This window comes from Pecten maximus, chromosome 16 (genome assembly GCF_902652985.1).
Source record: "Pecten maximus chromosome 16, xPecMax1.1, whole genome shotgun sequence".
In the NCBI taxonomy this organism is placed as follows: Eukaryota; Metazoa; Mollusca; class Bivalvia; order Pectinida; family Pectinidae; genus Pecten; species Pecten maximus.
In genome coordinates, this window is record NC_047030.1 from 13,127,646 (window position 1) to 13,251,045 (window position 123,400).

At 35.3% G+C, this 123,400-nt stretch overlaps 4 protein-coding genes, 1 long non-coding RNA gene and 1 pseudogene across 5 annotated transcripts; 3 read left to right on the forward strand and 3 right to left on the reverse strand.

Moving 5' to 3' along the window:
- The first annotated feature begins 12,949 nt into the window (after positions 1 to 12,949).
- On the forward strand, positions 12,950 to 19,574 carry LOC117344434. Its single transcript, XR_004536185.1, has 3 exons — positions 12,950 to 13,060; positions 13,893 to 13,947; positions 18,973 to 19,574. It is a non-coding gene; the product is annotated as an uncharacterized LOC117344434 (long non-coding RNA).
- Positions 19,575 to 28,917: 9,343 nt separating this feature from the next.
- LOC117344435 lies at positions 28,918 to 32,788 on the reverse strand. The gene is given in 4 exon segments (XM_033907162.1): positions 28,918 to 30,167; positions 30,169 to 30,455; positions 30,643 to 30,938; positions 32,640 to 32,788. Coding segments are annotated over 4 exon segments (1,008 nt in total). The 5' UTR covers positions 32,693 to 32,788; the 3' UTR covers positions 28,918 to 29,795.
- A 115-nt stretch (positions 32,789 to 32,903) lies between these two features.
- On the forward strand, positions 32,904 to 36,526 carry LOC117344436 (annotated as a pseudogene).
- Positions 36,527 to 38,965: 2,439 nt separating this feature from the next.
- On the reverse strand, positions 38,966 to 42,693 carry LOC117344437. The gene is made up of 3 exons (XM_033907163.1): positions 42,564 to 42,693; positions 41,100 to 41,395; positions 38,966 to 40,527 (listed from the first exon to the last, which is right to left on the reverse strand). The coding sequence occupies exons 1-3, from the start codon at positions 42,614 to 42,616 to the stop codon at positions 39,854 to 39,856; spliced, it is 1,023 nt and encodes a 340-aa protein (XP_033763054.1). The 5' UTR covers positions 42,617 to 42,693; the 3' UTR covers positions 38,966 to 39,853.
- A 9,201-nt stretch (positions 42,694 to 51,894) lies between these two features.
- On the forward strand, positions 51,895 to 106,453 carry LOC117344438 (activated CDC42 kinase 1-like). Its single transcript, XM_033907164.1, has 14 exons — positions 51,895 to 52,058; positions 71,413 to 71,541; positions 78,881 to 79,010; positions 80,826 to 81,026; positions 94,825 to 94,977; positions 96,255 to 96,440; positions 96,747 to 96,838; positions 97,442 to 97,568; positions 98,510 to 98,656; positions 100,429 to 100,523; positions 101,149 to 101,243; positions 101,733 to 101,829; positions 102,318 to 102,406; positions 103,093 to 106,453. The coding sequence occupies exons 2-14, from the start codon at positions 71,441 to 71,443 to the stop codon at positions 105,159 to 105,161; spliced, it is 3,582 nt and encodes a 1,193-aa protein (XP_033763055.1). The 5' UTR covers positions 51,895 to 52,058; positions 71,413 to 71,440; the 3' UTR covers positions 105,162 to 106,453.
- Positions 106,454 to 112,841: 6,388 nt separating this feature from the next.
- On the reverse strand, positions 112,842 to 121,215 carry LOC117314680. Its single transcript, XM_033868769.1, has 4 exons — positions 120,537 to 121,215; positions 119,580 to 120,011; positions 116,649 to 116,776; positions 112,842 to 114,108 (listed from the first exon to the last, which is right to left on the reverse strand). Exons 1-4 carry the CDS (start codon positions 120,981 to 120,983, stop codon positions 113,778 to 113,780), a joined length of 1,338 nt encoding a protein of 445 aa, XP_033724660.1. The 5' UTR covers positions 120,984 to 121,215; the 3' UTR covers positions 112,842 to 113,777.
- Between the last annotated feature and the right edge of the window lie 2,185 nt (positions 121,216 to 123,400).

Genomic DNA, 123,400 nt, shown 5'->3' on the forward strand with positions numbered 1-123,400 from the left:
TTTCAAATATTATATCCGACGCCATTTCAGTGTCATGTGATATCTGTAATTTAAAATAATAATGAATTTTGCTGATAATGATAGCAATCAACAACAATGCCTCTTCCCATTACCCGACCTCCTACCTCGACGAATGTTTTTTTTTTGCTAAGGTTAACATATCCCCATTCTAGCTATTGAAAGGGCATACTCGTATTTTTAATTTCTTAATTTATTTTTTAATTTTTAATTTTTATGGCGTTATAATATTATATTCTTGACTCGAGTAAAAATAAAATGCCTTTTTAACTTCTCTCTTGTTTTGCCTTAACATTTTGTCACTCTTTAATATAGTATTACTTTAGGTTTCCCTCAATATATGGCACGTCGACACAGATAAAAATACTCTTGTCAGCTTCAGATGAGGATGATAATACGAGTATTTAAAGGGGGAAAAAATAATAATAAAATAAAAATTAACTAATGTAGCTGTATGAGTTTTTCTCACGGCCTGCATGTACATGTATATTGTATATGAATAATATTTCTCCAAATATTCGTCTGTTACATGCTGAACATTGGATTCCCACCAGGCCTCTGTCACAGTACAAATAGTAACGACACAGTAAATCACCATAACGTTATAACTCATCGGCCAAGTAGTAGAACCTAACATTACGTCAATAACACGAGTAGAAGATAACTACCATAGATACCACCCATAACGACACGTACTTAGAACAAATGTTTACCTTTCGTTGGCGGTTACGGTAAATATAGCTGTAATATCGTGAGTGTTTGGTGTAATGGTGATTTATGTTACCATACCTTGTATATGTGCTTTTTCAGCAGGATGTTTCATGCCGCGTTTACAGATAGGATCTTAAATTAATTTTCATTTCATATGAGATTTTTATGAAATGGTCGATGGCTTAGAAGTTTTTAAATAAATTTCGAGACGAGCTTCATAAAAGGCTCGTAAAATTAAAATTTGAAACAAATTGAAGATTCTTTTATCACACAACTATGAAAACTTACATTTAAATAACGGGGTTTAAGTCAAAATGTCGAGACTTAATCAAAGAAAGGCAGCCATTTTGTTGCGCCATTCACAATTCATGACGTAACGTCAGTGTCCATATTTTGACGTCATAATCGATTTCTGACTTATTCAGCCAATGAAAAACGCTTCAGGGTATATTTAAGCATTAAACATCATTCTGTTCCGTGTTATGGTTCTATAACACGGAACAGGATTACAGACAGATTAAATAACTCGCGTTATGATTATTTTTTTATATTCTAAACATTCGTATTTTTACTTGCAAGTAATGTTTTTAACTTCCGACGGAACTGCTCAACGAATTTCGTCTCGTGACTTTCCCTGCAAAAAAGATGTAGACGTGTATACGAGCTTTCCACTATATACATGTATAAGGTACAGAGGAGTGCGTAAAAAATCCATAAAGACACTGACATCATCTCTAAAATTGAATCTATCAATTTTGCAATTCAAATTTCATGTTATTTTCTGGTATGTTAGAAATATTTGGCCACGTTTACGTATATTTTTCCTTATAAGCTGTTAGCCGCGAAGAGGACTACAGACTCGGTAGTTAGTCGTATCCAAGTAACCAGTTGAAACCGGCTACAGCTCAAACGTTAAAGAAGGAAAAACTACAGCCATGGAATGTGGAATTTGCAAAGAATATAGGTGTAATATTGTTTAAGGATTGGTTTATGTGTGTTGTAGTGTCTACATGATTTGTTTGTTCCTGGATTGAGTACCGATGTGGTATAACAACTGTATTACGGTTCCCACTTGACCTAACACCAGTGAATGGCATGCTCACAATCTCCTGTTATATGGATAAAAAGTGTTGTACTGAACTATTTCTTTTGATTGGTAGACGTGTCCCTGCTGTATGATCTTTGCGACGCTTCGCTTTTGTGACCACTCATTAACATTATTTGGTGGCTTCGTCGAGAGAAAAAAACGACGCCAGAAAGCAAGGCTAATTACCACACGTATTTAGCATATTACTAAGTGTTATGTTCTCATAACACGGAACTGGCTTTGGTAGTGTTATATAGTGATAATATAGAGCAAATGTAAATATTGCACTAATGACAAAAGGCGATATGACGTAATTTTGTTCTACATTTGTAAGTTATGCCATTTTTCAACTACACTGTGTACATTCTTTATTCTAAAATTGACTGTAATAATACTGTTAGCAATTTGTACAAGACATACATTGGATAAAAAATATACCGTATCTAACTAAGGTTTTCATGAATACGATTACCAGCTCGTGGTGGTATCATCCTCGGCTCCAGGTGAAAATCGTACTAACGCTTGTCTACCTGGGGCCGAGGATGGATAGTTTAACTGTTAACAATAGGACGAAAACATGTACATATGGTTCCTGATAATAATCGAACTAGTAACAGATGTTGTGTTGATTTATATCGGTGTCACTATGTGGAGCAATAAAATTGAAGGTGACGTCCATTTAAGCACTGAGCCGTTACCAGGTCTAATTAAGGAGCAGAATACATATGATTGTGGAAATCGATATATTTATGAGCGATTCTCTTCAAACGGTAGATGTATATTTCACGAACAGATTCTTTCCGGTATTGTCCCTATAAAACCTATATTTACAGAAAGCAGTGGTAGGGAATCAAATTTTTCCATTGGAAAATACTGTTTTCGTTGTAAATTCGTCAGTTTTTGTAATTGATGAGTAAACATGAACCTCCGAAGACAGTTTTAGTATTCAGGAAAACAAGAAATGATATGTTTGAAATGATATGATATACGACTTTACGTAAGTGAACTTATGTCGCAAGTATGTGTTCAGTTTCAGTGGTAGTGTAAGGTGTTTATAGAGTCTGACCTGGGATGGGCTGACTTACACTGAGCTCACAGTTGTGATTTATAATCATCAAGGATTGCTTTATTGCTTGTGTAGTGCTTCTTCAATCAATTTCGGCGGCGACAAAGATTTATAAGTTTTAGCTCAAGTGCGGGAAAAACTGACTGACGCACACAACAAACATCATATACCCCCAGTAAAGAGTATTCAAAGCAATTTGAAATACAAATATGCTTGCAAATGTCAAATTTTTAAACAAATGGAAACCTTATTCACCTTGTACAAATAGTATACTATACACGGCAGACTTAACCTATCAGAGAAATCGTCCCTATCCTTCATAGAGATCCGCACGTACTCGCCTTATCTGTGTACCCCCACTCTGAACGGGTTGATATTTAACTGATATTTACCCCACTTTGACACGTGTACAAAACCGAAATAATATTCAAATACTACATAGAATATATCAAATGATGTAGAGCATTGCTTATAACGCGCCGAGTTTTGCATTATTTCCATTTTTTACGTCATAACAATATATTTATATTCTGAGTGTCCATTCTTTATATGAGCATACCAAGTGAAAACAACAAACATTTGACCATATGAAAAATATTGAATATAGTATCGTTTTATGTGCTGATTTTCCACACATTACATCAGTTAAATATCAATACGCCTGACAAATAGTCCACGTTTCATTTCCGTAAATTGTAGTTTCTTCGCCATCTACCTACATAAATTAATCTTAATTTAACACGAATTAAGTGTTGGATGTTATTTGCTGTCTTTTTGTTTTGAATAAAAAGCAAAACAAAAAACAAAAAATCGACTGGAATTAGCGGAGCGGAATGATACGGTAAACGATGGTGCATTGGTGGGATCACCGGCTGTTCCATTAATTTAGCATCTTTTCGTATATAGTTATCAAATGATAAACAATTTTAAATGACTCTATTCTTTAAGGTTTTTTTTTAATCAAACTAATGTAAATATATCAATTGAATGGATGAAAATTGTAAATGGAGTAAACATATCGAAAATATAGGTAAAAGCGTTGCAAAACAGATAAGTGTACTTCGTAAATTAAAATATGTATTAAACAAGCAAACTTTATTAAAGATTTACCAAGCTTATTGTCTACCACTATTTGAATATTGTTGTGAAGTTTGGGATGGTTGTTCTCTCAGTGATGCAGACAAACTCGAAAAGCTACAGTAAGAAGCTGCCAGAATTATAACTGGGTTACCATCGTATGCCAGCAGAGAATCCCTCTATTCAGAAAGTGGATTGGAACCATTGTGTAACAGACGCTCGAGAAGAAAAATTCAATTATTTTATAAAATTAAAAATCACCTAGTTCCAAAGTACTTATCGTCACTATTACCTCCTCCTGTTTCAGAAAACTCTCAATACAATCTGCGCGATTCACACAACTTTTCTCTCCCAAACTTCCGTTTACAATTAACTAACTCCTCTTTCTTTCCATCCCCCATTCGACAGTGGAACCAACTTGATCTTGAAATCAGAAATAGTGTGTCTTATCCATCCTTTAAAAAATCTCTCACAAACAGTTCTGTGGTTCCAAATTATTATTCTTTCGGTGATAGACAATTAAATATATTGCATGCTAGACTAAGAAACAAATCCAGCACACTTAACAATGACCTGTATAGAGTAAATTTGATTAATTACCGTCAGTGCCAATGTGGACATCCAATTGAAGATGCATATCACTTTTTCTTTGCTTGTAATAATTATGTGAACCAGAGAATAGCATTGTTTCGTGATCTGAATGACTATATTCCACTAGATCTGCAGTTACTTTTACACGGAAGAAATGATTTATTGCAAGATGAAAATTTAAGAATTTGTCAAGTCACTCAGATATACATCGCTAACTCAAATAGATTCTGATTTCTCTCCTACACCCATTTTAGATTTATATTTCATGTATATATTTACATATGGTATGTTATGTTTTTATGTATGTATACATAAGTATGTGTGTATATATATATTATCAATTGATTATACTTATTCTTTTGCGTTGCCGACAACAAAAGAGAAACGGATATTCAAGGAAGTAAGGAGTGAAAGGAGAACGGAACATTGGCATGGGAAGTGATGAACAGTAGTACCAGCAAAGCGCTTTGTGTATACTTCTGTTGTCGGCACTGGTGAAGATTAGCTCTTATCTAAATTGCTTGGGTGGATATATATAGATATGTAACTCTCTCTCTCTCTCTCTCTCTCTCTCTCTCTCTCTCTCTCTCTCTCTCTCTCTCTCTCTCTCTCTCTCTCTCTCTCTCTCTCTCTCTGTAAATATGCCATCTTGTTGTAATGATTATGTATAATTATATCGGGAAAGGGCTTTATATAAGTTGGATAACTTGTGCCCAATCCCTTTGTAAAGTTCAGTTACAAATAAAAATATGTTTAAATCAAAATCCATAGCCGCCAGGAAAATGAAGAAAAATCCATTCAATCCCTATGTACTAACTCTTTCAACTTGTGTGAAACGATATAATTATAAGATGTGAGAAGATATGTTGATATATGTGAAAATAGTGTAAAAGAATTACTATTGAACGAAAATGATATAGACTTAAATATGATAACAGCGCGCATGTACCCTTATACTATTGGTAAATGTGCAATGCTCAAAAACCTAGACCTCCCTTCCATACATACACTGAAGGAACAGTGTATTTAATCCCCGAAATACATGGCTTTGGGTTGCTATACATTACAATACAATAACATAAGTCTGTAACACCATCAGCGATTGTAGTTACCGTATATCTGGTAATTTTCGTCCCCGTTTAATTTTCGCCATGTTTGCCCTTTGAAGATAGGGCGAATTTAAGATAAAGGCGAACATTACAAGCTGAATTGACCGACTTATAAACGTTAGTATAAAGGCGAAGTGTAGTCGGATCAACAAACGAGGAAAAAGACATTTCTTTTAAGGCGAATTTAAATTGGGACGAATATGTTTTGTGTTTCTTAAGAGCAAAAATTACCAGGTATACTGTATAGCATTGATTCTCTTATGTATTTACCGCACGTGAACTTATACAGCGATCCATGACTGATGAGACATGTCTGTCGTAAGGAAGGGTTGTCTTATCAATTTTTGTCGATTTTCATGATTTAGCGGAGGTTTGAGGCAAAAGGGGTACTCTTTTCTCGAAATGATCAAATGGACTTATTTTACAACGACTTTATTCAAAAGCATATTTTTTGGAGGTTTAATGATATAGAAAAAACGAAATGTAGAGCCTCAAGAAAATAACCTATACATTATTCGCTCCGGAAGTATGGTGAAATAAATTCACAAGAAGTGAGGACACAGTACGTATTTATATTTATTACTCATAGGAATCTAAGATTAAACTATTCACAAACTCCATAAACTTGTTCCTTCTGCTGAAATAATTTTGACTCCTCACTGATAAGGCATGAAACAGCGGTATTGCTGCAATCAACCGTTATTTATGATACTCTCTCCAAATGTGAATTGACATTTTCATTTCTGTCTTAATGACGAATACTGTTTCGAATCTCTTGGTAGTATGTGCTTTACGGGGTGGGGTATAAGTAAGGAAATGGGTTCATAAATAACAACATTAAAGTCGTTGTACTCTGCCATCACCTAGGCTGGATTTGGATATTTTTTATTTACTCCAAAATGATCTAGTAGTATGTAAATATCAATATCATCAGTAATACTTGTTTGTTTCCCTTACATATTGAGAAAAATATAATCTGTATATATCTCCATGGATATCACAAGATCAGACAAGCCTGCTAGTACTCGGCTATAAGGCTATACGTAGTATTAGGTAGCTTGTCGACATTCGGGATATACGTAACGTACTTATTATTTTATTATTCCAAGAAAAAAATAATTGGTGATAGATTTTAGTAAAAATTAATTTGATTTTTTTTTCCATTAGAAAATATATATTAAATTACGCGTCTCTGATTACGCTCCGGGTATAGCAGAAATAACAACAACTGTTGATTCTTCACCGGTAGACTTAATTCACTCTCTGTTCATTCCAACAGTTTAATGATTATGTTTTTTGCATCTTTTGACCTTTTATTATCGATCACTTTAGGCTTTTGGCATCACTGACGAGTCCTAGAAGGACCAAACAGCTGTATGATGTCCCTATCATCACTGACAAGTCCTATAAGGACGAAATAGCTTTATATTGTCCCTATCATCACTGTCGAGTCCTATGACGGACCAGCTGTATGACGCAGTTGAATTAATTTTGTCTGTACCGTATTATTTCGAAAATTGCTTATATTTTGTGAGTCTTTCGTACAATCTCTCAAAAAAGCAATATTCAGTTTGGATTTGATACAAAGTATAACATGTAATACTGCCAAGCAAAATAAAAAAAAAACATTAAAAATATAATTGTACAGTACGTTTGTCCAACTGGTGTCATTTTGAAATATACGATATACCGGTATATTGTTTTGATAAAGCTATAAATCATACTTGTTAACATTAGTTTCCTTTAAGAGTATATATATATGATGTTCCTGTATTTCCCATCCTTGGTATAGTGTCATCGGGAACTTTCCAAAAACGAGAAGTGTAAACATGCGCCATATTGTTTCGTAACCACATGTGATATCGCCATATTGTTTGCCGTCACCATATGTGATCGGCGTCATATTGTTTCCCAGCACCACATGTGATATCACTATATTGTTTCCCGTCACCACATATGATATCGTCATATTGTTTCCCGTCACCACATGTGATATCCGTCATATTGTTTCCCTGTCACCACATGTGATATCGTCATATTGTTTCCCTGTCACCTCATATGATATCGCCATATTGTTTCCCGTCACCTCATATGATATCCGTCATATTGTTTCCCGGAACCACATATGATATCGTCCTATTGTTTCCCGGCACCACATATGATATCGTCCTATTGTTTCCCATCACCACATATGATATCGTCATATTGTTTCCCGTCAACACATGTAATATCGCCATATTGTTTGCCGTCACCATATGTGATATCGCCATATTGTTTGCCGTCACCATATGTGATCGGCGTCATATTGTTTCCCGGCACCAAATGTGATATCGCCATATTGTTTCCCTGTCACCTCATATGATATCGCCATATTGTTTCCCGTCACCTCATATGATATCCGTCATATTGTTTCCCGGCACCACATATGATATCGTCATATTGTTTCCCGGCACCACATATGATATCGTCCTATTGTTTCCCTGTCACCACATGTGATATCCGTCATATAGTTTCCCATCACCACATATGATATCGTCATATTGTTTCCCGTCACCACATATGATATCGCCATATTGTTTGCCGTCACCATATGTGATATCGCCATATTGTTTGCCGTCACCATATGTGATATCGCCATATTGTTTGCCGTCACCATATGTGATCGGCGTCATATTGTTTCCCGGCACCACATGTGATATCGCCATATTGTTTCCCTGTCACCACATGTAATATCGCCATATTGTTTTCCGTCACCATATGTGATATCGCCATATTGTTTCCCTGTCACCATATGTGATCGGCGTCATATTGTTTTCCGTCACCACATGTGATATCGCCATATTGTTTCCCTGTCACCACATGTGATATCGCCATATTGTTTCCCGTCACCACATGTGATATCGCCATATTGTTTCCCGTCACCACATGTGATCGGTGTCATATTGTTTCCCGGCACCACATGTGATATCGCCATATTGTTTCCCTGTCACCTCATATGATATCGCCATATTGTTTCCCGTCACCACATGTGATATCGCCATATTGTTTCCCGTCACCACATGTGATATCACCATATTGTTTGCCGTCACCATATGTGATCGGCGTCATATTGTTTCCCGGCACCACATGTGATATCGCCATATTGTTTCCCTGTCACCTCATATGATATCGCCATATTGTTTCCCGTCACCTCATATGATATCCGTCATATTGTTTCCCGGCACCACATATGATATCGTCCTATTGTTTCCCGGCACCACATATGATATCGTCCTATTGTTTCCCTGTCACCACATGTGATATCCGTCATATAGTTTCCCATCACCACATATGCTATCGTCATATTGTTTCCCGTCACCACATATGATATCGCCATATTGTTTGCCGTCACCATATGTGATATCGCCATATTGTTTGCCATCACCATATGTGATATCGCCATATTGTTTGCCGTCACCATATGTGATCGGCGTCATATTGTTTCCCGGCACCACATGTGATATCGCCATATTGTTTCCCTGTCACCACATGTAATATCGCCATATTGTTTGCCGTCACCATATGTGATATCGCCATATTGTTTCCCTGTCACCACATGTGATATCGTAATATTGTTTCCCGTCACCACATGTGATATCGCCATATTGTTTCCCTGTCACCACATGTGATATCGCCATATTGTTTCCCGTCACCACATGTGATATCGCCATATTGTTTCCCGTCATCACATGTGATATCGCCATATTGTTTCTCGTCACCACATGTGATATCGTCATATTGTTTCCCGTCACCTCATATGATATCCGTCATATTGTTTCCCTGTCACCACATATGATATCGCCATATTGTTTCCCGTCACCACATATGATATCGTCATATTGTTTCCCTGTCACCACATGTGATATCGCCATATTGTTTCCCGTCACCACATATGATATCGCCATATTGTTTCCCGGCACCACATATGATATCGTCATATTGTTTCCCGGCACCACATGTGATATCGCCATATTGTTTCCCTGTCACCTCATATGATATCGCCATATTGTTTCCCGTCACCTCATATGATATCCGCCATATTGTTTCCCGGCACCACATATGATATCGTCCTATTGTTTCCCGGCACCACATATGATATCGTCCTATTGTTTCCCTGTCACCACATGTGATATCCGTCATATAGTTTCCCATCACCACATATGATATCGTCATATTGTTTCCCGTCACCACATATGATATCGCCATATTGTTTCCCGGCACCATATGTGATATCGCCATATTGTTTGCCGTCACCATATGTGATATCGCCATATTGTTTGCCGTCACCATATGTGATCGGCGTCATATTGTTTCCCGGCACCACATGTGATATCGCCATATTGTTTGCCGTCACCATATGTGATATCGCCATATTGTTTGCCGTCACCATATGTGATATCGCCATATTGTTTGCCGTCACCATATGTGATATCGCCATATTATTTGCCGTCACCATATGTGATATCGCCATATTGTTTGCCGTCACCATATGTGATCGGCGTCATATTGTTTCCCGGCACCACATGTGATATCGCCATATTGTTTCCCTGTCACCAAGGGGCCGCGGTGGCCGAGTGGTTAAGGTGTCCCGACACTTTAACACTAGCCCTCCACCTCTGAGTTGCGAGTTCGAAACCTACGTGGGGCAGTTGCCAGGTACTGACCGTTGGCCGGTGGTTTTTCTCCGGGTACTCCGGCTTTCCTCCACTTCCAAAACCTGGCACGTCCTTAAATGACCCTGGCTGTTAATAGGACGTTAAACAAAAACAATCCCTGTCACCACATGTGATATCGCCATATTCTTTCCCTGTCACCACATGTGATATCGTAATATTGTTTCCCTGTCACCACATGTGATATCGCCATATTGTTTCCCGTCACCACATATGATATCCGCCATATTTTCCACGTCAACACCTTAGATATCCGCCATATTCCCCCCTTGAACACCCTTGATATCCGCCATATTGTATTCCGTATAACATATGATGCCCGCCTTAGTGTCGCCTGTTTAGGTCCTGATCGTTGTTTGGATTAACTTGTTACATTTAGATCAATTACGGATGCCTTCTTGAACGGGGCCAACCTTAGGGCGATTTTAAATATCATATCTTCATTTGGATAGTGTTTGAGTTAAGGTTTGTTTTAACTGGTTAAAAAGATTTTTACAGATTAAGTTCTTCCTCGTTCGTAAGATAAGATATGTGCTTGTTATTCCTTTGTGTGTCTCAGAACACAAACAACGCGGAAGTCGTAACTAACGACAAGGAACCTCATGGAGAGAAAACATTCCTATTATCTTGAGAAATGTGTCATGTTCTCATGAAAAATATAAAAGAGCGGGTTACACAAAGGAAGTGCGTTTTTGTTATCAAGGATATACACAAACCCATGAAAAAATTACTATACTTATGTATATAAATGCATATGTAGACCTTTTTGACTTTAGGTGTAATATGCCAAGCGACTATAGACAGTTGACAGTATTGCTGGATGGGCATACCTCTATGGTCCGTGCAACACGAAACGATTTTGGATATTTGAAATTTTAGATTTTTATTCAAACATAAAAATCTAAAAATTCAAAACGGTTTTGAAATGTGAGAATTTTGGTCAAAAACCCTAAAAATCTAAAAACTCATTGAAAGTTGAAACTTTAGAATTTTTGTTTTGAAATTTGATATTACAGGTTTTTGATCAAAAATCTAAAAATCTAAAATTCTGAAACATTTTAGAATTTTGAATGATTAAGTGTTACACGGACCCTCTATAGACCGGTATTTCAAAGCAATACTCACATCGGCACAGAAATATATTACTGTATCAGCATATCGTTTTGACTTGTCCCTTTATTCTTTATTATATCTGAATCAATAACATAACTACTGTGTAAAAAACACGAAAGACATGTCCTAATCCGTGTCATCTAGACGCACCGGAAATGTGTTTTTGCAACCCAGATTGTGAAAGTGAAAGCAGTATAGGCGGCCGTTGGCAGACGACAGACATACATTTATGTTTGGAAAAACAAAATCTAAAGTGAGGCTGCACTTCAAACAAGCCATTGAACAAGACAAGGCGATATGCCTACTCTGCGATGCATAAGTTAATAAAATACCAAATACTGAAAAAATGGAATTGTAAACATTTATCGAAATGGTATCAAATGTGAAAGTTTTCTTCAATTATTTGCACGTGAAATACCGTTTCTACATCTTACTGGTAAATGAAAGAACAGCAAATTACAAATAACAGTTTATTGTTAATATTAAGATTAGATCTTTTAATATAGATCTAAATAATATCTAAATTTGAAATAATTGTCATTAAAAATCAATGTCTTTTTTGAATAAAAAGAAGTAATAATTTTGAAAAATGTAAATTTTAATATTTCACTAGATCTATTCTAAGATCAGAAGATTAAATCACACAAAATAAAAATGAATAAGCAAATTCGTTTACAAGATATTTAAAGACATTACACGCTTTCAACAGAAAGGAACAGACATTCCTGTATTTACAACACGTATCGTGTATTGTTTTAGCGTGTCGCAACACGTATCGTATTGTTTTAGCGTGTCGCAACACGTATCGTATTGTTTTAACCCTTCCGATACCAAGGCCTAATAGACATACGTTTATTTCACAACTTTCTATAACATCACAGTATGATACATTCAGCTTTGTAAATATTTTCTGATGTATACATCCCTACGTTATATCGTCCAACCAAAGGCCTATAACATATACCTGTATACATGTACATGTACATGTTTGTCGAAGCACTAGACTAGAGCATTAAGAAGCAGTCGTGCTTTTGCTGCTCGGTATTTTCAATATAATTTTTCAATATTTTATGTCTTACTATCGCTGCGGTTTCCACGAAAGTGTGATGAATTTTGTTTGATTTTAGAGATACATTTGGCAGTCTTTTACACCACGTTTATTTCCTAAGGAGACAACCCTTCAAAAACAATTAGTCTTATTGAACTTGTACTTAATCAATTATCTCCCTTCCTTTTGCTCTACGTTTCCCAATATATTTTCATGTCGGTTGTCTTGTTGTTCAGCTGAACAAAATTATATGTAGAACAGAACATGATCAAGAAAAAAAACAAAACATTATTACCTGATAATTTTATTTCCCTTATGAAAACTGGCTACATATATACATACTTTTTTTCTTCAAATATTCAGAATTCAGAATTCAGAACAGGAAGTTTACCCAATGATGATATCATACTTGTTTTGATATCACGTGACCTTCTAAAATATTGACCCGGCATGTACATTATAAAGGGCCCGTAAACCTGCACTTGGCGTTGTTGGATACATCAGCAGGACAATTTCCACTTAAACAAGGTAATATCAGTATATTTAACTATCGTCCAGGATGATACCTTCTCATAGTATTTACATTGTTTTATATAATACAAAGTATCACTATATATTATTAGTGACTATAATATTCATTACAATATTTTGTGAATTAAGTTTCTGTTGTTTTCTGAGCTCTGCGTTTATTATTTTGAAAATTACTTTTTTATTTAACAAAATGATATGGAAGTGACATATTGTATGGTTGAAGACAAATACAATGAGATTTTATCTATAAACGTTATCAATTACTGAATCAGCCGTAATCAGACATTGTCGTGTCAATTCTTTCTTGTAAATATGTTTAGCGCTGAAAAGTTATGACTTTATTTCTTGCTGATCAGTTTAAAATAGTGATAGTTGAGTATGGTTTACTTGAGGCAATCAGATATTATACACTATTTTTGAATGTAAAACGCACAGAAAACATAATTCGCATATTAAGCATCAAAACTTAGGTCCTTAACATCACTATAAGGAGTCTTAGAAGGACGAATCAGTGGTATGACGCAGTTTAATTCTTAACTCTACTGTATTGAGAAGTCCGCTTCTAATTATCAATTGGTGTAGAAATGTGTTAATATATTGTGTGTCTTTTGAGTAATCATTTAAAGTCCTCTATACTCCCCATCAGAATTCATAATATTTCCAAAATATTAGCTAAAATAACAATTCGACTTGAAATAAGTGATAGATAATTTTTAGTTTATTTAAAAAAATTCTGTCCGCAAAACAATGTATTTATAACTTCCTTATAACAACAAAGGCATCAATCCATCTGTAATGTAATCACTTGTTTCCTTTCGTGGATTTCCAGATGCAGCTTCCGGTATATTACATATCACTTGTAGTTCTGACAATCGTCCTGTACGGTAAGTATGACACTCCCTCGATCAGATAAATATTATTAAATACCCCTAGTTGTGTTAACCATCGTTTTGTGCGGTAAGTATGGCACTCTTTTGGTCAGATATATATTATCAAATACCCCTAGTTGTTCTGACAATCGTCCTGTACGGTAAGTATGACACTCCCTCGATCAGATAAATATTATCAAATACCCCTAGTTGTGTTGACCATCGTTTTGTGCGGTAAGTATGACACTCTCGCGGTCAGATATATATTATCAAATACCCCTAGTTGTGTTGACCATCGTTTTGTGCGGTAAGTATGACACTCTCGCGGTCAGATATATATTATCAAATACCCCTAGTTGTGTTAACCATCGTTTTGTGCGGTAAGTATGACACTCCCTCGATCAGATAAATATTATTAAATACCCCTAGTTGTTCTGACTATTGTCCTGTACGGTAAGTATGACACTCTCTTGGTCAGATATATATTATCAAATACCCCTAGTTGTGTTGACCATCGTTTTGTGCGGTAAGTATGACACTCTCGCGGTCAGATATATATTATCAAATACCCCTAGTTGTGTTGACCATCGTTTTGTGCGGTAAGTATGACACTCTCGCGGTCAGATATATATTATCAAATACCCCTAGTTGTGTTGACCATCGTTTTGTGCGGTAAGTATGACACTTCCTCGGTCAGATATATATATATTGACTATCGTACTGTACGGTAATTATTCCACTCTTTCGGTCAGATAAATACTATTTAACATCGCGGTAAGTATTCCTGTCTGTCGTCGGATAAATGTAATCTACCATCCTGGTGAGTATCGGTTACCGGTAACGTGTATAACTGGACCTGTACCTGTATCTATGCTTGTATCTGTTACGTGTACCGGTTACGTGTATACCTGGACCTGTACCTGTATCTATGCTTGTACCTGTTACGTGTACCGGTTACGTGTATACATGGACCTGTACCTGTATCTATGCTTGTACTTGTTACGTGTACCGGTTACGTGTATACCTGGACCTGTACCTGTATCTATGCTTGTACCTGTTACGTGTACCGGTTACGTGTATACCTGGACCTGTACCTGTACCTGTTACCTGTATCTGTTACCTGTATCTGTTACGTGTTACTTATACTGACCTGTTACTTGTACCTGTTACTTGTACCTGTTACGTGTTACCTGTACCTGCTACCTGTAACGTGTTACCTGTACTGTACCTGTTACCTGTATCTGTTACGTGTTACCTGTTGCTGTTACCTGTTACATGTTACCTATACTGTACCTGTTACGTGTTACCTATACTGTACCTGTTACATGTTACCTATACTGTACCTGTTACGTGTTACCTATACTCTACCTGTTACCTGTACCTGTTACGTGTGACCTATACTGTACCTGTTACCTGTTACCTATACTGTACCTGTTACGTGTTACCTATACTGTACCTGTAACGTGTTACCTATACTGTACCTGTAACGTGTTACCTATACTGTACCTGTTACCTATACTGTACCTGTTACGTGTTGCCTGTACCTGTTACCTGTACCTGATACCTGTACCTGTTACCTATACCTGTTACGTGTTACCTGTACCTGTTACGTGTTACCTATACTATATCTGTTACGTGTTACCTATACTCTACCTGTTACCTGTACCTGTTACGTGTTTCCTTTACTGTACCTGTTTCGTTTTACCTATACTGTACCTGTTACCTGTACCTGTTACGTGTTACCTATATTGTACCTGTTACGTGTTACCTGTTACGTATTACCTGTATACCTGCACCTGTTACTGTTACCTGTACTGTAACATGTACGTGTACCTTGTATACATGTTACCTGCATACCAGATACCTGAATACCTGTACCTGTAACTATACCTGTATACCTATTACCTGTTACCTATATACCTGTATACATGTTACCTGTATACCTGTATACATGTTACCTGTATACCTGTACCTGTTACCTGTATACCTGTTACCTATATACCTGTATACCTGTATACCTGTATACCTGTATACCTGTAACCTGTTACCTGTAACCTGTATACCTGTAACCTGTTACCTGTATACCTGTATACCTGTATACCCGTATACCTGTATACCTGTATACCTGTATACCCGTATACCCGTATACCTGTATACCTGTATACCTGTAACCTGTATACCTGTAACCTGTTACCTGTAACCTGTATACCTGTATACCTGTATACCTGTATACCTGTAACCTGTTACCTGTAACCCGTATACCTGTATACCTGTAACCTGTTACCTGTATACCTGTATACCTGTATACCTATATACCTGTATACCTGTAACCTGTAACATGTTACCTGTATACCTGTATACCTGTAACCTGTTACCTGTATACCTGTATACCTACTACCTATATACCTGTATACCTGTATACCTGTTACCTGTTACCTGTATACCTGTATACCTGTTACCTGTAACCTCTTACCTGTTACCTGTATACCTGTATATCTGTATACCTGTATATCTGTATACCTGTATATCTGTATACCTGTATACCTGTATACCTGTGACCTGTATACCTGTATATCTGTATACATGTATACCTGTATACATGTTACCTGTATACCTGTATACCTGTACCGGTACCTATATATGGACCTGTATACCTGTATACCTGTTACCTGTATACCTGTATACCTGTATACCTGTGTACCCGTATACCTGTGTACCCGTATACCTGTGTACCTGTGTACCTGTTACCTGTATACCTGTATACCTGTATACCTATACCTGTACCGGTAACTATATATGGACCTGTATACCTGTATACCTGTATACCTGTACCGGTAACTATATATGGACCTGTATACCTGTATACCTGTACCGGTACCTATATATGGACCTGTATACCTGTATACCTGTTACCTGTATACCTGTATACCTGTGTACCCGTATACCTGTGTACCCGTATACCTGTGTACCTGTGTACCTGTGTACCTGTATACCTGTATACCTGTATACCTATACTTGTACCGGTAACTATATATGGACCTGTATACCTGTACCTGTTACCTGTATACCTGTATACCTGTATACCTATACCTGTACCGGTAACTATATATGGACCTGTATACCTGTACCTGTTACCTGTATACCTGTATACCTGTATACTTGTATACCTATACCTGTACCTATATATGGACCTGTATACCTGTTACCTGAATACCTGTATACCTGTTACCTGTATATCTGTATATCTGTATACCTGTATACCTGTATACCTGTACCTGTACCTATATATGGACCTGTATACCTGTTACCTGTATACATGTTACCTGTATACATGTTACCTGTATACCTGTATACCTGTATACCTGTATATCTGTATACCTGTACCTGTACCTATATATGGGCCTGTATACCTGTTACTTGTATACATGTTACCTGTTACCTGTATACCTGTATACCTGTTACCTGTATACCTGTATACCTGTATACCTGTATACCTGTTACCTGTATACCTGTTACCTGTATACATGTTACCTGTATACCTGTATACCTGTTACCTGTATACCTGTTACCTGTATACCTGTTACCTGTATACCTGTTACCTGTATACCTGTTACCTGTATACCTGTATACCTATACCTGTACCGGTAACTATATGGACCTGTATACCTGTACCTGTTACCTGTATACCTGTATACCTGTATACTTGTATACCTATACCTGTACCTATATATGGACCTGTATACCTGTTACCTGAATACCTGTATACCTGTATACCTGTATACCTGTTACCTGTATATCTGTATACCTGTATACCTGTACCTGTACCTATATATGGACCTGTATACCTGTTACCTGTACCTATATATGGACCTGTATACCTGTTACCTGTAAACATGTTACCTGTATACCTGTATACCTGTATACCTGTATACCTGTTACCTGTATACATGTTACCTGTATACCTGTATACCTGTTACCTGTATACCTGTTACCTGTATACCTGTATACCTGTATATCTGTATACCTGTACCTGTACCTGTACCTATATATGGGCCTGTATACCTGTTACTTGTATACATGGTACCTGTTACCTGTATACCTGTATACCTGTATACCTGTTACCTGTATACCTGTTACCTGTATACCTGTACCTGTACCTATATATGGACCTGTATACCTGTTACCTGTATACATGTTACCTGTATACCTGTACCCATCACTGTAGATATGTGATGGGAATACGGCTCGTACTTCCAAATGTCTAATCTACAGTGGTTCAATTTTTTGATGGGCGGCCTCTCGATGTACTTTGTTGGATTTCCTGGAGATCTTTTTCAAACTTGTCAATGGCTGATATATAATTCAGACGTCATATATCATTCAGAAGCATTGCATCAACGCGCATACTTAAAGGACGACGGAAATGACATTTAAACCAAGAATGCACTCGTTTTAGCTGAAAATTTTAAATGCTACCGAACATGGAATTTAACAGTGTTGGTGTAAGAAACACACGTGGTATAATACATCGTGATTCTGTGGTCCTTCACGTTTTGTTAATATAAGTATTACCAGGTGCCCGTATTGGATATTGCAATATCTTGGTTATAGTGCGAGCTATACAAATATAACGCGCAATAAAGCTATCAGTCTGACAGGTAATCGAAACAATGTTTGTACATAATATATCTGTCGGTCAATTAACTGTTTTACAGCCACACATAAATTAGTGTCATGTCGATGGTATTGTGTAGAGTTTTCATGGGAGGATGTGCCAGGTATAGAGTCCATTAGAGAACGACGTCACTTCACAACCACAATAGGGACCCTAATGTCAAATATCAGTACCCCTAGTACAATTATAAAATGGTGTGTTAATGCCTTTCAACACCTTCAAAAATGCCAAAATATATTTTATTTCGGCTCCGGGAGGGGATAGGGGACCTAATTTCAAATATCAATATGCCTTTCAACACTTGCATCAAAAGTTAATATTAGAAACTCGGTTGTTTGTTATTACAGAGGCAATTATTTTTTCAGAGTCTGGCTGCTTAGCATCATCAACGACAGAAACAACAGCAGCAACAACAACAGTTACAGCTACTGGTTCAGGGGGTACCGCTACTACCGATCCTGTTACCACTTCAAATGGAACAAACACAGACAATGGATGCAGCACCATTGTTCCCTATGAAGCTGTCATTCATATTCCCAGTGGCTGTGTACATCTGTGCCAAGATGTTCGCTACCTGATGTCTTTGTAATGCGAGGTTCCCGGGCCTCTTGAAATAAATGACTCACATTGCGTGACGACAAAAATCAGAATGACGGAGGCTGCAGATTCGTGAGAACGTTTAGGGTTGATACATTATCCTGGTTTAAGTTCTCACAAAACACCTAACCAGGTTTATTATTTAATAAACAAAATTAATTTCAATGTCAAAATACAATATCTACCATGACACGTCCGTATCCCCTAGGATTATAGTGTGGAGGTATTTTGAATGGGCCGATGTAGGCACAGAGACATGTGTTACCAGAGAGACACTAGTGTGTGACTAGCAAGGGAGACAATCCGTGTATGACGGTAAACATCATGACCTACTGTTTTCAAGTAAACAAAAATAAATAATCTTAAACAATGTTTTTGTTTTTATTTTCTTTATGTACAATCAGTCACGATATACATTAAAAGATTTTTGTGTGTGTGTATCTATGTACATGTATGTGTCCGCTTAAATGATGTTACACTTTGACTAGTTATCAGAGATAACAAACAAACAATAATCACGTTCACGTTGTTTTAATAAGCAATCAAGAGTAAAGATTACATACACTCAAAACCATTATTCAGTTGCCTATACAAAAAGTAAATAAACTGACATATCATACCTTCAGCAATGTTATATTAGGCGATTGTGGACATGGCTTCGTCACCAAGAGGTTACCATCCAAATTGGGCTTCGGGCCACCTCAAATAGATAGATATGTGACAAAATCTGTCAATAAGCTATATACAGAAACTCTGTGGTCAGTAGTCATTTTGAATAGCTGCAATTTAAGGGAAAATATTAACTAAATACTTATTATTCCTGGTGGAACCCGTCTATCACTGGAAACTTCCAGGGGAAATGTTTTCAGAATATGGTCGATGAAGCCATGACGATCTGATCTGTTGACGAATAGTACACCGGGGGATAAAGCCTGAAGCAAGCACCTGACAATTAAAAAACACAAAACAGCAGAAAAATGACAATATTTGTGAGAGGGTGGGTGGATGATAATTCAACCCCTCGAACACAGCGTCCCGGCAGTCTTGAATTTTCAGGTGCTAAGGGGATGTCATTCAAAATCACGCAATTGCCAAAAGTGCCACAACTCTTAATTTAGTAACAAGACACCAAAAGGCCAAATATATCGTTCTCTGATAAATTGGTTTTTTTTTATTGTCACATAAATACCATCACTGACAAGTCATAGAATCTGCGAAACAGTCGTATGGTGAGTATAAATCATTTTTACACAGTCATGAGTCAGTTCAAGTCTAAACCCACACACACTGCTAATCTCACATAACTTTATAGATTATTTAAAAAAATTGTCCGTCTTCTATATTTGTGATGCAATTATTTCATTTCTAATGCACAAGTAATTATGAGGACAACAGTAATTAAGTATATGATCATAACGGGAAGGGAGATAATCCACATTATAGATCGTTTGCCTTTCCCCAAAAACGTCTATTGCAGAAATGAGACAAAACGTTGTTCGATCGATATATTTCATTTTTCTAGTAGAATTTTGTGTACTTTTATTCCAAAAATTACGAATGAAAGTAAATTTTGCATAAAAGGAAGGAAGAAAAAGTAATTTACCCGTTTAGAACAAGCATGCCGGAGTATCATTAACGCAAGGACACATCCTGTGTCTACTTAACCAGAATTTTCGAACGAAAATAATCAAGTTTTGGTTAAAGCATTTCCTCCTTTACATCAATAATTAATATTTTAATAATCTTAAACGAATTACATTCAGACATGTTCACGCTAGTAGAATGTTATTAAAAAACATAAAAAGGTTAAGCATACAATGAATTTTAAGTAAAAATATATATCAATATATAACCTTAAATTTGCCAAACTATCGAGAAAATTAATGATACATTTTTAGTTTCAAAACATAAAAGTACATATTTGTTTATTTATTATAACTTATTCAGTGTTATCACAAAAATTGTGGATTTCATTCATGTTCTAGGGGACAGGACACGGTCAGGAAAATATGAACCGATTATCATAGGCAGTAATATGAATGATTTTTGCGCCTTCCATTTGCTTTGTTGCAATATTTAGTATGCCTTTCCATGCTAATTTTCTCTATTCAAAACTCTTTTGAAAAGAAAAAAAAAATCAAAAAAATCAAATAAGCGATTGTTTCAAAATAAGGATGAAAAATGTCACGATCTACTGTTTAGTGGTTACGCAGAGAATCTTATTTTAGTTGCCTACAAGTAAGAGTTTTTTTTATGTTAGCGTGTTTGGGGCATTTTTATTTCATCAGAAAAAGAAATTTGAAAACTCTTTACAAAATCATTGTAATCATATAAAATCTCTTACATTGACAGATTATGGGATAATGAAAACATGACCTTACCATGAAAATTAGAAAATTATGCAACTGATTTTTGTTTTTTTTTATCAAATAAAGGGGTATTTATCTTCCTTATATATATTTCATCACTTAGTAAAATCTGTCTTACATGCTTCCAAACTTTTGACCAGCCCTCATAGGGGAGATAACTCTTACGAGCTGTAGTCAGACGTATGTCTTGGAAGATAGTATAACGACTAGCGTGGATATGACAACTGGATCTATGACGTCACATTCATAGTAACCAACGAAAGAAGCAGGGACTGAATATATTTCAATTTTAGATTGCTTTCGGTATGATACAAATATGTTTTCACGAAAGTATCTAAACATATCTTTATCGTGTGATGAACATAATCATACATTCATTTCCACAACAGACGGCATTCATCAAACTTGTGTCATCATGTTGTGAAAATGGAAATGATTCTATGATAATTATGCGTTGTGTAATACTTCCGTTATGCGACGCATTCCGGGGCACTGTCTCATTTACTATCAGTTTTCACGTTTACCATCGAAAAACCACTATTTTGCACTGTGTATCTATACTAGAAATATAACAAAAACAGTTTCAAAATATTATTTTTTTCAAGTGATTACATTCACAGAAGACACCAAATACAATAACTTGTATAATACAACATTAAACACGATAGCTTGCATAATACAATACCAATAAAATCAATGAAAGTGTACATTGTATATAGTAAAGTTTTTCTCTCTCCAATTTTCGCGATTTTACAAACTATTTGAAGCAAAACCATATAATTTTCGAAGAAATTATGACGTGAACACTATTTTACTATTCAGTATAGTGTCATGCTTTGCCTTTTCCGATTTAATACTGTTTTTGAATAAACAAAAATGAGGATAGATAAAAATAAGTAATTTAACATTTTTCAATTCATACATCAATTAAAATTGTTATTATGAAATGATTTCGACGCAAGGATTATGTGATTATCAAACCATCGAAAAATGATTATTAAGGTTTAAATAACAAAACATAATAAACCATAACACAGAAATAGTTAACGCGGAATAAACGCTGAACTATCACACACTTTTCTGGTTCTTGTGTTGTTGTGTATGAATTGTAATATTAACTTCATGGTTTGTTTAGGTGAACACATTAAAATTTCCTTTACCATGTGAACACCAATGAGAGATTGTTAATTAAAAGGTTATCATATGTGAGGACCAATTAGAGCTTGTTAAAAGGCTACAATATGTGAAGACCAATGAGAGATTGCTAAAAGGTTATCATATGTGAAGACCAATGAGAGATTGCTAAAAGGTTATCATATGTGAAGACCAATGAGAGATTGCTAAAAGGTTATCATATGTGAAGACCAATGAGAGATTGCTAAAAGGTTATCATATGTGAAGACCAATGAGAGATTGCTAAAAGGTTATCATATGTGAAGACCACTGTTAAAAGGTTATCATATTAACATAATATTATATATTATATATGCCCTATTCTTCTTCTCGATGGTTTCTGGAGATGCTCATTTTGTGGGGTCTATAGAAACAAAAAAGACAAAGCACCACCGACACGTATTTTTGTTTGGTCTGCCGAGTACCGGTTTCATATTATCATTCCTCCCTTGTGAACTGGTACTTTGGTTCGATTGCATCCTCTATCGTCATGCCATGCTTTTTGGTACCTTGCTCAGTTTTAAGAACTCCATTCGTCCTGACCTTGTCGCAGCCCCCTAGGAATTACTTAATTACATTATATGGTGCAGATAAGAATTGTCTCTGTATGTTGCTTCTTCTAAATTGACTCCGTGTTGGAAGATATGGACGCCCTCTCGGTATAAACCCTGGTCCACAGGTAGCCATTCTTTATCCGCATTTGCGTACTCGTCACTTCCTGTCGTCAAAAAACTTAAAGTTCATTTCACGGACAATAGATGAGTAATGAATATTTAGCAAAATCTGTCCGATGCCATTAATCTATTTTAATGCAATATAAAGTTGAACATGCGGTAAAATGAAAACAATTAAATTGATAAAAAACAAGATTGGTGTGATACATAAAAATGTAGATGATCTCCATGCTATCAGCAGCGTTATACATATTTACAGTTTCGTATCATCAAAGATTTTATTGTAAACTTTGTCGTCAGCTGGAAGATTTTAGATACTGGCTGAAAAATACCTTGCACGGGAGGTTAGATATTGCTATGCCATCTGCGCTTGACAACAGTTTTCAGTTTTCCAAACTTTTGCAAAGACAGCTTTGGCCTTGAGTCGGACTTCCACGGAGGCTGTGAAGTGGCCGGTTCTGTAGGACTGTATAACGGAATTCCTGCTGGAACATTCCACTCCTAAGTCCTCGAACATTTGAAGCCATGCTTTGTACTGGCCAATATATCTATCACACTCCTCGTGTGTGAGGACATTAGGAACGACGGCATATCCCTTCTCCTGTATCTGCTTTATTATGGCATCCCTAAAAATACCAACAACTTTCACTGTAAATGATTGCCTATCTTCGTGCCTCAGAGTTGCTATATCGTCTGGTATGCGTTAATACCAATTAAATTTGATCCAAATTCTATGTTTGACGATAGTATTTGTGACAGCAATTTCAGAAACGATGAATGGATTATTAAATAAGCTATGTTATCTGATTTGATATACTGCAGAAATAATTTCAGAATATATATAATGTTGATAGTCTGATATGTTGTTTGTTGACCTTTGTTTAAATCAAATTATGTCCGGATAAGTGATTAAAATCCTATTAACTATTAATGTTGACGTCGATATAATTCGTTATGTGATCCATCTGTTGATCAAAATAGGTTTACAATATTTACACAAACAATTAACCTTTTCTTTTGTATTTTGTAATATGTTAATGTTTTTCTCAGAAAATACCTATTCAAACAAAGGCTATATCTCAGGTAGGGGATCGAATCCTGTCACTTAGCCACGTAGCTTTTAATCCCTGTGAACACGTGTTCACGCGACATGGTATCAATTACATAGCTACAGGTAAGTGCCAAAATCTAACACACATGATGGTAAATGCCAAAATTTGACGCACCAATATGTAACCTCCCTATTTCGAGCCAAAAACGCCAAATTTTCGAGACGCTAAAATATCCCAAACTATGGTAGTCGAGATTGTATGGCACATTTCATATCATTCGGATGTTCCTTACTTATTAGGTCATATGCTCGAACAATAGAAGAGACATGAAATTGACAATTGATATAAAGTCCGAAAGCAATAAATACAAAAGCAAAATAATGGAAATAGTATTCTCCAACGACCATCCCCCAGGTCGTAACAACCAACACCAATAGGCTGTTTACAACTCACCAGCCTGAACTCATTGACAGATTTCAATTTAGTGTGTTATTCCTCATGTTTATAAAGCCATATGTTCGATCAATAGAAGAGGCATGAAATTGATAGTTAATATAAAATTCCGAAAGCAATATATACGAACATCAAAATAATGGAAACAATATCCTCTCATCTTCGAATCAATACATAGTTTATGTAAATACCCGTATACGACACAACACTACTGTATAAACAACCCATAGAGGCTGGCGCTAGTCATTACAGTGGCTGACTCGCTGGCATTAGCCTTATCGTCTGGTAAGTATCGTATATAAAACTATTACGACACATTTCAGGACTACCCATGGCTATATTCACACAATTTTCTTTATTTGGACATAATAAGTAATTTTGTTGTGATATATTTGAGAAATTCTGACGAGTCACTTCCGTTTTAAATCTGTGGTGACCTTTAACATGACAACGTCACAATTTCACAACACATTGCAACGACAGATTATATATTCATTTGTAGTACGTAGTTGACCTCTAATGCTTCTAAACCAGAGACCTATATACTATTAATATAGGTCTCTGTTCTAAACATAAAGTATAATCTGTACAATACGGTAAAATATGTTTAAACCTATTCTGAATTTTAGAAACATTTTTGTTGTCTGCTGTATTTATTTTAATCCACGCCATCAACAGTTCACTGTGTTTATTTACCATGCCATAATGAAATGTGTATCTACTACACGGAGATTAAAAACATATTTAAGGTAATGTATAATTAACTGCTAGTTTCATCTACCTGCAGTGTATATCAAAGTCCTTGGTTAATGAAGGCGTGGTAGTGTAACATAATTTTGCACATTTTTTTTTTTAAATCCAACGTTTTCGACCTATTCGGAACGTTTGCAATGCGTTTGTATTTTTGTGTTTTATTCAACATGCAACTCTAATAAATAATTAAGTTTCAGTTTTCAAAGTATTTTGCAGAAATATGCTCATGCTGATTTGTGTATCGGTCTATAATCATTTGAGGAAAATATAATCGTGTATAAAACTTTTGAGTTTGATTCCGGTGGGACAATGCACTTTTCTGTCGATTTATTTTACTTTCTAGTAGAAAGAGGGCAATTATCGATAGTCTGTCATCTTCATGGAAGGCGATTATCAATAGTCTGTTATCTTAATTGAAGGCGACTCTCCATAGTCTGTCATCGTCCTTAATGGCGAATACCGATAGCCTTACTATAGTGACTGTTTTTGTCTCAAAGTATAATAATTATTTTTTCTTTATTTTCATTGTAAATACTCAAATGTGATTGGTCGAAAAATTCTTTTCATTCTTCTATGAAAGAATTTCCGAGAATGGTGCGAAAAATGTGACGTCACAATACGACAATTGACGTTGCGTATTGATTTGAGAAAAAGAATCCCATTTAAAACCAGTAAAAATTGTACATATAACATGTTTTAAATTAGAAAATCATTTTCAAAAATTAATTATAAGCGTTGATGTCAATTTTTTTTAGTTTCATCGGGGTATGAAACAAATTTTGTTTGCAAACTGTATGAATCCGCGTATGAATCAATGCTGAAATGTTGACGTTTAAATGTGTCTTCTTAGCCAAGATTTCGATCGGCAAGACGACACTTTTTAATGAAGCAATTCTGTTTTGAATTTTAACTTCCGGCAAATACTCTATTGTTAATTGATTTCTGTCGGTACATTGCTGTATTAACCCGAGATAAACTTATTTTTTTTATTTAGTTGATCACGCACATAAAGCCGTATAGTGACCGAGGTCAAAAGGTCAAACAGTTTTGTTATAAATATGGCGAATAAGAAATCTTCGCGATTGTTCTTAAATTAATTAATCAATGCATTGATTTATAATCAATATATTTGTTCTCAGGGGTACATTGCTAGTTGAGGCTTGACTGTCTGTGTGCAAGACATTGAACATTATAGGATATTGTGTCAAGATGAAGCAGTTTAGAATTTTTTTTTTTTTTGAAAATCCAGTCAATTATCTTTGCTGATTAACTTTTCAATATAGAACGAAAGGTCGATACTGCTTTTACAAAGAGTCATGTGATCTTATCTCAGCCGATCGGAATATTTAAATAAAATAACGTCATAATAATATTTATTATTAGTGTCATAATCTTGAACATGAACTTTGTTCACAAAGTAGAAGAATGTGCTCATTAGTCTATTATTAAAATAAAAAGTCCAGTATACGGTGAAATGTAAATTAAAACACAAATTAACAAGGATATGGTGCGTGAAATGATATTTAAAGCTATCAAAAATTATACATATTTACAGTTTCAAATGATGATAGTACTTCTCGCATAGCTTTCTTACTTTCAGTGAAATAACACGTATCACATAATTTTTTGAATGCTAGTAGATACAAGAAATTTGAACGCTCACTGGAGCTTTGATCGGTTGTATATTAAACTGTTTTATTTGTGAAGTGTTAGTTTCATAGCGGCAGTTTCCTGGCTTCGTCACTTAACACCGAACAAGAAGGAAGTGAAGATATATCTACGTTAGATCGGTTATTAGTATGATAAAATACTATTTTCATGAAAGTTTCAAGTTTCTTTAGAAATGAGCATTATCATATAGTCGATTCCACTTCAGATGAGGTTGTTTCACAAAAGTTAACAAATAATCTAATGAAAGAACTTCATACCCGTCATGTGGTACGAGTGATAGGTAAAAAAAAACTTCGATACATATAGTCTAAGTGCATATTGGATTTGGAATGGTATCAACTGAATATTGTTCTACTGTGTATTTACACTGTAAAAATCCACGCCATAAAGATAACAATTACAGTTTCGAAATCATTTTCAAATCTTACATTAAATACATTCAGAGATGCAATAAAAATGCTTTAGTAGCAAGAGGGATGAGATTATTAATTAGATATGACAAGCATAATTAGATTTAAATATTACTTAATTGAGATCAGTATTTGAATAGGATTTGTAATTACAAAGCAAGACACCTACGAAGCCATCATCCAAACTTTATTATACATACTTACCAAATCAGCAAATCAAAGCGAATGTTTCGTAAGATACATAAATATATAAATTTCAATAAAATTAGCATAAGCGTAAACCGTGAAAACTATTTTCAATGAAATAATAATTTTGACTTTTTTTTTTTTTTTTTTTCTACTTCTATAAAGGTAACACAAAAGTCTCTACTTAAATTCCTCGAATTCCTCGAATAAGTAAATTGTACGTCTCGGTTAACAATATCAACAATAACGATATCTATTTTGAAGAAATTCTATGAAAAATTAGCTATATCGATTTACAAACGTTCCTGCGTTTATCCGAATAATGTGAAATATGTGTGCACATTTTACAATCGACAGGAAATAGACTAACAGAGCAATTTAAAAAGCGATCCCGGCAGAAATCATGAGTGAACATTTTTGTAATTTCCCTATACTTTGCAGAAAATACAGGATGCGATGAGCTTTAATTTTCGAATTCCTCGATACGTTATGTTTAGGCGGTCTCATTTTATAATGGCTGGGAGTATGCAAACCAATTTTGCTTGACCAAACTGACCACAGGAGATAGTATGATATTAGCAGCAGTCTTAAAAGCCATTAGAAATACATGTAGTTCTTATCCGGTACAGAACAACCAGAAAGTTTCCAATGTATTCCGAACATCCATTCAAAGAGACTAAAACTGCAAAAATCACTATTAGAAAATATTATCGGACGTTTTCAAAAGATAACTAGTGTTTTAAAACGCGTAAACATACATTTATAGGATATTTTTTTACTGTATATGCTCGTGCATCATAATATTGTTCACCTTTTAAACATAAAAATAAATCACCGCTTCATGAAGATGGAATCTACAGTTATAGCCGCTTTACGGCAAGGGATAAAGAAGTCAAAACAGTTCCAAGGTAATTAATCCTCTAATCATACATCAAAGTTCCGTATCAAAAAATGATTTCGAAACAAACAAGATTTTATTAATATTTATTCAAAAAGCTTATTCAGAGTTAAATAATAAATGATGTGCATCTATTAAATAGTTGGATTTGGACGAATGTCTGGGTTGCGACCTAGGGCTCGCACCTCTTCCACCATGGATACTTCCACTCGTTCATTTTCATTACATTTTCTCCAGTCACATTCATACAATACAAGTTTTATTTCCTATAATTGCGTCCCTTTTATCAAAATGATATTTTCGATTTTTTTCTGAATACACCACCCATATGTATCCGTTTCCACTCACCGTTTCAGTGACCAATCAAACCCTCATGCAAACACATCGTATACTCGTTCTCGCAAACGCATTCTCGCTTAAATGAGATTTAATATTGAAATGAGAGATTCTCAATAACTTAACATTGCGTAGTGATGCAGACGTATGTGAAGAATATACCAGCAAAAAACAAAAACGAAAAGAAATATACTTTTAAAAAGATCATGAAGAGAAAGGACCTAGAAATAAGTGACAATGTAACATACCATGGCACAAGGTTGTATTCATATACTACATATACATATACTACATACATACACTACATATACATACACTACATACCTACATATACATAAACATACACATATACAAACACTACATACCTACATACACATACACATATACTAAAACAAACACTCGCACAAAACATAATTAACAATAAATTCACTGACATGTGGCCTATATGTGTTACATGATTCTTACCAAAGTGATCGGCAATTACTTACAATATCAATAAAAAGTGTATTTTCTATGAGAAACACGTGTTAGGTGAAGCACTACGAGACCAAAACCTAGCTTTTGTCCCTTATTGAACAAGTAGATCGCGAGATCTTTTTATTAGTTTGTAAAGTGATCACAGCCATATTGGTTCCTTAGGTCCGTTTGGTTTTCCATCTTCAAAGTTGTATTCTTCCTTTCCAAACAACAGCCTTGCTTCTTTGGTTCTTGCGATGTCGGGTTGTGTGGAAATTGTAAGATCAGCTTCTTCAGGTTTTGGGGTGAACGGTTTGAAATTTCGAACACCTTGTGAACCCCAGTGAGCGGTGGTCAAAAGTTTATCATACGCCTTGTTTTTCTTCCCAATCGTCTCTGGAGATGCCCATTTTGCGGGGGTCATGGAAACAAATACGACAAAGCGCCACCTATCTTTGTTGGGTCTGCCAAATACCGGTTTCATATTGTCGTGAACTGTTCGCGAATCCCACAGTACCATACCTCCCTTGGGAAACTGGCACTTTGGTTCGTTTGCATCCTCTATCGTCATACCATGCTTTTTGTGCCTTGCTCAGTTTTAAGAACTCTCCTCTCACTCTTGACCTTGTAGCAGCCCCCGGAAAAGTATCAAAGAAAACTCTATGGTACAGGTGAGAATGTGCCATGACCCGGAAACAATGGTCTGTTTCAGTGGTCTCCTCTAAATAGACTCCTCCTTGGAAGGCATGGAGACCCTCCCTGCGTACACCCTGGTCCAAATGTAACCATTCTTTATCCGGATCTGCGTATTCGTCACTTCCTGTCATCATAAAACATAAAGACACTTTGATATGCCTTGCTATATTTACACTTTACAAACACGATATTCAATTCTTTCAAATCTCATTAATAGAAACATTTGATATACCTTAGAAATATATATCAAAATAGACCATAAAAATGAACCATTCAGTATATCGTCACGTGGAAGAATTCCGAAAACTTGCCTTCCTCTGGAGGTTTAGATATTGCTATGGCATCTGCGCTTGACAACAGCTTTTCAGTTTTCCAAACTTTTGCAAAGACAGGTTTGGCCTTGAGTCGGACTTCCCAGGAGGCTGCGAAGTGGCCGGTTCTGTAGGACTGTATAACGGAATTCCTGCTGGAACATTCCACTCCTAAGTCCTCGAACTTTTGAAGCCATGATTTGTACTGGCCAATATATCTATCACACTCCTCGTGTGTGAGGACATTAGGAACGACGGCATATCCCTTCTCCTGTATCTGCTTCAGTATAGCATCCCTAAAAATACCAACAACTTTCACTGTAAATGATTGCCTTTCTTCGTGCCTCAGAGTTGCTATATCGTCTGGTAGGCGTTAATCGTCTGGTAGGCGTTAATACCAATTAAATTTGATTCATACCAGAACTGATGTATCTTATGGTAGTGGTTATGACAGTAATATTAGTAATGATGGTTAAATGATAAACATAATCCATGTCGCTTTTACATTGTCTTATCTGTGACATGTAACATCAGGATATTATCTAATTGCCATAGCCATAATCCAATTTGTGAAGCTATGAATTTAAAACTGAGTTATATTACAATAAGTCCGATCGTATGTAACATACATTGCTTGACAATGTAATTTTTCTGACCCTTTCAAATCCTACCAGTTCCTGATAAGATTAGTTATGAACATCCTATTTGTTTTGATATAAACGATAGACTCGATGTTATAGCTATATATGTAACCAAGAAGTTGATCAAGAAAAGTACATAACTTACGCAAAGAATTTGTTGTTTTTTTTGTTTTTGTTTTTATTTTATTTTTTGTTTTTTGTTTTTGTTTTTTGTTTGTTTTTTTTTACTGTTTTTTTTTTATCTTAGCATTTTTCTTTGTATGTTGCCAAATAATTTGATTAAGCAGACTTCTAATCCGCTTTAGTTTTGGAGCATTGTTGTGTTTTTAAGTGTTTCACCTAAACCAAATCCCTTACGAATGTTTGTAGCCATTCTCATAAGTAATTAACGCATGGAATAGGTACTTGTTATATACGAGAGTGAAAAATTGTGTCTTAAGACTTGAAAAACAAGGATAAACAGTCCAACTGAATATAGAATGAGGTAGGACCACAAGTGAAAAAGGTGGAAATTCCCAAGGTGTGGGTTCCCTCGTCCACTGTAACTGTCAGGGTTAAGTCTTTCGAGCACCCGTATGCTCTTATTTGCCTTTAAACCTGTACAATAACATCCTTTTCTAGGTAGCATAAACTTTAATTCGATATAAATTTCACATCATATGAACTTCAAATAAACGATTGAGGGATGGAGCCACTGGTAATAATATATAGTAAATATCAAGGTGTGTGAACCTAAACATATTTTTTATCTTCTTTGATGAAAAGCGATTTCATGTTTATAGGTATCTATACACTCTATAACACTAGCTACCTGGCGGCGAGGAACACACTGCATTCATACAGTTATCTCGTGTTAATTAACATATTACAGACCCAATTGATTCCCAAAAAATATGCCAGAAAATAATAAATGTTAAAAATCACTTTATTTTCTTCATTCCATTTTGTTTCTCACATAAGGGTAGTATTAAACGTGTGTGCAATCGTGTCTCTGTGACAGCTCGTTGTTGTAAATATTTATAACTGCCGCCCTCTGTGTTTCCATATTAAAGGTACGCTTGAGTGATCGCCAATGTAAGGTGTACAGGGCCTTGTCTTACATGTGTGTATTTATAGAAATATCTGTGTTAATATATGCTTAATATTAAGTTTCAAAATAAAATTGACAGCATAGGCTTAAAAATCGCGACATTGCAGAAATATTGACTATGGATTTGAATCGACAAATCCTTAACACACTATAGAGACGACCTCCAATTCAAGATTACTCGTAGTTCATATCCTAGTCAGTCTACCTGAAAATCGAAAATTCTAATGTAAATACCAGCGAGAACACAACACAACTGTATAACATACCCATCGAGGCTGTCGTTAGCCATTACAGTAGGTGTCTCGCTGGTACTAGCCATGTCGTCTGATTAGTACCGGGTAGGAACAAGTTATGACCCATTTCAGAGCTACACAAAGTGTTATATTTACATCGCTCTCGTCCTTATTTAGCTATGACGCCGTCATTCGTATTGATATATCAGCTGTGGTGACCTTTGACCTGACTACGTCACTATTTCACAACATATCGCAACGACAGCTTATACATATATATATATCATAGCACATATTCCCTCCATACTAATTCTAAACCTGAAGAAAAATTTATATTCTTGTGAAAAGGTAAAGTATGTTTAATCTTATTCTAAATTTTAGGACACATTAGCCTGCTATCTATGTCATTAACTGTGTTTATATAAAATACCCGGTGTATAAATGTTTTATATAAACCTGGTCTAAGGTAATTCACGTGCTTAATCATTTAAGGGTGAACACGTCTTTTAATTTTTTTAATTTTTTTTAATATATATATAAATAATACCAATTATTATTTTTTATTTTGACACGATATCACTCCCTTAATTATGCAAAGCTTACAGCTGAAACCCATAAATATCGATTATGTTTAAATAACTAGCCAACATATTGGCCTTCGTGGTGAAATACCACACATTACCATATACATGTATAGCAATACTATTTATAGAATTTCTTAATATATATACAATACCTAATATGGTAGTATTAGTATATAAACCAATAATTTCTGTTTTCCAACACAGATCAGAATGGCGACTTGTTCAGAGCCCAGCACGTGTTCTAACGGGGTGGACAGGTACGTGAAATGTCCGTCATTGTGATGCAATAATAATCAGATCAAATGAAGTATGTCGTTATAGAATATCTAGTATTAGATGAATATATGTTTTATACTTCTGATTTCAACTCAAAATCATATCTTGAGGATATATCAATCCGTAATATGTAAATATTCATTTTAGTTTCATTCATGCATTCATTTTTATGCATTTTAGTTACAATCAATATAGCTCTTATTGTAGTTAAACAATATTTACGAATATTAAAAAAATGTAATTGCAATAGTTGTTCTTATCTACTTATGTAGCAAATTGAACTTATTTGTGTTAAATATTTGACCACTGTTCAAACCCCGTTATCTCGAACTTTAACAGGCCCTGCTTAACTCGAAGTAATATTCGGTCCTGACGGTAAAATTTTATGTTAAATGTAATGTACAGTTTCCTCGACGACTCAGGATATCTCCAAGGTTTTTGATGGCCCCATTAACTTCGAGATAAGGAGGTTCGACTGCGTGTATTTGTTATATGTAATACTAGTACTAATATATCTCCGTATATCTGTCGTCCCAGACCCCTGGATTACTTACGATGATGTCATATTTGTTCCAGCGATTCCATACTGGAAAATTTGAAAGAAAATGGATATGCCGTTGTTCCCAATGTTCTCACCCATGAGGAGTGTGATAAATACATCGGCCAGTATAAAACCTGGCTACAAAAATTCGAGGATTGCGGACGTGAATGTGTCAGCTGAAATTCCCTTATCCAGTCATACAGGACAGGGCACTTTCAAACAACGTGGGAGGTCCGTTTGAAGACGAAACATGTCTTTGAGAAAGTGTGGAATACAGAAAAGTTACTATCAAGTGCTGACGCGGTAGCTATCTCCAAGCCTCCAGAAGCAGGTAAGACTTGATCAGCATGATAAATTATCCGTTTTTAGATCCACGAAAAAGACAATAATAAAAAGATAGAAACAATACGGTGTTCCACCTAAACATCCATTTATTGATGTTACTTCTTTAATTAGTATATTGGTGATAGTCCACATTTCTCTTATTGCTATCATATATAAATATAGTATAATACATATAAGGTACAGAATCACTCTATAGCTATGTGCCATTTGGATTATGAGAGTTATCTTTCTTCTTGCTGGACTCTAGCAAGAAAATGAAGGCATGTTATTAATGGAAAGTTCAGTAATTTTAACAGAATAAATAGATAAATCTTGATCCATTTGATATGGCATTAAATTATTTTTGACACATTGTATATTGCAGGAAGCAATTTATATGCGGATCCCAAAACCGAATGGTTACACCTGGACCAGGCCGCCTGCAGAGAAGGTCTTCACGCCTACCAGGGTGGCGTAAACTTGGAGGAGAGCACCGAAACGGACCATTGCTTCCGGGTCATGGCGGGGTCACACATATATCACTCAGAATTTTACTACAAATTCCCAAACGCCGCTAAAAGTTCAATACGGTCGGAGTTTTACAGACTTAATAAAGTCCAGAAAGCATGGTTTGATAAAAAGGGCTGTAAACGAACCAAAGTTCCAGTCCCAAAAGGTGGAATGGTATTGTGGGATTCCCGAACGGTTCATGATAATGTCAAACCGGTATTCGGCCGACCGAACAAAGATAGGTGGCGCTTCGTCGTATTCGTTTCTATGACACCAGCTATCTGGGCAAGACCGAAAGACATAGCGATAAAAAACAAGGCATATGAAAACCTCTTGACGACGTCCCATTGGTCCTCCCAAGGCGCGAAGAATTTCAATGAGTACAACCCGAAAGATGGAGAACAAGAACTGACTATCCATGAACAGCCAGATATTGCAAAGACAAAAGAAGCCAAACTCTTGTTTGGAATGGAACAATACGATTTTGACGATGAAAAGCCAAATGGACCAAAGGAACCAATATGGGTTTAAAAAATAACAATATAAATCATTGTGAAATATGTGTAACAGTCTTATAGACGAAATAAATATATTGTGTTGTACTAAAAAAGTAGAAAACCTGCAGTGTTGGAAATGAGCTAATGAATGTGCATATCCTGTCGAACCTCCTTATCTCGAGGTAAGAAGAGAGAAGGAGGCGACATGGAAATTATAATTTTTAATACGAGTTTAGCACAGTCTTCGAGTTATCGGAGTTTGTGATAAGGAAGTTTGACTACATGTCTAGGCCAACGATGAATATGTTCTACTTTAAACCATTGGCTATTTAGATTAGAAATGGTCATTACACTGCCAAGATATATCTGAACACTACGAGGAGGCATAGTATTCTCCTTAGTTAACAGTTGCTTAAATGTCATGCGTTATGTAAATTTTAGTTATAGTACAACAATCGCTAAACTTATATCAATCACTTGTACTCTTGTTGGTCCCGGTGGAAGTTGCGAGGTGTCTAACTGTGGGGGGAAACCCAAGTGGTCGGTCAGGTGACTCAATACCATTTCACGTCCGATCGGGAATCGAACCCCGGCCGCCTAGGTCATGTTATACGTTATGCGCATCCCCTACATGAATACTCAATATTATCTATTATTATTTACTATATTCTTTGTTTCTTACTTCTCAATGACTAGAGACGTGTTGTTATGTCGAATATTCTGTGCAATATTTTCAAATGAAAACTTCGTCCCTGATTGATACATTTATGCTATTACGACATTTTCATGACTTGAAAGTATGACTGACAAATATGTTTATAAAATGTTTTGTTGTAATGTAATTGGTACAATAACCAGTAACACTGAGACCTGTCTACTCCGATACAAGTATTCAGTAGTTACTTGTTTCTATCTCAGTATTGATAGGTCGGATTAGACAGGTTTTATATTTGTTTATCAGTTAGTTTGTGTGTTGTACACTGAAACCTATCTACTTCGATACAGATATTTGGTAGTTTAAGTTGCGATCTCGCACATCTTGTCTCAGATTTGTCTTTATGCTTAAGTATACATAGGCCAGATTAGCCAGGTTTCATGCTTGTTCTTTTTTCATATCATGCCAAAATCATTATGTTTTTTATATACTTTCGATTGCAATAAATATTGTTGTGAAACAGACCATTAACCTTTTCTATATTTTCAATTATTCTGTAATTTATTACATATTTCGTTTGATATATGATCTAGGTACACCTGGTGGACAGAAATACAAATCTTCAATAGTTCACACAAATATTCAATTATCCAGTCTAACGGAACAGATCGTCAACACTTTCTATTAACACAAACTGCCAGAAGACCGGAATACGTGCTGTTATATTGATATTACATTTGACGTGACGTTAGGACCCAACTTATTGTGATGTCACATTCCAAGTGACGTTACGCATTGTGATGTAATATTTACGTGACATTCGCATTGTGATGTAATATTTACGTGACGTTTCCATTGTGATGTCACATTTACGTGACGTTTCCATTGTGATGTCACATTTACGTGACGTTTCCATTGTGATGTCACATTTACGTGACGTTTTCATTGTGATTTCACATTTACGTGACGTTTCCATTGTGATGTCACATTTACGTGACGTTTCGATTGTGATGTCACATTTACGTGACGTTTCCATGGTGATGTCACATTTACGTGACGTTTCCATTGTGATGTCACATTTACGTGACGTTTCCATTGTGATGTCACATTTACGTGACGTTTCGATTGTGATGTCACATTTACGTGACGTTTCCATTGTGATGTCACATTTACGTGACGTTTCCATTGTAATGTCACATTACAGTGTGTCATGCTTTATCGTTTTTGTTTTGTTTTTTTGTTTTTGCAAGGTAAGAATAATCGATAAAATTATGGCATAACGTGAAAAGAATATAGATCCGCATGGAAACACTTGAGCAAGTATAAGGGTGAATACGGCCAGGTGTCCCGGAAGGGTATGCGTTCTGTATCATTGATGACATCCGCCATTCAAACACATGTATCAGTCAAATCAGGTCAGGTTATAACACTCTTAAAATACGAACCACCATATATACTGATATATTAATATCTATAACCTAATTTGAGGGTCTAACTACAAGACATATATACTAATCTATTCATATCTTTAATCTATTTTAAGGGTCTAAGTACAAGACATATATACTAATATATTTATACACTTATTTCAAAGTAATCTATTTAAAAACTAATCTATTTCAGGGGTCTAACTACCAGACATATATACTTATATATTTCAGGGGTTTCCATATAAATCTATGTCTTTGTTAATATTTTGCCTCAGTTTCATCAATTTGATATATTATTTATTATGAATTATTACATCGGTATTCTCTTGGATCGTATCACAAAAGGATAAAAACATTTCAAAAATGATGTCTGCCATAAAACTGATCTTGTGACCATTTCACTACGCACCTGTGGAATATATAAATGTACCTGTAATGTAGTTATCACATTTGATAAATTAAACTGTAATAATTTCGTATTCTTAAGCATTGGACGGCTTTCAGTTGGCATTCATATTGACTATGAATGCCAACTGAAAGCCGTTCAATGCTTATATTTACCATCTGCGATTTTTTATTTGTCGTGCGATTTTTTTTTTAATTTTCAAATTCAAATTTCAGTTGGCAGTTCATAAGCTGGTGAACTCGCAACTGAATTGGTAGGGTTATATAGTGGCAGTGCCATACAATGGTAAATATATGTACATGAGCGTTCCCATTATTGTCAAACTGTAGAGGAGAAATTTTCGCAGTACAATATCTTACCGAAAGCCTTTAATAATCAAATATACCCCAGCACAAAAGAGCCTATGATTACCTAGGCTATTCCGAGAATTTTTATCTTCCTACCTAACCACTTAAATGGCATTAGGCGAAATTTTGTCTTCCTATCTATACATTAAAATGACATTACGCGAATTGTAGTATGTTACTTTTACGTCATGGAGGGGTAATATTTCGTGTCTTTCCTGTACTGAATTAGTTTGTCACATCAATTCATATACTTATACATGCACACATATAATATATAATCACGAAAATTATAGTGTAGTATTCAAAATGATCTTGTTTTGTATAATTTTTATTAATATTTACTCAGTAATTTAGTCCTCAATGGAAATCCCATTAACTGATAATCATTGTATCAGGTTCTCCCCAAGTGTAAATACATGTATGTGTTTTGGCACGTCAAGCAATGCTTATAGGGAACAACCAACCAATTGAAAAAAATAGATTTTTGAAACATCCCCCGTGTATAGAAAAGTTGAGGCAAGAATAAAATGTCTGACAGTCACTGATTCGCAAGTATGTTATGAAGTAAGAAAATAGATATGTAGCCTGATAGGTAACTATCAATAAGAAATGTTGATATAAATTTCGTAAGTCCGATTGATTTTTTTCCCCAAAGTTCAGGTAATAATAATTAACAGGTAAACATTTCAGATTTTTGAGAATTTTTACTGCGAAATTCACCCATTTTCAAAATGGCTACCCTGGAGAAAATTTGAGCTGAAGGACACAACTTTTGTTTTTGGTTTTTGGTTTTTTTTTAATTTTTAATTTTTAAGGCATTTTTAATACATAAATACATTAATAATCACACACACATACATACATCAATTCCAATAGGTATGTTTTTTATACAATCATCTTCACCATCATCACAAACTAGGTCTTTCATCATCATCATCATAATAATAACCATAATCATAATATCATCATCATTATCATCATCTCTTCATAATCTCATCATAATATCATCATCACATTATCAAACTAATCATAACCATCATCTTATCATCAAACTAATCTTCATAATATCATCATCATCATCATCATCATCATCATCATCATCTCATCATCATAATCCTATCTTCATAATATCATCATCCTACTAATTATCTTCATTATCTCATAATCATACAGTCATCATGATCTCTCATCATCATCAGTATCAACATTATAATCATAATATCATAATCATCTCATTATCAAACTAATCATCATAGTATCTTCATCACATCATATTCTCATCATCATACTAATCATCACAACCTTATCATCATAATCTTATCATCATAATATCATCATCATTCTCATCATCATCATGGTCATCATCATCATACAATCATCAAAATCTCATCCTCATCTCATCATTTAACACTAAAAGTATTTGAGCACGAGAACTGTTTCAAAGTCAAATATCATAATGACATGAACACAGGGAGCACCATCAGGCAGCTATTATAGTGTATCAGTGTATTTTAATGCTTGTACACTCCACATTGTATCAGATACTTATATTGTCACGATGTCCAAAATAATCAGTGAAGTTGGCCAATCGAATTTTATTTAGATATGTCTATTCCTTTTATGCTAAATTTCTACATTCTTTCTGAATTGAAGCCGAATAGGCAATCTATGATGTTCCTATACACGTTCGTTATAGTCTTGCCATGTTGGTGTCTTTGGGCCATTCGGCTCACCATCCTCAAAATCATACTCTTCTATTCCGAGTAAAAGCCTAGCTTCCCTTGTTTTCGCAATGTCAGGCTGTGTTAGGATAGTATATTTTGGATCATCTTTTTGAGGGTTGTATTCCTTGAATGCTCTCACGCCCTGTGATGACCAATGAGATGTTGTCAGCAGATTTTCATAGGCGTCCCTCTTTTTCGCCAAGTCTTCTGGAAATGCCCAAATCGCTGGGGTCATAGACACAAACACTACAAAACGCCACCTGTCTTTGTTTGGCCGACCGTATTCTGGTTTGATATTGTCATGAACCGTTCGGGAATCCCACAAAACCATACCACCTTTCGGAACCGGAACTTTTGTCCGTTTACATCCTCTTTTACTATACCAATCTTTCTCAACGTCGTTGAGCTTATAGTGTTCTATCCGTCGTGATTTTTCGGCAGCGTTCGGAAATGTTCGGTAGAATTCCTTGTGATATACATGTGACCCTGCCATGACCCGGAAGCAGTGATCTGTGTCAGTGCTCTCCTCTAAATTGACCCCGCCCTGGAAGGCGTGGAGGCCCTCCCTATGTACAGCTTGGTCTAGATGTAGCCATTCACGATTTGGATTGGCGAAATCATCACTTCCTGAAAAAAAGTAAAATCGTATTGATGACTAAGGTCATAATTAAAGATATACACATATTTTGAAACAAAGAATGCATAATGTTTATTGTTTAATAAAAATGCAAAACATGGTTCGAGAGATCAAAAGTGATGAAGTCCATTCGGGAGTTCGGAACATCATGATCTCATTACGAAATGGTCTACTTGTGTGATATTCAGTTTGACATGCACAATGCTCGTTGATATGATGGTGTTTTGTTGTCACCACCTTGGCTTTCACATTGAGAACGTTACATAACATGAATTTTACCTAGCCCCGAAATTCATTAAGCAGAAAACTCGCTCACTATTCTTAATTTTGGTACGTTTCCAACAGTTTTTACATGCATCTTATTTCGTCCATATTTTCACAGGCTTCTGCTTCTGGTTAGTATTAATAGAACAAAACAATAGCTATTACTCATACTATATCAACAGGGGAGTATTAATACTAACCAGAGGCAGGCGCCTGTGATATTTCCCCTCGTTTTATCGATTTTGAATTAGAATTACGATCTCATGTCTGTATCCTGTGGTTGTTTTTGTTGACATACCTTCTTCTGGAGGTTTAGATATAGCTACGGCATCCGCACTGGAGAGTAGTTTCTCTGTTTTCCATATCTTTGCGAACACTGGCTTCGCTTTAAGCCTAACCGCCCATGTTGCCGCAAAATGGCCTGTTCTGTAAGACTGGATTATTGAATGTTTATGTGAACATTCGATGCCTGCACGGTCAAACTTTTTCATCCAAGATCTGTACTGCTGAATGTATTCATCACACTGTTCAGGCGTAAAAACGTTCTTTACTACGGCATATCCATTCTCTTTCAGCTCTTTCACGACAGTGTCCCTGAATAATGAAATGATAAATCCCTTTGTATTCTTTTGTTGAAACATGGCGCGGCCATCGTATGACAATTATTGAATATAAAAACCATTATACATTAAAGTTGTTATACATGTAAAATGCAGACCTTTTGTCGATTTACCGCTTTGAAACTAATAAAATCGTAAATATATGAATACAACAATTTTGTGAGACAAAAGAAACACGTAGGCAATATGAATATGAACAGGAATCGAGAAACGCAACACCGGAAGACCGGAAGACGTTTGTGATATGTATGGAAAGCCACGTTGTCATTTTTCATGGAGCAATATTTATCCAGTACGTAACCTAATTAAATATATCTTGTTTATTTTAGAGGTAGCTAACTACTATACATGTTACAACCAGTTCGGTGGTTGAGAGTTCTGTAATCCCAAATTACGTGAACAATGAGGCTGGAAGTGTGAAGACTAAGATATGATACTCCATATGTATGTTTGCCAGAGGGTTGCAGGGAAATTGACACAAGTGGGAAACAGACGGAAAGGTTCTACTAAGATAACCTATATAATAATTAATTATAGTATTCAACACAGTAGAACTACGAGTGGAAATTCAAATCTTTACCTTCGGATCAACAACACATACTGCGTATAATACATTGTGATGATAATGAGATAAAATAGTAACACAAATGACGAAGGAGGACAATCTTATCCCTTGATTATAGAATATATTTGTTGTTTACAATATTACTACAATAGATGATATACATGTAGTATTTATATAGTAAAAATGATGTATTAAAATGCAAAGTTAGATTTTATATCTCTTACAATTGTGTATTTAAAAAAAATCATTAATCACATTTGTCAATGCATTCATACCTTGAAAAAAAATACCTTTGTCATTTCAAAGGGGATGTACATGTTCACCGTATATGTTGTCGGTATATAAAGATGGAAATCAAATATACATAGGATGGACATTTAAATACTAAAAATATTCGGACAATAACTCGATAAATTAATCAAACAGATTTTCAGAGTCTATGAATAGGTTATTTCCCTTATTCCTATGTTTTCATGAATAATTACGTATAATCATCAATAACAAATTGCAATTAAAATATTACAAAATGGATCACACGTTGTTATTGATCTTGTGTCATATACCTGTAAAATCTTACCTGTCAAAACTTTGGCTATCAGCTGACGTTCCTTTAGGTAAAGAAGTCGCCATGTTTACCTTTCGGACTGACTCAACTAAATATTATACCTCCAGTAATATGTGTCTTAATATTATACTTATATATACACTGGTACAATGTCTATACTCATCAGAAACACCGCTTGACAGCTTATGATAACAGTTATTTCACAACCAAAATGTAATATTTATTTAAAGATATGGTTCTAGTAGTGTCATGTGGTGTATTGGCAGAATACAGTGCAACAACACCTGAACTATATTTAGAATTAGGGTTAGACTTGCTTTAGTCCCAATAGCAATGTTATCAATGCTAATGTACTTACTAGCTCATTATCATTCCTTCAAACTTTAATGCTTTGTCACTTTTTTCCTAATGGAAATTGGTGTGATATGTATCTGGGTAACTATGATATATACAGTATGCACATCAAATGCAGTTTTCAGGGGAAGTGGTATTGATGAGACTGCAAATGCCATTGCTAGAGTGATCCTTATGATATCAGGAAAAAGTGTCAAGAGCTTGTAAATTTTTCACCATAAAGAACCATGCTGTCCGTAAATGCTTAATTACAGTGATTCATAAATGCAAAAACAAACGGCTAACACCCACTTTGTTTTGTAATTCACAATTTGACCATGACTAGATACTTTGCTGTTGGGCCAATAGACCAGAAATTCTACTGTGGCTATCGCCGACGATATTTAAAGACACTGAAATCACATGGTAAAAAAAATCATATCAGACATTCTGTATCTAATATGTTACTCACCAAATATTCAGTCTATATCCTAAACATCTATGATACTCGCCAAATATTCAGTCTTTATCCTATACATGTATAATGTTCGCCAAATATTCAGTCTATATCCTATACATTCATGATACTCGCCAAATATTCAGTCTTTATCTTATACGTATAATGTTCACCAAATATTCAGTCTATATTCTATACATTCATGATACTCGTCAAATATTTAGTCTATATCCTAAACATCTATGATACTCACCAACTCTTCAGTCTATATCCTATACATTCATGATACTTGTCAAATATTCAGTCTATATCCTGTACATGTATGATATTCGCCAAATATTCAGTCTATATCCTAAACATCTATGATACTCGCCAACTATTCAGTCTATATCCTATACATTCATGATACTCGCCAAATATTCAGTCTATATCATATACATGTATGATATTCGCCAAATATTCATTCTATATCCTATACATTCATGATACTCGCCAAATATTCAGTCTATATCATATACATGTATGATATTCGCCAAATAAGCAGTCTATATCCTATACATTCATGATACTCGCCAAATATTCAGCCTATATCATATACGTATAATTTTCACCAAATATTCATTCTATTTCCTATACATTCATGATACTCGCCAAATATTCAGTCTATATTCTATACATTCATGATACTCGCCAAATTTTCAGTCTATATCCTATACATGTATGATATTCGCCAAATATTCAGTATATATCCTATACATTCATGATACTCGCCAAATATTCAGTCTTATCATATATATGTATGATGCTCGCCAAATATTCAGTCTATATCCTATACATTCATGATATTCACCAAATATTCAGTCTATATCCTATATATGTATGATGCTCGCCAAATATTCAGTCTATATCCTATACATATATGATATTCATCAAATATTCAGTCTATATCCTATACATGTATGATATTCGCCAAATATTCAGTCTATATTCTATACATTCATGATACTCGCCAAATATTCAGTCTGATCCTATATATGTATGATGCTCGCCAAATATTCAGTCTATATCCTATACATATATGATATTCACCAAATATTCAGTATATATCCTATACATTCATGATACTCGCCAAATATTCAGTCTTATCATATATATGTATGATGCTCGACAAATATTCAGCCTATATCCTATACATTCATGATACTCATCAAATATCCAGCCTATAGCCAATATGCTACTAAACTAATATTCAGTCTATTACTCTATATCCTATATATTACTCACCTAATATTCCTTTCCCCTAAAATACATATTGCTAGAAAATAATCAACATTGGACCATGCGCAATTGACGAGGTCACATTTGGTTTATATATACTAGTGAACATATTACTACTAAAAAAGTATCAAATGTGGAAAAAATGTCAATACGCCCTGCTAATAATCTCGAGTTTATGCACCAGATTCATTTTAGGAGAGGCGTCTCAAATAATCAGTTCCATCCTCTGAAAGCTAAATATTTGCCTACTTAATGTCAATGACTAAGATATACTACATTTCATTAAGGCGTTCACGGGATGTATTTGAAAGTGATTTTAGGTATTAAATACCGATAGATAACATGATAAATAACAGGCTTAGAATGATATAGTAGATTCTTAGTGTCAGAAATCTAAGCTTCATTACCGGAAAGCCGCTCGCTCACGTCTCCCACAAAAAAAGCTTGGTATAAAGCAGTGTAATTTACACATAATGTACTGTACTACTATCGTATTATAGTCCTTCGATTTCGGTCGTAATATGGATTTATTAACCCGAAAAAAATATGTTTTTCCCGAGATTAATAAAGTCATGTATCAACCGAACTCAAAAGTCTATACTAGTATAGAATAAGATAAAGATACAGTTGTTAGGTATTGAATGATATTCAAAAAAGCTTTAACCAAAACAAAAGCCTTTCTATTCAAAAATCATGGCTAACTAAACATAATTAAATGTTAAGAAAATATTTCTATGCAAAAGACACTCCGTATAGTAAAAGGGTTATGCTATCGGTATCCACCTTCCAGGAAGATGACAAGTATGATTATATCGTGTCAATGATGTCAGGTTTGGGTGAGTATAATCTCATACATACAAATAATCTATTGTATACAATACGTTTTTAAAAACAACAAAGAATGACATTATAACGAAACCAGCATTAAACTCAAAATCGATTAAACGAGGGCAAAATGTATACAAACAATTTGTATGGAGACTCCTGAAAATGTACAAGGACAAAAGGGCCATGTGTTCCGGAAGAGCAAGCGTCTTCTGCATATCAACAAGCTTAAAACACGTATGGGTTGATATCGCATGAGTGAATAGAATATTTCCTAGTGGGATCCTGATGACGACCATAACACTTTCCCATGGTCTACATCAAACTTGATATCTCGAAAAATTCGTTGATTTTTCCGTCAAAAGGTGACATCTGTCACGAAAATCGTAATAATGTGAACAAGCCATTGAATATCGCATCACCTGGGACATGTCAACACCGTGTGTAGGGATGTAGGCATGTTGCTTTCTAGAAAGGGAAACTTAACAATTTGTAAGTCGAAATCCTTACGGTTATCATCCAGCTTAGTATTTTGTAAGTTGTCCCTGTGTTGTGTTGCAATATTTCAGGTTCTACAGGGAACGTCCGATCGACATTATCAATAAAGGTTTTGGTATTCAACATATCGTCCATACACCTATATATGTACAGGTAAAATTGAAGGACTTTGCAGGGCCTCTCTTACCTGTTCTGATAAGCTTTTTTCAATGCAATAAGCTTCCTATATAAATCAGAATCAAGTCTGAAAACAGAGGGGCACAGTTTTTGTCCATAGTTTCCATTTTACCCTGCCTTTTGATAACATATATCTGTGTTTACATATTGATCTACGAGTATTCGTTCAGCTTACAATTGAGTATTTCTTCCATACCAGCATGAAACTAGAACATATTCCTATCAATACTTAAATACCCATTGAAACATTTCTTTTTTAGGAGAAACCCTTCCAAATCCAATATCAAATATGACTCTATGTTCTGTAAGTTGTGAGGAAAATTACATAATTTTCATCTGGAAAGGAAGATATTGTACTGGTTATTTACTTATCACCGATCTAACGTGGAAATATTCACACTTCCTTACTCATTCTTTGGTAACGAAACCAGGAATCTGGAAGACAGAAACATTACCATGAATAAAAGCTCCGCTAGGCGTTAAAAAAGCCAATTTATACCACATTTTACGTAACGGTGTTATAAACTGAAAGTAGGGAAGCTATGCATGAAATGATATTTCCTTTCCATGTCTGTGTGCGGATGTACACAGGGACATAACGCTCAGGTGTTTACGTTTTCGTTAATCAGTTTTGATTGTTAGCTTTCGGTTGTCAACTTCTAGAGACTGTGACACTTAAATATGCCGTTAAACCGGAAAAAAACCCACATCATTTTGTAGCTTTCGTAATGTACGTATCTGTGAATCTGGACAGTTGTCACTGGTTTTACACCTCAAGTATTAAAGATTCTAGCTGAAATATTTGGTAATAACATATAAAGGTTTAGTTGTGTGAGCCCCGATACCATCCAGCACAAAATTGGACATCGAAAGAAATAAGGTTCGACCCAAGGAGACTCCAAAACAAAAGGAAAAGCCACTTGGACATATGATGTAACACATTGTATTTTTATGGGCTGAGGGCGCTATCATCTTTCTGGTGATATTCCAAAACAAAAGGTAAGGCAACATGAATGTCAAGAAGAAGAGTTTCATGAGCGTTTGATTTCCGTCGGGGTCACAAATTTAGCACAATCATGACTGTACAATGTATTTTACATAGCCACCGGCTAAGCCGGAAGGGGAGATTTAGGGATCAAGAGAGATTACAGGTTTATGATTAACAGTAATTTTTAGTTGTGTGTAAACAATGTTTTAACTTTAAACTGTTCCCTTTTTATCCATGTCCATACCTCAACCCTCTGCACTACTGTATGACAATGACAATGACAAGTATTTTCTTCTCGTAAACATATGAATTGCAGAGAATTACATACATACAAAATTGTACATGACATATGATAAAATACATGGATATATTTGCTGAGCAAGAGAATATATTGAATAGTGTTGAGTCGTATACTTATTTGCTTAATTGTACATTGCACACTCATCCTCGATACTCCTGGGGTTTCATTACATTCTTTCATTCTTCTGATGTTTTACGGCCTGTATGGCCTACTACCAGCTTTCGTTTTACAACAATTGTCAGTGTTCTGTCAGCGTACAATGTAAACTCCAGTCACCACCATCTTGTGGTAAAACAAAAAGACTAGTTGAAACATTTGGTGTATATCAACCAAATCTTGTGGACGCTATCATATTGTTGAATTCACTTACTTTGTAGATATAAAATCTGCCTAAGAAATGCACCAACGTAGTAATGAGTCAGCTTTTTTCCCTGACACCCATCAAATAGCCAGTTGTGTGCCTTCGATTTTGCCAAGATGTATACCACATGATTCCAGGGGTACAGAAAGCGACAGTGAGTTCAATATCAAGGGTACATTGCACTTTGATGATCTTAATTACCATCACATGCTAAATATGTACCAACCTATCGGCCCATCATCGTGTAGGATCGAATGTTGGTTATCCGATGTCTTTGGTTAGGAGTCAATTGTGAACCCTAGTTTCAGTTTCAGTTTCTGTATCCCCGAGAGCCGTCCAGCTCAAAGGTGATAAATCTTCGTTTCGTCCACAGGGACACGTTACAATAGTAATGTATGTATAAAATATATGGGGGGTCGATATAAACATAACACGTATCCCTGTGTTTCGTCATTATACTTCGGTGAGCTTTACAGTGTCTTCGTATCCAGGAGAAGGGTTACCAAAATAACAGCAAAAATATAGAGTACAATAATTATCTTTTGTTTTACCCTTTTTGATTAATACGTCATATCAATGTAGGCATAATGTAAATATATATATATCCTATAAGGACACTTGTACAAGGTCAGCGTGCTCTACAACGTGATTGTTACAGAAATTATAAACACAAAGTATACACAAGTATGTGATTTTAACTTTTAAAGCATGGTTAACTTAATGACGAGGAAAAGTGAACGTAGAAGACATCATCTCAATACATTCTTCGTTCTCTTCGAAAAGTATTGTCACTATACAACGAAGATTTTGATCAACCGAATATATTTACTTTTATTCCCAGCCAACTCGATTTTATATCATTTTACGGGAATTGTGAGGGACAACAAAAACCTAACAATGCTTTATTCGTTGTTGCTTATGAATGAAAGTGTGATTACTAGTATTTAGCGATTTCATTTTTATGAATGAATGGATTTGAGATTAATTTAATTCGGCCTTTTAAATAGGAAGGATTTATGAATGAAAACCAAAACGTTCGTAATTTCAAGTGCCTTTCCTTTACCCCACAGGTTTAATTATTCCTGATACTGTGACTCTGTCTTGCCAATCTGAAAATTACAGCCCGATTTTTACACAGATAGATATCATGATAGCGAATATTGTAAATACGTGTAGGGAGTTTGGATTTAAAAACGGCCGAGACCCCAACACTGAAAAATCTAAAGATGATAAATCAGACGCGTGTGACAATGATGAAGATATGAAGTCAAAAGAAAACGAGGACAGTGAAGATATACCAAACGATTCACCAGACAATGTTAGTGCTGGTGTAAAACCTCTGACAAACGAAAAGTCGGACGACAAAGACGTTATCGATAACCATTCCGACATAAACCCGGACCATGAAGTCGGAAGTAGTTTGCTGTCGGAAGAGACCAAGCTTCAAAACAGGTAAATTGAAGACTTACTTGTAATATATTATTATTTCGTGTGTGACTGTGTGTCACTAGATAATACCCTAGATTTCTGGTTTTCTGTCGAGTTTTTAAAACAATGGAGATACATTTCTATTTTTGTATTACATATACACATTTATGAATTTTTATGATTCCTCTATGTCCAAATTTTACGAAACTAATAAATAATGGGGTCAACGCACATCCATGTAGATATTAAGTTACGATCCATTTTGGTTTTCTTGAGTTCCCTCCTGGATTCTCACAATTTTGGTCCTTGCATCACCGCCGTGACGAATTCAATAAGGACGAAACAGCTGTATGACACCGCTGTAATTATTTCCATCATTCTGCAAGTACTCTATGTGCGAATAAAATCATATTAAACTATAATCCATTTTACTCTTATCAGGATATATAAACATCCTTCAATTGCTCTATAAGTTTGGCTAGCGCCGACTCGCACGGCAAAGGTTCAGTGACGAGGCAATCATTCGATGTCTTATTTATGACGTCATAATTTAGTGTCATACGATATAAAGTCATGGTGACTCGGCAAGATGGAAGTATTGTATTGTTTATTCACTTTAAGCCTTGCGGCCCATCGGTATTACAGCAAAAACAGAATAATGGCATGTGCATGTACAATAAGAATATCAAAAAGATATACAAAATGTTAAGTATAATATGAAAAAATAACCTACATTGTACAAGACAAGAATGAATTTGATAGAATGGCGGACAGCTGTGAAATATATATGAGATAATTGTATGAAGTCATATTCATAATTTGAAAGATTGGAAGACGACAGGCATAACATATGAAGTAAAAAAATGTGCCAGATAATGTCATTTGCAGGAGGTAACCGGAAGAAAATACATGGTAATTAAACAATACATATTACATATTAAGCTTGAAACGTTGAACGTAATAATAAACTTGATCGTAAATATTTACCTAAATGACAAAGTTCCTTACTATTACGTACTGCTAGTAACTATACAAGTTTATACGACGACGGACGGTTCCAATAGTATTTTTGATAAATTCTTTACGTAAAATTACATACAGAGGACAAATAAGAATAAGAATGTAGGTCTATATGATAAATATATATATATATTTATTATATCTATCTATAAAGATAAACTATTTTAATGTTGAATGTCGGGACGTATATCGTATGTTGAGCTAACCTCATACAGTCCTATAAAGATGGTATTAATGGTCCCGTGTTGGCTATCATGACATGTATATATGTCTCTGATCATACTAATTAATTTAACTAAAGAGTTTGACAGAGTATTGATATTTTTATCGGTGCTAAGCACAAATAAAAAAAATCGTATAATTTATCATACCAGATATACACACTATATTGAGTATATGTAAGTCAGCATCATTTGACACTTACGGTGTATTTTTCTCCTATAAACTCACAGAGACTAGGCACAAATATGTAGTATCATACATATATAAAATGAACAGCGGGTTGGAAATTTGTGCCAAATCTCTGTGTCTCAATTCAAAATCTAAAACAAGATCACATTACCTACATAATTAACATCAAAATCACTTCGGGATGCCACGTGGGCCAATATCTGATAGAATTCGATTAAATATGAAAATAGATAAATAGAATTGATTAATATCAGACAAAAACAAAATTGAAGTATATGTATAAATACTTGATCAACATAAGAAATGACAACTTGGTTTGTCATATACCCCGTGAGTGACCTCTTCAAAAAACAAAAGTAAGACAATGGTTTATAGCCGTTGAATTAATTTGATTTAGTTACAGTATATATACAAAAAAGGATTAGGCACAAGTTATAACAACTTATCTACGCCTTCTCTCATTTGCATCTTATGCATTTACATATATAGAGAAGACAATGAAAACATGCATATTTCTACAATAATACAATATGTGTTACCACCCTTCATTGATCATTTTCATATTAATTTTTAGATAATTGGTCATCACATTTCACATCTTAAACTTCATTTGCCTTATTGTTTTTCGTTACTAAATCCAAGTTTCTCGTATGCTGTACTTTTTATCAAATTTGAAGCATTCGTTTTCATATTTCTAATAGGTAGAATCAGTTTATACACATGCGTCTCTTTGTGGTCAGTATTTATAAAAAAAATTATTAGCCTAACTCAAATCAAAACTACCCAGAAGCCGAGTAACGTATTGAACACCTTTGAACACCCTTGGCTAGCGAAGCTGCCCAGAAATAGACGCCTGTGGTTTGTATTTGTGATTCTGGATAATTTACAGGACCAGTTAAGTAAATCAGATTTAAAATGGTGTATAATTTTGTTGTATTATTTCGATAAATTTCATTAGACATTTCAGGTTAAGTGCATGTTTCGTGTATTAGCAATAATATAAAAAAAAAAAACCTAAGATGTAATTATTTCCATGTCCTGGACCTATCCTCGGGTGGATTTTAATTGATATTTGAATTATTATCCATGAATATAAATCAAGAAAGCAATGGTTTTCCCCTTAAGTATGCCAAAATCTAGGATATAATACCCGTTTGGACCGTTCCCTCCAGAAAGATAAAAAATAATCAACAAGTGTTGCTAAAAGGTGCGACCACTCGCACTGCACATCCGGAATAATTCCACGACTCTTTTGTTTACTTATCTTACACCTACAACTTCCGGTTATGAAAAGTGCGGAAAAGAATTCGACATATTTTCGAAAAAATCTTCGATAAAACAAGGATGGTGCACTTAAACAGCGACCAAAATCCATAGTTAGTAGGCATGTAGGCAGCTTATTACGCCTTTGCAGTTTCAACACACAGCAGGTAAGTCGATTTTGACGTGTGTACTGGCCAATTTCCGTCTGGATTGACCCAGTTATCGTACAAAAATAAATGACAACAAACCCATGGTTAGTCATAATAAACTATGCGTGTATTTTTGACCATTCATGCTATTAGTCACAAATGGGCCGATATGTACACACTTTTCTTAACTTGTTATGTTTATGTACTGGTCGACGGTATTTAAACAAGACCCCACGTACGCATGTACTGTTCAAAAACAGAAAGACACCCGATGCACACAGATGACAGCTTGATTATGAATATTTCATATTTTGGATGTACAGTTTCCTGAGTAGGTCTAACGACCCGTTTCCTACAATATACATGGTATAATATAATATCAGTATGTTAAAGCTGCTGAATATATTCAGGTGGGAAGCTTTCTTGACAATCTTGTGTAATATTATATTTAATCATTATAATTTAGATATGCAGACTAGTTGAGTTAAATATTAAACAGAATTACCTTTCCACAACATTATATAATTATTGAGTATGTGTGCAGTTGTGTGCTTGATCAATAATGTTTATACTAACAATATCTATTCTATGCATACATAGTTCATAGACATGAATGTTTGGCTTTATGTTGGCTCGCAGTTGGTAAATCAAAAATATTGTATGCTATTTTTTTCACGCATGTTATTAGCGGAAACACACATATTATTATTTTAGACTTTATAAACATTTTATTGTAAACTAACTTATTAGGGAAGGGAGCATCAAAGTTAACCATACACCTCAGAGCTTTACCCTGAGGTTATGTAGTTGGTTTTGTTTAAACATATTTGATTGACATAAAATTACAATGGGATTATTAATTAGTCGGTAAGTTTTAAATTCACCAACTTAGGATTGACTTCTCCCGTAATAATGATGTATTTACAGTAATCACATGATGGCATATACAATTTTTGGTAAGGAAAAGACCAATGTAATAAGTAAAAGTGACTAATCAGAATTATTATTTATTTGATGAGAGAGAGAGGGATGCCTTGAACAAATAAGGCGAGGAAAAGGAGAAGGGGGGGGGGGGGTGGCCTGGTGCTATAACTGACTGAGCTGCCGTGCGTGGCCCTCTCAACTGATTGGGAATGTTATTTGGCTTAGGTGGTAGCTATATATATAGTCATAGCTGATTTCTGGGGAGTCAGACTGAATGTTTGATTTAAGCTTAATTACTTGAAATATTCAGAGAATATTTAAAAAATAAGCTAAATGAGAAACATACTGCTAATATGATCATTGATGTCGCAATTATGTATTAACATTTATCATTATTATAATTGTGTTTAAACAGTAATTACTGATCAAATAGTGATGAAACTGAAATTGTTCAAAGATTTAGATTACATTTCAGTTATATAAAGGGGGATAAGTCATGTTAGAATAAACATTTACTGATGTAATTTGGCAGACAGTGTACAATAGATGTCATGAGTTTGATTCCCCGATTGGATGTGGAAATTGTTGAAAGGCAAATGAGTTCACCTATCCAACCAGGTGGGTTCGAATTCCCTCCCGGTACTCTGGTTTCCTCCCATAGTAAGACCCCTTGCACAATAACATCCAGCCTAACAAAAGGGATTCATATAATTTGATGTAATAATAAAAGATATAACTTATTTTGCAATTGTTGTAAAAAAAATTAACATTAACAGCTGTAAACTCATACAGCCTAATGGATATATATACAAGTGTATATGGCTTATTACACATCATCTGTTCGTTATACATTTTCTCACTATCTGATATCTATATTTTAAATTAAACAAAAATATTCTGCAGACCTACATAGTTATTTGCTGAATATGCTATCAGAATGAGATAATGCATAACCGTTAATTGTCCTCTGGTCACAATGGTGAGACTGTTGAATAAACACTGGACACTGTCTATGAGACTCGATCCATGATCACTTTCCAGAGAAACACAAACAACCCAATATGCTAGCTTGAGTATGGATCGAACCACACAACTGAAATTTGCCTGAGGTTGTATTAGTCTGATGCCTATAACCAATCTATCATGCCCAGATTTATTAGGATATTACATGTACTGTAGTGGGGGGTGTATAACGGATGTATGGCTTTTATGACTGTTAGCCTCTGGTACATGTACTACATGTATCATTTTTATTCATTTTTTTAGGGAGATCTACACATCTATACATACTATATATGTACATGTAGTCGTACTGTATTATGAATAGAGTTCCTGTTTTGCACTGATATGTCATCATTATAAACGATCATTAAAACCTTATCTCACTATATCATACTGTATGGCCATATGTGACCAGCCCTTGGGGCTAAAGGATACATGGTGAGTGGTTTCATTTCAACTGGTGGATAAGATCTAGTATATATATTATATAGTAATATTTTGTCTTTAAGCTTAATCCTATAGCTTATCTGATACAAAACAGGATAATATCAATAACAAAGTCTACTTAGAAGTTAGATTACAGCATTAGAATTTTATTTATATATTGATTATTATCATTTATCGTATATATATTATCTATAAGAAATATTTTGGTTATATACACCTGACAAGATGTCGTTTGGATTTTCTTTACTTTTGTTTCCCATCTAGAGTTCATAAGACATGTGTTAGATATATAGTTCTCATTAATAAGTTAGATATTTTTGTGAATGTTTTATAATTCAGCTTTATATTTGATATCTGGATTCATTGACCAGCCAAAATGTAAGTCTTAAAGTACAGTATAAAGATATTGTTTTTGTGATGTGACCTTAAATCTATGAGTGGTTATTTTAGTTATTTTTCAGTGGGATTAAATTCCTTTTATAAATATAATTGATATGGTGTAGTTTGACCACTTAAGTTTATTCTTGTACAGGATTTGTAGAAGATTCCTCTTCATCAGACACAAAAACCTACAGGAAGTTAAACATTATATGCATGATCAAGTTTCGGATTTATAGAATTTCCTGTAACATATATGTCACTCATAAACATATAGATATTGATAACAGATAGTACTGACTGTTAAAACAAAGTACATGTATTATATTTATAAAATCAGAAGAGAATATTCTCCCTAAGGAGAAATTCTCCAAGAACCAACATCCTGCAGAGTTCAAAAAGATGCTTGGTTTCATCACTGGGTTATCTTGCCTTGATTGCCTTGTCATCATGTATTATATATGATGACAAGGCAATCATGATCACCTTAAGACGATATTTTTGGCTTCTCATGATCATATATAAGCATTTCATGTGCTTATATAAATAGTGTGATGATGATGACAGGACAGAAATTGCAGCCGTTTATGTATCCTTAATATCTGTCCTCTCGTACGTATGTATATGTACATCAATATCTGTCCTCTCGTACGTATGTATACGTACATCAATATCTGTCCTCTCGTACGTATGTATACGTACATCAATATCTGTCCTCTCGTACGTATGTATACGTACATCAATATCTGTCCTCTCGTACGTATGTATACGTACATCAATATCTGTCCTCTCGTACGTATGTATACGTACATCAATATCTGTCCTCTCGTACGTATGTATACGTACATCAATATCTGTCCTCTCGTACGTATGTATACCTACATCAATATCTGTCCTCTCGTACGTATGTATACCTACATCAAATACTATTTATAAAAGTACAACTGTACATGTGCATAGATATATAGCTAGTCAGCCAAAATTTAATCCTCTTCACAATTTGCAAGCAATTGCCTTGTCATCATGTACTCTTTTACTACCATTGTTGTGGTGATCTTTTTATCTTTGTATCTACTAGTATTTGTATATGTATAATGGCTTTCTCTATGATATACAGTATATTGTATATGTATAATATTTATTATTTTGTAATTTACGTATGTTTATAGGATATTTATGATCAACTGGCACAGTGCACATGGTCTTGGGGTAGAACACAAGACTTTGTGACCAAAAGGTTGCTAGTTCGAGCCCCAGTGCAGTATGATATTTTGACTTTTGACAATCATGTGGTGACTCCCTCCCCCCCTTCCCTTTTGAAGACACTGCAACATTTTGTTTCACATGCTGTGTGTAATTTTCAATAAACAAATCATAAATCCAAATATTGATACTTAAATATTGATTGAGAAGAAGATAACTTAATTAGCTAGTAGAGGAGATATTAGGAGGCGGGCAGGTGTCGGGGGGGGGGGGGGGGGGGGGGGGGGGGGGGGGTCAATATATATAATATATATATACCATTGTGAACCCCGGCCCTCACCACTTATAAATTGGCCCCACTCCAATTTTCCTTTCTGTAAACCGAAAATTCGTATTTAAAAACAAATTATATTTGAAATAATAGAATATGATTTTTTTAAGTACATGTATAGGTTATTCCGTGTGAAAATACGAGAATGGTAGCTGGAGCAGTTTGGAGGTCAATGCATCATGACCATGGTGAAATGATCCCCCCCTCACCCCCCCCCCCTCCCCCCCCCCACCCTCCAATTTTCCCTTTAACCCAATGTTATATGAAAATGGCTTTTCTTATATTTGAAATCAATACAAGATACATCTTTTGAGAATATCAGGTGGTGGTTTTGAGGTCACATACATCACATACCCATTGGACAAACATATTACTACTACATATGGATCTCTAGCTATCACACTGTCATCACATACCCACATAATCGTCCTGCTATCCAGTGAATTCTCCCAGGTAATAATGTTGCATGTCATGATCACTGTTAATAGTGTAGTCTATATTCATTGGCTGCACCAGTCAGAAATTGATTGTGATGTTATAATATGTATGGATGATGACTTCCATGTTACATCATGAACTGAAATTGTCACAACAAAATACAACTGTATGATATTTTCCTCCACATTTTAGATTTAAAACCTGTCAAAATGTACATTTTCTTAGTTCTGAGATAAAAAGTATGTTAAATTGTTTTTCGTTTAATGTGAAATTTTATGAAACTTGTCTCCAAGTTTTAATTTTAGTCGCCAAGGCTCGCAAAAATAAAAAATTCTAAGACATATGTTTTGTAAAATCTGATATGAAATGAAAACTTACTAAAGATCCTAGATAGATGACAACTGAAAAGACTGTTAAAAACATTAGTTCAGTGGCTATCAAACCATCTTTATACAATTTTTCATGACTACAGACAGATATGATTCAAAACTGATAAAAAACCCTTGTTTTTTTAATAAATTACATATAAGTTAAATGTGAAAGATCTCAACAGAAACCATGATGAAAGAAGCCTGAGAAAATCTGTTGGAGTGTTGATATGTGTTGGCAGTGAATAACTTATAAACACTTATAGGCATTCAGACATTTAATACCGACTCTTCAGTTTTAGGTTACCAAGTTTGTCTGCGAATTTCAGAATTTCGAATAAGCCAGCTGGTGGTAGAAAATGCCTACATGTTTTTTGCCATTTTTTCAACCAAATGTGTTACATCAACCTTGCATAACATCATACTTTATCAAGAGTTTTGTTGATACAGATTACTTGAATTAATTCCAACTCAAGAAGGATAAATCTTGTGTAAATTTTATTTGGTGTCTAAGTGTGTGTATATACGTTTTTTTTTTCCTGGTGGTAATTCATTCAGAAATTATAGATTGTATCATAAAATGAAAAATTCTTGTGAACATCGGTTTACACCAAGACGTGAAAACTGACTAACCGGTCTAAACTGGTCCAATTTAGACCAAAATACCGTAATTAAAGCGGTTTAAACTGGCCATGCTGATATTCTGATACAAAATTCTATATCATTATTGACAAGTATAGTCTTCTACATAATATAGCTGTTGATAGGAAGTTAAACAATGAAAAAAAAAATTAGTAAATAAAAAAAACCTCTGAACTAGCTCTTCACTGAACATTGTTTAATACGAAAGACTCATCAACTGGTGCATGACATAGAATTCAAGATCGACAGATCTAGATGTTAACATCCTTATAAACATGTGTTCATCATTAAATTGAACAAGTGTTCAAAAGAGACAGGTGTATGTTAAGCATGTAACAATTGAGTTTACATATATATGTACGGTATGTTCAATATTTACAAATGTTCAGTTTTCTAACAACTTAGACAGGTATTTTTAGCATAATAAGGGATTAGATGCTTAGCACTCAAAGAGTGTTCATTATAGATTAAAAGACATCTGTTGAATATGATACAATTAGTGTTCAGTAGACAGATGTTTAATATGTGTACATGTGTTCAAAAGAGACATTTGTTCAATATGTTACAAGTTTTCAGTATAGACAGATGTTCAATGTGTGTTCAAAAGAGACATTTGTTCAATATGTTACAAGTGTTCAGTATAGACAGATGTTTAATATGTGTGTTCAAAAGAGACATTTGTTCAATATGTTACAAGTGTTCAGTATAGACAGATGTTTAATATGTGTTTTCAATATGTTATAAGTGTTCAATATATTAAAAGTGTTTGATATAGATAGGTGTTCAGTATAGAAAGGTGTTTTAGTTGTTACAAGTGTTTAGTAGAGACAGATGTTGAATATGTCACAAGTCTCAGTATAGAGAGCTGTTCATTATAGACAGGTGTTCAATATGTTATAAGTGTTCAATGTATTACACATGTTTGTTATAGACAGGTGATCAGTATAGACAGGTGTTGAAGTTGTTACAAGTGTTCAGATAGACAGGTGTTCAATTTGTTATATATGTGTTTGGTATAGAGACATATTCAATTTTTTTTACAATTTTATAAGTATAGAAAGGTGTTCAGTTTGTTACAAGTGTTCAGATAGGCGCAATGTGTTCAATAATTTTCAAGTGTTCAGTAGAGACAAAGGTTCTGTAAAGAGTTGTTCATCAATTTAGGTTCTGTAAAGAGTTGTTCATCAATTTAGACAGATATAGACAGGTGTTCAACATATTATGTGTTCAATATTTTACAAATGTTCAGTATAGACTGGTGTTCAATATGTTACAAGTGTTCAATATCGTCAGGCATTCAGGAGTCAGTTACATGTTGCAAGTTGATGAATTTGAAATTCACTGAACGTTGATAATCATAAATTGAGTTGAATATTTGAGTCCTTGATATATGCTTTTCTTTTGTTTCATATGCATGTAGCCACTCTATAATAAGTCTTATCATAGGGACTCCTCAGAGTTCTAGACTTGCCTGAAAGAATAAAAAATACAAATATTGCTGATCACCATACAAAATTAACATATTTAAGCATAGTTCTGATATCATTGTCTGGATGGAACCAGAGCTCTGGCTCCCCAGGGAACATGTAAATATCTTTAATTGGTACAGTATACAAGGATGTCACATTGTTACAGAATGTGGATGTCTACATCTCGTGTTTACGGTATATCAAATAGCCAGACCTGAGTACTTAATACAACAGGCCACACATGTACAAGTAATGGCCACTTTAGATAGGAGACAGAAAGTCCAGGAAGTCTCGGTTTTAGAGCGATCTAGTTTCTCAGATTTGGTCAGATGTTTGGATGCTCGATACACTGACATTATAGATTCAATTCTGCTCATTTCGCTCTGAAATTATTTTGTTATGATAATTGTTTTCCTATTAAAGAATATAGGGACATCATAAATAAAATTACTGACCCTTCTATTCCTACAAAAGTTTGTATTGTATAACATATCGGTTATTACTGGTCAATGCTCATTTCTATTGTGTAAGTTCAGATTTTAACTCTGTATCAGATGAAATAATTTTCAACTGTTGACATCATTTAATGTTTCACCTAATATGAATTATAGATGGACAGTTTCATTTGACTTCTAACTCCTTTTTTGTGAAGGAACATCATGATCAGCAGTTCAAAATTATTATATGATTAAAATTGCAATATCTGATATTTATGATAATCGGCCTGTTATCCAATGAATTTGTGTTGAGTCAAATTAAGCTGCAATTCCTTTAAGTTTCAGCTTTGCAACCATACTTCCCCCGAAACCCAAAAACTTTGGTTTCCCATCAGCTGCCCATCGAGTCATTGAAGGAACTCCAACGGATCGCTAGTTGGCTATATATCTAGTTGGTTCCTGGAGTGGGTCCCTGGCTGTTAATACGACGTTAAACAAACCAAACCAAACCCTGTAATAATTTTGCCCCTGTAACTTGTGTATGTATACGTAATATACCCTGGAGGGGTTGGGTTTTTTTTGGGGGGGGGGGGGGGGGGATTTGCATGTCAGAAAATGATTGTGATTTCAATATAAAGTATTGAATATTGTCATAATATGGACAATGATGTTAAAGTGAAATCATGAATTGTGAATTGCACAATAAAATGGGTTCATCTGTCTGATTTTATATTTCACACTTTGTAAAACTGGTAAAAATATAAGTTTTCTGAGTTATTTGATATAAAGTATTTGGACTTATTTAATAAAATCTCATATGAAATAAAAACTTACTTAAGATTCTGTATGTATGTAGTTATCTATGTATTATTATAATAGAAGTTTATGAATGTAATGAATTATGTGAACACCTAATCAATATCATTTATTCAATCAATTACTATCATTCAATCAATTAATACCATTCATTCTAAAGGATTATGAAAGCGAGTATTTCTCCTATAGCTATATATATATGTGTACAGTGTATATAGATTACACAGCCCCATTCTATACACACAGGCTCACACATAACCACTCAAACATATATTTGTGCGTGAGTTGCTGAGTTGTGACTTTTGGTCAACACAGTACTGTGAATCATATATATAGCTTATATAGATACCGTTTTACCTAACTATGTTATCCGATTGTGACTCGCTCAACAGTCTTCGGTCTAGTCGCAAAACATGCAGAACCTCTTGGATTTATAGTAAAAGCATGCTATTTTCGTCAAATATACATTTTTCAACAGTATAACTTGAACACAACATATATATACATGCTCTTGCACAAATGGAATTGATCCGCGAGGAAACCTGTGGTAATCAATATGAAAGTAGTTTTCCATTTTTTGATAGAAAAAAAGATGACTGTGGTTTTCAAGAAGATTGAACATGATTACGTTTTGATGAACAAGCTTTCATGTTGGACAGTTTCTGTTAATTTATTACCATGAAGTGGTCATGATAAATGTAAAAGGTCTGTACAAAGTCAAGGACTATAGAGATCATGATTTAGTGCTGGAGTTTGTAGTTTGGACAAACACTGTGACATTCAACATTTTTCTGGTACTGCAGCATCACAATTTGTTACTATTGATGTCGATGGTTCGGTAGCGGCTAAATCATGGGAAAGCCAATTAAGTTAAGTGGTCTTGAGGCCAAATTCAACAAGTTGCGGAAATGCAAAATGAAGTTTCAAGCAAACTCTTCAGGAAAAGATCATTATAACTCTGAACAAAGAAATGACTTAAAACTGACTTTGGGGATGTCAACATCAAAATCTGTGGACAAATTAAATCAAAAGTGTCATTTGGACTGTGTTGATAACAGGAACAGTCTCAATATGGAAGAACTGAGTTTAAGTCAGAATAGAAAAAGTGAAAGACATTATGTGAAATGTTCATCAATTCCACGGAGTAAATCGTGTGTAGTGATAAAAGATTGTAGGAATTTTGAATGTGGGAAAAGTAAAACGGGACCGACGCCAGAAAAAACTAAGTCCAGCAGGTAATATATGGAAGGCCTTATCTGGGTACTGCTAATTAGTGTGTACAATTTTATAGATATATAATTAATAAAGTTTTATGTATCACTTTAGGATTATCTTTGTGTTAACCTTTATAAATAGACTATGCTAATAACAAGAATTTGCCATATGTGAAATTTAAATCAATACATTATGTACAGGTACAATAAAATGATAATAATTACTGACAGATAATAGATTAATTAAAAAAATTTAAACTCAAAACCTCTTATAATTAAGTGCTTTCAAATTTGCATTGTGGATAGATACAAAGATTTGATTGTGACAAATGTATGAAATTACATTTCTGCCAGTCGGCTCTCTAGCTATATATAGTAAATAATATATCAAAATGAAACATTCACAGTTCAATTTTTTTCTTTAAAAACAATATTTCTGTGGTTGATTTTTCGAATCTTTGTCTATAACTTCTTTAAATGCCTTGACAGTGTTTGCATTCACTACATTCGACGGGAGAATGTTCGATACATCCATATATTTCTTATTCAGACTGTACATGTTTGTTCACAAAGAAAATTATGATATATATTTGTTTATATCATATGACCTCACAATAAGTTGGCATTATGGTATTTTCACAAGAGTGACGCGTGATGTACATGTGACCCTTAATGCAGCCATACATATATATATTCTCAAGCTATACATATATACTCAAGATTTATACTGGCACAGCATGAAATCATGTGAGGATATGACAGACCAGTGTACCATCGGATTGTCTGAGGAACGGCTGGGATATTATGTATATTTCAACAACAAAATCGTACATGAGGCCACAATACTAATTAAAAGCCGTAGAGATATCGGCTGTTCCTCACCAGAAACTTTTAAGGCTACACATGTCCATCTAGGTTTTGAATTTGATTCCCTCAATCGCAAACAAGAGGGCCATATACATATATATATAGTATATAAGAAATTGAAATCTGTCCTTGCGAAGGTGAATGTATAAAAAATAACAAAAAACAAACTTTGCCGCAAGGCCTTTCTGCCCTCTCAGGCTTCTTCAGGCGGACTCATATATATATATATATAGTAGAAATAATGAAATCAAGACGGCATTTTTGCTAACATTTTCAGGCCTTGCTGGTCATCTTCGATGCGATCAAGGCCAGCAAGGCCTGAAAAAGTTAGCTAAAATGCCATGTTGATTTCATTATTTCTACTATATACATATATATGGTAAAGATATGGGCTCTAGGGAAACTTTAAAATAGTCCGAGAAATGCTTGATTTTGCAATCTTGTGTTTTACATGTGACATGTATATATTTGTGCAGAATCTTCAAAATAAAACTACAGTAAAATATATAGTACCTGATAGAGTTTACTGTCTGTTTTCTGATGGTGTCTAAAGATAAGTAGATTCTTGTAGACATGCTTCAGGCACAGTCATTATAGCAACATATTTAATCAGAACAAATTATCTAAAGCAGAAACAAAAAATGTTTTTGCTGTAATAAACTTATCTTAGAAATCAATCTTCAGTGGTTTTGCCTATTAAATATGTTTTATGTTTTCATGAAATTGAAGTTGTGCCTATCCAAGGAAATGCATGTTTTGCTCGATGTTCATGCATGTAGCAATAGATATATACATTTAACTGGCATGTCATAGGTGATTTAAGAATCTAAAAATTTGTCGATTTGATGCAATGTAAGTTTATAAATTTGTCATATACGATATACACTGAATATTGATTTATGATTGAAGTTCATGCAATATTTAGATAAAAAGATTTCTATCTTACATTTTTGAATAAACATTTATTATGATACATATTTTTGAATACATACGTTGTAAACAATATACAGAAATATATTCATGAGGTATATTGAAATGTTTAAAATAATTAATACAGTATACTGGTAGTTGCGAAATTTCCTAGAAAGGGCAAATGTTTCATAGCCGTCCCTGCCAGAAGTTTGCAGGTATTACTAAGTATATTTCACGCAATATCTTGTTAACATTATAGTCAACATTTCCATGCATAATTGTAGTATACCTATGACACTGTATAGATCAATATGAGATGGGTATTTATTTTTGCTCTATATTTATTCAATGACCAGAAATACAAAAAAAAAAAAAAAAATGTATAGTGAAATAATCCCCCGTGAATATTACCAACAGTAATAAACTGTATAGAAATGCATGATAATACACTATAAAGACATTTCAGTAATTAGGGAATATAACCATACTGACATATAACTAATTGAGGCAGTACAGGGACATTTATATAGAAGGGGCTAAGTCTGTTGGAGTGCTGGCCACGAAGGGGCTAAGTCTGTTGGAGTGCTGGCCACGAAAGGGCTAAGTCTGTTGGAGTGCTGGCCACGAAACCTCAGGGTGAAGATCTGAGGTGTGTGGTTCATTGTTACAATAAAAAACTAGCCTAATACCATGGGGCAGAGACAGCATTAATTACTTTTATGTCTAGATGTTTATATCCCATGCATCATATTGTAAATACTTCTTCCCATTAATGAGAAATCTCTTATGATCGAAATGTCAAGCTAATAAAATAATTAGTCAAAACTGAGCTACACTGTAGCTAGCCCATGTTTCCTCTGGTCCTTAATCACCAGACTTAGACATTCTAACAGATAGCTGTCTGGTATGGCCTCACACCAGGCATCTAAAGCTATCTGTCAGAATGTCTAAGTCTGGTATGAGGGCCAGAGGAAACTCAGACTACACTGTTCATGTATATATTAATTAAGGCAGTTACATCAGATATAATATTTTGTTTTTCCTGATTTTGAAATATTGAATGATCGTGAATTGTGACAGATACAGACCACTTAATAATAATATATAGGCCTATATGGTAGCCTCTGTGAGACATATAGTTATAATATATCAGTATATATAGGCCTATGGTAGCCTCTGTGAGACATAGTTATAATATATCTCTGATATATGAAATTGTTGTAAAAAGCACTTTTTAGCTCACCTGGCCCGAAGGGCCGGTGAGCTTATGCCATGGCGCAGCGTCCGTCGTCCGTCGTCCGTCGTCTGTCGTCCGTCGTCCGTCGTCCGTCAACTTTTTCTTTAAATTGCTACTAGTCCTAAAGTATTGAATGGATTTTCACAAAATTTGGTCAGGAACATCCTTGGGGGAAGGGGAACAGAGTTTGTATAAATTTTTACTCTGAACCCCCAGGGGCCTGAGGGGCGGGGCCAAATAGGGTTAATAGGGTTACTTTTTTAAATCGCTACTAGTCATAAAGTTATGAATGAATTTGGACCAAATTTAGTCAGGAACATCCTTGGCAGAAAGGGAACAGAGTTTGTATAAATTTTTACACTGAACCCCCAGGGGCCTGAGGGGCGGGGCCAAATAGGGGAAATAGGGTTACTCCTTTAAATCGCTACTCGTCATAAAGTAATGAATGAATTTGAACCAAATTTGGTCAGGAATATCCTTGGCAGAAGGGGAACAGAGTTCGTATAAATTTTTACTCTGAACCCCCAGGGGCCTGAGGGGCGGGGTCAAATAGGGGAAATAGGGTTAATCCTTTAAATCGCTACTAGTCATAAAGTTATGAATGAATTTGGACCAAATTTGGTCAGGAACATCCTTGGCAGAAGGGGAACATAGTTTGTATAAAGTTTTACACTGAACCCCCAGGGGCCTGAGGGGCGGGGCCAAATAGGGGAAATAGGGTTACTCCTTTAAATCGCTGCTAGTCATAAAGTTATGAACGAATTTGAACCAAATTTGGTCAGGAACATCCTTGGCAGAAAGGGAACAGAGTTTGTATCAATTTTTACTCTGAACTCCCAGGGGCCTGAGGGGCGGGGCCAAATAGGGGAAACAGGGTTACTTTTTTAAATCGCTACTAGTCATAAAGTTAAAAATGATTTTGAACCAAATTTGGTCAGGAACATCCTTGGCAGAAGGGGAACAGAGTTTGTATAAATTTTTACTCTGAACCCCCAGGGACCTGAGGGGCTGGGCCAAATAGGGGAAATAGGGTTACTCCTTTAAATCGCTACTAGTCATAAAGTTATGAATGAATTTGAACCAAATTTGGTCAGGAACATCCTTGGCAGAAGGTGAACAGAGTTTGTATAAATTTTTACTCTGAACCCCCAGGGGCCTGAGGGGCGGGGCCAAATAGGGGAAATAGGGTTAATCCTTTAAATCGGTACTAGTCATAAAGTTATGAATGAATTTGAACCAAATTTGGTCAGGAACATCCATGGCAGAAGGGGAACATAGTTTGTATAAATTTTTACTCTGAACCCCCAGGGACCTGAGGGGCTGGGCCAAATAGGGGAAATAGGGTTACTCCTTTAAATCGCTACTAGTCATAAAGTTATGAATGAATTTGAACCAAATTTGGTCAGGAACATCCTTGGCAGAAGGTGAACAGAGTTTGTATAAATTTTTACTCTGAATCCCCAGGGGCCTGAGGGGCGGGGCCAAATAGGGGAAATAGGGTTAATCCTTTAAATCGCTACTAGTCATAAAGTTATTAATTAATTTGAACCAAATTTGTTCAGTAACATCCTTGGCAGAAAGGGAACAGAGTTTGTATAAATTTTTACTCTGAACCCCCAGGGGCCTGAGGGGCGGGGCCAAATAGGGGAAATAGGGTTACTCCTTTAAATCGCTACTAGTCATAAAGTTATGAATGAATTTGAACCAAATTTGGTCAGGAACATCCTTGGCAGAAGGGGAACAGAGTTTGTATACATTTTTACTCTGAACCCCCAGGGACCTGAGGGGCGGGGCCAAATAGGGGAAATAGGGTTACTCCTTTAAATCGCTACTAGTCATAAAGTTATTAATGAATTTGAACCAAATTTGGTCAGGAACATCCTTGGCAGAAGGGGAACATAGTTTGTATAAATTTTTACTCTGAACCCCCAGGGGCCTGAGGGGCGGGGCCAAATAGGGGAAATAGGGTTACTCATTTAAATTGCTACTAGTCATAAAGTTATAAATGAATTTGAACCAAATTTGGTCAGGAACATCCTTGGTAGAAGGGGAAGATAGTTTGTATAAATTTTTACTCTGAACCCCCAGGGGCCTGAGGGGCGGGGCCAAATAGGGGAAATAGGGTTAATCCTTTAAATCGCTACTAGTCATAAAGTTATGAATGAATTTGAACCAAATTTGGTCAGGAACATCCTTGGTAGAAGAGGAACAGAGTGTTTAAATCTTTATTCTCAACCCCCAGGGGCCTAAGGGGCGGGGCCAAATAGGGGAAATAGGGTTACTCCTTTAAATCGCTACTAGTCCTAAAGTATTGAATAGCTTTTCACCAAATTTAGTCAGGAACATCCTTGAGGGGAGGGGGAACAGAGTTTATATGAATTTTTACTCTGTACCCCTAGGGGCCTAAGGGGCGGGGCCAAGTAGGGGAAATAGAGATTAGTCTTTTAATTGCTACTAGTCATAAAGTTTTAAATGGATTTTAACCAAATATGGTCAGGAATATTCATTGGAGAAGGGGAACCGAGTTGGTATAAATTTTTACTCTGAATCCCCAGGGGACTGAGGAGTGGCCATGGGGTCCGATAGGGAAAATAGGGGTTAATCCTTTAAATTGCTATTTGCCATAAAGTTTTAAATGGATTTTAACCAAATTTGGTCAAGAGCATCCTTGGGAGAAGGGGAACCGAGTTTGGATAAATTTTTACTTTGTACCCTCAGGGGCCTGAGGGGCGGGGCCAAATAGGGAAATAGGGGTTTATCCTTTAAATCGCTATTATTCATAAAGTTATGAATGGATTTGAACCAAATTTGGTCTGGAATATCCTTAGGGGAAGGGGGAAAGAGAGTTTATATAAATATTGACTCTGACCCCCAAGGGGCCTGAAGGGAGGAGCCAAATAAGGGAAATAGAGATTTGAGTTTTAAATGGATTTGAACCCAATTTGATCAGAAACATCCGTGGTGATGGCCATGGGGGAACAGATTTTGCATAAATGGTTACTGTGACCCTCAATCCCATAACTATGTATAGTATCGCTGGGCATTAAGGGATAAACACAATCCTTATGTAGAAATAGGCCAAAGGGTTTTCCCCACCCTAAGGGACTTAGTTTCTTTAAACACCATTATGTTGTAAAAATAATCCATATGGTCTTTCAGAGAGTACATTTTTGTATATGTATTAACAAATTGAACATGAACATTATTTTGACATTTGGTCAAATCCAACCAGGTGAGCGATACAGGCCCCATGGGCCTCTTGTTATATTAAGCCAGACATCTTTAATTAGAATTGAACATGTCTACTGATCTGGTGTGATACAGCAGGACTGTATGTTGTATGATACAGCAGGACTGTGTGTTGTATGATACAGTAGGACTGTGTGTTGTATGATCCAGTAGGACTGTATGTTGTATGATACAGCGGGACTGTATGTTGTATGATACAGCAGGACCGTATGTTGTATGATACAGTAGGACTGTATGTTGTATGATACAGCGGGACTGTATGTTGTATGATACAGTAGGTCAACTGTATGTTGTATGATACAGCAGGACTGTATGTTGTGTGATACAGCAGGACTGTATGTTGTATGATACAGCAGGACTGTATGTTGTATGATACAGCAGGACTGTATGTTGTATGATACAGTAGGTCAACTGTATGTTGTATGATACAGCAGGACTGTATGTTGTGTGATACAGCAGGACTGTATGTTGTATGATACAGTAGGACTGTATGTTGTATGATACAGCAGGACTGTGTGTTGTATGATACAGTAGGACTGTATGTTGTATGATACAGCAGGACCGTATATTGTATGATACAGTAGGACTGTATGTTGTATATGATACAGTAGGACTGTATGTTGTATGATACAGCAGGACTGTATGTTGTATGATACAGCAGGACTGTATGTTGTATGATACAGCAGGTCTGTATGTTGTATGATACAGTCCTATGATACAGTAGGACTGTATGTTGTATGATACAGCAGGACTGTGTTGTATGATACAGCAGGACTGTATGTTGTATGATACAGCAGGACTGTATGTTGTATGATACAGCAGGACTATGTTGTATGATACAGTAGGACTGTATGTTGTATGATACAGTAGGACTGTATGTTGTATGATACAGCAGGACTGTGTGTTGTATGATACAGTAGGACTGTATGTTGTATGATACAGCAGGACTGTATGTTGTATGATACAGCAGGACTGTATGTTGTATGATACTGTAGGTCTGTATGTTGTATGATACAGTAGGACTGTGTGTTGTATGATACAGTAGGACTGTATGTTGTATGATACAGTAGGACTGTGTGTTGTATGATACAGCAGGACTGTTTGTTTTATGATACAGCAGGACTGTATGTTGTATGATACAGCAGGACTGTATGTTGTATGATACAGTAGGACTGTATGTTGTATTATACAGTAGGACTGTATGTTGTATGATACAGTAGGACTGTATATTGTATGATACAACAGGACTGTATGTTGTATGATACAGCAGGACTGTATGTTGTATGATACAGCAGGACTGTATGTTGTATGATACAGTAGGTCAACTGTTTTTGTATGATACAGCAGGACTGTATGTTGTATGATACAGCAGGACTGTATGTTGTATGATACAGTAGGACTGTATGTTGTATGATACAGTAGGACTGTATGTTGTATGATACAGTAGGACTGTATGTTGTATGATACAGCAGGACTGTATGTTGTATGATACAGCAGGACTGTATGTTGTATGATACAGCAGGACTGTATGTTGTATGATACAGCAGGACTGTATGTTGTATGATACAGCATGACTGTATGTTGTATGATACAGTAGGACCGTATGTTGTATGATACAACAGGACTGTGTGTTGTATGATACAGCAGGACTTTAAGCTTTTAATTATAAGACTTTGAGAACATCTGACACCTTATTTCGTATGATATTCATGAATTGAGTACAAACATTTGTGGCTAATTTCACTTTAATATCAAATAGAGGCTAGTTTCATAAATATCATATGAAATGGAAACTAATATAAAATTCTGTTTATCCTGAAACTAAGATAGTTTTGCGATTATTTCTGAAAGGAGTATTTTACAAGTCCTCAAAGATGAAATTGATAATGATAATATTCTCGCACCATTCCTGTCTCTTTAGTAACAATGTAGTATATTGTTGTATAAGACTAAATATTTTCCTACCATTCCTGTCTCTTTAGTAACAATCGCACTGTAGTATATTGTTGTATAAGACTAAATATTCTCCCACCATTCCTGTCTCTTTAGTAACAAAGTAGTATATTGTTGTATAAGACTAAATATTCTCCCACCATTCCTGTCTCTTTAGTAACAATGTAGTATATTGTTGTATAAGACTAAATATTTTCCTACCATTCCTGTCTGTATAAGAACATCACAATGTAGTATATTGTTGTATAAGACTAAATATTCTCCCACCATTCCTGTCTCTTTAGTAACAAAGTAGTATATTGTTGTATAAGACTAAATATTCTCCCACCATTCCTGTCTCTTTAGTAACAAAGTAGTATATTGTTGTATAAGACTAAATATTCTCCCACCATTCCTGTCTCTTTAGTAACAAAGTAGTATATTGTCGTATAAGACTAAATATTCTCCCACCATTCCTGTCTCTTTAGTAACAAAGTAGTATATTGTTGTATAAGACTAAATATTCTCCCACCATTCCTGTCTCTTTAGTAACAAAGTAGTATATTGTTGTATAAGACTAAATATTCTCCCACCATTCCTGTCTCTTTAGTAACAAAGTAGTATATTGTTGTATAAGACTAAATATTCTCCCACCATTCCTGTCTCTTTAGTAACAAAGTAGTATATTGTTGTATAAGACTAATATTCTCCCACCATTCCTGTCTCTTTAGTAACAAAGTAGTATATTGTTGTATAAGACTAAATATTCTCCCACCATTCCTGTCTCTTTAGTAACAAAGTAGTATATTGTTGTATAAGACTAAATATTCTCCCACCATTCCTGTCTCTTTAGTAACAAAGTAGTATATTGTTGTATAAGACTAAATATTCTCCCACCATTCCTGTCTCTTTAGTAACAAAGTAGTATATTTATACCCCCACAACAAAGTTAGGGGGTATACTGGAATCAGGTTGTCTGTCCGTCCGTCCGTCCGTCTGTAGACACATTTTGTCCGGACAACTCCTCCTAAACCGATGGGCCAATTCCGATGAAACTTCACACAAATATTAATGATCATGTGTAGATGTGCATGCCACTTTCTTTTCTTTCAAAATTATGGTTGCTATGGCAACTGGTCACTATAAACAGGTTTTCGGATAAGAACCATAACTTTAAGATTGTCCGGACAACTCCTCCTAAACCGAACGGCCGATTTCAATGAAACTTCACACAAATATAGAGGACCATGTGTAGATGTGCATGCCACTTTTTTTTTTTTTCAAAATTATGGTTGCTATGGCAACTGGTCACTATATTACTGGGTTATCTTAGTTAGCCTCTAATTAACAGTTCCAATTCACCATTGACTAGTGCTGATTGCGGGGGTATTAGTCAGCCATCCTGGCGACAGTTCTAGTGTTGTATAAGACTAAATATTCTCCCACCATTCCTGTTTCTTTATTAACAATGTAGTATAATTGTTGTATATAATTTCTGTTACTCAGTGTTGCTGCCAATGTCCCACCAGACAGGATGAGTGAGGAAGACGGTCAGGAATGGCTGTACGACTTACTGACCGAGGTCCAGCTCGAACAATTCTACACCAAACTTAGAGATAACCTCCAGGTCACCAGGTATGTCAGGATCGTGTGTTCACACAAACCTTTTTCACCAGGTATGTCAAGGTCGTGTGTTCACACAAACCTTTTTCACCAGGTATGTCAAGGTCGTGTGTTCACACAAACCTTTTTCACCAGGTATATGTCAAGGTCGTGTGTTCACACAAACCTTTTTCACCAGGTATGTCAAGGTCGTGTGTTCACACAAACCTTTTTCTAATAACCTTATGGTAATGAATTATGTAATCCACTGTCCTATTAATATTGAAGAAAACAGTAAGATAAAGAAATTGAAGATATATATGTCTTACTATACCATTGCAGGCTCTGACCCATATATATCATGTATAGCAATTATGCAACTGTTCAGTTTGAATTCAAAAACAAAATCATGCTATATATATATATATATATATCAGGATAGCATATTTGGCACTTACCTTGAATAACAGGTCCTCAGGTTATGTCTTGAAAATTGTTGGGATCCTTGTTTAAGTTTGGAAAATAGCTAGGTTATGATTTTGGTCAAATAGATCTTATAATTTTGTTAGAGGAAAAGGAAATCAACTTAAGTATGCTGCAAATGGTTCCAGGTGTGATAATATCTGTAAAGATATATATAGATACATATTTGTAAAGGTACACATTGTTTTTATCATTCCCACACATTTATAATTGATAATTACTAGAAATGTCTGCATTAATGTATCATTCCTCACAGTTATTCACATTCAGGGCATCCAGTTGACCTTTGATTTTTAGCAATTTCAGAAGTCCAACTCACTATTTCTCAGAAATCTGAAGGGTCAAAACATTATGTCAAATAGACATGTTCCTTCTAACCCAAGATTTAGATATGATTTTTGGTACCGGTAGTTAAAAACATACTCTCGAGGGTCTACTGGATGCCCTGACATTGCTGGAAGGACCATTAGTACTGTATTCCACCTAATAAGCACATTGTAGCTTGCCCCTATCAGCACATCACCACCTTATACTCCAAGAAATCAGGATGTGAGAGCTAATTAAAACAGTGAAACCTATTAAAAGTTCCCTCACACTACTCTGTTAATGTTATCTTTAGTCATTTAACCAATAACCCCAGGTTGTTTTTGCTTATAAATGAAGATATGTAAATAAAAAAACAGTTGTTTTTCCCACACAGATCTAAATTTCACATGAAAACATTTGCCTGCAAGAGGTTTTCTATAAGCTCACCCCTTTTGTGTTTTTGTGAGTGCAGTGTGTTTATTAGGACGAATACCTGACATCATGTCTTATGTGTACACTTATGTATAGGAATATAATGATTGATGATGATTTATTGATAAATTTCATGTTGCCATTTAACACTGATACATGGCTCTTAGCAGTTGATCTACAATTGTAGCTGTGTACATCCAGTCAGAAAAGGCAGCTAGCTAGACGATTCCAGCGATAGCAGAGTATTACAAGAACTTAAAAATTACTCAAAAAGTTTTATTGAAATAGCAAACATGGTAATTTCTGTTGGTCCTGATGAAGACCCTACAATAGGGTCAAAACTAGAAGACAACAAATACAGTTCAGACTAAAAATCGGTAACGCTCGAGTATATTGTGGTTATTATCTCCTGCCTAAAACATGATAATTGGTACACATTACAATAAAAAATGTAATTATACATAATTATTACAACATAACCTATCCCTGCTGATTGTCGACCAGGAATTGAGTATTAATTATAAAAAAACCCAGTAATATTTATGAAGGTTGGCGGACGAATTCTTGGATAAAAGGTCTTTCAATGTTCTCAAATTTCACTACATATGTTTGTGTTTTCATAGGATAAGAAACAGAACAGAGGATGACTCGCTGTTAAGAAAAAGAAATGTACAACTTGTAAAACTCGGTTGAAATTTTATTGATTTATTCCATTGCCAAAAAAGCAATTCCACCTGAAACAAATAACATACACAGCAAGAATAGGGGTAAATTCATGAATGGGTTCGGAGGTTGGCTGTACATGCCTGTAGATTGTGTATCCGGCTGACTACCGATAAAACTCTTTCACAATATCCCTCCGGCACAGATGTGAGCTCTGTGTTCCCTTATTCTGATATCCCTCGACCAATGAGTTTGGCAATCCACAGCATTTCAGGTTTTTTTCCCCTTCTCTATCAATATTACCTTGCATGACGATAGGAAGACAAGCAATGTATTATCAGAGATCTTCTGCTGTGGACCTACACCTATATACCTCAATGTTGGCGGAAGTCACAAAAACCTGCTACTATCTAACTGTTCACACGATATTGATGTTTCCACGGCGATGCACCTGTATCCACACACTGCCAACAGATTAGAGTTTTTTCTCAGCTCAAGTTGCAGTCTTAGGTTTAATAACTTTTGCACAAAATGATGCATTTTCAGCGGCAGTAAGTTAAATGATATTTTGTGATGTTTTATGTATACCTGAATCTTTAACTGATAAACTAACAGGTGTTACGAATATATACAAAATATGTATGTGTCTTTTTAATGTAATGTCTCCAGTATATTTTCATTCTTGAGATGGGATTTTATTACCAAAGAAAGGGCTGTTTTTCCCTCAATATGATAAGACTAATTTCTGTAGATTTTCTGTGTTGAATTTTAATTCTTTTTATGCATCCTCCTCCCCAACAAAATCAGGGTGGGGTTATATTAACCAGTCCGTTCGTCCGTCTGTTTGTATACAGGATTATGGCAAGTCCCCATCTGAATTGTACATTTAATTTATTTTACAACATTTGAGAAACAAGTTATATCAACTTATATTAATTTGTCTTGTTGGCCCCAAGTCAGGGGTCAAACTGTGGGAGGAAATCAGAGTACCTTGGGAAAACCCACGTGGTTGGGCAGGTGACCCCATACCTTTTCACGTCTGATTGCGGAATTGAACCCCGGCCACGTAGGTGAAAGGCAAGTGTGTTACTGCTGTGCCACCTGACCTCCTTTAATACTGGAATCAGTCAATCCATTCATCTGGCCATCCGTCTGTTTGTGTACAGGATTTTGCCAAATCCTCATCTTAGTTCACACAATGACATGTGCACCTTGGTTTCTATAGCCCACCACCATCATGATCAGATGCTGAGCTATTCAAATCACCCTACATCCATGGTCCGTCATGATGATCCATCCGTGGTCCGTCATGATGATCCATCCGTGGTCCGTCATGATGATCCATCCATGGTCCGTCATGATGATCCATCCATGGTCCGTCATGATGATCCATCCATGGTCCGTCATGATGATCCATCCATGGTCCGTCATGATGATCCATCCATGGTCCGTCATGATGATCCATCCATGGTCCGTCATGATGATCCATCCATAAACAGTTCTTGTTGCTGTATCTTGAAAAGTACTGATACGAAATTTGCATATAGCGAAAAAAATTGCATGGTCCCTGTGAGTTTGTTATATCCAGGTTTTACTGTATTTCTCAAGCTTCACTTGTAGGTTTCCCTTGGTCCTTTGTTCTTTTTTTATGTCTTTTTTTGACAATGATGGCCGTTTTAGTTAGGATATTGTAGACCGTCCTGTCAGCTTATACAGGCCTTATCTGAATTTTGTGAAACTAAACTTAATTGGAGTAGGACTGTGAAGCGTAAAACAGTGTACAGTGTATACCGCTGATCACAGATGGTTTCCACTTAAAAGTGCCCGTCATATATATATATTGGGTTCTGAATAAATCTTTACAAACATACAATCTAACCGAATTCCGAGGAATCGAAAAATTCAGATAAACCTGCCAGTTTAACGTCACTCTATTTCTACAAATATTTGTTATTTCCTGTTTTGAAGAGATACGATTTAAAAAAACAACAAACAAAGCTCGAAATAAAATGTGATATGTCAGATTTCAACATTGTACAGAACCAAAAGATCTGCACTAAAATTAGATATATAAACATATCTTGTATTGTTTTAATTTGTTTCTGTGCGTAAAGCCATTAATACTGCATTGTTTGTGATGCTGCGTCAGTTGGATGTACTTAAAGATGCAGAAAGTGAAAATTTAATATTTTTCCTGTCTTGTAGGGTTGCCTTATCAACATTACTCTTTTGATTGATGTGAATTACTACAATTTCTTTATAAAAATGTCCTTTGTGCCTTTCCTGGTGAAAGAGCGGAAGCATATGAACTTTCTGATGTGGGAGTAGATGTTCACATTTCTAACTTCCTTAGAAAGTATTTGAATACAAGATTTATTGCAGATAGTAGTTTGATTTATAGTGAAGGACAAACATAGATATTCAAGATATTTTGATCAAATTTATTTTTCATTCATTACCAAGCTGATTTTAATTAAAAAATGATTAATTAATTGATTTTTTTTCCTCATCCTTAATTACCCCAGATAAAAAAAAAATGACCTTGTTTGATTATGGTACGTAGATACATTGAATATTTCCGACAGAATTTATTATTATTATTATTTCTTTTTTCAAAAAATTGAATCTGAAGAAGATTTGTGAACAGCTGATAGACAGAAATATAAATCTCTATATAACATTTGTAAAGGGAGGGAATATATATGAATCCATGATCAACAAAAATTATCAATTTACATATACCATTTCTTACATATGTACACAAACTGTCACATTTTGGAAGCCTTCAGATGTCCCTGATAGTGACAAAAGCTGTAAACAAAGTCACTGAATTTTACGACGTACACGTTTTTGTAATGCCTCACCCAGTTGATATCGAATGTAAGGAGATTTTCTGAAGGCAGGCCCAAGATTTTGATGATTTAAAATGTAAACAAACTTTGTTTTTTTCTATAAAAAGTTGTTTTTTTGTAACACCACACACCATTATATTTGAATGGCATAAGTGAGCTAGAATTTGTGCGGGTTGGCTGCTGAAATTGATGATTTAAAGTGTAAACAAACTTTTACATTTATGATGTTAAGATTGTGCAGCTGCAATGGAGGGTTGAGGGGGAGCTTAATGGATATGTAACTCATGAATGACTGAAATGTAATCCTCACATGGAACCTTAATCAGTGCTTCACACGCTTACGATTAAAAAACACGGGTCAAAGTTAGCAGGAGGTCCAGACACATTAAGTACCAAGGGCTTCATGCGCAAAACTTGATTCATTCACATTGGATATATTACTTAATAAACACGATCTCTTATAGATAGTTTTAATTCACTTCATAAATAAATTGCATCTTAAATCAGCTGAAAAAATTCACCAAAGTAGACATGAACTCTTAATGGTCTAGTCAAACCTGTCTATTAAAGTTACCTGTATACAGTGAAAACCTGTCTATAAAGGCCACATGTATACAGCAAAAACCTGTATATAAAGGTCACCTGTATACAGCGAAAACCTGTCTACAAAGGCCACCTGTATACAGCAAAAACCTGTATACAAAGGCCACCTGTATACAGCAAAAACCTGTATATAAAGGCCACCTGTATACAGCAAAAACCTGTCTATAAAGGTCACCTGTATACAGCAAAAACCTGTATATAAGGGCCTCCTGTATACAACAAAAACTTGTCTGTAAATGCTACCTGTTTACAGCTAAAACCTGTATATATATATATATAATGCCATCTGTTAACAGAAAAAACCTTTCAATAAAGGTCACCTTTGTACAGCAAAAACCTGTCTATAAAGGTCACCTGTATACAGCTAAAACTGTATATAAAGGTAATAACCTGTATGCAGCTAAAACCTGTCTATAAAGGTCACCTGTATACAGCAAAAACCTGTATATAAAGGCCTCCTGTATACAACAAAAAGCTGTCTGTAAATGCTACCTGTATACAGACAAAACCTGTATATAATGCCATCTGTTAACAGAAAAAAACCTTTAAATAAAGGTCACCTGTATACAGCAAAAACCTGTCTATAAAGGTCACCTGTATACAGCTAAAACCTGTACATAAAGACCACCTGTATACAGCAAAAACCTGTATATAAAGGCCACCTGTATACAACAAAAACTTGTCTGTAAAGGTCACCTGTATACAGCAAAAACCTGTATATAAAGGTTACCTGTATACAGCTAAAACCTGTATATAAAGGTCACCTGTATACAACAAAAACTTGTCTGTAAAGGTCACCTGTATACAGCAAAAACCTGTATATAAAGGTCATCTGTATACAGCTAAAACATGTATATAAAGGCCACATGTATACAACAAAAAGCTGTCTATAAAGGTCATGTGATAAAATGCAAACCTGTCTCTCAAGGCCACCTGTATGCAACACATACCTGTCTACCTGACTATAAAGTCCTCATGTAAAAGGCAAAAGCCTGTCTTTAAAGGCCAACTATAAACAGCAACAAAAACCAATTGATAAGTTTATAATATAACACATGGATTAATTGGCACTCCTTAAATTATTTTCTATAGAAACAATTTATAGAAAGTGCAATATAAGCACAGTCATGATTTAGCACAATGCTTCTGGCGCAAAAATCAGATTATATACTGCTAAAATATGTACATTTGATATCATTACAGTATTTTTGGCATATATATATATATATAAGCAGCTGGATTATGATAAAGTCTTGAGTTATATCCATAATATACCACAATATCCATGTTTGTAATAATTAATTGCTCACTACCGGAGCATGTACAGTACATTGAACCCGCTTAGAATCATTTTAAAAATAAAGACATAACACTGGACAAAAACTAACACAACAGCAGATTTTTAACTGCTTCAGCATTTAATTTATATACTGGTTGTGAAAATGGTAAGATAATAAGAGATTATTAAGAGGGTTTGTTCTAGATTTTACAGAACATGTACATTAATTAATTAAGATGTTTTGTGAGTGCCCTAACTCTGTACACTTTGTGACTGCTGTCGTGAGAATTACAACTTTATAACGTTTATAGTAGTGATGACTTAGTGTAGCCTCACAGACGTGGGTGGACCTGTCTTAGCACTTTGTGGGAGGAGTTTACGATATGTTCAACTCTCATATATCTGAAACTGCGGTGAGATTATTTCACTGTGTTTAGCTGGAGTTTGTAGTACCAGCCGTACAACAATTTGTTTGACTTTCGTATGTAGAGTGTTTCAGTGAATCCTAGGTATGGAGTTTGTAACAAAGTGATCACACTGTATTTGATTGTCGTCAATTAATGAGACTGTGATGAAATAACGGACATAAGTAACTGTCGTGGGCGGAGCTGTCACAGGAAATCATGGGAGGAGTTTGTGTAGAGTTTATTTGACCGTTTATTGTAGTTGGCGACTGTGACAAAGTTATTTGTCAATAACGATCAGAGATAGAAATGAAGTTGTTTGATGGTCGTTGGAACTCTTTACCTTCCAGGTTAACACATTTTGACTATGTCAAAGGAGAAGATCTGGAGAAGATTGGCATGGGGAAGCCTGCCATCCGACGCCTTCTGGACACCGTCAAACGAAAAAGGACCACAAGGAAGTCACGCATTCTGGAAAAGGTAGGTACACCATTCCAATATAATTTCCAAAACAATATGGCAGAATAACAATATTTAAAAGTGCAAACCATAATTAAAATACAGGCTTTTTATCTCTGATCTGAGATGGTGCATTTTTGCCTTATTTTGGTAAGAAAACTGGTAAATTAGGAAGGAATTTTCAGGAGTGAACTGAAAGTTTTGTTTATTTGATTGCCTAGCTAATTTCAATTGGGAATGGGGTCATTATCCCCCCCCCCCCCACCAAAAAATTTTTTTTTTTTTTTTTTAAAAACCTTAAATATTAAAGCCCTGAAATATCCTTAAATACTGCCATATTGTTTTCAAACTGAAAAAAATTATATTACATATCTAACTTACCTGCAGCTAGCATGAATATGTGACATTTGTAGTTCGGGGCCTCATTTATCTTACTCAATTATCAGATGTCTGCATTGTGCAGACAGGTTGATATATTTTGTTGTTGCACTTAAAAATATCACTTAACCACTTGTTATCTAAATTATTTGTCATGTTAACTTGATCCTTTTACTTTAGAAGTCTTCAATCTGATTGGTTACCATTAATGTGACAGCCAATCATATTGACAGGCAATCATATCGAGAGCCAATCATTTTGACAGCCAATCATATTGACAGCCAATCATATTGCAATATTTGGTGTAATTATGTATTCTTGAACAAAATTAAAAAGAAAAATGACATTGACCTACTTTTAAAGTTACAATGGTAAGAAATATGCCAAAGGCTTAAACTAATTTGATCTGAAGAACCATTATGATATGATCAATTAGAGTCAGGATACCGGGGTAATATTATGGAGACCAGCAGTGAAAATCTCCACCTTAGGTAACCAGCTTGATGACCAAGTAGGCCTATATACTATGTCCTCTTCTGTCTGGCTGTTTGTCCTGCATCAACATTTTCATTTAAACAGGCCCAGGGTCATGATATCGGGAGAGTAGAATGCTCAGACGAAGGGCTACCCAGTTTAATTCAAATGAATGACCTTGACCTACTTTCAAAGTCACAGGGTTATATAGGCTAAAATTTTTATACAACTTCTTTTTAATAACCAAGAGGCCCAGGTTCATGATATATTGGCCCAGTAGAATGCTTGGATGAAGGGCTACCTAGTGTTTTGAAATGAACGACCTTGACCTTCTTTCAAGTTCATTGGTGTCAAATATATTGAAATATTTAAATAACTTACTTAATTTGAAACTTATTAAATTTATCCTTGATTTAAGTAACCAAGAGGTCCAGGGTCATGATATTTGTGCTGTAGCAGGCTGGGATGAAGGGCTAGCTACTACTTGTGTTCAAGTGAGCAACCTTGATCTCTTTTCAAGGTCATAAGTGTCAGTTGACAATTAAAATGTGTTAGAATCTTTTAAACAAATTCTTGTCAACCACCAGGAGGTCCAGGGTTAGGATATTGGGCCTGTAGTATGCTAGGGTGAAATGATTAAAGTTTGTTCACACGAATGACTTTGACCTTCTTTTCAAGGTCAGTACAGGGATCATATGTGTTAAAAGATATTTAAACAACTTCTTTTGAATAACCAGGAGGCCAATGATCAAGATTTTGGACCAGTAGCAGGCTGGGATGTTGTTTATTGAATTTTGAGAATTTATGATTTTGTGAAATTTGGTATATTTGTTTTGCAATGCATCAATATTCACTCTACATTATCTCAAAGTGGAGAATTTTAGGGTTGTGTTTGGAAAAAAATACTTAAATATAGTAAATTTCAGAGTTTGCTTAAAGCTTGAGACATATAATTACATGTACTTATCTTAATTTATTGGACAGATTTTGCCGAGTAGCAAAGTTTCGGAGAAGTCCAATGGCAGTAATAGTAAGAAAACATCTGGGTCCCCGGTCAAGTATACTGGTGACCACACCCTTACATGTCTCATCAACGAGAGGTCACTGGAACTGACGGTCAAGCTTGGCAATGGATCATTTGGCGTAGTCAGAAGAGGTTCTTGGGCAACACCATCAGGAAATAAGGTGAGGTTATTTAATTTCTCCTACGTATACCAGATTGATATTGTTTCTGAAATAAGGTGAGGTTATTTAATTTCTCCTACGTATACCAGATTGATATTGTTTCTGAAATAAGGTGAGGTTATTTAATTTCTCCTACGTATACCAGATTGATATTGTTTCTGAAATAAGGTGAGGTTATTTAATTTCTCCTACCAGATTGATATTATTTCTGAAATAAGGTGAGGTTATTTAATTTCTTCTACCAGATTGATATTATTTCTGAAATAAGGTGAGGTTATTTAATTTCTCCTACCAGATTGATATTGTTTCTGAAATAAGGTGAGGTTATTTAATTTCTTCTACCAGATTGATATTATTTCTGAAATAAGGTGAGGTTATTTAATTTCTCCTACCAGATTGATTTTGTTTCTGAATTTCTGTAAACATTCTGACAAACACATTGTCAAATGTTCTCATTAATTAACTAAATTACTGTATATTATCCTCAAATTCCCCTTCGAATTCCCTAGTGTAAATGTTCAGTATTAAAATTTGGGGAGGGCTTATTTGTGAACCAGTTCAACTTATAAAAAATTATGATTCTGCACAAAGTGAAAGGGGCCTTTTTGGTGGCAATGACTTATTTGCAGATAGATATCTGTTTGCGTGTACATTAATGTAATTTATTTAAGGCTACATGATAAATTTTTGTAATGTTCATAATAACAAGTTGTCCATTTCAGAAGAGTTTATTTCTAAGTAAAAAAAAAGTTTTATCTTTATTATGACTGAATAAAGCAGAACGTATAATATGAAAGTTTCTTTTACTTTGAATATTACGAGTGATTTCAGTATTTTGAACATTGGTAAGTTATTATTATCATCATGAGTATTTACCTCTAGTCTGATGAGAGAGATGTCCCAATGTTATACAGGTATCTCTAGTATTGACCTTTGTGGAGGGAGATGTCCCAATGTTATACAGGTATCTAGTATTGACCTCTGTGGAGGGAGATGTCCCAATGTTATACAGGTATCTCTAGTATTGACCTTTGTGGAGGGAGATGTCCCAATGTTATACAGGTATTTCTAGTATTGACCTCTGTGGAGGGAGATGTCCCAATGTTATACAGATATCTCTAGTATTGACATTTTTGGAGGGAGATGTCCCAATGTTATACAGGTATTTCTAGTATTAACCTTTGTGGAGGGAGATGTCCCAATGTTATACTGGTTTCTTAGAATAAGTATTAACCTCTGTGGAGGGAGATGTCCTAATGTTATACAGATATTTCTAGTATTGACCTTTGTGGAGGGTGATGTCCCAATGTTATACAGGTATTTCTAGTATTGACCTTTGTGGAGGGAGATGTCCCAATGTTATACAGGTATTTCTAGTATTGACCTTTGTGGAGGGAGATGTCCCAATGTTATACAGGTATCTCTAGTATTGACCTCTGTGGAGGGAGTTGTCCCAATGTTATACAGGTATTTCTAGTATTGACCTCTGTGGAGGGAGATGTCCTAATGTTATACAGGTATTTCTAGTATTGACCTTTGTGGAGGGAGATGTCCCAATGTTATACAGGTATTTCTAGTATTGACCTTTGTGGAGGGAGATGTCCCAATGTTATACAGGTATTTCTAGTATTGACCTTTGTGGAGGGAGATGTCCCAATGTTATACAGGTATCTTTAGTATTGACCTCTGTGGAGGGAAATGTCCCAATATTATACAGGTATCTAGTATCGACCTTTGTGGAGGGAGGTGTCCCAATGTTATACAGGTATCTAGTATTGACCTCTGTGGAGGGAGGTGTCCCAATGTTATACAGGTATCTAGTATTGTCCTCTGTGGAGGGAGATGTCCCAATGTTATACAGGTATCTCTAGTATTGACCTCTGTGGAAGGAGATGTCCCAATGTTATACAGGTATCTCTAGTATTGACCTCTATGGAGGGAGATGTCCCAATGTTATACAGGTATCTAGTATTGACCTTTGTGGAGGGAGATGTCCCAATGTTATACAGGGTATCTCTAATATTGACCTCTTTTGAGGGAGATGTCCTAATGTTATACTGGTATTTCTAGTATTGACCTCTGTGGAGGGAGATGTCCCAATGTTATACAGGTATCTAGTATTGACCTCTGTGGAGGGAGGTGTCCCAATGTTATACAGGTATCTAGTATTGACCTCTGTGGAGGGAGGTGTCCCAATGTTATACAGGTATCTAGTATTGACCTCTGTGGAGGGAGATGTCCCAATGTTATACAGGTATCTCTAGTATTGACCTCTGTGGAAGGAGATGTCCCAATGTTATACAGGTATCTCTAGTATTGACCTCTATGGAGGGAGATGTCCCAATGTTATACAGGTATCTAGTATTGACCTTTGTGGAGGGAGATGTCCCAATGTTATACAGGGTATCTCTAATATTGACCTCTTTTGAGGGAGATGTCCTAATGTTATACTGGTATTTCTAGTATTGACCTCTGTGGAGGGAGATGTCCCAATGTTATACAGGTATTTCTAGTATTAACCTTTGTGGAGGGAGATGTCCCAATGTTATACAGGTATCTCTAGTATTGACCTCTTTTGAGGGAGATGTCCTAATGTTATACAGGTATCTCTAGTATTGACCTCTTTTGAGGGAGATGTCCTAATGTTATACAGATATCTCTAGTATTAACCTCTGTGGAGGGAGATGTCCTTATGTTATACAGATATCTCTGGTATTAACCTCTGTGGAGGGAGATGTCCTTATGTTATACAGGTATCTCTAGTATTGACCTCTGTGGAGGGAGATGTCCCAATGTTATACAGGTATCTCTGGTATTGACCTGTTTTGAGGGAGATGTCCCAATGTTATACAGGTATCTAGTATTAACCTCTGTGGAGGGAGATGTCCCAATGTTGTACAGGTATCTAGTATTGACCTCTGTGGAGGGAGATGTCCCAATGTTATACAGGTATCTAGTATTGACCTCTGTGGAGGGAGATGTCCCAATGTTATACAGGTATCTCGTATTGACCTCTGTGGAGGGAGATGTCCCAATGTTATACAGGTATCTAGTATTGACCTTTGTGGAGGGAGATATCTCAATGACGATTATATGAAATTCAGCATTGACATTAATTGTAAAATTACAGAGAACAGGTCTCTTTAGTAGCTCAGGATATCAGGAATTTCCCTTTACCCTAGTGGTAGGATCTCCATACGAAGATGAAGAGTATATTTTGTGACTCCTTCGTATTACAGTTTTGCTGCCATTGACCATGTACTCCAAAGTGTAATTAAGCTAAATAAGGAGATTGAGTGGCTTGGTTGTGGTTTTCCTTGGGGCAAAAACTTCAAAGGAGGGAATAGTGTAAAAGTGGAGAGTATAACCGACTAGGTCAGGCTAGCGGAGATTTCCCTTTGGCCTAGTGGTATGATGCCTATTACAGCTAGATTTGATGTCATTGACCACTCCAAGTTAACCTAAGCTATAGGAGATTGAGAGGCTTGCTTGAAGCTTTAGAACCTGGGTTGTGGTTGTCTTTGGGGGCAAAGTCTTTGTGAAGGAGGGAGTAGTGTAAAAGTGGAGAATATCGCATCACTTCTATGATTGACTGGCTTGTGGCAATTTTACCTTTAGCTTAGTAGATGGATGCATTAGTTCAGCTTGGAGATTGATCAGAGGTCGATAGTTCGAGGCTCAGCATTGCCAGGGTATTTTTCATTACTCCATCATATTACATAATCATCCAATGAAAGTGGCAAACATGCAGTCAATTAATCATGCGCTTCATCAAATGTAATATTGAACATTAAAATCCTGTTTTCTGTAGAAAAAAAATCTATAACATTATCATCATCTCTGACATTGGCAAACAGACATTGTTTAGATTTATTTTTATCCTGTTGATTAAACTTGCCCCTATACAAGCAGAGTATATTGATCTCTGAGCCAGATATGCATCAGTATTATGCAAGAGCTGTACTGTCAGAACAGAAAGTATGTCTGACACAAAGCCCCGAGTTATATAACATAGTACAGATCTTTAGATGGAAGGATATGTTTTCTCACATTTTACCGACCTGACCCCTATACCAATAATGGAATTGGCAGATTGATTGAGAAGTCCCTTCCATTCTGCCATACTGGGGATGCAAGGAAAATGTGGTTTCATTTTATTGATTCCCAGCCATGAATGGGTTAATGTTGGCCATTGCAGAAACTGTACCATGCTGCTTCACTCTGAGGGGATGTTTCTGAAATTCACCAGTCAGCCTTCAATTTGGTAGTACGTAGACTGCCCCGGTGAATTGTATATTGCTGAAAAATCCATAGATACATGTGGTCATTGTTTAGAAAGTTAGAGTTACTATCTTTGGTGCCATCATCATATTTTCATTCCTGAAGTGAAAAAAGATGGTCAACATTGTGACTTTTAATGAAAAACATGGTCAACGCATACATGTACAAGTTACAATTGACCAGAACAACTAGTGCCAGTAGGTGAAATATTTTTAGGACATTTTCATTAATAAGTTGCTTCATAATCTGTCAATAATTAATTAATTAATAGTAATAATAATCTATTTCATCTCTGCTTATGACAAATTTATAGACAACAGCTAGTGGTTAATATAACATTGGGGAATTTTGCGCATGCTTTTTCAAAAGTTCAAGATTTCCTTCAAAAAATTATTGTTAACAATAAAATCAATATCATATGTGCGTCTAGTAAATTCAGGATGTGTAATACCGCAAAAACAGGGCAGGGTCATGGTGAAATATCTTGAATATGATGTTTATACATTAACTGATATGTAATGCACAATGCTTCAACTCTATATCAGCAGTCTATACGGGATGTTAACGTTCCAGCCTTATAGCTTGGAGATTTCCTCACTTTCATACACGTTGCACCTGGGCCTGGTAGTTCCTGCAATCTTATCACCACTTCCTGTGCTAATTTGAAGTTCCTTTAAACGCAGGCTGAATATATCTTTCAAATTGGCAGAAAAGTTTTGTATAGTTTTATAATCTGTTAATTTGTGTCCATGCACTGATAAAGGAATAATTGTGACTTTTTCATCAAATTAAAAGGTTTTTGATGTTGCAAATGCTCCAGAGGCTGGTATAATACATATGGTGTTTATGAATGGAATGATTATATGTATATATAGTGTTGAAGATAATTTGTGAGGGTGAGGACACTATGGCCCAACCCAGGAATTAATCTAGAACACCCAAAATTATTTATACAAGAGTAATAAAAAATGAAATTGATTGACAAGGCTGTATGTCAAAAAAGGAAGAAGGGAAATGTGTCAAGTATATAATGTTTACGAGCAAATGATATTAAGAAAATGTATGTTCATGTAGATAAACAAATTTTGTTAAATTTTCAGGAAATTGAAAAGTGTTTGATGTTGAAATACTGTTGATTATGTATCATGTAAAGGAAATGATTTAGTCACTGCTCAGATTGTGTGGGGATTTAAACTAACAGGGAGTCAGTATCAATCTAATTAAGGTCAGAGTGTGTAGGGGTTTATACTAACAGGGAGTCAGTATCAATCTAATTAAGGTCAGAGTGTGTAGGGGTTTATACTAACAGGGAGTCAGTATCAATCTAATTAAGGTCAGAGTGTGTAGAGGTTTATACTAATGGGGAGTCAGTATCAATCTAATTAAGGTCAGAGTGTGTAGGGGTTTATACTGACAGGGAGTCAGTATCAATCTAATTAAGGTCAGAGTGTGTAGGGGTTTATACTAACAGGGAGTCAGTATCAATCTGATTAAGGTCAGAGTGTGTAGAGGTTTATACTAATGGGGAGTCAGTATCAATCTAATTAAGGTCAGAGTGTGTAGGGGTTTATACTGACAGGGAGTCAGTATCAATCTAATTAAGGTTAGAGTGTGTAGGGGGTTTATACTGACAGGGAGTCAGTATCAATCTAATTAAGGTAAGAGTGTGTAGGGGTTTATACTAACGGGGAGTCAGTATCAATCTAATTAAGGTAAGAGTGTGTAGGGGTTTATACTAACAGCTAGAGAGTCAGTATCAATCTAATTAAGGTCAGAGTGTGTAGAGGTTTATACTAACGGGGAGTCAGTATCAATCTAATTAAGGTCAGAGTGTGTAGGGGTTTATACTAACGGGGAGTCAGTATCAATCTCATTAAGGTCAGAGTGTGTAGGGGTTTATACTACCAGGGAGTCAGTATCAATCTAATTAAGGTCAGAGTGTGTAGAGGTTTACACTAACGGGGAGTCAGTATCAATCTAATTAAGGTTAGAGTGTGTAGGGGTTTATACTGACGGGGAGTCAGTATCAATCTAATTAAGGTCAGAGTGTGTAGGGGTTTATACTAACAAGGAGTCAGTATCAATCTAATTAAGGTCAGAGTGTGTAGGGGTTTATACTAACGGGGAGTCAGTATCAATCTAATTAAGGTCAGAGTGTGTAGAGGTTTATACTAACAGGGAGTCAGTATCAATCTAATTAAGGTCAGAGTGTGTAGGGGTTTATACTAACGGGGAGTCAGTATCAATCTCATTAAGGTCAGAGTGTGTAGAGGTTTATACTAACGGGGAGTCAGTATCAGTCTATCAATGTTATAGTAGGAATGAAGCCAAGCTTATTGACAAATAAAGTTGAAAATACAAATAACTTTAAAATTCAATAACATTGCCAACTCAGTTATAAATATCAGTCTACTGGAGATGTCCCAATGTTATACTGGTATCTAGTATTGACCTTTGTGGAGGGTGATGTCCCAATATTATACAGGTATCTAGTATTGACCTCAGTGGAGGGAGATGTCCCAATGTTATACAGGTATCTAGTATTGACCTCTGTGGAGGGAAATGTCCCAATGTTATACAGGTATCTAGTATTGACCTCTGTGGAGGGAAATGTCCCAATGTTATACAGGTATCTAGTATTGACCTCTGTGAAGGGAGATGTCCCAATGTTATACAGGTATCTAGTATTGACCTCTGTGGAGGGAGATGTCCCAATGTTATACAGGTATCTAGTATTGACCTCTGTGGAGGGAGATGTCCCAATGTTATACAGGTATCTAGTATTGACCTCTGTGGAGGGAGATGTCCCAATGTTATACAGGTATCTAGTATTGACTTCTGAGGAGGGAGAGGTATCTCTAGTATTGACCTCTGTGGAGGGAGATGTCCCAATGTTATACAGGTATCTAGTATTGACCTCTGTGGAGGGAGATGTCCCAATGTTATACTGGTATCTCTAGTATTGACCTTTGTGGAGGGTGATGTCCCAATGTTATACAGGTATCTAGTATTGACCTCAGTGGAGGGAGATGTCCCAATGTTATACATGTATCTAGTATTGACCTTTGTGGAGGGAGATGTCCCAATGTTATACTGGTATCTCTAGTATTGACCTTTGTGGAGGGTGATGTCCCAATGTTATACTGGTTTCTAGTATTGACCTCAGTGGAGGGATATGTCCCAATGTTATACTGGTTTCTAGTATTGACCTCTGTGGAGGGAGATGTCCCAATGTTATACAGGTATTTCTAGTATTGACCTCTGTGGAGGGATATGTCCCAATGTTATACATGTATCTAGTATTGACCTTTGTGGAGGGAGATGTCCCAAAGTTATACAGGTATCTCTAGTATTGACCTCTGTGGAGGGAGATGTGCCAATGTTATACAGGTATCTAGTATTGACCTCAGTGGAGGGAGATGTCCCAATGTTATACAGGTATCTTTAGTATTAACCTCTGTGGAGGGAGATGTCCCAATGTTATACAGGTATTTCTAGTATTGACCTCAGTGGAGGGAGATGTCCCAATATTATACAGGTATCTAGTATTGACCTTTGTGGAGGGAGATGTCCCAATGTTATACATGTATCTCTAGTATTGACCTTTGTGGAGGGAGATGTCCCAATGTTATACAGGTATCTAGTATTGACCTCTGAGGAAGGAGATGTCCCAATGTTATACAGGTATCTAGTATTGACCTCTGTGGAGGGAGATGTCCCAATGTTATACAGGTATTTCTAGTATTGACCTCTGTGGAGGGAGATGTCCCAATGTTATACAGGTATCTAGTATTGACCTTTATGTGGGTCATTTAGTTAGTATTTTTCCTGCAATCTTTTATAAATGATTAATTCCTTTGAGGAAATAAATAAATTTCAGTTAGAAGGTACATGTAGGTCGTGGTGTGAGAATACCTTCAGTGCAGCAAACATGATAGGATCTGACATCGGACATCACTCAAATCTACTGATCTGGCACTCTGAAACAGTTGGTGTGTTGATGCATGTGGTATCACTCAAAAGTCTTATTTTCATTTTTTTTAGAGAAGATAAATGCAATGAGAAACTTTGAGGACACACCAAGCATGGCGGGTTTATAGTGTGTCGGGTTTCACTTGAACTGGCCCCATGTAAAATATTGTTGGGATTCATTTGTTGGTAGTGCTTTATTCAACATGTCCTACAAGTTATGTACAGAATTATTACCTTTAGTTTGGAGTGATACATGGAGACAGGGTGGTCTAGTGATAGGATGTGGAATGGTTTCTAGTTCAAGCCCTGACATGGCACTATGTTGTAAAGATCCCCGAACAAGATGTACTTTATTCTGTTGACTATAACTCTGTTGTGTTCCAATCAACTCGGCTGTAAATGATGTCGTGTGTAAGCTGTAAGCTCTGAAATAGCAGCTTCAGTTGTATGGTACCCTGGGAGTTCAGAAAGAGAGATATATATATAGGTTGTGACAATGCAAAAGGCCCAAAAACCATGGATAACAATTTGTAAACCTCTTTTGGAAATGCTGATATAACAGCATAAAAGAATCCTTAAGTTGTTATTGCTATATAGGCCTAAGCCAGATATTGCAAGCATCAAACTATTTCAATTAAGAGGTGTCCATACAGTTTATATGGATGAGTCTAAGTGGGATTTTGAATATAAATTATACATATTTGTGTAAACATAAGATTTATTTTGATAATACACTTCAACTTGGTGTCCGGACCATAACTCCAATACTACTCGACCCAGGCTCTCCATATACTTCACACAAATATACATCTTGATGAGCCGGAGTGTCGCATACCAAAATCATGCCCCTTACCCCCGTATTTGCAGAGTTATTCCCCTTTGATGATTTTACTTGTCCGGACCATAATTCTAGTACTACTCAACCCAGGCTCTCCATACTTGACACAAATATACATATTGATGAGCCGAAGTGTCGCATACCAAAATCATGCCCCTTACCCCCTTATTTGTGGAGTTATTCCCCTTTGATGATTTTACTTCAGGCAAATATGGTGTCCGGACCATATCTCCAGTGCTGCTCGACCCAGGCTCTCCATACTTGACATAAATATACATCTTGATGAGCCGGAGTGTTGCATACCAAAATCATGCCCCTTACCCCCGTATTTGTGGAGTTATTCCCCTTTGATGATTTTACTTGTCCGGACCATAACTCCAATACTACTCAACCCAGGCTCTCCATACTTGACACAAATATACATCTTGATGAGCTGGAGTGTCGAATACCAAAATCATGCCCCTTACCCCCGTAGTTGTGGAGTTATTCCCCTTTGATGATTTTACTTGTCCGGACCATAACTCCAATACTACTCAACCCAGGCTCTCCATACTTGACACAAATATACATCTTGATGAGCCGGAGTGTCGCATTCCAAAATCATGCCCCTTACCCCCTTATTTGTGGAGTTATTCCCCTTTGATGATTTTACTTCGGGCACATATCGTGTTGAGCTCTCCATACTTAACACAAATATACATCTAGATGAGCCGGAGTGTCACATACCAAAATAATGCCCCTTACCCCCTTATTAGTGGAGTTATTGCCCTTTGATGATTTTACTTATCTTGACCATAACTTCAATACTACCCGACCCAGGCTCTGTATATTCTGTATAAAAACATGTGAACTAATTTTTGTTTTGTTGTGTCTAAACCAATTAAATTAAGGTTTCCCATATTTGCAACATATATACATCTCATCATTTAAAGTTGCCCTTTGGTTTCAACTACACACCATTATGTGTATCAATATCTCCTTCCAACGTTCCAACAATGATACTTCATTTTAAAGCATTACAACCTGTGAAACTAGTCAAACTACCCCCTTCCAAGTGTCAAATATTGCGGCGGGCGTATGTTGTGGCCCTCCAACGGGCCCTTGTTAAACCTTAAAATTCCGTGCCTGTAGCTAAAAAAATTATTCAGAATAAATTACTTTTACACTGAATTTTTTTTTCCATTTTTCCTTTAAAGAAGACCATAACTTACACTATTCCAACCAGGAACTCTGTTTTGAGAGACAGATATAGGTAAAAGTATAGCATGAAAAAGATGGTGATATGTTTAGTAAAGATAACAGACAGGGTGACACAGATACCCCATTACGAATTCCACAGTTCATCGATAAACCATATCTTTTGGGTTTTTGCTGTTGATTATGATCATTTCAAAATGTCTGTTACAATTTTTTTTTACGTTTTCGGAATTGATAGACTGATACAATAAGTGACAGAGTGGAGGTATTCTTAAGTGAAATCACTAGTTACAGGGGAAGGCACCATTCCTATACTGTAGATAAGCCCTTTACATCCCATCTTACCAATCATCTGTCTTTTTAGACCTGCAGAAAATGTCGGTCAGGCTATAAACTGTTAACTGAAATATGACTTGTTGACAGTGATATGTTTTTGTACATTATTTTTTACAAACAAGATAATTTGTATGTTGGTTTCTACGGATACTGTCTGTTTAGTGTTTTATCACCTACTTGTATTGTTTTTATACTCTTACCACGCAACATCTTGGGGCAATAATAGTCGAATCTCAAGGTCGTAGGGGTCATGAAAACAATTTGAGATTTATCCAAGTATTTGAGGTAATCAAGTATATTTTATATAGAATTTTTACTGTTGGAACTGAATATTTACTTGGAGTTAAGCATGGTGTTCAAGTTATCAGAGTTTGAGATTACAAAGTTTGACTATTCAATAGCCCTATAGATAGCCAAGTTTTTTTCATAGAGATTAACATTGTAATATGAAATATATTGAGGAAGTTATATTAAATATAATCAACAGTGGAAATTATATACAATATAATCCACAGAGGAAATTATATACAATATTATAAACAGAGGAAATTATATACAATATAATCAACAGTGGAAATTATATACAATATAATCCACAGAGGAAATTATATACAATATAATCCACAGAGGAAATTATATACAATATCATAAACAGTGGAAATTATATACAATATAATCAACAGTGGAAATTATATACAATATAATCAACAGTGGAAATTTACATATGATCAACAGAGGAAATTATATACAATATGATCAACAGAGGAAATTATATACAATATCATAAACAGTGGAAATTATATACAATATAATCAACAGTGGAAATTATATACAATATAATCAACAGAGGAAATTATATACAATATAATCAACAGAGGAAATTATATACAATATTATAAACAGAGAAAATTATATACAATATAATAAACAGTGGAAATTATATACAATATTATAAACAGTGGAAATTATATACAAGATAATCCACAGTGGAAATTATATACAATATTATCAACAGTGGAAATTATATACAATATAATCCACAGAGAAAATTATATACAATATAATCAACAGTGGAAATTATATACAATATAATCAACAGTGGAAATTATATACAATATAATCAACAGTGGAAATTATATACAATATAATCAACAGTGGAAATTATATACAATATAATCAAAAGGAAATTATATACAATTTAATCAACAGAGGAAATTATATACAATATTATAAACAGTGGAAATTATATACAATATAATCAACAGTGGAAATTTATACAATATTATAAACAGAGGAAATTATATACAATATTATAAACAGAGGAAATTATATACAATATTATAAACAGTGAAAATTATATACAATATTATAAACAGAGGAAATTATATATATACAATATAATCAACAGTGGAAATTATATACAATATTATAAACAGTGGAAATTATATACAATATAATCAACAGTGGAAATTATATACAATATAATCAACAGTGGAAATTATATACAATATTATAAACAGTGGAAATGATATACAATATTATAAACAGAGGAAATTATATACAATATAATCAACGGTGGAAATTATATACAATAGTATAAACAGAGGAAATTGTATACAATATTATCAACAGTGGAAATTATATACAATATAATCAACGGTGGAAATTATATACAATATAATCAACAGTGGAAATTATATACAATATAATCAACAGTGGAAATTATATACAATATTATAAACAGTGGAAATTATATACAATATTATAAACAGAGGAAATTATATACAATATAATCAACGATGGAAATTATATACAATAGTATAAACAGAGGAAATTATATACAATATTATCAACAGTGGAAATTATATACAATATAATCAACGGTGGAAATTATATACAATATTATAAAAAGTGGAAATTACATACAACATAATCAACGGTGGAAATTATATACAATAGTATAAACAGAGGAAATTATATACAATATTATCAACAGTGGAAATTATATACAATATTATAAACAGAGGAAATTATATACAATATAATCAACGGTGGAAATTATATACAATAGTATAAACAGAGGAAATTATATACAATATTATCAACAGTGGAAATTATATACAATATAATCAACGGTGGAAATTATATACAATATTATAAAAAGTGGAAATTACATACAATATAATCAACGGTGGAAATTATATACAATAGTATAAACAGAGGAAATTATATACAATATTATCAACAGTGGAAATTATATACAATATAATCCACAGAGAAAATTATATACAATATACGGTAAACCTCCGGTTAGTTCGAACAAAATTAAATCAATATTGACGAACCAGTTCTAATTATTCAAAATTATGCTTCAGAAAATAAGCGCGAGTTCGAACTATTCAAGTCAATATCGGCAAAAATCTCGGCAGAGTGAAATCATTAGACACAAACACATCCATCGTAAATCTGATACGTAACAACGGCGGTCTGAACAAAGGCACATTTATAAGTTAGTAAAATGATAGTATTTTATTAATTCAATGTTAATTGATCGTTAAACGTTCTTCATTTCGCGATAATTATGATGGCTATTGCGCAAAGCCGCTCGGTAAGGCCTAATGCGTAGCTACAGTAGGCCCAAAAACAGTACAGTAATCAATAGAGGAAATTTTATACAATTTAATCAACAGAAGAAATTGTAGTGTGTTCATTTCATTATCTTTCCCACCCTAAAAACCCCCCAACTTTTTGTACTGTACCAAACCCTTTGCATAAATATCTATTAAAATTTGAACTATTAAAAACATTACAGTGTTTAAAATTGTTTACAGTTTCGAACTTTTGTTAGACACAGCCATAATTATAACAATAATTGCATTTTGTAGAAAGGTTTCCTTTAACAAAATCATTGTAAACACAAATTTTGGCCTACACTAAAATTTACTGGTAAGCGTAACTGTTAATTGACATACCACAATTCTTAACAAAGAAAATAATATACGGTTTATAATCTTCATTTTATGAAATGTTGATTTAGCAGAATAATTTCAGTGCAGCATGAAAAGCATGAAAATATGTACGTGTATGGTATTTGAATTTATAATTTACTCTCATCATTGATCAGACAGTATGTCCTTTGTAATTTACCTGTAAGTTTCTCTGATTTTGTTACAGAAGAGTGTCGCCGTGAAGATCCTCAGAAATGATGCACTGTCCCAGCCAGGAGCCTTTGAAGATTTCGTTAAGGAAGTGAACGCCATGCATATGTTAGACCACCCGAACCTCATACGTCTTTATGGAATTAGTCTATCCTGTCCTCTGATGATGGTAACTTCTTTATTCATTACTTGTTCTGTGTTCAACACGATTTTGATATTATTATCTACCCGGTAGATGACAGGCATCATAGGGTTTTTCCTTACAACATTTTGTGTCGATAATAATGGGCCCCATTCCCAATTGAGATAATTTTATATTTCAGCAAAATTGCCAAAATTTTTCCTCATTTCAAAAATTGTCTTCCCAAAATGAATCCAAGACCCAATACCCCAAAAAATGAGGGGAAAAAACCTTTATCATGTGCTACTTATGATTATGAGGTATATAGGAATCTACAGTCACCTCACTATCTCAAAGTCAGTGAGTCATGAAAAAACTTTTAGAGTATTTGAAATATACATAACCAAGTACATGTTTATTTTACATCGGAACTGAATGCTACCTTTTAGTTAAGCAGGATCTGTGATTTCTCAGAGTTTGAAATAACAAGGTTTGACTGTATATTAAACATCTGATTATCTGCTCCATCCTCTAGTCATCCTATCTACAAGTGTTGATTGAATTTGAGAACAGCTTGTTTTATTGACCCAAAAGACTATTGTTAGTGTTTATTAAAGATCAACAATCAGGGCTTGGGGTATACCTAATCAATGCATGCTGCTAATATGCACAGTCGTCAGCTGTTCTTTTTACCTGATTAGAAATGGTTAATTAGTCACAACTATTTCGCCATCATTGCTGTCTAATCAGTAAAAAAAATATCATTTAATCATTATAGATAATCTACGACAAGTTTGTGGCAACATCTTAACTGTCTGTATTATATGGCTGGTAAGCTGATCCTGACATAAAGCGGGAAGTGTATAAAATATTACCTGTAGTCAAGCAGTCTTAATAATATTTTATTTAGAATTTAGGTTTTTGGACGATAGTGAAAACAGTGCTACACTAGATTATCTCCCCTACCACACTAGTTGATCTCCCCTATAACACTAGATTATCTCCCCTACCACACTAGTTTATCTCCCCTACCACGCTAGTTTATCTCCCCTATCTCACTAGATGATCTCCCCTACCACACTAGTTTATCTCCCCTACCAAACTAGTTTATCTCCCCTACCACACTAGTTTATCTCCCCTACGAAACTAGTTTATCTCCCCTACCACACTAGATTATCTCCCCTACCACACTATATTATCTCCCCTACCACACTAGATTATCTCCCCTACCATACTAGATTATCTCCCTTGCCACACTAGTTTATCTCCCCTATCTCACTAGACTATTTGAGATTCTGCTATTTTACACTTGTTATCTCCCCTAGGTGACGGAGCTGGCTCCAGGAGGTGCTCTTTTGGACAAGTTACGTAAGGAGCAGGAGAAGCTGTTGATCAGTACTCTGTGTGAATATGCCATTCAAATCGCCACTGGCATGAGTTATTTGGAGTCTAAAAGGTTCATACACCGTGACCTTGCCTGCAGAAATGTACTACTTGCAGTAGAAGACAAGGTATACTGTCAATTTCTTATTCTTTGCATGCATTCAAAGAAATATCAGCAAGTATCATAAAAAAATGGTTATTTTATGTTTGTTACTTGTACAGCTTAATTATTAGATCTACACACTATAATTATGCTTTTAAATACTAGAATCATTTACTGGTAATAATTCAAACAAAAAACAGAAATAGGAATCAGAATAATTTAATATGCCTGTATAGATATGTCAGTTATCCTATCCGATGACCCGAGATGTTGCATTGATGAGATGAAAAAATATGTTTTGTAAGTAACATTTAAGTTGTTTATACTTCAGATAAAGATTGGGGATTTCGGATTAATGAGAGCTCTACCAAGCCAAGAAGATCACTATGTCATGTCTGAGCAGAAGAAAGTACCATTTGCATGGTAAAATACTCAGTTAACTAACTTATGAGTGTATTAAAGCCAATTTGTACAAATTTAATACATCCCTGACTGTCCTAGGTTAGCAAAACTAATTAACAAGTTTCCTATTCATTCTTCTCCAACAGTGTATAGTCATTGTATGGCTATTTGGGCCTGAGGATGTGTCATAGAGAGTATATACTAGCTACTTCTGACTTTTCCCTTAAGAAATCATTTGCTAACACCTAGAACTTTTTTGTTAAGAACATATTTGATTGGAATATTGCTTTAATTGAAAACCCTTGTTCCATAGAATGTTATTTGTGCTCTGTTATTTTGCCTTTCTATTTTCATTTTGTATTTTAACAGATGTTGTCAACAAGATATTTTGTCATTACACAAATACCTACATTAATCATAGCAGCTAAAATTTGGGAAGAAACACTTTAAGTTAATTCTATAAACAGAGTTGATAATTAATTATGATAGGTTAGAATGCATGTCAAAATAAACCTTTCAATAAGAAATAGACATAACCAGAGTACTAACAATTACGTCAAAATGAAAATTATTTGAATATGGTTACCTCCCTTCCCAGATTCTAGTTCTTTATTCTGCCTGTAGGTGTGCCCCAGAGAGTCTGAAATCACGCCAGTTCTCACATGCCAGTGACACATGGATGTTTGGAGTGACACTGTGGGAGATGTTTACACACGGACAGGAGCCGTGGATAGGTTATAACGGATCACAGGTATGTTAACATACAGACAGGAGTCGTGGATAGGTTATAACGGATCACAGGTATGTTAACATACAGATAGGATAGGTTATAACGGATCACAGGTATGTTAACATACAGACAGGAGCCGTGGATAGGTTATAATGGATCACAGGTATGTTAACATACAGACAGGAGTCGTGGATAGGTTATAACAGATCACAGGTATGTTAACATACAGACAGGATAGGTTATAACGGATCACAGGTATGTTAACATACAGACAGGAGCCGTGGATAGGTTATAACGGATCACAGGTATGTTAACATACAGACAGGAGCCGTGGAAAGGTTATAATGTTGACATACAGACTGCATGTATTTGACCCTTTTTAAAGTGCATACAAACTTTCCCTGTTTTTCTTGAGATTTCCCAAATATCAACAAAGACTCCCAATACAACCACTGTGGGATCTGGAGTTTGGGTACCAATGTGAAAAGAGTATAGAAAACACATTCTTATTAAATGCCTCGACAGACATCCAAACCAGGTCTCCAGTGCAATAATCCACAGTCATAATTTAGACAGAGACTGTATATTTGACACTTTGAAATAGTCACACCAAACCGCTCCTTTTTGAAATCAATATATTCACACAACTTATATTTTTGTTCCAAACTAAATTCATTGTAAATTTCAAACCTTGTTCTCATTTAACTCGAAAATGAATTCTGACCTTAATCTGAAAAATGACATAATGACAAGATTTAAATTATAAATGTTTGATTATTAATTAATTTAAGTTTTGTTTAGTTTGATAAACTTCTTGCATTTATATAAAATTGTAATAAAATAAAGTAATATTCATAGTTTTGATTGCTGTCATAAAAGTAGAAATTATTATATGAAAAGTCCAGATTGACACCTGGACCACCAATAGCTGACCTATAGAGAATTTATGTTTCTTGTTTCAGATATTGCACAAGATTGATGTTGAAGATGAAAGACTACCAAAACCTGAACATTCCCCGACAGATATTTACCAACTTATCCTGCAGTGCTGGTCCTATCAGGCGGAGAGACGACCCACGTTTGTGGCACTGAAGGATTTCCTTACAGAGGTATAACACATTTATAGCCGACCATCATTAGTTGGGGGTCTAGAGCTGAAACAAATAGCAGATTTAGGCATTCAAAAATTTGTTTGGTTTATTCAAATGGTATTCGAATATTCGGGAGTTAATGTCGACACTTAAGAAAATGTATTTATTTCTGATTTACTAGACTGTGTAGACAATTGAAAAGCTTTAAATAATTAACAGTGATATATACAACTGAAGAATGGGCCAGAACTAAGTCGGAAGCTCTCTTTAATAATCGTAAAAAAACTTCACCAAGTTCACCTATATTGACGATAACATGGCTGGGCTACCTGATTGAGGTGCTTGTTTCTGTTAATGTCAAGGAATATTTGCGTTATAAGACCAATAAATAATAAAATATTAATGTTCACTACATTGGGTCTGTATGTTAATGCTCTACATCCATATACTGGCAAAATAACATGAAATAAAAACACCGTGAACTGTCCACATGGTAAATTTTCCTCTGTCGGTTGAGTGCTTGTTACTGGGAATGTCACTATTGTTTTAAAGCGTTTTATTGACACTGACGTACATCATAGTATGGCGCACCACATGGTTGACAGTACTGTACACAGTACGGATATGAAAGATAGCAGCACTGTACCTTATTTACGATGTCATGTCAGAAAAATGTTTATATCTTATCATTCATGCGTTTTGGAACCTATTCATGTCAAAATAGTTGTATACATGTACATGCATTTTTATGTTAAACTGAAAGCTGGATTGGAACGGAAATCTGACGTTTGAACACATTTTCAATGAGTTTGGCCCGGGGATGATTTGCTATGTTAGATCTAGTACCTTTGTACGTTAAAACTCTAAACATAGCTTACATTCTGCTTTAGATTTATTGGAATTTAGCTGGAAATTCTCCCAAACTCGACTGGAACGTTTGTACATGTTTCAGATCAAAGGACTAAAGGGGAGTAAATATCGTACTGAATGTTCGAATACGATTTCACTATTCAAATATTCGGGGAATTGGTATTCAAGGTTCTCCTTGATCCCCGATATTAGCTGAAATCCTTTATCCCCGATATTAGCTGAAATCCTTGGTCCCCAATATTAGCTGAAAATTCTCATTATTTCAATTGTTATCACTATTTCTTTTTCTTTCTTGATGGATATTTTAAGTTCAATATGTATAGACTCCTCTTGTGGGAAAAATATAGAGAAAAGACAATCTTAAATAAACCCATTAAAAATCATTAAATGGCCATGATGGAGATCTTGGGTGCACGGTTCAACACTCCCTAACCGTGTGGGTTTATGTTTCACGAGAAGCTGAGAAATAGGCCGGATTGTGCTGTCCTGGTTGTCCTTGGGCAAGACACTTTACTCTAATTTCTCTGGATGACATGCAAAGGGCCTCCTGTATGTTGTTCTGTGAGGTAGTCACTCACTACTACAAGGAGACCCCGCCTTAAAGTGACACTATTCACGGTTGATAAACCAAGCAAACAATCAAATCTTCAATATGTATAGATATACCTACATATCTTGTAAACAGGTGAGACCACCTGATATGATATATACCTACATATCTTGTTCACAGGTGAGACCACCTGATATGATATATACCTACATATCTTGTTCAAAGGTGAGACCAGGCCACCTGATATGATATATACCTGCATATCTTGTTCACAGGTGAGACCAGGCCACCTGATATGATATATACCTACATATCTTTTTAACAGGTGAGACCGCCTGATATGATATATACCTACATATCTTGTTCACAGGTGAGACCACCAGATATGAAAGTCACTCAGCCTTTCTGCGAGGTGGGTAAACTGGAGATTGAAGAAGGGGATTATGTTACCATCATTGACGGCCGGTAAGTAAATGTTAAAATCATCAATCTGTTTATACTACACCTTACACAGTATAACTGTAATCAGGTTACAAGTTACATCCTTTAAAGGGGCATATTCCTTCGTTTTAATAAAGTTTTGGTCGTCAAAATTAAAATTACTAGATAACATGTATTTTTTTCCAAATAGTAAAAGTTATAATCTTCACATTAATAAGGCAGTTTTACTCTCAAGATAAACCGAAGTTCTTCGAGCATTAAGTCCTGAAAATTCTTAATTTGACCCGAAGTATCACTAATTACCGCAAAGACATACAGTATTTGTATACAATACACCTTTTTTTCTGTACATTTCAGCGTTAATTTCATTACTTGTAGGCACAAACACTCTTATAATCATAGTTCGGACATAGATTTCATAATAGAAATTGTGCATGTTTCTAATATCTGAACAAAGGAATGCCACTTTAAGAAATTTTCAATTTTAAAGAAATAAAAAATTCATCATTAATATCCCCTACAGATTTCCTGAGTTTTGTTATGTGATGCATACTGTAAAATAAACTTCCTTTTGAAAGAGTGAGTTATCATCAGATAAAAAACTCACGAAATATTAAACAATATATGTACTTTGACTTTTGTTTCATAGACCAGACTGTTACTGGTGGAAGGGCCAAAACAAGAGGACGAGCAACATTGGAACATTCCCGCGTCAGTGTGTGGATCCCCAGAGGCGTCTCGCTAGTATGTTATAGTAATATAAGTCATTTTGTCATCTAAGGGGAGTTGCTAGATCTTTTATGGTAGAATATTGTATAGGAGCAAAAATTTACAAGTCCAATTTAATTAGAATGCCATTTTGTGTTTTGACCTTGAATTGGTTTGAACATTGCTGGGAAATTTTGCCTATGTATGGTTGTTATGTTCAAAGTCCATTTGATATATTCTTTGTTTAATGAAATTATGAAGCAGCATCCTAGGACATGTAAGCAATATTTAATTGATGCAGAATTTTAAATTTCTTTATGGAAAAATTTTACATTTTCTTTACAGTTGTCTTAATAATAAAGACAATGATCCTTCTGTGATCCAGGTACCATTTCTTTGAGTATGATTTGATGTAGATCTCAGATGCTTGGCACCACATTCCCCTACTTTTTATGTTTGCAGATTTTCATCTTTAATAACAATTATCCATCACTATTTTTTAACAACACAGTGTTCATGTTTCAGGTAATGATATCAGTAAACCTCTAAAGAACAGTTTTATACACACCGGCCATGGCGACCCAGGGGGCAAGAACTGGGGCGATCCCGCCAAGATTGATGAGTATGTATGGCTAATTGATAATCAACTTATTGAAACTGTCTTTCATTAATATGAGAAGGGTCTGAATCGTATTGTGTGTGATAAAAAGTCTGTAGTAATGGCGTTTTAAAGGACTAAAAAGTCTGTCAGGAGAAACGGGTTTAAATTACCACAAATCCATTGTCTGTCTGAAGAAACGATGATTTAAAAGACCACAAATCCATTCAAAGTCATGCAAGATATTTCAGACTCTCCTATATTGTCCATAAAGTCAAGTTTCTTACCAAATGAAGTAATAATTTTCAAAAAACAGAATAATATATCCTTACATAGACTTACATTTTTCATTCTTCTGTATATTTTTACCTGAGTTAGTTCCGGAATCTATTCTGGAATTGTGTCCTGTAAAAGGGTGATGTCTAAAATTTCTCCTTTTTCTCTGACTGTGTAACCCCAAGTTCATGAAAACAGAGCTACATTGTATTAATCCAAATATTTCAATGTGACAGAGTTTACCTGCGGAACCCTATGGAACCCCCCGACCTTAACGAAGTTGTCCAGGACGTGAGACCTACACAGCTCCCTAGTCGCAGTAAAAGTATGATTTTCACTTCGCTAAAAATGTTTTTTCAACCAAAAAATTCACCAAAAAATCATTCTTGTCAATTTCTTCAAAACTTCATTTCCTAACTGCTGTTCCTGAATATTTTGAAAAAGTTTCCTATCCACTTTAGCCAATTTATCTTACCAGATAGTTGAAATACTCACTCTTTTTTCTGGAGAAAGGTAATCTTCATTGATTTTTATGAATTGAACCAGACTAGTAAGTTATTGAACAAACTGGAACCTCAATACATTTATAATAGCAATTGCTTTCATTCTCTGTCAAAGTGGTCTATACAGATTTAGATATAGACAAATATGCCCCTAACATACCATGTACTGTATGTACATATTCAGGAGGCATGAATTTGTGAAACTGTTTTTATCAAGAAAAAAAAAAAAAGAAAAAAGAATTAAATTATGAAAAATTATAACTACATTTGTACATGTATTCAATAAGTATGAATTTGTTAAACTGTTTTGATGTCCAGAAATGTGTATCAAGAAAAAAATCAAAAGATACATTATGAAATATAAAAACAATATATTCACGAGGTAGAAATTTGTAAAACTGTTGATATCAATAAATCTATACAAAATTATCATTCAGATGGAGAATGTATCTTGGTACATGGAGAAAATATCTAAATGATAATAATCATGAACTTCAATTTTTTTCAGGACCATTTACCAACCAGTTTAAGATGTTCAACTATAATAAACTGGTAAACGAGGAATCAGGCAGTGCCTTTAAGCCCACAGCTGTAGGCAAGGCCACTGCCATAGTAACGGGCACTGCCAGTAATCCAACCACACCTGCTGGTCACGGAAACACATTTCCCAGGGCGTCTAAAAGTGTTCCGACACCAGACGATAAACCCCTGATTGATCTGAGTGATGAACTGGAGGGCACAGATTCCCAGTTAGGGTTAAAACAGGCTGCACCTAGTACATTATGTCTGTTTGATTCTCTTCTCAACACACCTGGTTCACAGTATGGCAACCTTGAACTTCAGAAACCTTTATTAAATGACAACACAACTGCAGACGATCCATTTGAAGTTCATAATTCTTTAAAAGTGATATTTCCAACAGGTGTACAGAACTCATCTGGCGGTGTTAAGGGTACTCACAGTGTTAACTCTAATGTCAAAGAAACTAATAGCCTTCCAGGATCGCTGAAACATAATCCTACGCGACCAGCAAAACATCCCATAGTGTATAGTCGGACCCATTCAACAGAGGAAAAGGTTAGTAATGTGAAAAAGGAGGGGCTCTCAGCCGGAGCACCTCCGCCCCCTCCAAGGGGGAATAACTCTGGATGTGATACAGTGAAATACAGCTCACAAAGTGCTGCGTTTACTGACCGGACTTACTCTAATACACCAAATGAGAAACGTGATATGACAAATGTGCAATCCAACAGTGAATTCCCGGAGAATTTTTCCAAGTCACCTTGCCATAACGCTTCAGTATTACCACAAGGTCAGAGTATCTCCAAGGAAACTAAACAAGTGGGTCAGTTTGACCAAGGAAGCGTAGGTGTATATGACAAAGGGAAAAACTCACAAAAGACTGATAGGGCATTTGATTGGTTAAAAGATGCCATAAGTAACTTCTCTGTGGCATCATCTGACAAACGATACCCTGGGGTGCCCCCTATGTATGACGATGTACCAGTAGAGGAACATTACAATGTCAATATAGTCAAACCCAAACCTTGTTTTGCTGGAATGGTCAACAACACAGGAGTCCAAAGCTCGATACCCAGGTATGATGAGGTTCCAACTGAAATAGACATTTCTGACATCAAACAGCGAGAGCATTATGCTCCCCAGAGTACTTTCTCAGATGCCATGAGCTGGGATTCTTTTGATTCGGACTTTGATGACGACCCTGTGACTGGTAGTCTCGCAGCTTCAGCACCGGTGGCTGTGACCCAGACTCAACCCCAGCAGGAATGTGATGGGGAAGATGCACCCCCTCCCCTACCCCCCAGGGATTACTTGTCCAGTAGCCTGGACACGGGGAGGGGAAACTATTGTACAAATAAGGACAAACCAAAACCTAGAATATTTCCCATGGTGCAAGATGGGAAACAACTTAGCCATACTCATTATTTTCTTATCCCGTCACGGGACGAGAAGAAAGACAATTATTCCCCAAACACGGCTGAAGTGAAACCATTCATGGTTGATGGATGCCATGTTGATAGTTCGTTGCAATATAATAAGTCTTCATCACGCCATGACTATCAAAATCTGACGGAAGTTCAGATAAGTGCCAAACGTCATTCTACTGCAAGCGATGATTTATCTTGGACGGGTATGACAGGACACAAAGCCGTCAACCAGGATACAGAGTCGCGTAAATTTTCCCCGAAAAGCAATAAGGTTAAGAACAATCCTGGTCCCAAACGCTCTCAGCCACGCTCCATGCCATGCCCAAGTTACAACACATCTGTCGACCCCTGCATGATGTCGTCCTCGCCGAGAGAAAAAGTTTTCCATGTGATGAACAGTGTCCTTGGTGTGACAGATGACGAGTGTCACACAGCTCTGTGTCATTGCCACTGGGATATTGACGAGTCGATCAAGTATCTCAAGGTCGAACAGCTCTTTAGACTGGGAGTGACCTCACGTACACATTGTGAGAGTTTACTGAAAGCATTGAATTGGAATTTGGAGCTGGCAAGTTCTGTAATGCTAGATGAACTAAAATCAGCAGTGTCTATGGAGTCTACAGTATGATTTCAATTAATGTTGATATCTGTTCCATCTTGTTCCATTTTGTTTGAGCCTCGTTAGTCAAGCCACTATTAATTAACCTGTTTGTCCCGATGTCCAATCAGTTCCAGACAGTAATATAGAGACATTTTCATGTTTTTAAATCTGTCTGTGTAATTAGCTGTTTTTTCATCTATAAATCGCAAGCAACGTTGGTCAGAAGTAACATGGTATGATTAACATGACTCATTTATTTATATATATATATATCATGCACATTTACACATCATAAAATGTGATATTTTTGCCATAGATTCTGCAAATGTTGTAGGTTAAAATTTTATATATACATATATATGATCCAATAGAATATATCATGATAGACAAATTGTTGTACAGCACTTCCATTTTGTGGTTTGGTTTGGTTTATTTTGTTTAACGTCCTATTAACAGCTAAGGTCATTTAAGGTGTGGGCCAAGGTTATCAAGTTTTGTTCTATAAAGAACATTTAAATATTTTTAGCAATCATGAGGGCTATTTGCCCTACTGTGTGGATTTTCTTTCCAAACTTAGACCTGCACTTATCAATCCATTCCAACAGGAACGATTAATGTAAACTCTATAACTTGTTTTTGTCATAAAATGAAAAAACAAGAACTTTTCAAAAATTTTGATTTAAACTTTATCCATATAACAGCAAAAGTTTAGATAAAATTTACGAAGAATGATTTTTTTTTGAGACTGGAAGGTAATAAGTCATTTGTCAAGCAATCAATTGAAAGCTCCTTCAGACTAAAACAGCAAATTCAAAAAGGTTATATAGTCGATCTTATTATCTCAGTCGAGTCATGAGATCCTAAGTGTTCGAGGTAACTGAGTGTTTATATTGAATGTTTCCTGTCGAGACTGAACTTTTACTTCCAAGTTAAGCAGTCTTTGAGTTCAAGATTAACTTTGTGTGACTTTATTTCCTATTGTACACAAGGTTAAACAAAGCTAAAACCTTCACAAATAGAAGTGCTGCACAGTATTTATAAACTTCCATTAATAAAGAGGCATTAATCAAACAATACATAATCATATCTATGGATTTTTCCAATTGTAATAGAACTGTAAATTTGTTTTTCAAAATATGTAAAAAAAAAAAAAATTGAAGTCATGCTATATATAGAAAATCATTGTACAGAAAATAATTACAATGCAACTCAGAAAATTGTAAATGGCAGAAAAAATTTAATCAAGAAAGGTTTATAATGGAAAGAAACTTGGCCACATATTAAATATGACAGAGAATCAAGAAGTTGTTTTAAAAAAAGGAAATATTATAATCATGTTGTCACTATGGGCCATACGTATTATATATACAGGTAAAGAAAAGTGCTGAAACCTAGTTCAGTGCTGGAGAAGTACTGGCAGACATCCTAGAAAAGTGCTGGAATTCCTTTAATATCTTCTGAAATATTCTGGAATACATATATGGTGCAATAATATATAATCCGTTTTCAAATTGAAACAATTTCAGAATTTTGAACATGATGTACTTTTCGTTTACATTTTAAATCTTCGAAAGAGTCTTTCAAAAATGCATATGGACTGAATATACTTATTTGAGTTTTTCATGAAATATATTAAATTTCTGTGCTTTACGTTGAAATATCTAAATCTGTTATCAAAACCAGAACATCTGTCGAATACATACATGGAGAAATGCAAGAAAGTGCTTGAAAGATGCAATGGAAGTGTACAAGACTTTAGACCTAGGAGGTCTATATTTGAACCATGATTACATCAGTTGATCTGTATAACTATGTAACATAAGGCTTATGATAATAGCTGCTTAACTTTAGACGGTATGTGTGTAAATGGATTTGTATTACCTGGTGATATGCTATCATTTTCCTAATACTGAAATAATTCAATAACATACAATTGCAGATTGGTTTACTCTAATGGCTATTTTTGAAGTCCCCCCCCCCCCCCAAGTAGTCCTGTTTTCTGCTATTTTCAATGAAATTGCGAAAAACATATGTTGGAAATTAAATTTTAAGAGAAATCATGACTTAATCCCTAATTTATTGATTCTGTGAAAAAATAAATGTTTTTTGCATCATACAAAATTTTGGGGAAATTGAAAATTGAAACCATTGAAATTCAAATTTCAAGAACGAGCATTTTTGTTTTGTTAAGTTTTCAAACATTTTTAGCATGGAAAAGATATTTTTATATAAGGCTTAGAAGTTCACTCAGTTTTATAATTATCAAAAGTAAAATGGAGTCATTTATCAGAAGCAGATGTAATTTTGTATCCAGGAAAATCTTAAAAGACGATTTACGTTTGTAAAACTACTGTGATTTACATGTACTGGTTACACGACTTGGCACAGGGTCTTGGTACATACGCACCAAGTCCCTGTGCTGTAAATTAAATAGATTTTATCAGTTTAAAAATAACTGATCCTCAAGTGCATAAAAATATATGTTCCTTGTTTAATTATACATCTTTAGAGTAATGTTATATTAATTTAACAACTGGTCGTGACTCATCCTGCTTGATAGGAACAGACACAATGGACAAGATATTATTATTTTTCTAAAGACTACTGTCAACTTCCTGAAAGTGTATTTAAAGCAAGATAACTCTATTAAAATTAATATATTTTAATTCAAAAGAATCATTGTTACTATATTTGAAGAAGTACAATTAATTATTACATATTGTATTTCAAATTTACATTGATGTGCAGCCATATGAACAAGACGCAAATTTATTCATTATTACTGTATATGAATTTTTATATGCATTCTGTAATTTTAAAGTTTCGTATTACGTTAGTACAGTACCTAATGGTATAACTAGCTGATAGGTCATCTTTAGAAAGAAGCCCACTTTTATATTAAATCTTGTCAAAATCAAACTTTATTTATTTTTTACTGTTACATGTATATGATTAATATCTGTTTGGAGCAGTTTTATAACTGACTTCAGTCTGTCTTCAATGTAACAATCTTTATAGTATGATGAAATGATCGACAGTTTTCTCTAAAGTTATGAAATATCACGCTGTCAAATGTAAATTAATTTTTGTTAACTTCATTTTTTTTGTAATGATCAGCAATTTTAAATTTTAAATCAATTTGCAAGACTTCAACTTATAATTTGTTATTTTCTTCTCCAAAATGACCCTGTTGATGATATTCTTGTATGTATATAATGGTCTGATGTTTATCTACTAAATTTCACAGTGCATTTTTTTTCTAAATAATAGTTCTTGCTGTTTCACATTTAAAAAAAAAATTAAATAAATAAATAACCACGTTTTCTCAATAGCTTAGTATTTTTCTGCCGACAGCTTAATCAAGGGATCTATGTGGCCTGATGAGAAACTAGGGACCTATTATGTCCCGTTGTCTGTGTGTAACTTAGAACTTAACATCTGGAGCATGCTTCTTAGTCAATAATTTTTTTTTAATGACACTGGCAACTTTTTTATGTCCTTTCAGGTAAAATTTTGATATTATTGAGTTGAATTGCGAGAAGAAAATTGTTACGTGTTGGGGTTATATGAACAATACAGTGTATGTAAGTTGGCTGAAGCTTCAAATCAGAGACATATATACATGTATATATGTCTCTGTTCAAATATACAAAAGATTTCAATAAAACCTTTTTACCTGCATATATATAACCAAAATTGTATGTCTTACAATTGTTTTATCATTGTGACATAATATACACAAAAAAACACTCCCATTTCTGTAATTATTTAAAAAAGGAAATAAAGGTTTTCATTAAAGGATTTATGCTAACTTACTTTGACCTGATAACTGTAATTCAAGAGTTAGAACTGAAAAAACTTGTCTCTAGTGCTTAATTGTAAATCAGTAATTAATAAGTCATTCATCAATAACATATCTATAAGGCAAATAATGATATATATACCTGAACTGATAAAATTTAATACAAAATCAAAAAAGGGAAGTAACTCCAACAAAAGGTAGCATATACCCTTAACATGTCATAAGGTTCATGAAGTTTGAACAACTGAGCTGTTATAATAATGTTGGCCAGTGGTTATGAGTTGTCCGTCCTACAGAGTATCAAAAACTGTTACAATGTTTTTAATTGTTCTGCATTTTATTGTTAAGTCATATCTTATACTGTGATTGAGGCAAAGTGACATGATTTGTACATTTTATTGAAGAATTTTCTGTTTGTCATTAACTACAGAGTTACCATACCTCAGCTTTCTCGGCCTCAATCTGCAAGCTTATCACTATCCCAGTCACTGAAGGGAAGTAACTCTGGTTGATCATATTTCAGAGGACTTTTATTGTAACCTTACCACATGTCATTTAATACTGGAAGTCAAAAATAGATAAATATTTTATACTGTGTTAGAAAAATGCCTAATTCAAACATCTTTAACTAAAAGCATAACAACAGTTCACTGTAATCGTAGTTGTAAAATTTCAAAATTAATGTATGAGAGGTTTCAGAATTTTTTTCGAATTACATTTTGAACATTGATTGTTGTGTAAACATTTTGTTAACTCTGCCTATTAGTTTTACACCGACAGGGATATTCACGCAATGCCTACATGTTATATTTGTTTCATTGCTCTGTGTTCATATGCAGACTTTGTTTTTATGCTTTGTGATCATAAGCAAAGGTAACTATTGTTGTTAGAGCATAATCAATGTTAAAACTATAATCAACATGTTAAACACAGCTAAAATTTGAGTTAAATTTTTTGAGATTATTGTTAAATGTCTTGGTTGATGACCATGTAAAACTGATCCATGAAGTTGGACATTTTTATGTTGTCCCTTGTTGTCAAGTGGCATCTTTGCATCAACAATTGACAACAAAGTTAAATAATTAATGTATTGAAAAAAATCATTTTTATCTCATTGTGTCATCCCTTGATATTACTGACAAATCAGTGTTTTCCCTGGCACAAGTTTCCTCTCGCCCTGACACCATGTCTGTCAGGGCCAGAGGAAACTTTGGCGATGTTTCCCTTGATAATTACTGGGTAGTTTTATCTCAGATGTCACATACTGTACTGACAACTCCCAAGTTTTCCCTTGACAGCTTCATACTTCCTTGTTCAATGACTAAACTTTCACCTTCAAGATCTGTTCATGTTGTCAATTTTTCCTAGAGTCCTTAATGGGGAAGGGGAGATAACTCATCATTGTGTTCATTCTGTTAGCTTCACCCTCCGCCTTATCCTTCGTATCAGAGGACAGATACATTGTATTTATGTTTTAAGCCATGAGAGTAAATTTATTTCAGTATCACCACTGTATGTCATGTTGCTGATATGTTTGTGTACCTGTTGCCATATTTAACTTTCTTGTTATAGCTACAACGTTGTATGGACCCCAAGTCAGTCAATAAATGAAGAACTACGAACAACACTTTTGTTATTTCTGAACTTATTTAGATTTCTTGATATTGTTGTATGTAAAATGTGTAAACTTGAACTTTTATTTCCTGGTATTATACAGAAATGAATTTATTAAGATATTGAATTTACTGTATATGTGAAATACTGATATCATTGCCTATAGATGCACAATGACCTATTCTTGTTTTGTTTAGAAATACAAATTACTGTAAATGATCAGGGAAAAAAAAGAAAGAAAAAAGATCTTTACATTGGAACCATGAAAAAAACCCTCATCAAGGTCATGTTTACATTTAATCTTTGCTTTCATCAAAATCTCCACAGAGAAGAAGTAGTGGTATTAATTCCTTAGATTTTTCATTAAATAGAGCTATCGGTGAACATGAAATCATCTGAATGAATTTATGAAATTAAAAAATTTGTTTTTGGAGACCATTACAAAAATGTGAAGAGAAAAAGACCAAAAGTTCCTGAGGGTAAGACACGGACAGCACCACCTTTCTGTCTTTGGGAAACTCAACGAACGAGCTGTAATAAGAAGCCATATGGCCTCAAAATGGTTGACACTTTGCAATATACTGTCCTTAATAAATTAACGAAAAATGTGAGCAGTCCAAATCATAAGGAATTATTTCCCCTCAACGCTGGTGTTTTTGGACACAAAAATCACAACAAAATCATTACAACTTTCTTGCTATTAGCATAACTAAATCTGAGAAATGGATATTGAAAGACAACATGATGAACCCAAAGTATACTGTTTCACGTTTAAAGCACTATTAAAGTCAAACATTGAAGTGTCACTTTACAACTTGTCCAGATATTTGTCCAACCCTAGATACCCTCAGAGAGCTCTTAGTTTGCATTTTCTCGTTGCTACAATTTTCAGAAGATTGGAGTAATTGGGACAGTGAGCATCTCCAGCAAAATTTTCTGATTCACCATACAAACCTAGGTCAAATAATTACCATACAAATCTAGGTCAAATAATTGCCATACAAATCTTGGTCAAATCATTGCCATAGAAATTTAGGTCAAATCAATGCCATACAAATCTAGGTCAAATTATCGCCAAATCTATGTCAAATTATCGCCATACAAATCTAGGTCTAATCAACACCATACAAATCTAGATCAAATCATGCCATACAAACCTAGGTCAAATCATCGCCATACACATCTAGGTCAAATTATCGCCATACAAATCTAGGTCAACTCATCGCCATACAAATCTAGGTCAATTCATCGCCATACAAATCTATATCAAACCATTGCCATACAAATCTAGGTCAAATCATTGCCATACAAATCTAGGTCAAATTATCGCCATACAAATCTAGGTCAAATCATCGCCATACAAATCTAGATAAAATCATGCCATACAAACCTAGGTCAAATCATCGCCATACAAATCTAGGTCTAATCATGCCATACAAACCTAGGTCAAATCATCGCCATACAAATCTAGATCAAATCATGCCATACAAACCTAGGTCAAATCATCGCCATAAAAATCTAGGTCAAATTATCGACTTACAAATCTAGATCAAATCATTGCCATACAAATCTAGGTCAATTCATCGCCATACAAACCTAGGTAAAATCATCGCCATACTAATCTAGGTAAAATCATGCCATACAAACCTAGGCCAAATCATCACCATACAAATCTAGGTCAAATCTGGGTAAAGTCATGCTAAAAATTTGAACTACTGTAGGGTCATGACAATGGAACCACCAGGCATTATCAACAAGCATCTACTTTATTTAACATCATATTATACCAGGACATACTCAAGAAGATTAAGTCTCGATGAGACCCTTAAACCATAAAATTGTCCAAATCTCTTAAAACATTTTGTTTACTGTAAATGTACTTATTTTAGCGTGCTCTAATTTTAGTACAAAAGCTAATTAAAATGGATCAGCCCATTGATAAATCAGCGTACTGACAATGCAAATAAATCATTATAATTAACTACCATTATAGCGAGATCAAAATTTTGCAAAATTCTTCCAGCGCAAAAATCGCTAAAATAAGACTACCACTAAAATATGTATGTACACAGTATCTAGAAGCATATTTTTTTCTGTCAACAGTGGACATTCATCACAGTGAAATTACAATACCAAGTATAGGGCAGTGAAGTATGTAACTAGTTGTTGAAGCAAGTATGTTGCTAACAAGAAACGCAAAATAACATCCATTCACTTAGGTACATGGTAAGTAGGTAAAATATCAAAATACAGCTACAATCCTGAATAAAAATAAGAAATTGAACCATGAATACGTTTTGATTTGGACTGTTTATTTAGTGAATTAACATTGCATCAATTATACAGTGTAGATGTCACTAAAGGCAAAGCATACAAATGTAGTCATTTACTTGTCTTCATTTACATCATTCTGGCACCATGAAAATGAAATAATAGTAGTCAAAATAAATCTTTAATGATGATAAAAATGATGACCATTTCAAATTGAAAATACATATAAAAGAATTAGATAATAAATACATATAACAGAATAAGATAATATGCAAACAGGTATTTTACCATAGACTTGTATCTGATGCAATGATTATTGGAATTATTATGTTCGGATTTCACAAATGGTAATTTATATATATAACTAAACACTACTACAATGGTATTTCAATCTAACCAATTCTACATTTACACATAAATGAAGTACTACTTTTCAGGCCTGGATCCACAAGGCAAATAAATGTTTTCAACTTGCTTTATCGATATTCGTAATTTTTTTTATATATATGCAATATATGACAGTATATTACTGGATCAATCAGAGTTATGCCAAGACAGATAAGATTAATTTGGTAACGACAATTTATCAATAAAACATCTACTTCCCCCAAGTTTAAGGGTAATGAGTACATATATGTACAATGTATGTGTATTCCACAGATCTTTTGTAAGTTTTGTCTATGTCTATGAAAAGCTAACGTGTTGATTTAAATTACTGTTGTAAATAACAGAACGTATCAAATTGTTGAAGTAATATACTTTAATATTTTACACAAATGGTGTGAAAGTTTTTTAATGTTATTTTAATAAAGATGTCTTTGTATTGCTTATTTTGTGACTAGCTATAGCTCACCTGACAGAAGGGAAAGTGGGCTTATACTAAACTTTGACCTCATAGCTTAAACAAACAGTGAACTTTTGCATGTTTTATGTATTGTACATAATATTGACACATTTCATTCACACTTTTCAATGTAAACTGTAGCACCAATAGGTCTCATGTATGAGTCATTTGAATCAGACGATACTGGCTCTTCCTGTTGGACAACTGAGTCTGTCTCTTCATCCTCAATCAACGTGTCCTGATGGACAACTGAGTCTGTCTCTTCATCCTCAATCATTGCGTCCTGTTGGACAGCTAAGTCAGCCTCTTCATCCTTAATCAACGTGCCCTGATAGACAACTGAGTCTGTCTCTTCATCCTCAATCATTGCGTCCTGTTGGACAGCTAAGTCAGTTTCCTCATCCTCAATTATTATGTTCTGTTGATAAGATGGTGGTAAGCTCCTGTAAAATCATTCACAAAGATAAAGCATAAAATAATTTATCAATTTGACTAAGCAATTATCTTTTGAACTTTAACATTTTATAAGATGATTAATATGCTTTAATATGGTTAACTTAATATGGTTAATGATGATCTTGACCGAAGAAAAAAATAATCTGCATATGCAATAGTGTATTTATACAGATTACCACCATGTGAAGGTTAAAAAAGTAAATTGTATCTGTTTTGTAGCTTGTAGATAATCTCTGAAATCAATTTGCTGACAGAGGAATGGAGTGGATAGAGAGATAAATGAACAAAACATTAATAAATAAAAAAATTCTGGTACAATTTTCCCTGGACAGCAGGACTCGAGAATTATTTCAAAATTTTGAATTTTAAGACATTCTTTTTAGTGAAGTCTGACTATTTGCAAATTTGCAAAAGACACGGCCCAATGAACTTGCATCGCTCACCTGCTTCTTAATTAATTTTGAAGTTGATCTATGTCACTTATGCAGATACTAGGCTGATAACCACTTTATTTGAACTCTGTGACCTTGAAATTACTTGAATGTAGTTCAAGGTCATGCATTTGAACAAGCTGGGTTTGCCCTTCAACCACAGGCCCAATACATGCATTGGGTCTCTGGGCATCTTTGTTTTTGAGGAGTCATTCAAAGATTTTAGCCTTTTTGACCCCTGTGACCTTGAATGTAGGTCAAAGTCATTAATAAGAACAAACTTGCATTTTTTTTTGGTAGCCCTCCATCCCAGCACAGACCCAGCAATATGAGGTATCTGCATGGGCCTCTAGGTTGTTGAGAAGAAGTTGTTCAAAGGAAAAGCTGATGCCAAACAGACAGCTTTAATATTATTACCCGGTAATCTTGATATAGTTATAGCCGTGGCCTTAATAATTCTTCTTCCTCGTATTTATTTGCAGGTATTATATACATTACCAATAACAGCTACAGTAATTATAGGCTAACAGGTGGTAGGGGTCTTTTGTTTATATAATCAGGCCAGGGTCAAAGTGTCTGAATTTTCCAGGTATTTTATGAGGGATGACTGCCGAGAGCAGAAGATGGCTGACAGAAATCACTTGCTATAGAAAACAAACAAGCGACCACCAAAATCAACGATCGCTAGTCACATTAGACAGGTGGTCATTATATAGTAAAATCTCACGGGGAATCTTAAAATCGGTCGTTAGATACAGGTAGTCGTTATATACAGGCGGTCGTTAGAGACAGGCAGTCATTATATACAGACGGTCATTAGAGCAGGTTTGACTGTACATGTATTTAAAAGTATAAAGCACATGCTTGTACATAACACTGTAGTATATAATAACATATAATGGGCCGAGCCATTACGGCCCCTAAGGCCTAAAAATAGACCAGGGAACTAAGGCCTAGAAATAGACCAGGGAACTAAGGCCTAGAAATAGACCAGGGAACTAAGGCCTGGAAATAGACCAGGAAACTAAGGCCTGGAAATAGACCAGGTAACTAAGGCCTGGAAATAGACCAGGGAACTAAGGCCTGGAAATAGACCAGGGAACTAAGGCCTGGAAATAGACCAGGGAACTAAGGCCTGGAAATAGACCAGGTAACTAAGGCCTGGAAATAGACCAGGGAACTTAAGGCCTGGAAATAGACCAGGGAACTAAGGCCTGGAAATAGACCAGGGAACTAAGGCCTGGAAATAGACCAGGGAACTTAAGGCCTGGAAATAGACCAGGGAACTAAGGCCTGGAAATAGACCAGGGAACTAAGGCCTGGAAATAGACCAGGTAACTAAGACCTGGAAATAGACCAGGGAACTAAGGCCTGGAAATAGACCAGGGAACTAAGGCCTGGAAATAGACCAGGGATCTAAGGCCTGGAAATAAACCAGGGAACTAAGGCCTGGAAATAGACCAGGGAACTAAGGCCTGGAAATAGACCAGGGATCTAAGGCCTGGAAATAGACCAGGGAACTAAGGCCTGGAAATAGAACAGGGAACGAAGGCCTGGAAATAGACCAGGGATCTAAGGCCTGGAAATAGACCAGGGAACTAAGGCCTGGAAATAGATCAGGTAACTAAGGCCTGGAAATAGACCAGGGAACTAAGGCCTGGAAATAGACCAGGGAACTAAGGCCTGGAAATAGACCAGGGAACCAGCTGTGTCAGACTGTGTCTTTATGTCACAGTATTCAGCCGGAAGAAGGACTTCTTGCTTTCTCCTCATTTACCGAGAACTTTATGAATACTTCCATATCAAACTGATTAGTGACCACATATGTACCACCTTTGAATATACCTTCAAAATATTTTGGGTTCAGGATATTTCTGATTATAATTATAGCTTTTCATAACTCATAATTTTGGTAAATTTTAAAATGAACCATTATACTTCACAGCAAGCTGGCCGGACAACAGATGCCACACCACAGCATACGCTCACTTGCCCTTCTGACAAATTTGAACAATGGATTATTGTTGTAACTTTAAGTTAAGAGCATATTAGTTTCTGTAGGTGTGGACTAGCCAGCAATGTGGATGTATATTTACTTTTCTCTATCAAAGGAAGTCACAGATTTAATTATTATTTCCTTCTGATAATCAACAAGATCTGTCTTCTTCCTCAAAATGCTGCCGTGCGACATCGACAGTCCCAGGTGGTGCATCAACTGTAATCCCTGAAAATGTTTAAAGTACTCAAATTACTGTAAAACAACTACCTGTATGATGTTTATTATTCAAAATAGCCTAAATTCCACAATGATTGCTTTAAACATAAATAGTAGTGGGCCAATAATCGAAAATAATCGTTAATCAGTCAAAAAAAAAGTGAAACTGATCATCGATGACAACAAAGCAGCAGTTTAGAAGTGGTTGACCTTATATTTTACCGATAAATTCATTGGTCGTTTACAAGTGATTAGGAGATTTAGATATCTTTAAACATTACATGCTTTGTTTGTGTTCTGTATTAAACAAGAGGCCCAATGGGCCTGTATCGCTCACCTGGCTCTACAGCAACTTTGAAGTTGGTTGAGGTCATTTCTACAGATACTATGCTGATTACTTCTTTATTCAAATATCAGAGTAGGCTAGGTTTATTCATATTAATAAATTTTCTAGTCCTTTATTCCAGCATTCTATTGGCCTAATATCAGGTCTCAAAGGCTCTTGGCTATCGCAAAATTATTATTTACAGATTTAAGCCGATTTCACCCCTGTGACCTTGAATGTAGGTCAAGGTCATTCATTTGAACAAACTTGGTAGCCCTTCACCCCAGCATGCTACAGGCCCAATATCAAGTCACTGGGCCTCTTGGTTATTGAGAAGAAGTTGTTTGAAGATTACAGCCTATTTGCCCAATGTGACCTTGAATGAAGGTCAAGGTCATTTATTTGAACAAACTTGGTAGCCCTTGATCCCAGCATGCTACAGCCTAATATCAAGTCCCTGGGCCTCTTAGTTATTGAGAAGAAGTCGTTTGAAGATTATAGCCTATTTCACCTCTGTGACCTTGAATGAAGGTCAAGGTCATTTATTTGAACAAACTTGGTAGCCCTTCACCCCAGCATGCTACAGGCCCAATATCAAGTCCCTGGGCCTCTTGGTTATTGAGAAGAAGTTGTTTGAAGATTATAGCCTATTTCACCCATGTGACCTTGAATGAAGGTCAAGGTCATTTCTTTGAACAAACTTGGTAGCCCTTCACCCCAGCATGCTACAGGCCCAATATCAAGTCCCTGGGCCTCTTGGTTATTGAGAAGAAGTCGTTTGAAGATTATAGCCTATTTCACCTCTGTGACCTTGAATGAAGGTCAAGGTCATTTCTTTGAACAAACTTGGTAGCCCTTCACCCCAGCATGCCACAGGCCCAATATCAAGTCCCTGGGCCTCTTGGTTATTCAGAAGAAGTCGTTTGAAGATTATAGCCTATTTCACCTCTGTGACCTTGAATGAAGGTCAAGGTCATTTATTTGAACAAACTTGGTAGCCCTTCACCCCAGCATGCTACAGGCCTAATATCAAGTCCCTGGGCCTCTTGGTTATTGCGAAGAAGTTGTTTGAAGATTATAGCCTATTTCACCCATGTGACCTTGAATGAAGATCAAGGTCATTTCTTTGAACAAACTTGGTAGCCCTTCATCCCAGCATGCTACAGGCCCAATATCAAGTCCCTGGGCCTCTTGGTTATTGCGAAGAAGTTGTTTGAAGATTACAGCCTATTTCACCTCTGTGACCTTGAATGAAGGTCAAGGTCATTTATTTGAACAAACTTGGTAGCCCTTCACCCCAGCATGCTACAGGCCTAATATCAAGTCCCTGGGCCTCTTGGTTATTGAGAAGAAGTTGTTTGAAGATTATAGCCTATTTCACCTCTGTGACCTTGAATGAAGGTCAAGGTCATTTATTTGAACAAACTTGGTAGCCCTTCACCCCAGCATACTACAGGCCTAATATCTAGTCCCTGGGCCTCTTGGTTATTGAGAAAAAGTTGTTTGAAGATTACAGCCTATTTGCCCCATATGACCTTGAATGAAGGTCAAGGTCATTTATTTGAACAAACTTGGTAGCCCTTCACCCAAGCATGCTACAGGCCCAATATCAAGTCCCTGGGCCTCTTGGTTATTGAGAAGAAGTTGTTTGAAGACTACAGCCTATTTGCCCCATGTGACCTTGAATGAAGGTCAAGGTTATTTCTTTGAACAAACTTGGTAGCCCTTGATCCCAGCATGCTACAGGCCTAATATCAAGTCCCTGGGCCTCTTGGTTATTGAGAAGAAGTCGTTTGAAGATTATAGCCTATTTCACCTCTGTGACCTTGAATGAAGGTCAAGGTCATTTCTTTGAACAAACTTGGTAGCCCTTCACCCCAGCATGTTACAGGCCCAATATGAAGTTCCTGAGCCTCTTGGTTATTGAGAAGAAGTTGTTTAAATGAAAAAGTTGACGCCGGACGGACGGCCGGACGGACGGCCAGACGGACGGACGACGGACGCCGCACCATGGCATAAGCTCACTTGCCCTTCGGGCAGGTGAGCTAAAAATATTGATAATTAACAAAGGCTAATCATAAGCTATGTAATAAATGTACTTGAGATGTACATAAATTACTACAAAAGGGCAATATTAAATTTTTTGTTAAATTTAGAAAACTAATTACAATATATATAATAATGTATAATGTATAATTGATTGATTTTGAGTTTCCCATTATTGATTCTGAAAATGAAAGAGATTCCCATCATTAAATTGATGTCACATGATCAATTTTGTTCACTTTCATTACCTGCTCCCCCATGGCCACCGATCAAACATTTCAATTTTCAGCAAAATGGTTAAAGCTGTTAAATAATTACCGGCCAACTATTTGAGGTTTGTTGATGTTGACCCCTACCGATCAACAAACTTTTATCTCCCGACACCAGTAATATTTGCAATACTTACATAAACAAGTCTGTAACAATTGATTCAATTCATACCTCTTTAGTTAGTCCACATCTATCGAGAACGAGTGCGAGAATGTACTGCAGCAAGTTAAGTCTCTGACATCTGCTATACATTAGAATCGAGGCAGCTGTATACATATGTTGAGTTTTGACAGAAACTGATGTCAAAATGTCAAATAAACAGGGTGCAACATGTTGTAAATCCGCCACTCTCTGGCTCCAGTTGAAGTTCAAAATATCTTTATTTTCACCTCTGAATACAGAGTTATTTTTCTTTACAAGATTCATGACTTCAGTTTTTATTTTGGATTTTACAACATTGATCATTTCTCTTTTACACCTTACATCTTTGGCAATTGTCTTCATATTTGGTTTTCCGTTGTTTACGATTTGTTTACACACAGATTTCCACACACTGTTCTTTACCACACGCGATCTCTCAATACCATTATACTTTACAATAACCTGAAAATGAAAAAAAAAAAAAAAACTTAACTTTTCAGAATAATTTAGAATATGATTAAATGTCAAGACGTGTATACACATCTAGAAATTATAATCATGTGCATATGTACTGGGTGAATTAATATAAGCATCATTGTATTGTAATGCATTGACAATAAAATTTTTTTCTTCAATTCTTGATTAATTCTACCAAGGTTCGAACCCAAGATATCCGAACACTAGCCGGATGCTCTATCAATTGAGCTAACTGGTCGCCGATGATCGACCAGACCCAGTTCCGCTACATATGCATGTCCTTGCCCTGACAACTATCAATCAAATCATAACCTTCTTGACATAGGTACAATTCAATGATCAGCCGGAGCCCAAGTTTCCTCTAGCCCTGTCATGATACCATGTTTGGCGTATATATTGGCCCAAATCAAGACACTTAAAAACATTTTGTGTCTGCATCCAGCATAAGATTCACATTATTTTGTCAATACTAGCTGGTTTACATTAAATTTGAATTTCACTTTACTGTACCTTTACTTCAAAATCTTCTTCGTCTTTCTTTGTTTGTGTCGACTTGTCCAGTGATGTTGAGATGAAGTTTGTAAATAGTATCAGACCTGCAGGCGGAGGTCTCTCTTGTGGTTCACATTTAACAACACTTTCCAGACCTGCTAGGGTCCTTTCAGGCATACAGGGTGTGAATGGATTTGAATTCAATGGTGTGCTGAACGTTCCTGCTAAACTTCTCAACTCTGTACAAAGTTTTTCCCTCTCAGTTTTCATACGAGACAGTTTCGATGCAATATCAAATTCATATTTGTTAATTTTATTAAGTTTATACACACATATATTACACAGCACACCATACACACCTATAGTAACACCAATGGATTTCAAAGTGTCGAGAAAAGGACCAGTCTTTCTGTAGGATTTATTGTCGATAATGTCTTTTCTACACAAATCACACGGTTTCCCCATCGTATAAACACATCAAATGACACTGACAGGACGTATCGTCGACCCAATGTTAGGCCTCCACAAACGCAAACTAGCACATGAGCGATAATTCGTCGTTTAGGCCTATTTGTCGGAACACACATGTATAATACAAGGATCCATGGTACTATGGCCCTTGGAAACAAGCCAGCAAGTTTCACACAATCAAACGGGTGAGACGTGCACTTCTACTTTCACCTTTGAATAACAATTAAAATACGAAACTGCGGCGAATGCAGTCCCAGGTGCCAGACGATTCGCCCCAAATATTAACACCCCAACTATTTCGCCCCCCAAATCCACATCGCCCTGCCTATTCCTCTCCGTCGCCCCAAAGAATAATTTTATTCCAAAACCATGTACATGTTTACAGCTATAATGGGATTTTTGTCTGGAACAAACTTTTGTTATTTTGACACAACATAAATGTTTGCCTGCAGCTGAAAGCTAACTATTTTATTCAAATCATGTCGGAATTTTTTTTGTTGTTCAAACCATTATTTCAGTTCTCTTAAATAAACAATATGTCTAGTCATTAATCGGTTATAAACATTTATATGTACATTCTATGTACAGAAAAATTGAGAAATGAAAGTTTACAATTACAGTGGAATATATTATAAAACCCCTAATAACTAATCAATCAACTTAGTCCGAATTAAAGAAACACAAACCTTTTGCCCGGCGTCGTCTGGTAACGTTGTGCGCCGTAAAAATTAACATTTTTGACTTCTGCAAATCCGCTGAAATCGAATCCGATTAAAAATGGTAGGAAGGCTTTCATGTGTAAAGGCCAACCAAAATTATGACATTATGATTATTTGTCCCCTTACTGGGACTAAAAAGGATGAAATTGATTAAAATTTCAAAAATCGTCTTAGAATCAAATACTCTTCGCAGATAGAAATGTCTTAAGGTCCTTTACCAAAATTGTGAATTTCACAACCCTGTGGTCTCAAGTTTGCCCCTGGAGAGGGGGTAAACTTTACTATAGTTTATGTAGAGAAATGACATTCCCAGGGGCTTATGGGCGAAGCCCCCGAAATTTTGATTTTTTAAAATCATTATAATGGGTTCTTTTGCTCTTCACAGAAGCAAGAATCAAACTTTTTTCATCATTTTGACAGATCAACCTTTTTTTACCTCCATAGTTGAAACAATTAATAACTTTTTTAGAAAAATTTATCTATGATGAAACTTCGCAGCAGAAGTGCTGTGTTCGATCGTTAACGCAATGAACTGTAGAGAGGAAGCTAGAATGATCCGACATCCAACCCGTTTTGGCACTCAACCTGAACGACAGATGCCATGATGCTTCACATTTCTCACAACAGATCGCGCACACCTATTCAACAGTACCGGAAAAGGAACCGTTTACAGTTTATTCTAGCTCATATAATTCAGTCTTACTTACGCCTTCGATGTGGCTGAACGTACGTGGCGAGTAAGATTCCTACGAAACATTAAAAAGCGTTGTTAACGGTCGCTTAGATTTTGGCGCAAAAATGGCTCTTTTGCAATCATATGGAGTAATAGAAGTACGTGAATACGAAAAAGGTGGGAAAACAGAAAAGAGTTTATTCATGAAAGTTAATGCTAATATCACCATATCATGTAACTTTTTCGCGGATACAAACGATTACTTTCTACACATTAATAAGAAGGACAGGAAATATTACCTGCCCCTCAGTTTTACAGAATTGGAGGAGTTTGACCTGACAACCATCAGGCAAACATTCGAGCAGAATTTGCAGGCTATTGGTAAGTTTTTGAGAATTATATCACATGATATGAATGGGCTTGTATCATCATACACTGTAATGTTAACACAGGCGCTTGCATAGAAAATATGACTTTCAATTTTTTTTTGATATGACAGTGGTCACTGTCCAAAAAAAAAAAAAAAAATGAAAATAACATTTTCTATGCAAGTGCCTGTGGTTGTTAATAGAACAATATGAAACATCAATCAATTTCCTCATAGGTCCAAGAGACAAAATCAGAAAAAGAAGAAAGGCAGCAAGGGAGACCGGATGTGAGACACGTGAGTTGACTGTCAACTTCGAATATTCGTCAATATTTGATGTAATAACATGGTAGTGTTCTTACTCGCATTTATTTCTTACCACAGGTTATCGACAGGAAGATGGTCCCACGCTTAATCTAGATTCAGATGAACACTAAATAAGTTGCAATACTCTCATAGATGCTATATAGCTGTCTGATACTGATTATATACTGTCAGATATTTCAAATAATCATCTAAGGATTCTATTAACATCTAATAATTTCAACAGGACAACAATTGAAAAATTGAAGCGCAAGGCGCAGATTGTGAAAAATCGAGTGCTTCAACTTCGACATTGTCAAAGATAATAAAGTAGTATCTTATCGATTTA

What these genes read in the sequence shown, in the direction of transcription:
- LOC117344438 (XM_033907164.1), top strand. Translation starts at nt 71,441, where the DNA reads ATGAGTGAGGAAGACGGTCAGGAATGGCTGTACGACTTACTGACCGAG. An exon ending in TATCCTGTCCTCTGATGATG is followed by an intron (nt 94,978 to 96,254) that starts GTAACTTCTTTA and finishes TATCTCCCCTAG; the next exon opens with GTGACGGAGCTGGCTCCAGG. An exon ending in TAGGTTATAACGGATCACAG is followed by an intron (nt 97,569 to 98,509) that starts GTATGTTAACAT and finishes TTCTTGTTTCAG; the next exon opens with ATATTGCACAAGATTGATGT.
- LOC117314680 (XM_033868769.1), bottom strand. Translation starts at nt 120,983, where the DNA reads ATGGGGAAACCGTGTGATTTGTGTAGAAAAGACATTATCGACAATAAA. An exon ending in AAGAAGATTTTGAAGTAAAG is followed by an intron (nt 120,012 to 120,536) that starts GTACAGTAAAGT and finishes TTTCATTTTCAG; the next exon opens with GTTATTGTAAAGTATAATGG. An exon ending in ACTTCCTTTGATAGAGAAAA is followed by an intron (nt 114,109 to 116,648) that starts GTAAATATACAT and finishes ATGATTTTACAG; the next exon opens with GAGCTTACCACCATCTTATC.
- LOC117344437 (XM_033907163.1), bottom strand. Translation starts at nt 42,616, where the DNA reads ATGGCGACTTCTTTACCTAAAGGAACGTCAGCTGATAGCCAAAGTTTT. An exon ending in GATAGCCAAAGTTTTGACAG is followed by an intron (nt 41,396 to 42,563) that starts GTAAGATTTTAC and finishes TTCATTATTCAG; the next exon opens with GGACACTGTCGTGAAAGAGC. An exon ending in ATCTAAACCTCCAGAAGAAG is followed by an intron (nt 40,528 to 41,099) that starts GTATGTCAACAA and finishes ACTTTTTTTCAG; the next exon opens with GAAGTGATGATTTCGCCAAT.